General features: G+C 44.6%; 1 protein-coding gene across 1 annotated transcript; it reads left to right on the top strand.

Annotated features, from left to right (window-relative positions):
* The first annotated feature begins 29,245 nt into the window (after nt 1–29,245).
* On the top strand, nt 29,246–125,494 carry RASGRF1 (Ras protein specific guanine nucleotide releasing factor 1). Its single transcript, XM_040414372.1, has 27 exons — nt 29,246–29,494; nt 55,301–55,407; nt 61,602–61,749; nt 67,256–67,345; nt 67,430–67,683; nt 68,390–68,469; nt 68,567–68,760; nt 70,608–70,717; nt 70,821–70,939; nt 72,743–72,903; nt 78,126–78,183; nt 78,375–78,511; nt 79,660–79,742; nt 80,193–80,441; nt 88,170–88,546; nt 89,453–89,575; nt 100,417–100,587; nt 101,386–101,492; nt 102,436–102,548; nt 105,292–105,352; nt 110,675–110,778; nt 111,740–111,824; nt 113,351–113,548; nt 114,589–114,668; nt 118,796–118,913; nt 120,289–120,357; nt 124,386–125,494. Exons 1-27 carry the CDS (start codon nt 29,246–29,248, stop codon nt 124,476–124,478), a joined length of 3,738 nt encoding a protein of 1,245 aa, XP_040270306.1. The 3' UTR covers nt 124,479–125,494.
* Nucleotides 125,495–144,179: the final 18,685 nt, after the last annotated feature.

Raw genomic sequence — 144,179 nt, 5'->3', positions numbered from 1 at the left:
TGCAAACTGTAAACGTGCAGCAATGATTTTTTTGGACAGAAGTGGCTTCCTCTGTGGTATCCTCCCATGAAATCCATTCTTGTTTAGTGTTTTACGTATCATAGATTCGCTAACAGGGATGTTAGCATATGCCAGAGACTTTTGTAAGTCTTTAGCTGACACTCTAGGATTCTTCTTCACCTCATTGAGCAGTCTGCGCTGTGCTCTTGCAGTCATCTTTACAGGACGGCCACTCCTAGGGAGAGTAGCAGCAGTGCTGAACTTTCTCCATTTACAGACAATTTGTCTTACCGTGGACTGATGAACAGCAAGGCTTTTGGAGATACTTTTATAACCCTTTCCAGCTTTATGCAAGTCAACAGTTCTTAATTGTAGGTCTTCTGAGAGCTCTTTTGTGCGAGGCATCATTCACATCAGGCAATGCGTCTTGTGAAAAGAAAACCCAGAACTGGTGTGTGTTTTTATAGGGCAGGGCAGCTGTAAACAACACCTCCAATCTCATCTCATTGATTGTTCTCCAGTTGGCTGACACCTCACTCCAATTAGCTCTTGGAGATGTCACTAGTCTGAGGGTTCACATACTTTTTCCACCTGCACTGTGAATGTTTACATGGTGTGTTAAATAAAAACATGGTAACATTTAATTCTTTGTGTGTTATTAGTTTACGCAGACTGTGATTGTCTATTGTTGTGACTTAGATGAAGATCAGATCACATTTTATGACCAATTTGTGCAGAAATCCATATCATTCCAAAGGGTTCACATACTTTTTCTTGCGACTGTATATTGAAGACTGTCCGTGCCGTTCCGCAAATTGCGGACCGCAAAACACACCTTGGTCGTGTGCATGAGGCCTAAACTGCACGTAAACCACATTGTGTGCAAGGCACCCTTTGGTGGCAGACATCGTGCATTTGCACAGCACACAATGTTGTGTCAGAAGTCATTGGCGACTTTTCATTCACCTTGCACTGTGTAAACCCCACACACAGTGTAGAGAAAATCTAATATTCCATAACCAACCCAATATAACCTCAATTTTGCAGCCAGTGAAATGTAACATGTATTGTGCTTCTGTCACTCTCCTCCTGCTAAGACAACACATTTCACACATGATGATTGACTGTGACGTGCCTAGTAGTGCAGAATCATTTAATGTTCAGGGTCAGAGGAATTCTAATCTGATAATACTGGGCTTTCAGTAATCTATTAGCTATAGAATATCCTAACAACAGCAGATTCCATTAAAGACAAGACACTCGCAGCACTGAGGGAGTCATAATCTGGGCTCCACCCCGCACACTGCATCAGGGCATTGCACCGCACCACTGTGTGCCTGATCAGGCCTTGTCATCATAACAAATACGTGAACTGAAAGGCAAAGTAATGCCATAAAGATTAACCCCAGACACGCACCTAGAAAGGGGAGTAATGTTGCATGGATTTGATATTATTCGATTTATGATTAGCTTTAGTTGTTTTATATGTTCAATATATTGATTCTATTGAAATGAATGGAACTCAGACAACACACAGAAATAAAAATGTCAGTGTAGTCAAAAGCCGCACTAATTCTCTGGTCCTGCGAAAAAAAGAAAACAGATGTCAGTGCTTATTATATGTCCCTTTTTCTCATTAAAGGGGGTTTTCCACCTTTTAGATATTGATGGCCTATCCTCAGGATCAGTGGATGTTTAACACCTATCACTGATCTAAGTGATGAGCTGTTTGCAGCCAACCCCAGAAACATATACACAATATTTCAGCGGCTCACCCCTCCTGGACTTGGATCAGTCGGTGCTCGACCAACTGACAAACCCACGGTCAGATAGCGTATTGTATATAACAAAGTATGGTAGGCAGACCCCCACCTGCAAGTATTGGACACCACAATCAATTTAATAATATATTATATATAGTGTTTAGCGATCTTGTGTTTTTAAGTTCGGCTTCCAAAGTTTGGGTTCGGGTTATGGAAGAATCCAGTTATGGATTCCGTTACCACGGACCATAACGGAATTTGGAATCCATAATAGGATTCTTTAATAACCCGAACCCTAACTTTGGACGCCGAACTTAAAACACAAGTTCGCTCAACACTAATTATATATTAAACAGATAATACACAACAGTAAATGTAGCTGTTATATAAATGCAGTAATGACATGTAGTACAATAGCAGGGCCCTTGCTGGTTAACAATAGGTTAAAACAATTATTTAAAATATATCTCATAGTCTCTGACCATAGTGCAGAAGTGTGGTTCTTACCACCTTAAACTGATTCCTTTAGCCGGTTCCTGAGTTGCTACGCTGTTAATGTAGACGCGTTTCAGAGTTACAAACTCCTTCATCAGTGCCACTGATGAAGGAGTTTGTAACCCCCGAAACGTGTTTGGTAACTATTAGAAATAACAGAAAATAGTTGCAACGATAGTGCTTGGTAATCTGATTCTACAATTTTCTACAACCTGCCATCTGAGTGTTTGCCGGATTTCCATCGGGACTGGAGTTCCTTTGAGCTGGAGAAGAGCAACACGTGCAGCCAGCATGCAGTGGGAGAACTTTCCCTTCTCTATAACATTGCTTCTCCAGCTATCCTCTATTCAAAACTAGCGCCTGATTTTTGAGTCCATTAAAAGGTTGGATCATCTTAGCCACTGATGGTATATCGCTAGGATGTGCTATCAATGTAAGATAGTTGCAAATCACTAAGAGTAGATAGCAATAGGGATGGTTTTGGTGTCCTTCTAGAAAAAGTACATAAACATAAAAATAACTTATTTTTGGACCCTTTAAAGCTTAAAGGATAACTGTCACATTTAGACCCTAATTTCAATTTTCATATATGTAGTTACTAATAACATGATATTCCAGAATCAGTTACTATTAGACTGACTTACCCCATATTTAATAAGATTCAGCCCTTAGCAACCAGTCTGCATAAAACTGCAATTTCACTATTCAGTTAAGATGGCCGCCACTGCCCTCACCCTGAGGCCAATCCTGCCTGCCCTCACTAGCCTGTAACAATAGCCCCCCAAAAGTGTCAGTAACCAGAGCCCTCCCCCCTAAAGGGTTAATCTCCTGCAGCACAAAGGGGTCCTCTTACCACATGTTGCTTTCATTTATACACTGAGCAGATGGCAGATCTCCCTTCCCTGGTCTGCGCTGATTCAACTCTGCATTCTCCAGCTCTGCTGAGTGAGGGAGCGTCTGCCAAGCGCAGGGACAGGGAGAAGGGCACACAGCCCAGGCACTGTTATCAGTTGCTGGGGAGGACCTGGCTTTAATCATTTACTTACAGTCCCTGGCTGTCAGTAATGTGAGCCTGCACGCTGCGTGCTCCGTCTATCAACATAGACAGACCATGCCTAGCAACCCTATTTTAAGCACAGGTAAAAGTAGGCAGTACAGGGGACAAAAATGTGGAATTAAGGGGTAATTGAATACACAGTGAAAAGTTGAAATAGGGCCACCAAGGTAATATTAATCACCACAATCCAATACTCCAAAAAAATGAATAATACGACAGTTTTCCTTTAACTTTTAATAAAGATATAATTAAAATCGCCCTATATACCAAGGCGGATGAGATTAATTATTCATGGGCACAGATATAGCCCAACTACCACTGAGCATGTGACATCCACTAGGTAGTCAAAATGATGAAGTGTATAGATAGCTTAGATAGGGGCAAAAGCCTAGGGCAATAGTATTGGCAGAAATAGGAGGCCTGGGGCAATGATATAAATGCCAATGAGAGAAAAGAAAAAACTTTCCCTGTACAAGCTCTAATTAGGCCTCAGCCCATGGGGCAATCCCTGATGGTGGAATTCCCCTGTCCTCGTACCTACCCTGTCTACCCCTAGGAGGCCCTACAAGGTAAAAGAAACTCCCCTGGGGTAGAGGATTGATAGAAAAAAATAGTTAAAAAGTGCCCCTTGGTAATAATTAGTTGGAAATAACACCCAACGCGTTTCCCCCCTTCCTGGGTTCCTCAAGGAGTCGATAATAGCTAAGTACAAATAGGTAATGTTGGTAACATACTTTATTCAAGCGATAGTAGCTGATAACATTTAAATATAGATACCATACTTATTTAGAAGATAAGACAAGAAAGGCAGACCTTATGGTAGAAGCTGAATACATCAAGAGGAGCTGAATCCATCACATAGATTACCATCTACAAGAACAAGCAGGAACTGAAGACAGTTGCAGTAGAGGCCTGGCAGAGAATCACCAGGGATGAAACCCAGCGTCTGGTGATGTCTATGCGTTCCAGACTTCAGGCTGTAATTAACTGCAAAGGATTTGCAACCAAGTATTAAAAAGTGAAAGTTTGATTTATGATTATTATTCTGTCCCATTACTTTTGGTCCCTTAAGTGGGAGGCACATATGCAAACTGTTGTAATTCCTACACCGTTCACCTGATTTGGATGTAAATACACTTAAATTTAAGCTGACAGTCTGCAGTTAAAGCACATCTTGTTCGTTTCATTTCAAATCCATTGTGGTGGTGTACTGTATAGAGCCAAAAATGTTAGAATTGTGTCGATGTCCCAATATTTATGGACCTGACTGTAAGTTAAAAAGAGGGTAATTATATTAAAATCGCACTTGGAGTCAATCATTGACGCATGTCCGCCATGATTAGTTGGGCCGCGTCATCCTGCAGTCCTGATCAAAAGTTTAAGACCACTTGAAAAATGGCAAAAAATCTTATTTATCATGGCTGGATCTTAACAAGGTTCCAAGTAGAGCTTCAACATGCAACAAGAAGAAATGGGAGTGAGACAAAACATTTTTTGAGCATTCAACTTAATGAAAACAACGAATAAACTGAAACAGGCTGTTTTTCAGCTGATCAAAAGTTTAGGACCACACCTCCAAAAAAAAACTAAACCCCCCCAAAACAGAAATCCAACTTCCAAACATGAACTCAGTAATGAGTAGCTCCGCTGTTATTGTTTATCACTTCAAAAATTCGTTTCGGCATGCTTGATGCAAGCGTTTCCATGAACTCAGTAATGAGTAGCTCCGCTGTTATTGTTTATCACTTCAAAAATTCGTTTCGGCATGCTTGATGCAAGCGTTTCCATGAGGTGAGTGGGAACATTTCTCCAAGTGGTGAAGACGGCCACACGAAGGCCATCTACTGTCTGGAACTGTTGTCCATTTTTGTACACTTCCCTTGCCATCCATCCCCAAAGGTTCTCAATTGGATTTAGATCAGGGGAACATGCAGGATGGGCCAAAAGAGTGATGTTATTCTCCTGAAAGAAGTCCCTTGTCCTGCGGGCATTGTGTACTGTAGCGTTGTCCTGTTGAAAAACGCAGTCGTTACCACACAGACGAGGGCCCTCAGTCATGAGGAATGCTCTCTGCAACATCTGGACATAGCCAGCGGACATTTGACGCTCCTGCACTTCCAGAAGCTCCATTGTTCCACTGAAGGAAAAAGCACCCCAGACCATTATGGCGCCCCCTCCACTGTGGCGCGTAGAAAACCTCTCAGGTGGGATCTGCTTGTCATGCCAGTAACGTTGGAAACCATCAGGACCATCAAGGTTACATTTTTTCTCATCAGAGAATAAAACTTTCTTCCACCTTTGAATGTCCCATGTTTGGTGCTCTCTTGCAAAGTCCAAATGAGCAGTTCTGTGGCGTTCAAGGAGACGAGGTCTTTGAAGACGTTTTTGTTTTTGAAGCCCTTTAGTCTCAGATGCCGTCTGATGGTTATGGGGCTGCAGTCAGCACTAGTAAGGGCCTTAATTTGGGTTGAGGATCGTCCAGTGTCTTGACGGACAGCCAATTGGATCCTCCGGCTCAGTGCTGATGAAATTTTTTGGGGTCTTCCACTTGACTTTTTGTTCCATAACGCTCAGGATCATTTAAAAATTTAAGAAATTCCAAATGACTGTCTTACTGCGTCCCACCTCAGAAGCGATGGTGCGCTGCGAGAGACCCTGCTTATGCTTTTCAACAACCCGACCACGTTCAAAAAGGGAGTTTTTTTGCCTTTGCCATCACAACATGTGACTACCTGACAGAAAATGACAATGAATCCACATCTTTGCACAGATTTGGCTTTTTAAAGGCATGTGGTCCTAAAATTTGGATCAGCTGAAAAACAGCCTGTTTCAGTTTATTCGTTGTTTCATTAAATTGAATGCTCAAAAAATGTTTTGTGTCACTCTTATTTCTTCTTGTTGCATGTTAAAGCTCTACTTGGAACCTTGTTAAGATCCAGCCATGCTAAATATGATTTTTTGCTATTTTTCAAGTGGTCTTAAACTTTTGATCAGGACTGTAGCGACCGACGCCGCGCGTGCTCACGTGAGCCCCAGCGTCATCGACGTACTGGATGGCGCGAGGCGCAAGACATTGCCCAAATCGGTCGCCAGGGAGATGAGCTATCACGGAGCACTAAATGACGCGCCCGCCCAGCGGATGCGTGGAATGCGTGCACCTCAAGATCGAATAAGGGCACTACGATGGAAAAGAGGTGTACAGATGCCCCATCAATTAGGTGTGTCCAAATATTAAATCAGATACCATACTATTTGTGATATAGCAAGCATTCTCCCTTACACACATTTATAGATTGAATTAAATCAAAAATACAGTGCCAATACAATTCAAATACAGTTAACATGATTAAGCCAAATGTGATAAAAAGTTACTATATCTAACCCTAACAATGCTGTGTATTGTCTATGCCTATAGACAGATCAATTAAAGTGCATAGTGCCTAGTGCAATTCATAATATATCAACATGATAATTCCAAAGTGTAAAATCGAAATTCATGTGATCACAATAGACAATATACTGTATAAAGTGCAACATCTAATAGATATCAATAAATAAAAAAGGAAATCATCCAAAACCAATATAATTAATAAGAGTAAAGTGACAGGTGCACTATATGGGAACAACTTTTCCATATCGAGCCACATATTTAAGGGGCGTGTCACATCTTGCTGGAAAATGACATGACATCAAAGGTGCTACAAATAGAAAAGAGGAAAAACACAAGATAAAAATACAAATAACCCATACCCACACTCAATCTTAGACCAAGATCGAGAGCATAAATAACCATAAAAGAGCGCAGTTATAGAAAGGACCTGAAACTAACTGCTTCATTTAATCCCTGAGGTATCTCAGTTTTAAGCATGACTATCCATTTTGTCTCTCTTTGTAATAGAGAGATCGGTGTACTGCTCTCGAACTGGAATACCATTGGCGCAGGCTCAAAATGTACCAGGCCAATGCCGGGCTCAGCTACTCGTAGCTCTGTGTGGGTATCTCTCGTATGGTAGATTTTCTCCACAGTGCCAGCAGACAAAACCATTTCCTTGTTCAAAAGCTGCCGGATGAAAATAAAGCCACTGGCGTTGAAACATTGAAACACAAACATGTGCACCATGGCTCTATTGCAGAACTTGAGGCGGCATCACCAGATCCAGTGGGATAATAGAACTGGCCACTAGCATTCAAAAAAAGTTTGTCCTCTTTCTCCCGGTCTTCTATGTAGCAGCCAGGCTGTATCTACAAGCAGTACAGTGTCCTTGTCATCATCAATTACTGCCTCTCCCACTCAGATTCCTCCACCTCCTCTATCATCAGTCATCCATAATGGAATGTGTGGCCAGGAGACAACTATACTTGCCCAGCAATCAACTTGTGTGCAAGCTGAACTTCTACCTGGCCAAGTTTCTGGTGGTACAGATGCTGCCATACCACTTAGTGTATTCCACTGCCTTTAGGGAACTGATGGCTTGGGCTCAGCCTTGATGGAAGATACCTAGCGACCATTATTTCTCCAAAAAGCCATCCCTGACAGGTATTCTCACGTAGCGGAGAACGTGGGTCAGTCCTTGGAATTGTCACTGAGCGGCAAGGTGCACACCAGCATAGGAAACAGAAGCAGCAATTATGGCCAGGGACAGTACATGTCTTTTACCGCCCCCTGGGCCGATGTTTAGTGCTGCAGCGGCGACGAAGCACCACAGCAACGAATGCAGGTCCTATTGACATCTCCACGTTTGTTTAGGTTTGGTTCCCACATCAGGTGCCTCCACATCCTCCGTGCCCTTCTGAACGGACACCCTCCCTTCCCCCCACTGGCACATGCCCCACCCTAGCCATGATCTTGGTGTACCATTTCATAAATTTCATGCAAAGAATCCACCGTTTCTTTTTTTCTGAACTGTAACCATGTAACGTCCTCCAGATGTATTTTATATTGAAGGCTTAACTATCAAATATAGGGAAAATCTTCTACTTTATCATGGCCTACAGAAGAAAGGGTGTGACATTCGGGTATATGGAGGTGATATAAGAAGTACTTCCGTAAATCCAGTGCTTCAAACATCTGCCCCAGCACTGACACATTTATAAAGTGCTTCCAGAGCAGTATTATAGTCAGGTCCAATTCTTTCATCCTGAACAAGGATGTGAAGAAAGTTCTAAGAGGTTAGAGGAATACATTTTGGCTGGGAGCGGTTATGAAATTAAATTCAATCCTAAAGAATAATCACTACCTTATGAGACGGAGTGAAACCCCCTCCAACCAGACACTTACCCCATCCTGTGTGATAAGGGTTATGTTTAAATCTTGGGTGAACGCCTTTAATTTTACTGTTCTAGTCTTCATCTGTCCTCCTACAATTCAACACAGTCCAGTACAACATCAAAAACTTTGTTCATCCTGAATAAAAAGCCAGAGAATGTAATAAAAACTAACATACATAAAGAGCAGTAGTTGAAAGAGAGCAGAGAATACGACTCTGCGTAAGGCCTCATGCATACAACTGTATCCATTTTGTGGTCCGCACATAGCGGATCTGCAAAATACGGGTGTGGTCCATGTGTCGTCCAAATTTTATTTGCGGACCTATTGTGTCCCATTCCACAAAAAGACAGAACATGTCCTATGCATGTCACAAAATGCAGACCCCTGACACATCAAAGTCAATGGGTCCGCAAAAATTGCAGATTCAGCACGGACCTCGTCCGTGTTTTGCGTATCTGCAAAATGCATATGATAGTTTGCATGGGTCCTAACAATGTTGATTTACATGGTGCTATAATGGGGCATTCTGGCTGTATTAAGTGGCAAGTATCATGCTGGGGTGCTACATACTAATTACTAGAATAAAGAGGTTGTGGTGCTCAGAGCAGCATAGCAGCTCTTTCTAAATATTTTGCTGCAATTCATCCTCATTCATTTGAATGGGATTGAGTTGCAATTCTATGAACAGCCTGGAAACTTTACAGTGCTACTGTGCATAGAGAACACCAAGGACCTAGCCTCCTTTGTACTCATGGTCAGAGAGGGTCCCAGCTGTCGGACTCTCACTGATCAGTAAGTAATGGCATATCCTAGTGATATACAGTGATGCCCATAATTATTCATACCCCTTTCAAATTTTGACTTAAAGTTACTGTTATTCAACCAGCAAGTAATTTTTTGACGGGAAATGACATAGGTGTCTCCCATAAGATAATAAGACGATGTACAAGAGGCATTATTGTGGGGAAAAAAAACATTTCTCAGCTTTTATTTACATTTGAGCAGCAAAAAATACATGTTCCGCACTGTGGAAAATCTCAGAGGATGTGGTCGGAAGCCAAAAGTGACACCTGTGCTGGCCAGGAGGATAGTTAGAGAGATGAAAAAGAATCCAAGGATAAGCTTTTTGCATGACTCCACTCCACAGGTATTTTTGCCCATTCATCTTTAGCAATGAGCTCCAAATCTTTCATGTTGGAGGGTCTTCTTGCCATCACCCTGATCTTTAGCTCCCTCCACAGATTCTCAATTGGATTCAAGTCTGGACTCTGGCTGGGCCACTCCAAAACGTTAATGTTTTTGTCTGCTAACCATTTCTTCACCACTTTTGCTGTGTGTTTTGGGTCATTGTCATGCTGAAATGTCCACTGGTGCCCAAGGCCAAGTTTCTCTGCAGACTGCCTGATGTTGTCCTTGAGAATCCTCATGTATTGCTCTTTTTTCATGGTGCCATTTACTGTGATTAGGTTCCCTGGTCCATTGGCTGAAAAACACCCCCAAAGCATTAAGTTTCCACCACCATGTTTGACAGTGGGAATGGTGTTCTTTGGGTTGAAGGATTCTCCTTTTTTACGCCAAATGAAGGAAACATCATTGTGACCAAACAATTTAATTTTTGTTTTATCTGACCATAACACAGAAGACCAGAAGTCTTCTTCTTTGTCCAGATGAGCTTTTGCAAAGGCCAAGCGAGCTTTTGTGTGCCTTCTCTTGAGAAGTGGCGTCCTCCTTGGTCTGCATCCGTGGAACCCAGCAGTGTGCAGTGTCCGTTGGATTGTCTGCCTTGAGACATTGCCACCAGCAGAGCCCAGATTCACCAGGTTGGCCTTGGTGGTGATCCTTGGATTCTTTTTCACCCCTCTAACTCTCCTCCTGGCCAGCACAGGTGTCACTTTTGGCTTCCGACCACGTCCTCTGAGATTTTCCACAGTGCAGAACATCTTGTATTTTTTGCTCAAATGTAAATAAAAGCTGAGAAATGTTTTTCTTCCCACAATAATGCCACTTGTACATCGTCTTATTATCTTTTGGGAGACACCTATGTCATTTCCCATCAAAAAATTGCTGGTTGAATAAAAGTAACTTTAAGTTGAAATTTGACAGGGGTATGAATAATTATGGGCAGCACTGTATATCATCACCCTATGGGTACGACCACATGGAGTGGTCGTGATCCAGATGGGTCGCGGCCACACTGCATATGCACTCTGAATTATTAATGGCCGAGCGGCATTGAAGGTGCATTCTTCTTTAGTTAAATATCAGGCATCTGCATCCTAATTGGACGTGCAGTTCTTGACCGCAGCTGGCCGCTACCCGACTGGATCACGACTGTGCCGTGTGGTCGCAGCCTATGAGCATTGAAATGGCTGCGGTTTAATGAGTCATCAAGTTTTATCTTCTTGCGTTTTCCTCTTTAGAGCACGGTCGCCCTATGCTCTTCTCCTTACATAATCAGTCTGTTTCCCCAAATTGTCGCTACTCTCGACAAATGCTCTTTGGTATTGGCAGATAAAGGTCAAAATGCTATTGGAACGCACGCTCCAACGCAATATCGAATTCAGTCACACTCAACTGCGGAAGGCAAAATGCCTCATGTTGGGGGGGTCATGATTTTGCGAATGAGGGTTTGTGTTTGCAGTGATATAGTGATTTCAAATCGGGTCCATCTTTTTGAAACACCCTGTAGTCTTTAAAGGGGTTGTCCGGCCTTTTTAATATTGATGACCTCTCCTCAGGATAAGGCTACTTTCACACTAGCGTTCGGGGCTCCGCTTGTGAGTTCCGTTTGAAGGCTCTCACAAGCGGCCCCGAACGGATCCGTCCAGTCCTAATGCATTCTGAGTGGAGGCGGATCCGCTCAGAATGCATCAGTCTGGCAGCGTTTGTCCTCCGCTCAGCAGACGGACACCTGAACGCTGCTTGCAGCGTTCGGGTGTCCGCCTGGCCGTGCGGAGGCGAACGGATCCGTCCAGACTTACAATGTAAGTCAATGGGGACGGATCCGTTTGAAGTTGACACAGTATGGCTCAATTTTCAAACGGATCCGTCCCCCATTGACTTTCAATGTAAAGTCTGAACGGATCCGTTTGCATTATCATGAACAAAAAAAAAATAAAAATTTTTTTTTTTTTTTTTGTTCATGGTAATGCAAACGGATCCGTTCTGAACGGATCCAAGCGTTTGCATTATAGGTGCGGATCCGTCCGTGCAGATACCAGACGGATCCGCACCAAACGCAGGTGTGAAAGTAGCCTTAGTCATCAATATTAGATCGGATCAGGTTTTGGACCCCCGCCGATCAACTGTACAGGGAGACGGTGCACACGTGCTGTCTCCCCGTACAGATGATCGTCGGGGGTGCTGGATGTCGGACCCCTGCCGAACTGATATTGATGACCTATCCTGAGGATAGGTCATCAAATTAAAAAGCCCGTTCAACCCTTTTAATATGTTATACCGTTTTTTCTAACTAGTGATTCTGGACCAGTGATGGTCAGTTCGCAGTGTTCGCCAGCGAACACATGCGGGCTGCCATCTTTAGTTAGGTAGACTCACCCGTCCGGCGATGCACAGGTAAGCCCTTACCTGTGCCTGTGCCGGGAGCCTGTCTGAAATCAAATGCAGTCACCGGGAGCAGGCAGTTCCGAGAACAGCCGCCGGGGGCCTTCATTATTATTATTTATTATTAAAGCACCATTCATTTCATAGCGCTGTACTGTACATATGATAAGGGGTATACATACATAATACAGACAATTGCACTAATCATAAACAAGTTACAAACTGGTACAGAAGGAGAGAGGGCCCTGCCCGTGAGGGCTTACAATCTACATGGTATGGGAGAAGGACACAGTAGGTGCAGGTGAAGTTGATCATGGCGGTATGGAGGCAGCAGGGTCACTGGTTGTAGGCTTGTCTGAAGAGGTGGGTTTTCAGGTTTCTTTTGAAGGATTCCACTGTAGGTGAGAGTCTGATATGTTGGGGTAGCGAGTTCCAGAGTGTGGGGGATACACGGAGAAATCTTGGAGTCGATTGTGGGAAGAGGCGATAAGAGGAAAGGAGAGAAGGAGGTCTTGTGAGGATCGCAGAGTGCATGTGTGGATGTATCGGGAAAGTAGCTCAGAGATGTAGGGAGGGGACAGGTTATGGACGGCCTTGTATGTATTTGTTAGTACTTTGAACTGAATTCGCTGGGCAATGGGGAGCCAGTGAAGGGATTGGCAGAGGGGAGAGGCAGAGGAGTAATAGGGTGAGAGGTGGATTAGTTGGGCAGCAAAGTTGAGGATAGATTGGAGGGGTGCGAGAGTGCTAGATGGGAGGCCACCGAGGAGAGTGTTGCAGTAGTCTAGGCGGGAGATAATGAGGGCATGTACGAGCATTTTTGCAGATTCAAAGTTAAGGAAAGCGCGGATGCAGGAGATGTTTTTGAGTTGGAGGCGGCAGGTGGTGGAAAGGGCTTGGATGTGTGGTCGGAAGGAAAGGACAGAATCCAAGGTCACTCCAAGGCAGTGGACTTGGTTGACTGGGGAGAGTGTGCAGACATTGATCGTGATAGATAGGTCTGTTGGGGGGGGGACGGGTGAGCAAGATGGGGGAAAGATGATGAATTCTGTTTTATCCATGTTAAGTTTTAGAAAGCGAAAGGCGAAGAAGGATGATATAGCAGATAGACATTGTGGGATTCTTGATAGTAAGGTGGTGATGTCTGGACCAGAGAGGTAGATTTGTGTGTCGTCAGCATAGGAGTGATACTGAAAGCCATGGGACTCTATGAGCTGTCCCAGGCCAAAAGTGTAGATAGAGAAGAGCAGGGGTCCTAGGACAGAGCCTTGCGGGACACCAACAGAGAGGGAATGAGACGAGGAGGTGGTGCGGGAGTGGGAGACGCTAAACGTCCGGTCTGTGAGGTATGATGTGATCCAGGAGAGGGCCAGGTCATTGATGCCAAGAGATGAGAGAGTTTGCAGCAGAAGGGAGTGGTCAACAGTGTCGAAGGCAGAGGACACTTTTACATTGATGAGTGATAGAAAGTATACACAGAAAGGCACTGGTGTGTATGGCCACATACAGGGGCGTGGCCACAGGGGAAGTGACTGCTTTGGGGCCCAAACTCAGAAGGGGCCCACCCAGGAGGAGGACTAAAATATTTTATTGTCAGGACCCACTCAACAGTATTATACAGTGACTTTATATACAGTGGTGGCCAAAAGTTTTGAGAATTACATAAATATTGGAAATTGGAAAAGTTGCAGACTAAGTTTTTATAATAGCAATTTGCATATACTCCAGAATGTTATGAAGAGTGATCAGATGAATTGCATAATCCTTCTTTGCCATGAAAATTAACTTAATCCCAAAAAAAACTTTCCACTGCATTTCATTGCTGTCATTAAAGGACCTGCTGAGATCATTTCAGTAATCGTCTTGTTAACTCAGGTGAGAATGTTGACGAGCACAAGGCTGGAGATCATTATGTCAGGCTGATTGGGTTAAAATGGCAGACTTGACATGTTAAAAGGAGGGTGATGCTTGAAATCATTGTTCTTCCATTGTTAACCATGGTGACCTGCAAAGAAACGCGTGCAGCCATCATTGTGTTGCATAAAAATGGCTTCACAGGCAAGGATATTGTGGCTACTAAGATTGCACCTCAATCAACAATTTATAGCATCATCAAGAACTTCAAGGAAAGAGGTTCAATTCTTGTTAAGAAGGCTTCAGGGCGTCCAAGAAAGTCCAGCAAGCGCCAGGATCGTCTCCTAAAGATGATTCAGCTGCGGGATCGGAGTGCCACCAGTGCAGAGCTTGCTCAGGAATGGCAGCAGGCAGGTGTGAGCGCATCTGCACGCACAGTGAGGCGAAGACTTTTGGAAGATGGCCTGGTGTCAAGAAGGGCAGCAAAGAAGCCATTTCTCTCCAAAAAAAACATCAGGGACAGATTGATCTTCTGCAGAAAGTATGGTGAATGGACTGCTGAGGACTGGGGCAAAGTCATATTCTCCGATGAAGCCTCTTTCCGATTGTTTGGGGCATCTGGAAAAAGGCTTGTTCGGAGAAGAAAAGGTGAGCGCTACCATCAGTCCTGTGTCATGCCAACAGTAAAGCATCCTGAGACCATTCATGTGTGGGGTTGCTTCTCATCCAAGGGAGTGGGCTCACTCACAATTTTGCCCAAAAACACAGCCATGAATAAAGAATGGTACCAAAACACCCTCCAACAGCAACTTCTTCCAACAATCCAACAACAGTTTGGTGAAGAACAATGCATTTTCCAGCACGATGGAGCACCGTGCCATAAGGCAAAAGTGATAACTAAGTGGCTCGGGGACCAAAACGTTGATATTTTGGGTCCATGGCCTGGAAACTCCCCATATCTTAATCCCATTGAGAACTTGGGGTCAATCCTCAAGAGGCGGATGGACAAACAAAAACTCACTAATTCTGACAAACTCCAAGAAGTGATTATGAAAGAATGGGTTGCTATCAGTCAGGAATTGGCCCAGAAGTTGATTGAGAGCATGGCCAGTCGAATTGCAGAGGTCCTGAAAAAGAAGGGCCAACACTGCAAATACTGACTCTTTGCATAAATGTCATGTAATTGTCGATAAAAGCCTTTGAAACGTATGAAGTGCGTGTAATTATATTTCACTACATCACAGAAACAACTGAAACAAAGATCTAAAAGCAGTTTAGCAGCAAACTTTGTGAAAACTAATATTTGTGTCATTCTCAAAACTTTTGGCCACGACTGTACATTGTAGGAGCAGCTGCTGGGCCTGGTCTGAGAGAGCGATCTTGCACGGGAGCAGGGGGGATGCTTTCTGCATCCATACTCCACAAAAGATAGAACATGTCCTATACTTGTCTGCAAAATGCAGACCCATTCAAGTCAATGGGTCCGCAAAAAGATGCTGCTTGGGGACCGCAAAATGCTTATGGACGTGTGAAACAGCCCTTACTGTGAGCATAATGTACTGTCACGACTGTCAGCTCTACAAGTCCATGTCCACACGTGGCACTCAGGCAGGCACCTTTGCAGTGTACTACATGTTAGTATGCACATTTATCTAGAAGTACACAGACACAATCTCTTTGTGTCTCCGCAGCCTCCTTCCTCCCACTTGCCCCCACCTTCCTCTCTGTGCTGAGGATGCTGGGAGACGTTGGCTAGAAGTGTGGAGGCGACAAGACTCTATAAATAGCTGTGTCTCTCAGTCTGATCATTGCACCAATCTCCAGACTCCAGCCTTCATCAGCCTGGATTGGAGGGCAGCAGCACGCGCACCCAAAGCATCTACTGACCAGAACTACACACCTGGATCATGGGGGCGTTACCTGTTCATCTGATTAAGGCTTATTGCACACAAACGTGTGCGCTCCGTGGCCGTATTGCGGACCGCATTTGCAGATCTGCAATACACGGGCACCGTTCCGTGTGCATTCCGCATCGCAGATGTGGACCCATTCAGTTCGATGGGTCCGCAAATCTGGAGATGCGGAATGGTGCGCAAAAAAAATATAACCTGTCCTATTCTTGTCCGAGTTTTGCGGACAAGAAAAGGCAACTATATCAATGGCTGTCCGTGCCATTCCGCAAATTGCGGAACGCACACGGACGCCATCCGTATTTAGCGGATCCGAAATTTGTGGACCGCAAAACACACAACGGTTGTGTGCATGTAACCTAAGGCCTCATGCACACGAATGTTTTTCTTTTTCAGTTTACATTCTGTTTTTTTTGAGTTCCGTATACAGTTCGAATACGGAACCATTCTTTACAATGGATTCGCCAAAAAACGGAAGGTATTCCGTATGCCGTCCGTTTCCGTATTTCCGTTTTTCTGTTTCGTTCAAAAATAGAACATGTCCTATTTCGGACAATATTAGTACTGTTCTATCAGGGGCCAGCTGTTCCGTTCCGCAAAAAACGGAATGCACACGGACGTCATCCATATTTTTTGCGGATCCGTTTTTTGCGGAGTGCAAAATACTGAAAAAGCCATACAGTCGTGTGCATGAGGCTTAAGTCATCAATATGTGATTGGTGGGGGTCGAACTCCCCTGCGAATCAGTTGTTTGAAGAGGCCGATGAGTGCCGCGGCCAATTCCTAGGCCATGTGACGTCACGTTTATCAGTCACCTGACCTAGAAGCAGCACAGTCCAATGGACGTGGCTGGGCTTGGTATGGTGTGAGGGAGCGGTGGTGCTCACCAGAGAGCTGTGGCCTCCTCAAACAGCTGATCGGGGTGCAGGGAGTCAGACCCCCACCGATCACATATTGATGGCTTATCCTAAGGATAGACCATCAATATAAAAATCGGAAAGGGGAAAACCCCTTTAAGATTAAATTTCTCCTTTGGAAGTAATTTCACTAAAATATTAGGGGGCTGCATTGGGGGCAGTACCCCTACACACCCAATACACACTAGCAGCAGAATGGGTCGTATCAAACTACCCTATGTCTTCATAGGATATTACCTTTCCAAGGGCTCGTTCACACAAACGTATTTTGCGTTCTGTATACAGGCCGTTTTCTGCATTCAGTATACGGTCCGTATACGGAACCATTCATTTCAATGGGTCCGCAAAAGATGCGGACAGCACTCTGTGTGCTGTCCGGATCCGTTGCTCCGTTCGGTGGCCCCGCAAAAATTATGAGTCCTGTCCTATTCTTGTCCTTTTTGCGGACAAGAATAGGCATTTCTATAATGGGCCTCCTGTTCCGTTCCGCAAATTGCGGAAGGCACACGGGCGCCACCCGTGTTTTGCGGATCTTCATTTTGCGGACTGCAAAAAACGTCACGGTCGTGTAAACGAGCCCCAAGACAGGCCTCTTGCACACGACTGTATGGCTTTTTCAGTATTTTGCAGTCTGCAAAAAAACGGATGCGCAAAAAATATGGATGACGTCTGTGTACCTTCCGTTTTTTGCGGAACGGAACAGCTGGCGCCTAAAAAGCAGTACTATCCTTGTCCGTAAATGGGTCATGCACACGAACGTGCTGTTTTCTGTGGTCCGCAAATTGCGGATTTGCAAAAAACTGATGCCGCCCGTGTGCCTTCCGCAATTTGTGGAACGGAACAGGAGGCCCATTATAGAAATGCCTATTCTTGTCCACAAAACGGACAAGAATAGGACATGCCTCATAATTTTTGCGAGGTCACCGAACGGAGCAACGAATGAGGACAGCACACAAAGTTTTGTCTGCATCATTTGCGGACCCATTGAAATGAATGGTTCCATATACGGACCGTATACGGAACGCAAAAAACGTTTGTGTGCATGAGGAGTACCTTCCTTTTTTTTGCGGATCCATTGAAATGAATTGTTCCATATACGGAACGCAAAAAACAGAACTGAAACGAAAAAAAAAAAGCTCTTGTGCAAGAGGCCTAAGGGTACATTCACATGACCGTGTGTAATCCTTTCCGTTTTGCGGTCCGCAAATAACGGAACCGTGTGTCCACATTCTGCAAACAAATGACTTCCGTTTGTGTTCTGTATGTCTTCCATTTTTTACGGTCCGCAAAAAATGGAAGGAAAAAAAAAGAGAGAGAGAGAAAAAAAAGAATTAGGGCTCGTTCACACAAACGTGTGCTGCCCATTGCCGTATTGCGGACCACATTTTCGGATCCGCAATACATGGGCACCGTTCCGTGGCCATTCTGCATCACGGATGCGGACCCATTCATTTTAATAGGTCCGCAAATCCGGAAATGCGGAACGGAAGAACGGAAAGGAACACTACGGAAGCACTACGGAGTGCTTTCTGGGGTTCCGTTCCGTGCTTCCGCACCGCAAAAAGAAAGAACTTGCTATATCTTTTTGCGGAACGGAAGGATCGTGGACTCATTCAAGTGAATGGGTCTGCGATCCCCATGCGCCTGCACCACGGACGGTGCCCGTGCATTGCGGACCACAATTTGCAGTCCACAGCACGGGCACAGGCTTCACAGCCCTAAGGCCTTCAAAAATACGGATGACATACGGAAACCATTCCGTATGTCATCCGCAATTTGCAGATCCATTGACTTGAATGGGGCTGCAGACCGATCTGTGCGGACAATAGTAGTTCAAGCTTCATATTCTTGCGGACTAGAAATTCGGAAACATAGAAATGAATGGATCCGCATCTATTCCACAAAATGCGGAATGGATGCGGATGAAATTATACGCTCGTGCCGTTTTTTTGCGCAAATCGCGGATCTGCAAAACACGGATGGTGCCCGTAAAACGGACTAAAATAGGACAGGACTCATAATTTTTGCAGGGCCACAGAACACAGAAACGGATGCGGACACCACACAGAGTGCTGTCCGCATCTTTTGCGGACCCATTGAAATTAATGGTTCCGTATACGGACCGTATGCGGAACGCAGAAAAGGGCCCGTATACGGAACGCAAAATACGTTCGTGTGAACGAGCCATAAGGGCTCATTCACACGACCGTATGGCTTTTTCAGTGTTTTGCGGGCTGTTTTTAACGGATCCGTTTTTTGTTTCAGTAGTGTTTTCGGTTCCATTCCATTTTCCGTTTTTGGCATATACAGTATACAATAATTACATAGAAAAAATTGGGCTGGGCATAAAATTTTCAATAGATGGTTCCACTAAAACGGAACGGATATGTAAGACATACGGAGTACATTCTGTATGTGTTCCGTTTTTTTTGCGGACCCATTGACTTGAATAGATCCACGGAACGTGATTTGCAGGCAATAATAGGACATGTTCTATCTTTGAACGGAACGGAAATACGGAAACGGAATGCATGCGGAGTACATTACTTTTTTTTGCGGAACCATTGAAATGAATGGTTCCGTATACGGACCGTATGTTGAACTCAAAAAACGGCCCGTATACAGAACGCAAAAAATTTTTGTGTGAAGCCCGTGCCCGGGTTGTGGACCGCAAAGTGGCCTAGCCTTATGGGGATCGTGGACCCATTCATTCGAATGGGTCCATGATCCCTCCGTTCCGCAAAAAGATAGAGCATGTTCTATCTTTTTGCAGTGCAGAAGCATAGAACGGAACCCCAGGAAGCACTCCGTAGTGCTTCCGTAGTGTTCCGTTCCGTGCTTCCGTTCCGCATCTCCAGATTTGCGGACCCATTGAAGTGAATGGGTCTGCATCCGTTATGCGGAATGCACACAGAACGGTGCCCGTGTATTGCGGATCTGCAAATGCGGCCCACAATACGGCCACGGAGCGCACACGTTTGTGTGCAATAAGCCTTAATCAGATGAACAGGTAACGCCCCCATGATCCAGGTGGATAGTTCTGGTCAGTAGATGCTTTGGGTGCGCGTGCTGCTGCCCTCCAATCCAGGCTGATGAAGGCTGGAGTCTGGTAAATCTATGCGGTCTGAAATACGCTAACGGGCAGCACACGTTCGTGTGAACGAGCCCTAATGCTGAGGGTATAACCCAGGGATCAGCACCTTCCAAGCTCCAGCTGTAGTAAGACCTTGACTCCCAGTGTGCACACTTGCCTGGCGGTTCTCAGAACTCCCACAGGAGTGAATGGAGCATGCTGGGAGTCGTAGTTTCGTTTGCTAATAAGTTAATTTGGAATTCAGATTGTGAGCCCAGTGGGAAGAGGAACCAATGTGACAACCTCTGTACAGCGCTGAGTATAGGCAGGAGCTAAACTAATCAAATAAATACAAAAGCATAAAAATAAAAATGATGCATCCTCATGCAATCACTATTGGACTTTGAAGTAATAGAAACTTGTTGTCTGGAGTTATAAATTTCAGATGGCTGAATCTGGTTTGGCTCGTCTGAAGAAAAGGATCCTTCCCCCTTCCTTACAGGGAATCTGTCATTTCCGGCAAGCCCTATTAAAGGGGTTTTCCAGGCACCTGATGACGTATCACACCTGCCACTTAGGCCTCTTTCACACGACCGTTTTTTCCTCCCGTTTACGGGGCATTTTTTGCGTTCCGTATACAGTCCATATACGGAACCATTCATTTTAATGGTTCCACAAAAAAAACGGAATGTACTCCTTATGCATTTAGTATCGGTATTTCCGTTCCATTGGAAGATAGAACATGTCCTATTATCACGGTCTGTGACTCCATTCAAGTAAATTGGTCCGCAAAAAAAAGGAACACAAATGCATCCGTATGTCTTCCGTATCAATTCTGTTTTTTGCGCAACCATCTACTGAAAATGTTATGCCCAGATGAATTTTTTCTATGTAATTACTGTATACTCTATATGCCATATGGAAAAACGGAACGGAAAAATGGAACAGAAACAGAAACACAACGGAAGAACGGATCCATGAAAAACGGACCGCAAAACACTGATAAAGCCATACGGTCACGTGAAAGAGGCCTTACTCCGGATCAGTAATTAGTATGTCAATATAATCCCCATTCCCAAGCATTGCACCTCCAAAAACCTGCCATGGAATGCACTGAGAGGACTCCAGTGCATGCACACAGAATGAAGAGGACTCCAGCGCATGCACATAGAATGGAGAGGACTCCAGTGCATGCACACAGAATGAAGAGGACTCCAGCGCATGCACATAGAATGGAGGACTCAAATGCATGCACATAGAATGGAGAGGACTCCAGTGCATTCACATAGAATGGAGGACTCAAATGCATGCACATAGAATGGAAAGGACTATAGTGCATGCACATAGAATGGAGAGGACTCCAGCGCATGCACATATAATGGAGAGTACTCCATTGCATGCACACAGAATGGAGAGGACTCCAGCGCATGCACATAGAATGGAGGACTCAAATGCATGCACATAGAATGGAGAGTACTCAAGCGCATGCACATAGAATGGAAAGGACTCTAGTGCATGCACATAGAATGGAGAGGACTCCAGTGCATGCACACAGAATGAAGAGGACTCCAGCGCATGCACATAGAATGGAGAGGACTCCAGTGCATGCACATAGAATGCAGGACTCAAATGCATGCACATAGAATGGAGAGGACTCCAGTGCATGCACATAGAATGGAGGACTCAAATGCATGCACAAAGAATGGAGAGGACTCCAGTGCATGCACATAGAATGGAGGACTCAAATGCATGCACATAGAATGGAGAGGACTCCAGCGCATGCACATAGAATGGAGGACTCAAATGCATGCACATAGAATGGAGAGGACTCCAGCGCATGCACATAGAATGGAGAGGACTCCAGTGCAAGCACATGGAATGGAGAGGACTCCAGTGCATGCTCATAGAATGGACAGGACTCCAGTGCATGCTCATAGAATGGACAGGACTCCAGTGCATGCACATAGAATGGAGAGGACTCAAGCGCATGCACATAGAATGGAGAGGACTCCAGCTCATGCACATAGAATGGAGTCCAGCGCAAGCACATGGAATGGAGAGGACTCCAGTGTATCCACATAAAATGGAGAGGACTCCAGTTTATGCACAAAGAATGGAGAGGACTCCAGTTTATGCACATAGAATGGAGAGGACTCCAGTGCATGCACATAGAATTGAGAGGACTCCAGCGCATGCACATAGAATGGAGAGGACTCCAGAGCATGCACATAGAATGGAGAGGACTCCAGAGCATGCACATAGAATGTAGAGCACACCAGGAGACGTCCCCTCTATGCCATCCACTGCCAGTTTGTGGGCACATAGAGGGGAAATAGGGGTGAGTATCACCATACAAATTACTGATCTGGAATCAGCAGCAGGCATTCTATACATGTATTGTTGTACTTTAAGGTTTTTTGGGGGGATTTTCTTACTGATGGCATATCTTACAGGTTGGATCATCATTATGTGATCAGTGGGGGTCAAACTCCCAGCATCCCCGCCGATCAGCTGTTTGAGGCAGCCACAGCACTCAGATGAGCGCCTTGGCCTACTCGCTGCTTACCAAGCACAGCGTCGTCTATTGGATAATGGCTGTGCTTGGTATTGCAGCTCAGTGAGATGCACCTAGGCCACGTGACCGACGAATGTAATGTCACAGCCCTACGCTCACCGGCCTCCACAAACAGTTGATTTGCGGGGCGCCAGACTCCCACTGATCACATATTGATGGCCTATCTTGAGGATAGACCTTCAATATGAAAATGCCTTTAATAGGGTCTGTGACAGATTTCCTTTAAAGGGGGTGTCTCACTTCAGCAAACGGCATTTATCGTGTAGAGAAAGTTAATACAAGGCACTTACTAATGTATTGTGATTATCCATATTGTCTCCTTTTATGGCTGGATTAATTTTTCCATCACATTATACACTGCTTGTTTCCATGGTTCCGACCATCCTGCAATCCATCAGCGGTGTTCGTGCTTGCCAGTATAGAAAAAAGCACCAGCCTATGTGCGCTCCACGGTCCTGGCCACCAGAAAGGCCGGCACATTTTTCCTATAATGTGAAAGCATGACCACCGCTGATGGATTGCAAGATGGTCGGAACCATGGAAACGAGCAGTGTATAATGTGATGGAAAAATGAATCCAGCCAGCAAAGGAAGCAATATGGACAAACACAAAACATTAGTAAGTGGCTTGTATTAACTTTATCTACATGATAAATGTCATTTGGTGAAGTGACAAAACCCCTTTAAAGATGGATGTCACAATGGTCTTTTGTGGATTGTCGCCCAGCTAATGCTAGGTGGACAAGGTCTCAGTTTTACTCTTGTACATTTATTCATGGACTTCATCTTACTTACAGTTGCAATAAAAAGTGTGAACCCTTTGGAATGATATGGATTTCTGCACAAATTGGTCATAAAATATGATCTGATCTTCAGTCACAACAATAGACAATCACAGTCTGCTTAAACTAATAACACACAAAGAATTAAATGTTACCATGTTTTCATTTAATGCACCATGTAAACATTCACAGTGCAGGTGGAAAAAGTATGTGAACCCCCAGACTATTGACATCTCCAAGAGCTAATTGGAGTAAGGTGTCAGCCAACTGGAGTCCAATCAATGAGATGAGATTGGAGGTGTTTGTTACAGCTGCCCTGCCCTATAAAAAACACACACCAGTTCTGGGTTTGCTTTTCACAAGAAGCATTGCCTGATTTGAATGATGCCTCGCACAAAAGAGCTCTCAGAAGACCTACGATTAAGAACCGTTGACTTGCATAAAGCTGGAAAGGGTTATAAAAGTATCTCCAAAAGCCTTGCTGTTCATCAGTCCACGGTAAGACAAATTGTCTATAAATGGAGAAAGTTCAGCACTGCTGCTACTCTCCCTAGGAGTGGCCGTCCTGTAAAGATGACTGCAAGAGCACAGTGCAGACTGCTCAATGAGGTGAAGAAGAATCCTAGAGTGTCAGCTAAAGACTTACAAAAGTCTCTGGCATATGCTAACATCCCTGTTAGCGAATCTACGATATGTGAAACACTAAACAAGAAGGGATTTCATGGGAGGATACCACAGAGGAAGCCACTTCTGTCCAAAAAAAACATTGCTGCACGTTTACAGTTTGCACAAGAGCACCTGGATGTTCCACAGCAGTACTGGCAAAATATTCTGTGGACAGATGAAACCAAAGTTGAGTTGTTTGGAAGAAACACACAACACTAAGTGTGGAGAAAAAGAGGCACAGCACACCAACATCAAAACCTCATCCCAACTGTGAAGTATGGTGGTGGGGGCATCATGGTTTGGGGCTGCTTTGCTGCGTCAGGGCCTGGACGAATTGCTATCATCGAAGGAAAAATGAATTCCCAAATTTATCAAGACATTTTGCAGGAGAACTTAAGGCCATCTGTCCACCAGCTGAAGCTCAACAGAAGATGGGTCTTGCAACAGGACAACGAACCAAAGCATAGAAGTAAATCAACAACAGAATGGCTTAAACAGAAGAAAATACACCTTCTGGAGTGGCCCAGTCAGAGTCCTGACCTCAACCCGATTGAGATGCTGTGGCATGACCTCAAGAAAGCGATTCACACCAGACATCCCAAGAATATTGCTGAACTGAAACAGTTCTGTAAAGAGGAATGGTCAAGAATTACTCCTAAACGTTGTGCACGTCTGATCTGCAGCTACAGGAAACGTTTGGTTGAAGTTATTGCTGCCAAAGGAGGTTCAACCAGTTATTAAATCCAAGGGTTCACATACTTTTTCCACCTGCACTGTGAATGTTTACATGGTGTGTTCAATAAAAACATGGTAACATTTAATTCTTTGTGTGTTATTAGTTTAAGCAGACTGTGATTGTCTATTGTTGTGACTTAGATGAAGATCAGATCACATTTTATGACCAATTTGTGCAGAAATCCATATAATTCCTAAGGGTTCACATACTTTTTCTTGCAACTGTAACTGAATGTTGAAGTCATTCATTTATTCATTTTATAATTAATTATTTTCTCTAGTTCCCTAGACTTGTCTTTATTTCTTGTCTGGTTTGGGGTGGTGTCTGTGATCCCATAGTCCTAGCCCAAATATATGGAGGGAACTGTAAGGAGTGATGGAGGAGGAATGTCTGGGGCGCTTGCTTTTGGCTGGCCCCTTAGTCAACATCATACAATATGACATTATGAAGGAATTTGGGGAAGCATCTCTCGGTTTCCACGTGGCAATATCCTGGGCAATTATAGCCGCAAAGAGGGCAACAACTCCACAACCACAGTTCAGAAAAAGATGTTCTACAAGCTCATTTCATTATGACATCTGGTTGTCCAGATATAGTCTATGAGGATGTCCAAGTGATTTATGAAGATGTATTCAATACCCTCCAGGCTTAAAGGGGTTAACTCATCTAGACAAACCATTTTTTTCAAAGAAGGTGGCCCAGCAGTCACCTGGGGTTTGATGCCCCTGGGGTGGTTGTTGTAGGCTATGCCATGTTAGATGCTGGCCACCCAGGTTCGACCATGTACCAGATATCCAGTTTAGGTCCACCAGAGCAAGAGCCGGTCTACTATTGAGACAAGTGCTTTAGTTTGGCAGAGATCATCTTAGATAACTGCAGGAACACAATGACTGGCGGCTCTCCCCATGAACATGCACATTTGGCTTGGCTAGACATGCATGGTAGTCCCTTACACAGGATGGAGAAGAAGCAGCGGACACGTCTGACCCCACTTCATGGGCTTCTGATGTGCCCATAAGCGCCACCCTGCAAAGTCCATAGAACCAGGAAAAAGCATATCATTAGAGGAGCAGCGTGACCTTCTGGCTCTTTCCCCTTCAATGGCTCTCTAGCCTTGCTACATGGGGTTCCTGCTTTCCATGGGTCACGTATGAGCTTGGAGCATATCCCCTTTACTAAACGGTTAAAAGATATCATAGACGCGAGTCTCAGATGTAAGATCTGCACTGGTATTTTTGGGAGGATGTAGAGGAGGCACTTGTGCCCGCTAGTTCAGCATCATCTATTTTGAGACTTATGATCTCCTAAATCCTCTGTGCTTCCATACAAGATCTGTTAGGCTAAGGACACGGTGCACAAGACAGCACCAAAGTCTCGTAGTGCGTTACTTTCTAGTGAGTTGCGTTGTGTGACGTTATAATTTTCCCCACCATGTCGTCCTTCCAGCTTTCATCCACTGGCTGCTCAGTGATGCCCCATAAGGTGACCGCCGGTGTCACCAGATGTCTTCTAGCCCAGGTTTCTCCTTCCATCTTGGTTGGTTTTCGGGCACCTGTACCTAGTGCACACTTGTGGGTAGAGTGCAGGAGGGGCTGTCACCTCTAGCCGGACGTCTGGTGTACAGTCGGTTGCAGTCTTTACCACCACGCCATTGCGAGGGCCCCGCCAGGCGGATCAGTCAGGGCCACAACTGCCGATAAGTGGCTTTTAGTGTGCGCTGATAGAAGCTCAGGATCTGCCGATGCTGTACCTAAGTCTGTCATATGTGAAACTGATGAGCTGCTGTATCTAAGCCTTTTATATGTGATACTGCCTGCTGAGCTGCTGTACCTAAGCCTTTTATATGTGATACTGCCTGCTGAGCTGCTGTATCTAAGCCCATTATTAGTGATACTGCCTGCTGTACCTAAGCCTTTTATAAGTGATACTGCCTGCTAAGCTGCTGTACCTAAGCCTTTTATATGTGATACTGCCTGCTGAGCTGCTGTATCTAAGCCTTTTATATGTGATACTGCCTGCTGAGCTGCTGTACCTAAGCCTTTTATATGTGATACTGCCTGCTGAGCTGCTGTATCTAAGCCTTTTATATGTGATACTGCCTGCTGAGCTGCTGTATCTAAGCCTTTTATATGTGATACTGCCTGCTGAACCTAAGCCTTTTATATGTGATACTGCCTGCTGAGCTGCTGTATCTAAGCCTTTTATATGTGATACTGCCTGCTGAGCTGCTGTATCTAAGCCTTTTATATGTGATACTGCCTGCTAAGCTGTACCTAAGGCTTTTATATGTGATACTGCCTGCTGAGCTTCTGTATCTAAGCCCATTATATGTGATACTGCCTGCTGAGCTCCCTGTGTGATACTGCTTGCTGAGCTGCTGTATCTAAGCCTTTTATATGTGATACTGCCTGCTGAGCTGCTGTATCTAAGCCTTTTATATGTGATACTGCCTGCTGAGCTGCTGTACCTAAGCCTTTTATATGTGATACTGCCTGCTGAGCTCCCTGTGTGATACTGCTTGCTGAGCTGCTGTACCTAAGCCTTTTATATGATACTGCCTGCGGTATCTAAGCCTTTTATGTGATACTGCCTGCTGAGCTGCTGTACCTAAGCCTTTTATATGTGATACTGCCTGCTGAGCTGCTGTATCTAAGCCTTTTATATGTGATGCTGCCTGCTGAGCTGCTGTATCTAAGCCCATTATATGTGATACTTCCTGTTGAGCTGCTGTATCTAAGCCTTTTATGTGATACTGCCTGCTTTGCTGCTGTATCTAAGCCTTTTATATGTGATACTGCCTGCTGAGCTGCTGTATCTAAGCCCATTATATGTGATACTGCCTGTTTGCTGCTGTATCTAAGCCCATTATATATGATACCGCCTGCTTTGCTGCTGTATCTAAGCCCATTATATGTGATACTGCCTGCTGAGCTGCTGTACCTAAGCCCATTATATGTGATACTGCCTGCTGACCTGCTGTATCTAAGCCCATTATATGTGATACTGCCTGCTTTGCTGCTGTATCTAAGCCTTTTATATGTGATACTGCCTGATGAGCTGCTGTATCTAAGCCCATTATATGTGATACTGCCTGCTGACCTGCTGTATCTAAGCCCATTATATGTGATACTGCCTGCTTTGCTGCTGTATCTAAGCCTTTTATATGTGATACTGCCTGCTGAGCTGCTGTATCTAAGCCCATTATATGTGATACTGCCTGCTTTGCTGCTGTATCTAAGCCCATTATATGTGATACTGCCTGCTAAGCTGCTGTACCTAAGCCTTTTATATGTGATACTGCCTGCTAAGCTGCTGTACCTAAGCCTTTTATATGTGATACTGCCTGCTGAGCTGCTGTATCTAAGCCCATTATATGTGATACTGCCTGCTGAGCTCCCTGTGTGATACTGCTTGCTGAGCTGCTGTATCTAAGCCTTTTATATGTGATACTGCCTGCTGAGCTGCTGTATCTAAGCCTTTTATATGTGATACTGCCTGCTGAGCTCCCTGTGTGATACTGCTTGCTGAGCTTCTGTATCTAAGCCCATTATATGTGATACTTCCTGTTGAGCTGCTGTATCTAAGCCTTGTATGTGATACTGCCTGCTTTGCTGCTGTATCTAAGCATTTTATATGTGATACTGCCTGCTGAGCTGCTGTATCTAAGCCCATTATATGTGATACTGCATGCTGAGCTGCTGTATCTAAGCCCATTATATGTGATACTGCCTGCTGAGCTGCTATATCTAAGCCCATTATATGTGATACTTCCTGCTGAGCTGCTGTATCTAAGCCCATTATATGTGATACTGCCTGCTAAGCTGCTGTATCTAAGCCCATTATATGTGATACTGCCTGCTTTGCTGCTGTATCTAAGCCTTTTATATGTGATACTGCCTGCTGAGCTGCTGTATCTAAGCCCATTATATGTGATACTGCCTGCTTTGCTGCTGTATCTAAGCCCATTATATGTGATACTGCATGCTGAGCTGCTGTATCTAAGCCCATTATATGTGATACTGTCTGCGGAGCAGAATGCAGATACAGCATTATGTCCGGGCCCCCCCGGACATAACTTTTCTCGGGGCCCCAGAAATGTGAAGTGGTGGCCAGTCCTAGCCCACCAGGTGGTCGCACCCCTGACACTGGCTTAGTGCCCCTCCAGGTCTGTCGTCACCCCGCTCCCCAGCACAAGCCATGGCGACCTAGTACCTGGAGGGCTCTGCTGCTGACAGCTCCTACTTCTCGTCACCTGTCCCCCCGCCCCCTTCCTCCCTGTGTTTTGGAGGGGCTCTCCCGTTCACAGCATACCCCCGCCTGCCGAGGCTCGGGTAGGGCTCTGTCCGCGGTGCTGAAGCGGGCTGCATCACGTGACTCCGGAGACTCGGGACCCGCTGGAGATCACCGGGACAGTGAGGGGCGGGGGGAGGAGCCAGTGTGTCAGGCAGTGGGGGGGACGGACCGGGAGGAGGAGGAGTGCGGCTATCGTACAACGGGGGCTATACGGGGAGTACCGGAGAGAAGGGGCAGCGTGTGAGGAGAAGGGGGGGCACCCGGGGGGGGTAACGTGGGCGGGGGCCACAAGATGCAGCGGCTCCGGTTGAACGAGGCTCATGCCGTGTACCTGGGGCAGCTAGCGAGGAAGGACGGGACGCGGAGGGGGACCCTCAGCAAGCGCAGCTCGGATAACAGCCGCTGGCAGAGCCGGAGCTTCTCGCTGCTGCACAACCTGCTCTTCTGCTTCGAGAGCGAATCCAGCGGCCGCCCGTGTGCCCTGTACCTGCTGGAGGGCTGCAGCTGCGAGCGGGGGGCCAAGGGGGGCCCGGACCGACAGGTACCTGTGGAGGGGCTGCACAGTCTGCATGCCGGGGCTGGCCCAGGAGGACAGGTGCATGCAGGTGGGGGCGGCTGGGCTGCAGAGCAGGGGGGTTGTGTACAGGTGTGCATGGGGGGTATGTGGGAGCACTGTGCTAATAAGGCCTTATTCACACAGTATGGGATTATTACAGGGAGCAGGGGGGGTTATATACAGGGGTGCATGGGGGGTATGAGGGAGCACTGTGCTAATAAATCCTTATTCACACAGTATGGAATTATTACAGGGAGCAGGGGGGTTATATACAGGTGTGCATGGGGGGTATGTGGGAGCACTGTGCTAATAAGGCCTTATTCACACAGTCAGTGATTATTACAGGGGGTTATATACAGGTGTGCATGGGGGTATGGGGGAGCACTGTGCTAATAAGGCCTTATTCACACAGTATGGGATTATTACAGGGAGCAGGGGGAGTTATATACAGGGGTGCATGGGGGGTATGAGGGAGCACTGTGCTAATAAGGCCTTATTTACACAGTCAGTGATTATTACAGGGAGCAGGGGGGTTATATACAGGTGTGCATGGGGGGTATGGGGGAGCACTGTGCTAATAAGGCCTTATTCACACAGTCAGTGATTATTACAGGGGGGTTATATACAAGTGTACATGGGGGGATATGGGGGAGCACTGTGCTAATAATGCCTTATTCACACAGTCAGTGATTATTACAGGGGGCGGGGGGTTATATACAGGTGTACATGGGGGGATATGGGGGAGCACTGTGCTAATAAGGCCTTATTCACACAGTCAGTGATTATTACAGGGGGGTTATATACAAGTGTACATGGGGGGATATGGGGGAGCACTGTGCTAATAATGCCTTATTCACACAGTCAGTGATTATTACAGGGGGCGGGGGGTTATATACAGGTGTGCATGGGGGGTATGGGGGAGCACTGTGCTAATAAGGCCTTATTCACACAGTATGGGATTATTGCAGGGGGTTATATACAGGTGTGCATGGGGGATATGGGGGAGCATTGTGCCAATAAGGCCTTATTCACACAGTCAGTGTTTGGTCAGTGATTGTGAGCCAAAACAAGGTGCGGGTCAGATACACAGAACAGGTGCAGATCTTCCTATTATACCTTATCTCTGTGTAGCCTCCTCTACTGGTTTTGACTTGATTGATTGATGGAAATCACTGATCAAACACTGACGACTGTGTGAAAGCAGCCTGAGAGCCATGTAGGGGTCACTGATGGCAGGTACAGGTGGGTACATACAAGGGACAGTAGAGTGAGGGGTACAGAATTGCAGGGGGACAGGCAGGTTTTGGAAAACTGTTTATGTTGGTATTTAAAGTTGAACAAGGGGTTCTTAAAATGACTTTAATCAGGCCAGGCAGGTCCACAGTGACTTATGCACAGGTTAGTGCAGGGTGAAAAGACTAGGTAGGTAGAGGGGTGCAGGTTGTGTAAGGCTAGTGCTACACGACGACATGTGACGCGTGACATTGATGTCGCACGACCATTTTTATAATGATAGTCTATGGTGTCGCACTGCGACATGCGGCGACCGACACGACAGTATCAAAACATCCACCCAAGATGGATTTTTCTGCGAATGTCGCGCCGCAGTCGCAGCATGTCGCAGTGCGACACCCTAGACTATCATTATAAAAATCGTCGTGCGACATCAACGTCGCTCGTCACATGTAGCAGTGTAGTTGTGCCCTATGTGTCACGTGACACATGTCGTCGTGTAGCCCTAGCCTAAATAAGTCTCTCTTAAAGGGAATGTGTCATCAGGAAATGACCTATTGTTTAAATCACGTTTTTATGTTTAACATATCTTTTTTAAGAATTTTTTTATTTAGAATTTTCCATGTCAACATCTGTATTTAAACGAAAACCATAAAATCCTGCAGTTTTCGCAATGGCCACTAAGCCTAATAGGCGCCACCTCTTGGTCTGTACAGATCACTTTACTGCAGTTATCTGCTTATAATTACAGGCAGGATTAGAACGACAGACATCACCTATATATAAAGATAACACTGGAATCACCATTCACAATAGGTGATATCACAGCTTATCTACCCCCTCCTGACCTCTGCACAGGTCACAGAGCATGCCAAGAAAACTCTCCCATAGAAGTCAATGATGTCTCCCGCTGTCCATGTAGCTGCTGTAAAGCAGATCTCTAAATGCTGGTAACAACAGCTCAGACAAGATGGCCGCCCCCATAATCATGTTTAGGAAATAAAATAAATACACCTGTAATCAGAAAATAAAAAACAATTAGAAAAAAGGATTTGTGCTGCTATCTGGTTTAAACAATGACACATCCCCTTTAAGTCCATGGGGGCTGAGAGGAAGGGGTACACAATTGGTAGTGAGTTACATCGGGGTGCGGGAGCAGACAATACATGGAGATCCAGGGGGTTTGGACACAAGGTGATTATCAAGCCTTGCTGACCTGGGCCTGCATATAGACAACATGGTTAGACGGGTGCTATGGTCCCAGCGTTACACTTGGATGGAAGCTGGTGGTTCTTGGTGGATTCCAGAATTAGTGGTGTCGGATAGGGAGACCCATCAGTGGTGCCAGCTAAATGAGTTTGTGGATGGGCACAGAAGATGGGAATGGGGGAGCGGGACAGGAGGAACACTCTTAGGTGGTGGCATGCAGTTGCGGATGTATATGGAGGTGGGAAGGTCACTTGGACGGTATTCCCAGCCGATAGTTTGACATATGGAGAGGAGATGGGGACATACATAATAAGTAGTGGAAGACGAGAGGAGGATGGATGCCAGGAAGAACATCAGAGATTGGTGCATAGAATTTTGCTGACAGCTGTAGATAACATGAGACCATGCCACCCCAATAAGTCAGAGAGAAGTGGACTTACTGCAGACGCTTGGATATTTCCATTATGTATACATTATTTGTCATGTACATAGATGCATGCCCGGTATTTCCCATGCGTTCATATAGGAGGATCCTATATCCCTTAAAGGGGTTGTGCAAGAATGGGGGGTTTCTGGCAAACCTCCCCACTTGGGGCGGACCGGTAAAGAGAAGCTTGCTTACCTGCGTCCCAGCACTGGCTCCCCACTCCTTCTCCTCCAGGCCTGCGATGCTCTGCGGGGCTCCCTCGCTGAAAACATCCAGCTTGATATTGCTATTGCCACAATGGTGACCGGCTCCCCTGACGTCACGTCACATGGTGCAAGGGAATCCGGTCATCACCACGGCCATTGATTGGCTGCAGCGATGTCAAACCGGCTGTTTACAGCGAGGAAGCCCAGTAGAGCATCGCAGGAGGGGAGAGTCAGCACCAGGATTTAGGTAAGTAAGCTTCCCTTTACCGCTCTGGCCAAGTGCAAAAAAACCCTCAATTTCTTGCAGAATCCCTTTAAGAAACCGTAACTTGCAGAGGCGTAACTAGGAATAGCAGCCATAACCCTTTGCTGGCTGGGGTTGGGGCCCTATGAGGTGCAAGAACATTGTATCTTTTTGTGGGAAATATAACTATGGTGGCTTTTTGGTAATATGTAGGTTTTCTATTATATGGTGCTATTATACATCTAATTAGTACAACTTTTGCTGCTGTTTTAATTTTTTTTTACACTAGATGATGAGGGCCCCATCTTATTTTGCCATGGGGCCCTATGAGTTGTAGTTGCAACCCTGATACCTTGGTTAGTATGACCATACTTCTTATTTCAACAACTGTACAAAGTGGTTGACTAAGAATTCAATATAAGTCTTGCAGCTGAGTGAACACAAAAGATGATGGCACCCAGAGGTGGACCCCAGCTGAAGCAGTCCAGGCGGACACCTACCTGTGCAGGGGCGTCACCAGCATCAGCCGGGGGCCCGGTGCAGGGTAAAGCTGGCCTTGCTTCCCACACGTTACTGACATTACCTGGAGAGTGACAGCACATCACTTTAGATTGTTATATATCTGATGGGGGAGTAACTAACCTGTAAATACAGGATGGATAGGTAGGTAGATAGATAGATAGAGGGGGCTGCACATATTTGAGCTACCCTCCTTTATTTTCTTAAGAAGTAGAAGTATGTCCGATGTAAGAAATGTTCTTCTGGCAGGTGGACAAGCCAGGTATGTTCTACATGAAGTACTGGTAAACATGGTAGGAACATTCTGCTGAAGGCAAAATCGCGTGGGCAGCTCATTACTTAATCTTTGAGTGTGAACAGATGTGACTGAAATGTGAAAATGAATACAGTGTAGAAGGGGATTGCGGGATATTGATATAGTCAGTATGTTATGGGAAGTGTGCGTGTGAAAATAGGTCATATATCGTAGTGGCTCATTTCTTATTAGACGAACTGCCAAGTCTGCAGCAAATATTCTAAACTTTGTGTTTAGATAGGAAGATAGGTATCCGGCATACAGGTAATGTACTTAGATAGGAAGATAGGTATCCGGCATACAGGTAATGTACTTAGATAGGAGGATAGGTATCCGGCATACAGGTAATGTACTTAGATAGGAGGATAGGTATCCGGCATACAGGTAATGTACTTAGATAGGAGGATAGGTATCCGGCATACAGGTAATGTACTTAGATAGGAGGATAGGTATCCGGCATACAGGTAATGTACTTAGATAGGAAGATAGGTATCCGGCATACAGGTAATGTACTTAGATAGGAAGATAGGTATCCCGCATACAGGTAATGTACTTAGATAGGGAGATAGGTATCCGGCATACAGGTAATGTACTTAGATAGGAAGATAGGTATCCCGCATACAGGTAATGTACTTAGATAGGGAGATAGGTATCCGGCATACAGGTAATGTACTTAGATAGGGAGATGGGTATCCGGCATACAGGTAATGTACTTAGATAGGAAGATGGGTATCCGGCATACAGGTAATGTACTTAGATAGGAAGATAGGTATCCGGCATACAGGTAATGTACTTAGATAGGAAGATAGGTATCTGGCATACAGGTAATGTACTTAGATAGGAAGATAGGTATCCGGCATACAGGTAATGTACTTAGATAGGAGGATAGGTATCCGGCATACAGGTAATGTACTTAGATAGGAGGATAGGTATCCGGCATACAGGTAATGTACTTAGATAGGAGGATAGGTATCCGGCATACAGGTAATGTACTTAGATAGGAGGATAGGTATCCGGCATACAGGTAATGTACTTAGATAGGAGGATAGGTATCCGGCATACAGGTAATGTACTTAGATAGGAGGATAGGTATCCGGCATACAGGTAATGTACTTAGATAGGAAGATAGGTATCCGGCATACAGGTAATGTACTTAGATAGGGAGATAGGTATCCCGCATACAGGTAATGTACTTAGATAGGAAGATAGGTATCCCGCATACAGGTAATGTACTTAGATAGGGAGATAGGTATCCGGCATACAGGTAATGTACTTAGATAGGAGGATAGGTATCCGGCATACAGGTAATGTACTTAGATAGGAGGATAGGTATCCGGCATACAGGTAATGTACTTAGATAGGAGGATAGGTATCCGGCATACAGGTAATGTACTTAGATAGGAGGATAGGTATCCGGCATACAGGTAATGTACTTAGATAGGAAGATAGGTATCCGGCATACAGGTAATGTACTTAGATAGGAAGATAGGTATCCGGCATACAGGTAATGTACTTAGATAGGAAGATAGGTATCCCGCATACAGGTAATGTACTTAGATAGGGAGATAGGTATCCCGCATACAGGTAATGTACTTAGATAGGGAGATAGGTATCCCGCATACAGGTAATGTACTTAGATAGGAAGATAGGTATCCCGCATACAGGTAATGTACTTAGATAGGTATCCCGCATACAGGTAATGTACTTAGATAGGTATCCGGCATACAGGTAATGTACTTAGATAGGAAGATAGGTATCCGGCATACAGGTAATGTACTTAGATAGGGAGATGGGTATCCGGCATACAGGTAATGTACTTAGATAGGAAGATAGGTATCCGACATACAGGTAATGTACTTAGATAGGTATCCGGCATACAGGTAATGTACTTAGATAGGAAGATAGGTATCCCGCATACAGGTAATGTACTTAGCTAAGAAGATGGGTATCCCGCATACAGGTAATGTACTTAGCTAAGAAGATAGGTATCCCGCATACAGGTAATGTACTTAGGAAGATAGGTATCCCGCACACAGGTAATGTACTTGGATAGGAAGATAGGTATCCCGCACACAGGTAATGTACTTGGATAGGAAGATAGGAATCCCGCATACAGGTAATGTACTTAGATAGTAAGATAGGTATCCCACATACTACTAATGTGCTTAGAGCACAGCCATGGATTTTGTGGGATGGACTGACAATTACTGTAAAATAGCCCGTGGACTAATGGTAACATAGACGTCACTGAGGGCAATTTCCTAAAACGTAACTTTTAATCTACATACAATAAAAAATAAAAAATTTATCAAGAAGCCAAAAAGCTAAATATGATACCTATAGTACAAAAAGTGTATGGTGTCAGAAAGTGATAGAGCTATATAAGGCTGGTTTCACACGGGCGTTGCGGAAAAAGATGCGGGTGCGTTGCGGAAACATGCACGATTTTTCCGTGCGAGTGCAAAACATTGTAATGTGTTTAGCACCCGCGTGAGAAAAATCGGCATGTTTGGTAACCAAACCCGAACTTCTTCACAGAAGTTCGGGTTTTGGTTCGGTGTTGTGTAGATTGTATTATTTTTCCTTATAACATGGTTATAAGTGAAAATAATAGCATTCTTAATACAGAATGCATAGTACAATAGGGCTGGAGGGGTTAAAAAAATATAATAATAATTTAACTCCCCTTAATCCACTTGTTCGCGCAGCCCGACTTCTCTTCTGTCTTCTTCTTTGAGGAATAGGACCTTTGATGATCTCACTGCGCTCATCACATGATCCATCACCATGGTAAAAGATCATGTGATGACCGGAGTGACGTCACCACAGGTCCTGTTCCTGCACAGAGCAAAGAAAGAAGTCAGAAGAGAAGCCGGGCTGCGCAAACAAGTGGATTAAGGTGAGTTAAATTATTTGAAATTTTTTTTTAACCCCTCCAGCCCTATTGTACTATGCATTCTGTATTAAGAATGCTATTATTTTCCCTTGTAACCATGTTATAAGGGAAAATAATAATGATCGGGTCTCCATCCCGATCGTCTCCTAGCAACCGTGCGTGCAAATCGCACTCCATCCGCACTTGCTTGCGGATGCTTGCGATTTTCACGCAGCCCCATTCACTTCTATGGAGCCTGCGTTGCGTGGAAAACGCACAATATAGAACATGCTGCGATTTTCACGCAACGCATAAGTGATGCGTGAAAATCACCGCTCATCTGCACAGCCCCATTGAAGTGAATGGGTCTGGATTCAGTGTGGGTGCAATGCGTTCACCTCACACATTGCACCCGCACGGAAATCTCGCCCGTGTGAAAGGGGCCTAAGGATTAGTAATAGGGCTGTATAAGGACAGGTTAGCCTAGGTACGTGGACATCTACCTTCAAGGTGTATCTCTGGGCTGAGCATTGTGGATAAGGGCAAAATTAGGGACAGCTATAGTACAGTCCTGATCAAAAGTTTAAGACCACTTGAAAAATGGCAAAAAATCATATTTAGCATGGGTGGATCTTAACAAGGTTCCAAGTAGACCTTCAACATGCAACAAGAAGAAATAAGAGTGAGACAAAACATTTTTTGAGCATTCAATTTAATGAAAACAACGAATAAACTGAAACAGGCTGTTTTTCAGCTGATCAAAAGTTTAGGACCCCACCTCCAAAAAACCCTAAACACCCCCAAAACAGAAATCCAACTTCCAAACATGAACTCAGTAATGAGTAGCTCCGCCGTTATTGTTTATCACTTCATTCGGCATGCTTGATGCAAGCGTTTCCATGAGGTGAGGGGGAACATTTCTCCAAGTGGTGAAGACGGCCGCACGAAGGCCATCTACTGTCTGGAACTGTTGGTCATTTTTGTAAACTTCCCTTGCCATCCATCCCCAAAGGTTCTCAATTGGATTTAGATCAGGGGAACACGCAGGATGGGCCAAAAGAGTGATGTTATTCTCCTGGAAGAAGTCCCTTGTCCTGCGGGCATTGTGTACTGTAGCCTTGTCCTGTTGAAAAACCCAGTCGTTACCACACAGACGAGGCCCTCAGTCATGAGGAATGCTCTCTGCAACATCTGGACATAGCCAGCGGCCGTTTGACGCCCCTGCACTTCCTGAAGCTCCATTGTTCCACTGAAGGAAAAAGCACCCCAGACCATTATGGCGCCCCCTCCACTGTGGCGCGTAGAAAACATCTCAGGTGGGATCTGCTTGTCATGCCAGTAACGTTGGAAACCATCAGGACCATCAAGGTTAAATTTTTTCTCATCAGAGAATAAAACTTTCTTCCACCTTTGAATGTCCCATGTTTGGTGCTCTCTTGCAAAGTCCAAACGATCAGTTCTGTGGCGTTCAAGGAGACGAGTTCTTTGAAGACGTTTTTGTTTTTGAAGCCCTTCAGTCTCAGATGCCGTCTGATGGTTATGGGGCTGCAGTCAGCACCAGTAAGGGCCTTAATTTGGGTCGAGGATCGTCCAGTGTCTTGACGGACAGCCAATTGGATCCTCCGGCTCAGTGCTGATGACATTTTTTTGGGTCTTCCACTTGACTTTTTTGTTCCATAACCCTCAGGATCATTTAAGAAATTCCAAATGACTGTCTCACTGCGTCCCACCTCAGCAGCGATGGCGCGCTGTGAGAGACCCTGCTTATGCAGTTCAAAACCCGACCACGTTCAAAAAGGGAGAGTTTTTTTGCCTTTGCCATCACAGCGTGTGACTACCTGACAAAAAATGACAATGAATCCACATCTTTGCACAGTTTTGGCCTTTTAAAGGCATGTGGTCCTAAAATTTGGATCAGTTGAAAAACAGCCTGCTTCAGTTTATGAATGCTCAAAAAATGTTTTGTCTCACTCTCATTTCTTCTTGTTGCATGTTGAAGCTCTACTTGGAACCTTGTTAAGATCCAACAATGTAAAATATGATTTTTTTGCCATTTTTCAAGTGGTCTTAAACTTTTGATCAGTACTGTATATCTGGATGAATTGTCCCACCCGTATCGTACCCCTGACTTTTGCTAACCGTCCATTGTCTTGCAGTTTTTTGTACTATAGGTATCATATTCAGCTTTTTGGCTGCTTGATAAATTTTTTATTTTTTTATTGTATGTAGATTAAAAGTTACGTTTTAGGAAATTGCCCTCAGTGATGTCTAAGCTAAATTAGCAATTTTTCCTTGGGGTATCTTAGTATTCAGAGAATTTAGCATAGTAACATAGGGGCACATTTATTAAGTCCGGCGTTATAGACGACAGTCTTAATAAAGGCCCTTTGCTGGCGGTGGACCCCCCTGAGTTATAAAGCGCCAGTTCTAAATGTAAGACAGCGTCCGAGCTGTCAAACATTTAGACCATTTTCTATGCCTAAACCAGGCGTAGAACATGATGAATGAGACGGACCTGGCTGCTCGTACCCGCCCACGCCACACCCACAATTTTAGGCCAGGAGTCAGCAGGGCGAAGTCGCAGATAGCAGCGCAACTAACAATTGTGCCGCCATCTGCATCTGAAATATGCCTAATTTAGGCGTATGTCAGTATAAGTAAAGTTTATTTTCCTCAGTGAATACAGTGGAGAAAAAAAATATTTAATAGATTAGCATTCTCCTCATCGCGCTCTACAACTTCCCCCCTCATCACTCTGTAAAGTGTTTCAGGTTAAAACTTTTTACCATTTATATAATTGAAGAACATTTTAGAGATAGTTTTACTCTCTTTGTCAATGAATCTCTCTGTCTCCAGTTTGGCTGCTTTTATTTGTGTTTTACATGTTTTACATGTTTTACTATGTTGTACATAGTTTTCCTCGCTACCCTCCTGTTTTAGTGATTTTAAATGCTTTTTTTTTGTCATTTATTGCTTTCTTTACAATTCTATTTATCCACATTGGTTTTTTCTTGTTCCTTAAAGGGTTTCTGTCATCAGAAAAATCATTATGTAACTGGCTGACATTAGCGATGTGCTAATGTCAGCAGAACATAACTGTATGACGTATATCTCCCTGCCTGACGCTTTTCACACTAAATAATGACTTTTATAATATGCAAATGAGCCTCTAGGTGCTAGTGGGGCGTCGCTGCAGCACCTAGAGGCTCCGTCCTCCCACCATTTGGCAATCCCGTGTAAAAGTGATTGACATCCTCGGTCTCCTCTGTGCTCAGCAAATCCTTTGCCTGCGCCGTCAATTTTAGTATTAGGCGCAGTGAGTGAAGGACGCTCGCCTGCTGCTGTCTTTTACTCACTGCTCCTGCGCCTAATACTATCATCCAGCCATGTCTCAAGTTATTCTCACTATGCCCGAGTCCTCTTCAGACGTTATTAATTCCAGTTCACCAGTTTTATTAGGCCTCTTTCACACTTGCGTTGTCCGGATCCGGCGTGTACTCCACTTGCCGGAATAACACGCCGGATCCGGAAAAACGCAAGTGTACTGAAAGCATTTGAAGACGGAACCGTCTTCCAAATGCGTTCAGTGTTACTATGGCACCCAGGACGCTATTAAAGTCCTGGCAGCCATGGTAAAGTGTAGTGGGGAGCGGGGGAGCAGTATACTTACCGTCCGTGCGGCTCCCCGGGCGCTCCAGAGTGACGTCAGAGCGCCCCATGCGCATGGATGACGTGATCCATGCGATCACATGATCCATGCGCTTGGGGCGCCCTGACGTCACTCTGGAGCGCCCGGGGAGCCGCACGGACGGTAAGTATACTGCTCCCCCGCTCCCCACTACACTTTACCATGGCTGCCAGGACTTTAGCGTCCCGGCAGCCATGGTAACCACTCTGAAAAAGCTAAATGTCGGCTCCGGCAATGCGCCGAAACGACGTTTAGCTTAAGGCCGGATCCGGATCAATGCCTTTCAATGGGCATTAATTCCGGATCCGGCCTTGCGGCAAGTGTTCCGGATTTTTGGCCGGAGCAAAAAGCGCAGCATGCTGCGGTATTTTCTCCGGCCAAAAAACGTTCCGGTCCTGAACTGAAGACATCCTGATGCATCCTGAACGGATTTCTCTCCATTCAGAATGCATTAGGATAATCCTGATCAGGATTCTTCCGGCATAGAGCCCCGATGACGGAACTCTATGCCGGAAGACAAGAACGCAAGTGTGAAAGAGCCCTTAGTCAGATTTCTAGCATTAGTAAACATACGACAAAGAGGTTTTTGGATATTTTTTACCCTACACTTTTCCTTCTGAACTGTTCTAATCCCTCCCTTTCCCATTCCTCCCCCAGTTCCATTACCTTGCCCCCGGTGTCTATCTGCACTATCTTCCCATTCTATAACTTAATTACCCTCCCCACCAGTCCCTAGTTTAAACACTCTTCCAACCTTCTAGCCATCTTCTCCCCCAAAACAGCTGCCCCTTCCCCTTTGAGGTGCAGCCCATCCCTAGGATAGAGCCTGTATCCGACAGAGAAGTCGGCCCAGTTCTCCAGGAACCCAAACCCCTCCTTACTACACCAGTTCTTGAGCCACTTGTTAATCTCCTGCTGCCTTTCAGGTGTGGCAGTGGTCCTTGCCCTGAGAATGCGAGAAAAAAAAATAAGGACCCTCCACCTACCTATAACTTTATCATTGGTTCCAATGTGGACTATGACGGGCAGCCCCTCCCAGTAATCTATCAACCTAATCCGCGATATTGCGAACTCAAACACCAGGAAGAAAACACACCATTCAACGGTCCCGGTCTTTGTGACAGATCACCCTATCTGGATCCCTGAGGACTATTTTTTTTATCTTCTGCAGTATGATAAATTTTGACAGTTATCCTATCACAGCGATGGCGAACCTTTTACAGACCAAGTGCCCAAACTGCAACCCAAAACCCACATATTTATCGCAAAGTGCCAACACGGCAGTTTAACCTGAATACCAATACATTATATCTTCCATGTACTTTATCATTTAGCTATAATAGTCTGCCTATATTCAGTGCTCTGCCTGTGTCGGCCATAGTGCGCCCTGCGCTGATGAATGGCGGGGAAAGTCTAAGGCATATTGGTACACCATATTTTTCTAGGGTGCAGGTGCCCACACCCTTTTAACTTTCACTTTCAGTTTTTTGAGTATTTTATGGTGGATTTAACAGTAAACAAAAACTCAGACATCGCAAGTGACACAAGACTTGCATTGAAGTCTGTACTGGCAAAGTTGCTTGCAACCAAAAAAATCAGGATTTTTTTTGTGTTGTAGATGCGCTCAATCATGTGTCAGAACAAGAACAAATTCACAGTTATTACTTGCAATGTCTCAATGATAATGGCAATCTTCATGCCACATGGGCAAAGTCTCCTTGTAGCCCTGGCCAACTGTGATTGTTACAGAAACCAGTTATTTCCATTTGCTTTTGACTACCGTATATTGTTACCTTTATCAGTCATCTCAGGCTTGGGCAAAGCTGTCATTAGTGTTCTTTAGTGTGGATTCACACAGTTTTTAGTGGCATTTTTCTGCACTGTTGTTTTTTTGCACCTGCATTTTTTGTTCAAAAAACAGGTTGGCTGAAAATCTGTGGGATTTTGCTTTTTTTTATTTTTTTATTAGCTTGGTGGAGTTTTTTGTGTGCCTGGTGTTAAAAAACAAAACAAAAACACAGCATGTTGAATTAACCCGTACATGTACGGCGGGCTGATCGGACGGGTGCAGGAGCTGCGCCCGCCCGATCAGTGGCAGGGGTCCAGCAGTCACTGATAGCCGGACCCCTGCTATATGCGCCGGCGCATTAACCCTCACACTGCTGCGGTCAGCGCTGACCGAGGCACGTGCAGGATCCGCTGCTGTGACAGGGACCCAATGGCAGGGAAGGCAGCCCGATGCCTTCTGTGACAGCCTGTGAGATCCAGCCCCCTGGATCTCACAGGAAAGCTGGCTGAAGTGTATTACAGTCTGTAATACACTTACAGCCAATGCATCACAATACAGAAGTATTGTGATGCATTGTAAAGGGGATCAGACCCCCAAAAATTGAAGTCCAAGAGTGAGACAAAAAATAAAGTTAAAAAATAAAGTTTTACAAAAAATTAAAAGTTTCAAGTAAAAAAAAAAAAAGCGTCCTTTTCCCAAAAGTAGACATATTAGGTATCACCGCGTCCGTATCGACCGGCTCTATAACAATATCACATGAGATAACCCCTCAGGTGAACACCGTCAAAAATAAAAAGTGTGCTAAAAAAAAAAAAATTGTCACCTTAAATCACTAAAAGTGCAACACCAATCGATCAAAGAGGCGTATGCCCCCCAAAATAGTACCAATCTAACCATCAACTCATCCCGTAAAAAATGAGCCCCTACCTAAGACAATCGCCACAAAAATAAAAAAAACTGTGGCTCTCAGACTATGGGGACACTAAAACATGATTATTTTTTTTTTTTTTAAATGCTGTTATTGTGTAAAACTTAAATAAATAAATATAAAGTATACAGATGAAACTCAAAAAATTTGAATATCGTGCAAAAGTCCATTTATTTCAGTAATGCAAATTAAAAGGAATTGCATTAATGCAGCTTAAAATTAGGCCTCATGCAAACGACCGTTGTTGTGTTCCGTGTCCGTTGTTCCGTTTTCCGTGATTTTCTGCGGACCCATTGACTTTCAATGGGTCCGTTGAAAACTCGGATAATGCACCGTTTGTCATCCGCGTCCGTGATCCGTGTTTCCAGTCCGTCAAAAAAATAGGACCTGTCCTATTTTTTTTCTTGGACAACGGTTCGCGGACCCATTCAAGTCAATGGGTCCGTGAAAAAACACGGAGGCACACAAGATTGTCATCCGCGTCCGTTTTTTTCCTATCATTTGCAAGGCAAACTTGACTTAGATTTTTTTCCACTTTCCTTCATGTCTGGTGATCCTCCAAAAATCAAGGAAGACACACTGAAACAAAAACGGATCACGGAACAACGGAACCCCGTTTTGCGGACCGTGAAAAAATACTGTCGTGTGCATGAGGCCTCAGAATTTGGTGAAAAGGTTCAATATTCTAGGCTCAAAGTGTCACACTCTAGTCAGCTAATTAATCCGTACCCCCTGAGCAAAGGACACCTGAGATTGTGCCTTTGGGGTTTCATAAGCTGTAAGCCATAATCATACAAATTATAACAAATAAAGTCTTGAAATATCTCGCTTTGCATGTAATGAGTCTCTCATATGTTAGTTTCACCTTTTTGCATTACTGAAATAAATGAACTTTGCACAATATTCTAATTGTTCGAGTTTCACCTGTATATTAGGTATTGCCATGTCTGTAAGAACCTGCTGTATAAAAATATCACATGACCTAAACCCCTTAAGGTGAACACCGTAAAAAAATAAAATAAAGTGTGGCAAATAAGCAATTTTTTTGTCACCTTACATCACAAAAAGTGTAATACCAACCGATCAAAAAGTCATACGAACCCCAAAATCATACCAATCAAACCGTCATCTCATGCTGAAAAAAATGAGCCGCTGCATAAGACAGTCATCCAAAAAACTATGGCTTTCAGAAACAACATCTCTTAGCAACCATCCGTGAAAAATGCATCGCATCCGCACTTGCTTGCAGATGTGATGTGATTTTCACGCAGCCCCATTCACTTCTATGGGGCCAGCGTTCCGTGAAAAATGCAGAATATAGAAAATGCTGCGATTTTCACGCAACGCACAAGTGATGCGTGAAAACCAACTCTCATGTACACAGCCCCATTGAAATGAATGGGTCCGGATTCCGTCCGGCCGCAATGCGTTCGCATCACGCATTGCATCCGCGCGGAATACTCGCTTGTGTAAAAGGGGCTTAAGCCTTCTAAGGTCCCAAAAAAAAGAAAATGTCATTTACAAAATGATCCAAACATGAAGTAGACATATGGGAAATGTAAAGTAATAACTATTTTAGGAGGTATCACTATCTGTTTTAAAAGCAGAGAAATTAAAATTTAGAAAATTGTGTTTGTTTTTAAAAAAATTGGGGTAAATTTAGTATTTTTTTATAAATAAAAATGAAATATTTTGACTCAAATGTGAAGTCCAATATGTGATGAGAAAACAGTCTCCAGAACGGCCTGGATAAAAAAAAGAGTTTTAAAGTTATCACCACTTAAAGTGACACATGTCAGATTTGCAAAAATGGCCTGGTCCTTAAGGTGAAAAATGGCAGGGTCCTAAAGGGGTTAATGGCGGGTTTTCTTTTGTTTGTTTTTTCAAATAATTTTTTTTTCATCCCCTTCTATAGCGCACACTCAGCCATCTTTAAAGTTCCAACTTGCGCTGTAAATGTATGGAACTATTCGTGATGAGGTTAATACTTTGTTCTGACAACTTCCAGAGTCTTTAAATCTACATATGAATAGTAGGGCATAGCTAAAGGCTGAGGCAAAAGTTGAAACGTCACCCCGTCACCCCCCCCCCCCCCCCCCCCCCCCCCGAATTCTTGACCTAGCTCCTTCCCTCCAGCCAGAGTTGTAACTTGACCAGCATGCACTTTCTATAATGTGTCTTCTTCTTATGCACCAAAAGGGTCTTTGGGCCCCCTCAGGCTTCTGGGCCGGTAGCGACTGCTACCTCTGCACACCCTATAGCTACGCCCCTGTGAGTAGTATTAAGAGCTATTTACTCATAAACTTTCTCCTTAGAGGGGTTTTCCGGTTTGCATCAACATTCTCCGGAATGATAACCTACAGTATCTGGAAGAGTCAAAAACCCGTTTGAAGGGGTGTGCCAAGAATTAAAGTTATCCTCTATCCATAGGATAGAGCATAACTTCCTGATCGCTGGGGTCTGACCACTGGGACCCCCACCGATCCTAAGGCCTCATGCACACGACCGTATTTTTTTGCGGTCCGCAAAACGGGGTTCCGTTTTCCCGTGATCCGTGACCGTTTTTTCGTCCGTGGGTCTTCCTTGATTTTTGGAGGATCCACGGACATGAAAAAAAAGTCGTTTTGGTGTCCGCCTGGCCGTGCGGAGCCAAACGGATCCGTCCTGAATTACAATGCAAGTCAATGGGGACGGATCCGTTTGACGTTGACACAATATGGTGCCATTTCAAACGGATCCGTCCCCATTGACTTTCAATGTAAAGTCAGGAGTTAATATACCATAGGATGGGAGTTTTCTCCAATCCGATGGTATATTTTAACTTGAAGCGTCCCCATCACCATGGGAACGCCTCTATGTTAGAATATACTGTCGGATATGAGTTAGATCGTGAAACCTCATTTCCGACAGTATATTCTAACACAGAGGCGTTCCCATGGTGATGGGGACGCTTCTAGTTAGAATATACTACAAACTGTGTAGATGACTGCCCCCTGCTGCCTAGCAGCATCCGATCTCTTACAGGGGGCCGTGATCAGCACAATTAACCCCTCAAGTGCCGCACCTGAAGGGGTATTGTACTATCATATCCCCCTGTAAGAGATCAGGGCTGCCAGGCAGCAGGGGGCAGACCCCCCCCCTCCCCAGTTTGAATATCATTGGTGGCCCTTCCTCCCTCTATTGTAATAAATCGTTGGTGGCACAGTGTGCGCCCCCCCGCCCACCCCTTCCTCCCTCTATTGTAATAAATCGTTGGTGGCACAGTGTGCGCCCCCCCCCCCTTCCTCCCTCTATTGTAATAAATCGTTGGTGGCCAGTGTGCGCCCCCCCCCTTCCTCCCTCTATTGTAATAAATCGTTGGTGGCCAGTGTGCGCCCCCCATCGGCCCCCCCTCCCTCCATAGCATTAACAACATTGGTGGCCAGTGTGCGGCCTCCTACCCCCCCCCCCCCCCCCCCCCGATCATTGGTGGCAGCGGGTTACTAGCAATAGTACAATAGTTAAAGATTCATACTTACCTGGGAGCTGCGATGTTCGTGTCCGGCCGGGAGCTCCTCCTACTGGTAAGTGACGGTTCGTTTAGCAATGCGCCGCACAGACCTGAGGCTGTCACTTACCAGTAGGTGGAGCTCCCGGCCGGACACGAACATCGCAGCAGCAGGTAAGTATGAATCTTCTACTATTGTACTATTGCTAAGTAACCATGGCAACCAGGACTGTAGTAGCGTCCCGGTTGCCATGGTTACCGATTGGAGCCCCAGCGATTAAACTGGGACTCCGATCGGAACTCCGCTGCCACCAATGATGGGGGGGGGGGGGGGGAAGGGGGAGATGGGAGGCCGCACACTGGCCACCAATGTTGTTAATGCTATAGAGGGAGGGGGGGCCGATGGGGGGCGCACACTGTGCCACCAACGAATTATTACAATAGAGGGAGGGAGGGGGGGGGGGGCGCACACTGTGCCACCAACGAATTATTAAAATAGAGGGAGGGGGGGGGGCGCACACTGTGCCACCAACTAATTATTACAATAGAGGGGGGGGGGGGGGAGGCCGCACTGGCCATCAATTATATTCAAACTGGGGAGGGGGGGAGGGTCTGCCCCCTGCTGCCTGGCAGCCCTGATCTCTTACAGGGGGATATGATAGTACAATTAACCCTTTCAGGTGCCGCACCTGAAGGGGTTAATTGTGCTGATCACGGCCCCCTGTAAGAGATCGGGTGCTGCCAGGCAGCAGGGGGCAGTCTTGTACACAGTTTGTAGTGTATTCTAACTAGAAGCGTCCCCATCACCATGGGAACGCTTCTGTGTTACAATATACTGTCGGTTCTGAGTTTTCACGAAAACTCAGCTTTGAAAAAGCTTTTATGCCGACGGATCTTCGGATCCGTCTGTATAAAAACTAACCTACGGCCACGGCTCACGGACACGGATGCCAATCTTGTGTGCATCCGTGTTCTTTCACGGACCCATTGACTTGAATGGGTCCGTGAACCGTTGGCCGTGAAAAAAATAGGACAGGTCATATTTTTTTCACGGCCAGGAAACACGGCTCACGGATGCGGCTGCCAAACGGTGCATTTTCCGTTTTTTCCACGGACCCATTGAAAGTCAATAGGTCCGCGAAAAAAAACGGAAAACGGCACAACGGCCACGGGTGCACACAACGGTCGTGTGCATGAGGCCTAAGAATGTACATACATGGATTTCTGCAAAGTCCATTCATATGAATGAGACAGTCACAGTAATTTGTTGTAAGGCTAAGAGTTGTGACTGCAGCTGTTAAGTATTATACAGGCTGTAAATTAGGACCAGTACAAAAGATAAGTGAATCGAAGTATTTACCCAATATAATAGTTATTATATATACCGTAAGCTGCAAAATAGTATGTAAGGGAGAGGATATTCATATTAGATTCTGACAGATTAATACTCCTACTCTTAGTTTTTGGAGGGCTGTTATTTTGATGTTAGCTTTTCTTTCTAATAAAATAGATTACAAAGGTGATACCCACTGGATCTCATATTGTCACAGAACACAGGGAGCGTGGCCCCAGTGTTGCAAGCATCCAGACAACAAGCAACAAGTAGAAGTGATTTATATGCATGCGGTGTTTGGAAATCATTGATTTGATAGCTTTGTCAGGCAGAGGTCTTATTTTTGCTGATCTCTACTTTTTCATTATTGACAGATGGAAATTTCACTGCATTTTAAAGGCACATTAGTCTGATGTCTCAGCCCCTTAATTAATATCTTTCTTCATCTTTTGTTAGTCCATGTGGACCTTGTTTGAAGTGGGTCAGCATAAAACTGCATATACACATTTTAGTAATTTGAAGATTAATCTTACATGCCATCTGCTATTCAGATCAAGGTAATGTGTATGGACTTCGCCCAGGATTCACATCTAAGATTTGTATCTGCTCAGATATCATTTGGGTAGGAAGGAAAATAACAAACATTTCTTGGTTTAATCATTAATTCCTTAAAGTGTAACTGTTTTTCTTTTTTTTTGTAATGTGCAGGGGCAATGATACAAACCATTTTTGTAATCTACTTTAATTACTGAAATCTTACATTTCTATTAGAAAAATAGCTGTAAAGTGGCCCATTTTGAGCCTTAGCAACGCTCCTCTGTCTTCTGTTTACATAACAGTGGAGACCTGCTCAACACTGACTGTTATGTAAACAGAAGACAGAGGAGCGTTGCTAAGGCTACTTTCACACTTGCAGCAGGACGGATCCGACATGTTGTTCACCATGTCGAATCCGTCCTTCCACTATTTCGCCGTGCCACCGGACCGCCACTCCGTCCTCATTGACTATAATGGGGACGGGGGCGGAGCATCGGCGCAGCACGGCGGTGAACGGCGAAAGCCGCCAGGACTAAAAAGTCGGACATGCAGGACTTTTTAGTCCGGCGGCTTTCAAAAAGGCTCAAAATGGGCCACTTTACAGCTATTTTTCTAATAGAAATGTAAGATTTCAGTAATTAAAGTATATTACAAAAATGTTTAGTATCACTACCCCTACGCATTACAAAATAATAAAAAAAAGGACAGTTACACTTTAACGCTCTAAAATGAATGCTGTTGTTTCCTGCAGAAAATGTGCAAGGTGAGTGTTTTCCAGCCACCTGTTTTCTTAAGGAGACACATAAAAACCACTCAGATTTGGCACCCACATTGATGACCAGATCTGCAGGACATGGGTCAGGCCCTGATAAGTTGAGAGAGGCACATTGTAATTTCTATCGCTGCCTAATACAACTTGTATCCAGTAACCACATTAAAATGTTCCCAGCAGCAGGATAAGGCCTCATGCACACGACAGTATTTTTTCACGGTCCGCAAAATGGGGTTCCGTTGTTCCGTGATCCGTTTCCGTGTGTCTTCCTTGATTTTTGGAGGATCACCAGACATGAAAAGTGCAAAAAAAATCTAAGTCAAGTTTGCCTTGAAAATGATAGGAAAAAAACTGACACGGACGCGGATGACAATCTTGTGTGCCTCCGTGTTTTTTCACGGACCCATTGACTTGAATGGGTCTGCGAACCGTTGTCCGTGAAAAAAATAGGACAGGTCATATTTTTTTGACGGGCTGGAAACACGGATCACGGACGCGGATGACAAACGGTACATTTTCTGAGTTTTCAACGGACCCATTGAAAGTCAATGGGTCCGCAGAAAACGGACACGGAACACAACAACGGTCGTGTGCATGAGGCCTAAGGCCTCTTTCACACGGGCGTTGCAGGAAAATGTGCGGGTGCGTTGCGGGAACACCCGCGATTTTTCCGCGCGAGTGCAAAACATTGTAATACGTTTTGCACTCGCGTGAGAAAAATCAAGCATGTTTGGTACCCAAACCCGAACTTCTTCACAGAAGTTCGGGCTTGGGATCGGTGTTCTGTAGATTGTATTATTTTCCCTTATAACATGGTTATAAGGGAAAATAATAGCATTCTGAATACAGAATGCATAGTAAAACATCGCTGGCCTAAGGCTCCATTCACACGTCCGCAAAATGGGTCCGCATCCTTTCCGCAATTTTGCGGAATGGGTGCGGACCCATTCATTCTCTATGGGGACGGAATGGATGCGGACAGCACACAGTGTGCTGTCTGCAGCCGCAATTGCGGAGCACGGCCTCGATTTTGGGTCCGCAGCTCCGCAAAAAGATAGAGCATGTCCTATTCTTGTCCGCAGCTTGCGGACAAGAATAGGCATTTCAATGGGGGTGCCGGGCTGGTGTGTTGCGGACCCGCACTTTGCGGGTCCGCAACACACCACGGACGTGTGAATGCAGCCTAAGGGTCCATTCACACGTCCGTTGTTTCTTTCCTGATCTGTTCCGTTTTTTGCGGAACAGATCTGGACCCATTCATTTTCAATGGGTCCTGAAAAAAAACGGACAGCTCAATGTCTGATTTTTTTTTTCAGGACCCATTGAAAATGAATGGGTCCAGATCTGGTCCAGATCTGTTCCGCAAAAAACGGAACAGATCAGGAAAGAAACAACGGACGTGTGAATGGACCCTAAAAAGAGTGAGCTGATGTTTTTGGAGGCAGTGACCTTTCCATGTGTGGTTTAGGCCCCTTTCACACGAGCGAGTTTTCCGCGCGGGTGCAATGCGTGATGTTAACGCATAGCACCCGCACTGAATCCTGACCCATTCATTTTAATGGGTCTGTGTACATGAGCGCTTTTTTTTTTTCACGCATCAGTTCTGCATTGCGTGAAAAATGCAGCATTTTCTATCTTCTGCGTTTTTCACGCAGCCCTGGCCCCATAGAAGTGAGTGCGGGTGCGATGCGTTTTTCACTGATGGTTGCTAAGAGATGTTGTTTGTAAACCTTCAGTTTTTTATCATGCGCATTAAAAACGCATCAAAACGCATTGCACCCACGCGGAAAAAACTGAACGCAATCGCAGACCAAACTGACTGAACTTGCTTGCAAAATGGTGCGAGTTTCACTGAACGCATCCGGACCTAATCCGTCACGCTCGATTTAAAGAGGCCTTAGGGCTCTTTCACACCTGCGTTCTTGTCTTCCGGCATAGAGTTCCGTCGTCGGGGCTCTATGCCGGAAGAATCCTGATCAGTTTTATCCTAATGCATTCTGAATGGAGAGAAATCCGTTCAGGATGCATCAGGATGTCTTCAGTTCCGGAACGGAACGTTTTTTGGCCGGAGAAAATACCGCAGCATGCTGCGCTTTTTGCTCCGGCCAAAAATCCGGAACACTTGCCGCAAGGCCGGATCCGGAATTAATGCCCATTGAAAGGCATTGATCCGGATCCGGCCTTAAGCTAAACGTCGTTTCGGCGCATTGCCGGAGCCGACATTTAGCTTTTTCAGAGTGGTTACCATGGCTGCCGGGACGCTAAAGTCCTGGCAGCCATGGTAAAGTGTAGCGGGGAGCGGGGGAGCAGTATACTTACCGTCCGTGCGGCTCCCCGGGCGCTCCAGAGTGACGTCAGGGCGCCCCAAGCGCATGGATCATGTGATCGCATGGATCACGTCATCCATGCGCATGGGGCGCTCTGACGTCATTCTGGAGCGCCCGGGGAGCCGCACGGACTGTAAGTATACCGCTCCCCCGCTCCCCGCTCCTACTATGGCAACCAGGACTTTAATAGCGTCCTGGGTGCCATAGTAACACTGAACGCATTTGGAAGACGGTTCCGTCTTCAAATGCTTTCAGTACACTTGCGTTTTTCCGGATCCGGCGGGCACCTCCGGCAACGGAAGTGCACGCCGGATCCCAACAACGCAAGTGTGAAAGAGGCCTTACTTAGTGGGGACTGAGATGCAGATGGCAGGAAATTGTAGGGAAAGGTGATGTCACATGTGGAGTAAAAGAAGAAAAATGGATAGCAGGGGTGGGTATATGCCAGGGTATTGGCCATGGGCCTATTTGCAAGAGGGCCCCTTGCACGTGGGCGTCACGGATTTGGTCCGGATGCGTTGCGGGAAACGCACGCAATTTCATTCAGTTTTGTCTGCGATTGCGTTGTTTCGCGCATGTGCAAATAGTTTTAATGCGTTTTGCACGTGCGTGATAAAAAACTGAATGTGGTACCCAGACCCGAACCCGGACTTCTTCACTGAAGTTCGGGTTTGGGTTAGGTGTTCTGTAGATTTTATTATTTTCCATTATAACATGGTTATAAGGGAAAATAATAGCATTCTTAATACAGAATGCATAGTAAAATGTCCTGCAAGAAGAAGATAGAAGACGATAACGGCTGCGCGATCAAGTGGATAAGGTGAGTAATTTTTTATTATTTTTTAACTTCAAGGGACATTATACTAGCATTCTGTATTAAAGAATGCTATAATTTTCCATTATAACCATGTTATAATGGAAAATAATAAAGTGAATGGACCTCATCCCTATTTAATAACATCATCATCTTAGCAACCATCCGTGAATATCGCATAGCATCTGCACTTGCTTGCGGATGCTTACGATTATCACGCAGCCCCATTTACTTTTATGGGGCCTGCGTTGGTGAAAAACGCAGATTATAGAACATGCTGCGATTTTCACGCAAAACGCAAGTGATTTGTGAAAAACATCGCTCATGTACACAGCCCCATTGAAATGAATGGGTCAGGATTCAGTGCGGGTGCAATGCATTCACGTCACACATTGCACCCGCGCTGAAAACTCGCCCGTGTGAAGGGCTGTAGTCAGACACAACACTTGTAGTGAAAGAGCAGCAAAAGACAAAAATGCATTTGATAGCTGTTCCTCATCAAGTGTATAATGGCCATAGTAGTTAAATATGTTGTCCAAGATTTTGATAATAATGACACATCCTCAAGATTGGTCATCACCATCAGATTGACAGGGGTCCGACTCCTGGCATCCCTGCCAATCAGCTGTTTGAAGAGGCCACAGTACTCTCTACCTTTTTCTAGGCTAGTGATGTCATGTTCATTGGTCACATGGCCTAGGCACAGCGCAGTATCATTCAAGTGAATGGGAGTGAGCTGCAATACCAAGCACTGCCACTGTTCAATGGACGGCGTTGTGCTTAGTAAGCTGCGAGGAGGCCGCAGCGCTCACCGGAGTGCCATGGCCTCCTCAAACAGCTGATCGTGGGGGTGCCGGGTGTCAGACCTCTGCCGAACTGATATTGATGATCTATCTTGAGGAGTGGTCATCAATATAAGAATCTCAGAAAAGCTCTTTAATGGTAATGGGTCCATAACCTTTAAAACCCATTACCTCTATTGCTGTCAGTGATGCAAAGATTTATATTGAAAATGAAAAACTGTGCTGACAAACACGGCAATACCAGTCCAGTGAAAGCAAACCTCCTTCTGTAGAGCATCCTAACTGAGACAGGGCAGAAGTGCCAAGTTGCTGAGCGAGAGCCATCTGCCATCATACAACAACTATGCTGAACTAAGGAGATGGCATAGCTCTACACTTATAACTCCACGTTAAGGCTGCATTCACACGTCCGTGCTGTGTTGCGGACCCGCAAATTGCGGATCCACAACACACCCGCCTGGCACCCCTATAGAAATGCCTATTCTGTGTGCTGTCCGCATCCATTCCGTCCCCGTAGAGAATGAATGGGTCCGCACCCGTTCCGCAAAATTGTGGAACGGATGCGGACCCATTTTGCGGACGTGTGAATGGAGCCTAAAGAGCATATTGAGACAATTTTAGAATGTGCGTCAGATTTGCCCCTTTTAGCATCAGGAATATTCATAAAATACCATGTAGAGAGTATCATCCTTAGGCCTCTTGCACACGAACGTGTGCGCCCCTGTTGCCGTATTGCGGATCCGCAATACACGGGTGCCGTTCCGTAGGCATTCCGCATCACGGATGCGGACCCATTCACTTCAATGGGTCTGCAAATCCGGAGATGCGGAACGGAACCCTACGGAAGCACTACGGAGTGCTTCCGTGGGGTTTCATCCCGTACTTCCGTTCCGCAAAAAGATAGAACATGTCCTATCTTTTTGCGGAACGGCCAGATCGCGGACCCATTAAAGTGAATGGGTCCGCGATCCGCTGCGGCTGCCCCACGGACTGTGCTCGTGCATTGCAGCCCGCATTTTGCAGGCCGCAGCACGACCACGGGGCGCACACCTTCGTGTGCAAGAGGCCCTAACTTGCTTGCTCGCCTTTAAGTTGAATGCAGGCTGCTGCTTATAACTGCCTGTAGACCTATAGAGGGCTACCAAACAGATGACCTCTTGTTTAGTCATGATTCAAGGAACTCCCAGCTATTTCTGACTGGTATATGTAAGGAATTGCTTTATCTATCTTAGTTATCTGCCTATTTTTTTAATCTTCATTATGTCTTAGTTTGGGATGACATTTTGGGAGCCAATTACTAGTTTTCCATAGGCCTCTTTATAATGCGTTTTGCGCGCGCGTGAGAAAAATCAGCATGTTTGGTACCCAGACCCGAACCCGGACTTCTTCACAGAAGTTCGGGTTTGGGATCGGTGTTGTGTAGATTTTATTATTTTCCCTTAAACAATGGTTATAAGGGAAAATAATAGCATTCTTATTATAGAGTAAATTAGGGATGGAAGGGTTAAAAAATAAATAATTAAACTCGCCTCATCCACTTGTTCGCGCAGCCCGGCTCGTCGTCTTTCTTCTTTCAGGACCTGGGAGGAAAAGGACCTTTGGTGACGTCACTGCGCTCATTACATGGTCCATGTGATGAGCGCAGTGATGTCACCAAAAGTCCTTTTACTCCCAGGTCCTTAAAGAAGAAGAAAGAAGAGAAGCCGAGCTGCGCGAACAAGTGGATGAGGTGAGTTTTATTTTATTTTTTTTAACCCCTCCATCCCTAATTTACTTACCATTCTTAATACAGAATGCTATTATTTTCCCTTATAACCATCCCGATCGTCTCCTAGCAACCATGCGTGAAAATCGCACTCCATCCGCACTTGCTTGCGGATGCTTGCGATTTTCACGCAGCCCCATTCACTTCTATGGGGCCTGCGTTGCGTGAAAAACGCACAATATAGAACATGCTGCGATTTTCACGCAACGCACAAGTGATGCGTGAAAATCAACGCTCATGTGCACAGCCCCATTGGAGTGAATGGGTCCGGATTCAGTGCGGGTGCAATGCGTTCACCTAATGCATTGCACCCGCACGGAATTCTCGCCCATGTGAACGGGGCCATAGAGGTAAGGACTCCAGTTGTACTGTATTAGGGAGTTGCTGTTGATGCTGTTTCCTATTACACTCCTAATCGTATAGCATTATTCGATGTGTTTGTTTTGTATCTGTCTCTATTAGATAGGCATTCCCTGCGCATGGCCTCTGGATGTTTGCAGCGTACTTTGAGTATTTTGCTGACTGTGTCTTTTTTGACAGTATTGTTTCATCATCAACTTTAATCACGAGAATCAGAAGCCCTTGGAGCTGCGCACGGAGGATTCCAATGACTGTGAAGAATGGGTCAGCGCTATCACTCGAGCAAGGTAAAGTGCCCAGCAAGACTACCACAGTACTACATGCGCCGCGTACACGCTGCGTACAGGCCTGTACTGCCAGATTGTAAGTGCATAGACGACTGGCAAGTGCTTTGGTACAGTACATGCCGTTACCATAGCAGTCTCGTACATGGGTAGCATCTCCTTGATTTAGGATGTGGGCCTTTGTGATCTTTTGTCATACACATGGACAGTATGGTTAGCACTGGTGCCTTGCAGCGCTGGGGTCCTAGGTTCGAATCCGACCAAAGTCACCATTTGCATGAAGTTTCCATGTTTGCGTGGGTTTCCTCCCACACCTTAGATTGGGAACCCCATTGGGGGCAGCGAGTAATGATAATATCTGTAAAGCGCCACGGAATGTGTCAGGGCTATATAAGTGAGTAAAATAAATACGCACAATGAATAGAGTGCTGCATATGAATTAAAGTATAATAATAATAATATTAAATAAAAAAAACAATGACTCCACAGTTAAAAGTAAAAAATACCCTACCTATTCATATTATACATTAAAATATGCATTTAAACCATGACAAACCCATTCAGACAGTGATTAAAAGGGGGATACAGAACCATAGCTAGGCGTCTATATGGAGAAAACTGTCCGTTTTCAGCCCTAGCCTTTTAAATACGCCTGACAAGGCACAGTGGCTTATGGGTGCACCGCCCAGTATCCACCAGAGAGGACACATGCCCCACCAGTTCCTACCCCGACGCTGCCCGGGATCGCCTAAGGCCATGTCAGCTCATGACAGGTTTGTTGCAGAATTTCAGTTCAAATCCACACTGCCACAGATTTACATTTAAAGGGGTTATCCAACCCCTGAAATGCCCCCAATAAGGTAAGTATAACCAGTGTGAGGGTCCGGGGCATATGGAGGGGCATTTCAGGGGTCGGATAACCCCTTTAACATCTCCAGAGTTTGCATGGGATTTCAGGCCCTCTCTACAACATGGCCTCACCCCAAAAAAAGGGAATGAAATGCGTAAAAATCTTGGAGCTTGGTACTCTAAATATGCAGACATGCAGTATATACATACCCTTTTTACCTGTTGAATGCCCTTCCTCATGCCAGGTCTGCTGTTTCTGTCCTCCCCATTTGGTCTTTGTTTGCAAAACTGCAGCACTGAAATCAAGATGACAAGAAGTAAAAACCAAAAACTGGCGGGGTGGACAGAAACTGCAGCGCTGGAACGGCGGGCACTTCACTAGGTACGTAACACTTTTTTTTGTCATTTTATACCATGCCCTGTCTGTGCTCCAACTTTTGTTATTCTCAGACATCCCTTTTAAATTTCTAGGAATTGATAGCAGTTTTTGCAACTGCCACAGTTTTTTCTTCCTGAAGTCATAAAACGCCATTCACTACAATGTGGTAAAACGATGCCACTGCTAAAATACTGTTATGTGGTCATGCACAAACCATATGTTTCTTTGGTGTGCTATCTGCTTTTAAAATGCACATAAGAGCACACTGACCCATACACTGCGTGCAGAATTATTAGGCAAATGAGTATTTTGACCACATCATCATCTTTATGCATGTTGTCTTACTCCAAGCTGTATAGGCTCGAAAGCCTACTACCAATTAAGCATATTAGGTGATGTGCATCTCTGTAATGAGAAGGGGTGTGATCTAATGACATCAACACCCTATATTAGGTGTGCATAATTATTAGGCAACTTCCTTTCCTTTGGCAAAATGGGTCAAAAGAAGGACTTGACAGGCTCAGAAAAGTCAAAAATAGTGAGATATCTTGCAGAGGGATGCAGCACTCTTAAAATTGCAAAGCTTCTGAAGCGTGATCATCGAACAATCAAGCGTTTCATTCAAAATAGTCAACAGGGTCGCAAGAAGCGTGTGGAAAAACCAAGGCGCAAAATAACTGCCCATGAACTGAGAAAAGTCAAGCGTGCAGCTGCCAAGATGCCACTTGCCACCAGTTTGGCCATATTTCAGAGCTGCAACATCACTGGAGTGCCCAAAAGCACAAGGTGTGCAATACTCAGAGACATGGCCAAGGTAAGAAAGGCTGAAAGACGACCACCACTGAACAAGACACACAAGCTGAAACGTCAAGACTGGGCCAAGAAATATCTCAAGACTGATTTTTCTAAGGTTTTATGGACTGATGAAATGAGAGTGAGTCTTGATGGGCCAGATGGATGGGCCCGTGGCTGGATTGGTAAAGGGCAGAGAGCTCCAGTCCGACTCAGACGCCAGCAAGGTGGAGGTGGAGTACTGGTTTGGGCTGGTATCATCAAAGATGAGCTTGTGGGGCCTTTTCGGGTTGAGGATGGAGTCAAGCTCAACTCCCAGTCCTACTGCCAGTTTCTGGAAGACACCTTCTTCAAGCAGTGGTACAGGAAGAAGTCTGCATCCTTCAAGAAAAACATGATTTTCATGCAGGACAATGCTTCATCACACGCGTCCAAGTACTCCATAGCGTGGCTGGCAAGAAAGGGTATAAAAGAAGAAAATCTAATGACATGGCCTCCTTGTTCACCTGATCTGAACCCCATTGAGAACCTGTGGTCCATCATCAAATGTGAGATTTACAAGGAGGGAAAACAGTACACCTCTCTGAACAGTGTCTGGGAGGCTGTGGTTGCTGCTGCACGCAATGTTGATGGTGAACAGATCAAAACACTGACAGAATCCATGGATGGCAGGCTTTTGAGTGTCCTTGCAAAGAAAGGTGGCTATATTGGTCACTGATTTGTTTTTGTTTTGTTTTTGAATGTCAGAAATGTATATTTGTGAATGTTGAGATGTTATATTGGTTTCACTGGTAAAAATAAATATATGAAATGGGTATATATTTGTTTTTTGTTAAGTTGCCTAATAATTATGCACAGTAATAGTCACCTGCACACACAGATATCCCCCTAAAATAGCTAAAACAAAAAACAAACTAAAAACTACTTCCAAAAATATTCAGCTTTGATATTAACGAGTTTTTGGGGTTCATTGAGAACATGGTTGTTGTTCAATAATAAAATTAATCCTCAAAAATACAACTTGCCTAATAATTCTGCACTCCCTGTATAAGTCAATGGGACGATCTACACATCTATTTTTTCAACTGATCTCAGAAAAGCTGTGATACTGCGGATTTGAAAGCAACAGCATGTCAATTTATACAGCAGATTTTCCTTGCGGATTTCACCCTTCTCAGTGGAGAGGGTAAAATCTGCTGGCTTTTCAACAGCAATGTAATACATGTGGTTTTGTTTTTTTTTTGTTTGTTTTTTGCAGTGGAAACGCAGCAAAAACCGCAGCAGATTTTTAGGCTGTATTTTTCTGCCATGTGTGACCTCGGCCTTAAGCTTCTGAGCCATTGTGTAAAAAAATATATATATTTTTGGGTTTACCACATAACTGCCAATGATTTCATACAACACTGTTTTATATATGAACCTTTCAGAACACAACCTATTTTAACTTTGGTTTTTTTTTCCAGCAGTTTGTTTTGGTACCATTTTGGGGTACATACAACTTTTTTTTTTTTTTTATCACTTCTTATTTATTTTGGTGGTAATGAGGTGACCAAAACATGGCACATTAGCCTCTTTTTTTTATTTCTTTTACCCCATTCACTGCACACTATATACTTTTGCAGTCTATGGGATCTTGAAAGTCATCCTATTAAGACCTGCTGCAGGCAGAGCTTAAAGGGAACCTGTCGCCTCCCAAAACCATCCCAAGCCGCCAGCAGTACCTGCGTGTAGCCAGCAGTGCGTTTCTGATGATGCCTTTCTTCCTGAAGGCAGATGCAGCAAAATTACTGAAAACTTAGTTTTTTTCCCCAGCTGAAGCACTTCTCACACATGCTTTAAGTCAAGCGGGCAGCGGCCTCCTTGCTTCAAGTCACGGTAACCATGCCCCCTTCCCTGCCCCTTCGCTGTGACTGACAGCGCTTATGCAGAGAGTTCAGCAAAGCCAACCGAACTGCCAGCTGTCAGTCACAGCGAAGGGACAGGGAAGGGGGCATGGTTACTGTGACTTGAAGCAAGGAGGCCGCTGCCCGCTTGACTTAAAGCATGTGTGAGAAGTGCTTCGGCTGGGGAAAAAAACAACGTTTTCAGTAATTTTGCTGCATCTGCCTTCAGGAAGAAAGGCATCATCAGAAACACACTGCTGGCTACACGCAGGTACTGCTGGCGGCTTGGGATGGTTTTGGGAGGTTCCCTTTAACAGGCCATCTGCTATGGCAGGCTTGGAAGCCTTAAGATCCCAGGCTACCATAGCAACCCCTCAAATGCTGCAGATACTATTGACTGTGGCATCTAAGGGGTTTAGTGCCCCCCTTACAATAGTGCAGCCCCCTTACAATGGTGCTGCCCCTATAATGCCCCCATTACAATAGTTTTGCTCACTTAGTGCCCCCCTTATAATAGTGCAGCCATTTTAGTTTTAATAAAATAAAATAGGAATAGTAACCTAGCACCCTTCCCTGGATGAATGAAGCACATCATATTCTGGCTTATGCTCTCTTCTGCTGAGCTCAGCGGGCACAATGACAACCGCTGAAATACGGGAAGGTTGGACGGTATGCACTTCTGCTGTGGACAGGGCCAGAACAGTTCCTCTCCCTGCATTCAAGAACTTCTGAATCCATCTCATATGCGCCAGGAAGAGACATAGTTCTGCCCCCATCCACAGCAGAGGTCTATAGCCCGAGCTGGAAACCTGTTAAAGGACATGACATCGGCAGAAGCGAGATTTTTGAGAGGCCAATCTACACAACTTCAGAACAGTAAGTACAGTGGTGCCTGAAAGTTCGTATTATAGTTTGCAGCATATTTCTGCATAAATCTGTGCTAAAACTACTTCAGATTTTCACTCAAGTCCTAAAAGTTGATAAAGATAACGAAATCAAACAAACGTGTCAAAGATATTAGACTTGGTCATTTATTTATTGAGGAAAATGATCCAATATCTGTCTGAGAGTGGCAAAAGTATGTGAACCTTTGCTTTCAGTATCTGTTGTTGACCGTTTATTGGTGATTAGTCCTGCACATCGGCTTGGAGGAATTTTATCCCACTCCTCCCTACAAAACAGCTTCAACTCTGTTATGTTGTTGGTTTCCTCCCATGAACTGCTCGTTTCAGGTCCTTCTGCATCATTTCTGTTGGATTAAGATCATCACATTGACTTGCACATTCCAAAACTTTAACTTTATTCTTCTTTAACCTTTCTTTGGTAGAACAGCTTGTGTGCTTAGGGAAGTCTACGGGTTTGTTTAAGGCATGCACCAGAAGTTTTCCTAGCACTAACATTGCAGACACTGTGTGGAAAGCGCCCTACACAAGTGCAGCACCATACCTTTGGATGTGACTGTGTTTGCTACTGTAGCTCACTCCTACTTATGGGTACTAAGGGTACGATCACACGGTCAGGTTTCTGCATGCAGTTTTCGAAGCCACAATCAGGTGTGGATCACGGAAGGAGAGAAAATATAAAGGACAGATACCCTATTTTAATTTAATTTTTTTTAACCCCAGGTTTTGGCTTTGAAAACTGCATCAAGAAACTGGACCGTGTGGCCATACCCTAAGGATAGGATGTTTAAGTTCTGGAGAACCATTTTAAAGTAATGAGATATATGTATTCGGTGTGATACGTAATTGTGTCTCCACATCGCTCATGTATAGTACCATTGTAATTTGATTTGGCTTGAGTTTTCAGGTGCCTCAAGCATAAAGATCAATTTGCAATTGCACCCGTATTGCCATTACTTTCCCAGGTAGCATTGCCCATACAAGGCTATTATTTATGATGTTGCATTCCTGCAGGTTAAAAGCGAGATTCATTCCCTAGGAAAACTGAAATTGGATCACAATTTAGGCATACTAATAAGTGGTGACGGGTTGTCAGTAATTCATTCTATGGGTTTTGAAGTGATTGGGTAGTGGAAAGGAAGGTGAATTCCAATCCTTGGCTTCACTGCACTCGCTTGTAAAATGTTCTGAAATATTAATAGTAGGAAATCACCATTTATGCACTTGCATTTTTATTCTGATCTTTAAACATGGACGTATGTAAAGGGCAATCATACTGTATATTGTGCCAGTCTGGATTGAATCTGTTCTTAGTTACCACCTTATTTGAAATATGGGCTGTAGTATTATTTCATCCATTGACTGTGTCTATCTTATCTGAACCTTCTTCAGCTACAAGACTCTGGTGACTGAGCATGAAGCTTTGATGCAGAAGTACTTACATTTACTGCAGATTGTGGAAACTGAGAAGAAGGTTGCGAAACAATTGAGACAACAGATAGAAGACGGAGAGGTGGAGGTCGAACGCCTCAAATCCGAGGTGGGGACGTTCTTCTAAACCGCTTTCCTTCTTGCAATTCCCACAAAGAAGTTCCAGTACTTAATTCTTTTATCTTCCCTCTTCTAGTGGTAATCGAGATTGATTAGTATTTAGAGGTGTTCTACCAGAATGTGAGTGATTGTCCATCCAACAGGTATTCTTTAGTGACAGAGGGTGGTAGGGGGCACCCTGTTAGACCCCATTCTTGGACACAAAGAGAGCTTATTCCAGCCCCTGGCACTCTAGTATAGCATGCTTTGAACCATGCAAGGATTCCACATGAATCTGCGAGCCTCCTTATAACATTGGACGTACAGCATGGGTTGGCAGCAGTCTCTGGGTGGTGCATTGCGGATCCGTGCAACAAAAATTCATATTATGGCTACATGCATAGGCCCTTATACCTCTCAAAGAGGAAACTGGACCATAAACTGCCCATAGTGCCTGAAAGATTTAGGCTTCTTTCACACGGGTGTCACGTTTTGGCTCAGGATGCGTCCCAGGTGCATTGCGGCAAACCCGCGCGAGTAGGTACGCAATTTCAGTCAGTTTTGACTGTGATTGCGTTCCGTTCAGTTTTTATCACGCGGGTGCAATGCGTTTTGCACGCGCGTGATAAAAAACTGAATGTGGTACCCGAACCCGGACTTCACAGAAGTTCAGGTTTGGGTTCAAGGTTGTGTAGATGTAAATATTTTCCCTTATAACATGGTTATAAGGAAAAATAGTAGCATTCTTAATACAGAATGCATAGTAAAATAGGGCTGGAGGGGTTAAAAAAATAAATTATTTAACTCGCCTTAATCCACTTGTTCGCGCAGCCGGCATCTCTTCTTTTTTCTTTCTTCAGGACCTGAATAAAAGGACCTTTGATGACATCACTGCGCTCATCACATGGTCCATCACATGATCCATCACCATGGTGATGGATCATGTGACATACCATGTGATGAGCGTAGTGACGTCACCACAGGTCCTTTTCCTCAAAGAAGAAGAAAGAAGAGAAGCCGGGCTGCGCGTACAAGTGGATTAAGGTGAGTCAAATAATTTTTTTTTTTTTTTTAACCCGCCAGCCCTATTTTACTAAGCATTCTGTATTAAGAATGCAATTATTTTCCCTTATAACCATGTTATAAGGGAAAATAATAATGATCGGGTCACCATCCCGATCGTCTCCTAGCAACCGTGCGTGAAAATCGCACCGCATCCGCACTTGCTTGCGATTTTCACGCAGCCCCCTTCACTTCTAGGGGCCTGCGTTGCGTGAAAAACGCACAAAATAGAGCATGCTGCGATTTTCACGCAGCGCACAAGTGAGGCGTCAAAATCACCGCTCACGTGCACAGTTCCATAGAAATGAATGGGTCCGGATATAGTGCGGGTGCAATGCGTTAACCTCACGCATTGCACCCACGCGGAAATCTCGCCTGTGTGAAAGAGGCCTTACAGGACAACCTTGAGAATCTGATATTCCTTTTGCTGCTGACCGGTGTCCACATGTTATAGCTGTAAAACAGAATATATTCTGCCGTTGATTTCTGAAGGGCAATCACAGGAGTAAAAGGGTGCAAGCAAGTGTGTGTGTGTGTGTGTGTGTATATATATATATATATATATATATTATAAGGGCTCATTCACATGACATGGGTAAAAATAAAAGCTAAAACTTTTTTGGGTGACAATTTTGCATCCATAATTCGGCCGTTTTTAATCAGATATCTTGTTGTTGAGTTTTATCCAAAAACAAACAAAATGCACATCATGTTTACATTGTCTAAAACAGTTCAGACATATTATAGTATTGACACGATAATCATAATTGACCCATAAGTATTAGGCCTCTTGCACACAAACGTTTTTCTTTTCCGTTTACTTTCCATTTTTTGCGTTCCGTATACGGAACCATTCATTTCAATAGGTCCGCAAAAAAAACGGAATGTACTCCGTATGCCTTCCGTTTCCGTATTTCCGTGTTCCGTTCAAAGATAAAACATGTCCTATTATTGTCCGCATAACAGACAAGGATAGGACTGAAGGTAGGACTATCAGGGGCCAGCTGTTCCGTTCCACAAAAAACGGAATGCACACTGACGTCATCCGTATTTTTTGCGGATGGCAAAATACTGAAAAAGCCATATGGTCGTGTGCAAGAGGCCTTAATAAAGTGCAAGCCCACAACTAACTCCCCCCACCCCTCAGAAGACAATCACAGTAACAGTTGGCTGCCAAATCCTGACCGTTTTAACCCTTTCACGCATGTACGACGCTGGGCGGGTGTTTAAAGATGACGCCTGCTCCTGCCCGCTGCGGGCGCAATAGCCGCGGGTGGCCGCCTGCTTCTTCTAGCAGACACCCGCGGCTAATGTCCGCAAGCGGCAGTAATGCCAATCGCAGACATTTAACCCCTCAAATGCCATGGTCAATCCTGCCCACGGCATCTGAGCGCGCTGAAACTAAAAAGTGTGCACTTTCGGTTGCGCTCCGGCTCCCCGTGTGGCGATCGGAGGAGCCGGAGTTTGTATGTAGCAGCCACTGTCTTTATGAATGACTGGAGGCTGCTGCATAGTATTTTCTATGGAGCCCTTGCCTGTAATAGGGCTCCATAGAAAACTAGTAAAATCATCATAGATTCCAATGCATGTGCATTAGAGTCTATGATAATAAGAATCAGATGATTGATTGTTATAGTTCCCTATGGGAACTATAAAAAAGTGTAAAAAAACTAATTCAAATCGCCCCCCTTTTCCCAAAATAAAAATAAGAGAACAAAAAAAAACACACATCATGGGCGTCGCAATGTGCAAAAACGCCCATAGTATTAAAATTATATTCCCAATACGGCAAACAGCAAAACTGAAAAAAAAAGTCCAAATGGCTGATTCGCCAAAAAGGCATACACACCCCAGAATGGTATCAATGAAAAGTTCAGATCGACCCGCAAAAAATGAGTCCCGATACAGCTCTGTAAACCTAGTTACAAAAAAGTTGTAGGGGTCAAAGTATGGCGACAAAAGAATAAAACAGATTTTTTTTCCCACTTTTTAATTTTTTTTAGCACGATCAAAACGCAAGAAAAACTATAGATATAAGGTATCGCCGAATTCGTACTGACCTGTAGAATAAAAGTAACCAGTCAGTTTTATCGCACATCAAACGTCGTAAATAAAAAACCCGTAAAACTGTGGTGGAATTTTATTTTTATTTTTTTTGCAATTTCACCCCATTTGGAATTTTTTCCCCGCTTCCCACTACATGATATGCAATATTAAATTGTGGCATTGGAAAGTACAACTTGTCCCGCAAAAAACAAGCCCTCATATGGCTATGTGAACAGACAAATGAAAAAGTTATGGCTCTGGGATGGCAGGGAGCGCAAAACGAAAACACCAAAAAAACAAAAAAAAAACTCCGGGCTTAACCTTAAGGGGTTAATGTCCGTTTGTCATCCGTTTTGCATCAATTTTTAACAGCCGTGAATTACATTGGCTTTTTTAAAACCCCAACCCAGTGCCCTCTTTATATAGTAAAAGGGTATTCCTGTTACGTGAAGTTATCTATCCACAGGATAGGAGAAAACTGAGATCGGTAGGGGTCCCAGCGGTAGGACCCCTATGGATCATAAGAATGGAGCGGCGGGTCGGGGATGCGAGCAGCCGCTCCATTCATTTCTGTGGGAGTTGGCAGAGGTAGCCAAGCTCTTGCCTATATTCACGGGCCGTTAAAAAGAACCGCGGTGTGAATTGAACCGTAGACTGTCATGATTCTGAAAATTGCGATGTAACGGCGGTTTATCACTGTCCTGTAAATACCCTAAAAAAACGCATGGCTAATAACAATCAGTTTGCACACTGTACTGACATCAGGGGTAAGGGTGCGTGCATCCTACCCTTACAGACCCCAGACATATGCAGCGTGCCAGTAGCTGCGTGCACGATCCATGTGCAGCGAAGACTCTATTGTGTGTAGTGTTAATGCGTTGAGCGCGGCGCACTTTTCATGTAGTGCTCCCTTTTGTGTGGAGATAAATAGGAGGAGGACATGGTGTCATTGGGATGTGATGCCTGTGACACAGCTGCTGACACTTTGATGTGTTAATGAGAATTATTTGATATTAAAAGCCGAAAAGATGAATATTTATGAATGTAAATTTTTTGCCTTTCATAAGCAATTGCTGATGATTAACCTCTTGGAGACTGGCGCAGTACGCTAAAATTATCAGGCAACAAATCCTGCATCGGATCCAAAAACTGTTCTATTCATGTGAGGGGGCTCCAGGAACTCCACATATCTCAGCTTCCTAAGGCCTCGTGCACATGACGCATATTGTCCGTGTTGCGTCTGCATTTTTTTCCGGACCCATTGACATCAGTGTGTCTGTGGGCCACAGTTTGCAGCCAAGTATAAGACGTGTTCTATCTTTACGCGGAAAGCACACGGATGATCTGTGTACTTTCTGCATCCATAAGATATCTATGCAAAATGCAGACCACAGAGCCATTGAAGCCGATGGGTCCGCAAATATTTGCAGATGGCACATGGACCGCAACTGTATTTTGAGCATCTGCGATTTGCAGACTGCCAAACGGATACTGTAGTTTGCATGAAGCCCAATTTTAATGCAGGGGGTGATTTTTCTTCAATCCAATGATTAATGTATGCTGCTGTGAAAAACTGAAATTCATGCAAATCCATTATTTACCAGTTAAAAAACAGTTTTTATTGTTTTTGAATAACAGAGAAATTGTGCAATGCAGCGTCCAAAAAAAGTGTGTGTTAAAAGTATTATTTCATAGGGAATGCAAGTATTTAACAAAATAGACCTGTCAGGAGAGGTAACCGGTCCTCTTTAAATGATATTTGTAATTTTGTTACCCTGTTAACCTTTGTAACTAGTGGAAAGACCATAATGAATTAGGGCACTTTCACACTAGCGTTTTTCTTTTCCGGCACAGAGTTCCGTCCTAAGGGCTGAATACCGGAAAAGAACTGATCAGTTTTATCCCAATGCATTCTGAATGGAGAGCAATCCGTTCAGGATGCATCAGGATGTCTTCAGTTCAGTCTTTTTGACTTTTCAGGATGGAGAGAATACCGCAGCATGCTGCGGTTTTATTTCCGGCCAACAAAAACTGAACACTTGCCTGAATGCCGGATCCGGCATTATTTTCTATAGGAATGTATTAGTGCCAGATCCGTTTTGCCTGATGACACCGGAAAAACGGATCCGGTATTGCAATGCATTTTTCAGACTGATCAGGCATTTTTCAGACTGATCAGGATCCTGATCAGTCAGAAAAATGCCTGATCAGTCAGAAAATGCCTGATCAGTCAGAAAAAATGACATGCGTTTGCATACATGATCAGGCAGGCAGTTCAGGCAACAGAATTGCCTGCCGGAATCAAACAACGCAAGTGTGAAAGTACCCTTATCAGTTGATCGGTAACAGTTCTTTGTGGAGTATTTGAGTGTTTTTACTATGTATTCCTATCAAAATGTTTCTTCTAGATTGCTTCATTACTGAAGGACAATGAGCGGATTCAGTCCACTCCAAGCTCTGCATCAACTGAGGACACTGACATCAAGAAAATAAAGAAGGTAAACAATGCCATGTTCCCGTACAGATCGTGGACTGTTCCAGTAGTGGAGCACTTTATACTGTTGATTATATGCTGTCTGTAGGTGCAGAGCTTCTTACGTGGTTGGCTGTGTCGGCGGAAGTGGAAGAGCATTATCCAGGATTACTCAAGATCTCCGCATGCAGACAGCATGCGCAAGAGAAACCAGGTGGTGTTCAGCATGCTGGAGGCAGAGGCCGAGTATGTACAGCAACTGCATATCCTGGTCAACAACTTCCTCCGTCCTCTACGGATGGCGGCCAGTTCAAAGAAGCCTCCAATCACCCATGATGATGTCAGCAGCATCTTTCTCAACAGGTAGACCTCTCTTGTTGCTAGTCTGTACAGCATTGTATCCTATACCATGATATGTTTGCACTGGTTTTATCTGTAACGTGTAACTTCTGCTTTTTACATTAAGGGTATGTTTACACGTCCACAAAATCCGACGTGTATTTTCCACAGCAAAAATGTGAAGCTAATTCTAGGATTTCAGCTGTGGAGTAGTAGCCCCATTCTTAAAGGAGTTGTCTCATATGGGACACTGGTGGCATATCGCTAGGATATGCCACCAATGTCAGATAGGTGCAGGTCCCATTTCTGGGACCCATAACTCTCCCCAGAAAGGGGCTACCGAAGTGAGCAAAGAGCAGTTGCGTGTGTATGGTCGTCCTTCATTCGTTTCTATGGGACTTCCGAAAATAGCTGGGTGCTGGCGCAGCTCACTCGGCTATTTTTCATAGAAATGAACGGTGAGCACGCTGGGCAAGCGCAGTGAGCTCTCCTTCACTTTCGGGGGTCCGCTCTGTAGATAGGTGTGGGACCCACACCTATCAGACAACGGTGGTATATCCTAGTGTTATGCCACCAGTGTCTCAGATAAGACAGTCCCTTTAACAGGGTTTGGAAAAGTTCCATGGTCATTTGAACAAAGGGAGACAGATGCGGTTTTCCTGTAGATTTTGGCACAGACTCTGACATGTGAACATGCCCTAATGATAGTTCTTTGTTTTTACTTTTGCAGTGAAACCATCATGTTTTTGCACCAGATCTTTTATCAGGGTCTGAAGGCAAGAATCTCCAGCTGGCCCACACTGGTGTTGGGTGAGATTTGGTTTTGGGTTCTGGTACCATCATCCGGTGAATATTCAGTCTTATTCATTCCTGTTTTTCCTCATCTTCTGTTTGTCTCTTTCTTCAGCGGATCTCTTTGACATTCTTTTGCCAATGCTAAACATTTACCAGGAATTTGTGCGGAACCATCAGTACAGTCTGCAGATCCTGGCTCACTGCAAGCAGAACCGAGACTTTGACAAACTACTGAAACAATATGAGGCCAAGCCGGACTGTGAGGAGCGGACTCTGGAAACCTTTCTCACCTACCCAATGTTTCAGGTCTCTATCCGTAAAAAAAAAAAAGAACTGCTATCCAATTTTCTTTTGAATTAGGTAACAGGTTTCCTGGCAACAAAGATGCCTAGGCGCTCGGTGCCCTTCATCATTTACACGGGCACAGCAACCCCTACAAGCTGCTCTCCTACAAACTGCAATACCAGCATGTGGTATAAAACCTACTCTACAGTCACTTTGCTCCAGGTCTGAATGTCACTGATTGCCAGAGGGTGACAAAATGAATCTTGGGGCTCATTCCAGACGAGCGATGATCTGCCTTGGTGACCTGCTGGTACAGTCCACTAAATATAGAGGCGTTTTAAAGAAAAAGTGTGGAAGACTGTTTCAAAGCACTTTTGGGGTCATTTATCAAACTGGTGTAAAGTAGAACTGGCTTATTTGGCCATAGCAACCAATCAGATTCCACCTTTCGTTTTTGACAGCTCCTTTGGAAAATGAAAGGTGAAATCTGATTGGTTGCTATGGGCAACTCGGCCGGTTCTACTTTACACCAGTGTGATAAATGACCCCGTTTGTATTCAGAGGGCAGCGGTCAGGTTATGTGATTGTGTAGCAGTCTGGTGCATTACATTCTCTGACACACAAAGGGGTAGCTTTATCAAAACTGGTGTAAAGGAAAACCGCCTTAGTTGCCTATAGCAACCAATTAGATCCCACCTTTCATTTTTCAGAGCTCCTTGGAAAATGAAAAATGGAATCTGGGGCAACTAAGCCAGTTTTCCTTTATACCAGTTTTGATAACTCTCCCCCCATAGTGAACATTTACATTGCAGTTATAAAATATAATTTTGTGTATTTTAGCTTGAAAGGGAACTACAATGTTGCACACGATTAGCTTAGTCTCCTACCTTGATATTATGCAGTAGCTTTACAGTGATTTTACAGATGACAGAATGTAATTAATTTCAGCAGATCTGTACCTATGACACTGGCTGACCTGTTACATGTGCACCTGGCAGCTGAAGACATCTGTGTTGGTCCCGTGTTCCTATGTGCCGGCATCACTGATATATGCAAATGAGCCTCTTGGAGCAACAGGGGCGTAGCCGTTACACCTAGAGGCTCTGCTGTCTCTGGAACTGCTGCACCCTCTGCGCTTTATCAGGGCCAGGCAATGAAAACGTCATCACACCTGGTCTTGTCAATCAAAGTGCCTCTAGGTGTAACAGCAACGCCCCCATTGCTCCTAGAGACTCATTTGCATATATTAAACATCATTTTTCTCAGCAATGCTGGCACGTACGAACATGGGACCAACACAGATAGATGCCTTCAGCTGCCAAGTGCACATGTAACAGGTCAGCCAGTGTCATAGGTACAAATCTGATCACAAATGCCCTTCAAATTTGGGACCCCAAGATTAATGTTCTGATAGCAGCTGTTTTATTTGCTGCTTATGTTTCTTCGTGCAGCTTGTATATGATTTATTAGTTGTAAATTGAGAGATGATAGATGACTGTTGCACAACTGACATCTAGTGGCCAAATGACAAAATTACATCTAATGGTGTTCAAAGTGCTGTTTCCTCTGGCTTTCTACATGATTAGATATGTAATGCTGTCCCTTTGCATACTTATATTCCTTTTAAACATTAGGGAATGACAGTATATCTTTATCATATCTATATCTAAATAAAAAAAAACGGACATGAATGTGTCACCAACATCACTGAACATAAGACCAAGTATATTTTGCTGATTGCTTGAACCATCAGACTCAGTGGCTAATTTTTTTTTTTCATTAGAGTTCCCCTTTTATCTGAGAAAACAATAGAATAAGTACATAATATAAAAAATATATTAATTGGCTGCTTATTTTCTTCACTGCAGATCCCACGTTACATCCTCACATTACATGAATTACTGGCCCATACACCACATGAGCACGTAGAGCGCAACAGTCTGGAGTACGCCAAATCCAAACTGGAAGAGCTGTCAAGGTGTGGGCGCCACTTTATTCTATAGTGTGATGGAGATCAGATGATAAAGTAGATGAGTAAAATAAACTGCACAGTACAGATATGCATGCTTCTCTTCCCCCAGGATAATGCATGACGAAGTCAGTGAAACAGAAAATATCCGGAAGAATTTGGCCATTGAGAGGATGATTGTTGAGGGCTGTGAAATATTGCTGGATACCAGTCAGACATTTGTACGTCAAGGTACGATATGTGGGTTCCTGAATCGCCAAGAAAAGGTATCACCTGCCTCACAATGCAGTCAGTGGAACGTTCACCAAGAGGCTCGATAGCAAGAACTCCTCATGTCAATATACCTAAAACATAACTTTTAGTGGACAAAAAAGTTAAAAACATGAAATAGACACATGGGGGACATTTAAGACTGGCATACGCCGACAGGCCTCTCCTTAACTTCAGCGCATCCAGTGCCAGTTCTAAATGTAAAATATTTAGACCTTTTTCTACGCCTTCCCCGCCCACGCCACGGCCACAGTTTTAAACCTGGCGTGAGCGGGGAGAAGTCACAGATAGCACCTAATTTAGCTGTATTTCAGCATAGTAAATGACCCCTTGGTTTTAACTTTTTTGACCATCAAAAGTTATGTTGTCTATATTCACCTGAGGGGTTCTGAGTAACTGACCATGGACCTTGGGTCACTGCTATGCTGAATATTGGGGTTTTGTTTTATTACTATGTCAAGGCTGAATAACTTTCTCTACTATGCATCCACGTGAGAAAATATTTTCTCAAAGTTGGATTAAGCTAAACAAAGGGTATAACTTGTATTGTTCGAAACGCACTTGTTTTTGTCCAATGTGAAAATCTGAATGTGGCGGTTCTTCAATAAAGACAACTTTTAATTGCATCTGAAATATGAGTGCTGTCCCCTTATTGTGAGAATTGCGACAATACTTATGCAGCTGCAGAACGGATAAATGAGGGATGTGGGCCAACCAAGAGGATATCCATTCTGTGGCCCCGCCAAAAAATAGAGCATCTCCTATTCTTGTCCACAGCCACGGACAAGAATAGACATTTCTACTACATAGTGACGGCCATTTGCGGATCCATTATGCGGACGTGTGAATGGATCCTTATTTTGTCGACCCTTGGAGCAAACCTGATATTGCTGAGGGCCAGGCAGAGCAAGTCTTAGGTTCAGATAGAGTCCATAGATTCATTGGGTGTCCATTGATATAAAGCATACCTAAACTTTCAGATACATTTTCAGAATAAGCTGCCGTACATGTATATGTGAGATATAGCATTATATATGACCTGTGTTTAGCTTTTCTTATTAACCTGTTTCATCTCTATTTCCCTTAGCATACACATAGGGACCACATATTCTGCTTCCTATCTGTCTCTCACTCGCTTATACACAAGTGCGACGACACTGTCTTATCCTCTTGGTTGGCCCACATCCCTCATTTATCCATTCTGCAGCTGCATAAGTATCGTCGCAATTCTCACAATAAGGGGACAGCACTCATATTTCAGATGCAATTAAAAGTTGTCTTTATTGAAGAACCGCCACATTCAGATTTTCACATTGAACAAAAGCAAGTGCGTTTCGAACAATACAAGTTATACCCTTTGTCAAGCTTGTATGCAGCTCAGTATATGATGGTGCAGCCACCATGCCCCTCAAAAACTACACATCCCCATACCTTTAGAAATGGTGCTGCCCCATACCAGGAAGCAGCTTCCTTGTGTGATGGTGCCACCTGCTGGTTGCACTTAATATGTCTTCTCTAAAACAGATGGGCAGAATAGTGCAGGGCAGCTAGAGATGCAAAGAGGACTTCTGTGGGACACCACTGGTCTAAGCACAACAAATCATTAAAAAATATATTTCTGGTCAGTTGCCTTCCAGTTATAATTAAACCATATTGTATTTCATAGATTTTTGGGCATAAAATAAAATAATTATTTTTTCTAGTAAAGATTGTGATAAAGTGGCGCTGTGAACTGGGAAATGATCGGTCCTCTTAAAATTGTAGGTTGCCTGATTCAAGTGCCGATGTCAGAGAAAAGTAGGATGACACGAGGGCGGCTTGGGTCCCTGTCTCTGAAGAAGGAAGGAGAGCGTCAGTGTTTCTTATTCTCCAAACATCTTCTAATCTGTACACGGAGCTCTGGAGGGAAGCTGCACCTCACAAAGGTGAGCACAACAACATAACTATTCCTATAATGATCTGCTATTCTGATGATGGAGACAACAGTCTTCCCAGAGCTGCATTCACAATTCTGCCCTGTTTTTGAGCTAACCACTTCTAGTGACCTTTTGCTGGTTTTCTGAAATTATCTTTTTTTTTTTTTCAAAAGCAGCCATTAGTAATCTGAATATAGTTATATGACACGGTGTAACTTTAGATTGTGCAAGTTAAGTATATAAAGTAGCATAAACAAATGACAGTGTTACTAAGTTTTAAATCAGGTTTTATTTGGATGTAAACTGGTATTTGACGATGGAACTATGCTTTATTTTACCAGTGATTTCTTATTGTCCCAGTAATTGCTTGGTGTCCACTGATTGCTTGGTGTCTCATTGACTGCTTGGTGTCTCATTGACTGCTTGGTGTCTCATGCACTACTTGGTGTCTCATGCACTACTTGGTGTCTCATGCACTGCTTGGTGTCTCATGCACTGCTTGGTGTCTCATTGACTGCTTGGTGTCTCATTGACTGCTTGGTGTCTCATTGACTGCTTGGTGTCTCACTGATTGCTCGGTGCCCCAGTGATTGCTGGGTGTCTCATTGATTGCATGGTGTCTAAATTATGTATCATTGATTGCATGGTGTCTCTTTGACTGCTGGGTATCTCTTTGACTGCTGGGTGTCTCTTTGACTGCTGGGTGTCTCTTTGACTGCTGGGTGTCTCTTTGACTGCTGGGTGTTTCTTTGACTGCTGGGTGTCTCTTTGACTGCTGGGTGTCTCATTGATTGCATGGTGTCTCTTTGACTGCTTGGTGTCTCACTGATTGCTCGGTGCCCCAGTGATTGCTGGGTGTCTTATTGATTGCATGGTGTCTAAATTATGTCTCATTGATTGCATGGTGTCTCACTGATTGCTGGGTGTCTCATTGATTGCATGGTGTCTCACTGATTGCATGGTGTCTCATTGATTGCATGGTGTCTCATTGATTGCATGGTGTCTCATTGATTGCATGGTGTCTCATCGATTGCTGGGTGTCTCACTGATTGCTGGGTGTCTCACTGATTGCTGGGTGTCTCACTGATTGCTGGGTGTCTCACTGATTGCTGGGTGTCTCACTGATTGCATGGTGTCTCACTGATTGCATGGTGTCTCACTGATTGCTCGGTGCCCCAGTGATTGCTGGGTGTCTTATTGATTGCATGGTGTCTAAATTATGTCTCATTGATTGCATGGTGTTTCACTGATTGCTGGGTGTCTCATTGATTGCATGGTGTCTCACTGATTGCATGGTGTCTCATTGATTGCATGGTGTCTCATTGATTGCATGGTGTCTCACTGATTGCATGGTGTCTCACTGATTGCATGGTGTCTCACTGATTGCATGGTGTCTCACTGATTGCTGGGTGTCTCACTGATTGCTCGGTGCCCCAGTGATTGCTGGGTGTCTTATTGATTGCATGGTGTCTAAATTATGTCTCATTGATTGCATGGTGTTTCACTGATTGCTGGGTGTCTCATTGATTGCACGGTGTCTCACTGATTGCATGGTGTCTCACTGATTGCATGGTGTCTCATTGATTGCATGGTGTCTCACTGATTGCTGGGTGTCTCACTGATTGCTGGGTGTCTCACTGATTGCTGGGTGTCTCACTGATTGCTGGGTGTCTTACTGATTGCTGGGTGTCTCACTGATTGCTGGGTGTCTCATTGATTGCATGGTGCTCCAGTGATTGCTGGGTGTCTCATTGATTGCATGGTGCTCCAGTGATTGCTGGGTGTCTCATTGATTGCATGGTGCTCCAGTGATTGCTGGGTGTCTCATTGATTGCATGGTGCTCCAGTGATTGCTGGGTGTCTCATTGATTGCATGGTGCTCCAGTGATTGTTTGGTGTCTTTGAAATAAACTAAAAATGACCCGCACTGTTCTTATAGATGACAACCTCTCAGGGCACTATGCTTCATATCGTGTTGTGCCCATACAATCATGAACAGAGTGCATTTAATATGTTCAAGCAGAAGTGGCAGAGGTGATGATGGACATATTCTGACCGCATGAAGCAGTGTAGATATTAACCCCTTAAGGACCAGCGCCGTTGGACGTGACTTAACGACCGGCGCCGTACATGTTCGGGTTCCGGCAGTCACTGATAGCCAGAACCCTGCTGTATGCGCCGGCATCGGTGAAAAACAGATGACGGCAGATTAACCCTCGCACTGCCGCGGTCAGCAATGACCGCGGCACGTGTGGGATCCTGCCTGGTGCGGGGTGGCCATCGGGTCCCTGCGCTGCTGTGACGGTGACTTGATGGCAGGGAAGGCAGCCCAATGCCTTCATTAGGCATCGTGGCTGCCTTCCGTGACAGCATGTGAGATCCAGCCCCCTGGATCTCACAGGCAGGAAGCTGTAAGTGTATTATAGTGTGTAATACACTTACAACCAATACATCACAATACAGAAGTATTGTAATGCATTGTAAAGGGGATCAGACCCCCAAAAGTTGAAGTCCCAGAGTGGGACAAAAAATAAAGTGAAAAAATAAGTTAAAAGAATAGTTTTACAAAAAAAAATTAGTTTCAAGTAAAAAAAAAAAAAAAAAAGCGTCCTTTTCCTAACATAAAGTAAAAGTATTTTATAAAAAAATAGGGAAAAAAAGAAAAGTAGACATATTGGGTATCAACACGTCCGTATCGACCGGCTCTATAAAAATATCACATGACCTAACCCCTAAGGTGAACACCGTCAAAAAATTAAAATAAAAACTCTGCTAAAACAACATTTTTTGTCACCTTACATCACTAAAAGTGCAACACCAAGCGATCAAAAAAGCGTATGCCCCCCAAAATAGTACCAATCTAACTGTCACCTCATCCCGCAAAAAATGAGCCCCTACTTAAGACAATTGCCCAAAAAATTATAATAATTTGGCTCTCAGACTATGGAGACACTAGAACATGATTTTTTTGTTAAAAAAATGCTGTTATTGTGTAAAACTTAAATAAATAAATAAAAAGTATACATATTAGGTATCGCTGCGTCCGTAAGAACCTGCTGTATAAAAATATCACATGACCTAACCCCTCAGTTGAACACCTTTAAAAAAAATAAAAATAAAGTGGTAGAATAAAGCTATTTTTTGTCACCTTACATAACAAAAAGTGTAATAGTAAGCGATCAAAAAGTCATATGCACCCTAAAATAGTACCAATCAAACCGTCATCTCATACCGAAAAAAATGAACCCCTACATAAGACAGTCGCCTAAAAAATAAAAAAAACTGTGGCTTTCAGAAAATAGAGATACTAAAAATCTTTTTTTTCAAAAATGCTTTATTATGTAAAACTGAAACAAACAACATAAAAAAAGTTGTCATATTTGGTATTGTGGCATCCGTAACAACCTGCTCTATAAAAATACCACATGATGTAACCTGTCAGATGAACATTGTAATAACAAAAACTGTGCAAAAACAGCTATATTTTGTTACCTTGCCTCAGAAAAAGTGTAAAATAGAGCACCCAAAAATCATATGTACACTAAAATTGTACTAACAAAACTGCCACCTTATCCCGTAGTTTCCAAAATTGGGTCTTTTTTTGGAGTTTCTACTCTAGGGGTGCATCAGGGGGTCTTCAAATGTGACATGGCAGCTTAAAATTATCCCAGTGAAATCTGCCCTCCAAAAACCATATGGCGTTCCTTTCCTTCTGCGCCCTGCCGTGTGCCCATACAGCAGTATACAATAACAAATGGGGTGTTTCTGTCAGGGAAATTAATATTGAGTTTTGTTTGGCTGTTAACCCTTGCTTTGTTCCTGGAAAAAAAATTATTAAAATGGAAAATCTGCAAAAAAATTGAAATTCTGAAATTTCATTTACATTTTGCTTTAATTCTTGCGGAACACCTAGAGGGTTAATAAAGTTTGTAAAATTTGTTTTGAATACTTTGAGGGGTGTAGTTTATAAAATGGGGCCATTTATGTGTAGTTTCTATTATATGTAAGGCTACTTTCACACTGTCGTTTTGGCTTTCCGTTTGTGAGATTCATTCAGGGCTCTCACAAGCGGTCCAAAACGGATCTGTTTTGCCCTAATGCATTCTGAATGGAAAAGGATTCGTTCAGAATGCATCAGTTTGCCTCCGTTCCATCTCCATTCCGCTTTGGAGGCGGACACCAAAATGCTGCTTGCAGCGTTTTGGTGTCCGTCTGACGAAACTGAGCCAAACTGATCCGTTCTGACACGTTCTAATCCATTTTCTATGACACAATCTGGCACAATAGAAAACGGATCCGTCCTCCATTGATTTTCAATGGTGTTGAAGACAGATCCATCTTGTCTATGTTAAAGATAATACAAACTGAATCGTTCTGAATGGATACAGACTGTTGTGTTATCTGAACGGATTCGTCTGTGCAGATCCATGACGGATCCGCACCAAACGCAAGTGTGAAAGTAGCCTAAGCTTCACAAAGTGACTTCAGACCTGAACTGGTCCTTAAAAAGTGGGTTTTGGAAATTTTCTGAAAAATTTTAAGATTTGCTACTAAACTTCTAAGCCTTCTAACATCCCAAAAAAAGAAAATGTAATTTACTAAATGATCCAAACATGAAGTAGACCTATGGGAAATGTAAAGTAATAACTATTTTGAGAGTTATCACTATCTGTTTAAAAGCAGAGAAATTGAAATTTTTTCACATTTTTGGTAAATTTGGTATTTTTTTATATAAATAAAAATGAAATATTTTGACTCAAATTTACCACGGTCATGAAGTACAATATGTGACGAGAAAACAGTCTCAGAATGGCTTGTACAAGTAAAAGCGTTTTAAAGTTTTCACCACATAAAGTGAGACATGTCAGATTTGCAAAAAATGGCCTGGTCCTTAAGGTGAAAAATGGCAGGGTCCTGAAGGGGTTAAACATGTCACTGGAGTGACAGTGCTGGGACACATCTCTAGTATATACAGTCACACTCTAATCACTTCACAGATGCTATCACTACTATAGTTTTACATTGATTAAAAGATTTAACGTTGTTATTTCAGCGTCTAGCCAACTGGCCAAACTCTGTGGCACAATGTCCGTGGTTCCCAGGAGGTGTGCTGGAGCTCTAGTACAGTATATCTCTGTTATGTCTGGTTGTCCAGTACTGAACACATCTGCTGAACCTTTCCTAATCCCAGAACTGTGTCTGATTACTGTCCCTCTCTGCTTTTCTTGCAGAACGGGGTGATCTCATTGATGGATTGCACATTACTAGAAGATCAAGATGATGATGACAGTTAGTACATCAAATGCAAACACAAAATAACATTTTTTATTTTATTTGCTAATTCACCCCCATGACACCCAGTTTATTTAGCATTAAACCAAAAAGATGGCGTCCTTTATATCATCTTTTTACTGTGCTCTATGGCATTGCATGAAGGCTCCATGCATACTTACCATGTTGTCCACTGTCTCCTGTTGCAGACAGACCTCCCACACAAGATGGGGATCACTTGGACTTTAAGATCTCAGTGGAACCCAAAGATTCTGCACCATTTGTTGTCATTCTGCTGGCATCTTCCAGGCAGGAGAAAGCAGCATGGACCAGTGACATCAGCCAGGTCACCACTGTGTCATCACTGTGTCATCTCCTTGCCACCATAACTGACATGATGTCTTTAACATCTTCATGGTATCATCACCACTGCCATATTTATATTCTTCCCATTACTACTGATCATTTTATCCAGTCTTGTGACCCCTGGTTCTGTGTTCATGTTTCTTCACCTTCCAAGCAGTCTCTGAATGGCTCAGTACGAGGTATTCTCCTCTGGTAGCTCCTTTTATTTAATCTTTTATCTGTGGTTTTGTACATTACATGATACACATACATCTTCCCAGTCATATGTGCCCTTTACACCAAAATGATCATTTACCGCCAGCAGATCCTGTCGTCTAAGCAGCCTCTGCTGCCAGCAAACAATCATTCTGTATGGGGAACGAGCAATGGCATTAGCGATCGCTCCTTCCCATACTGTGGAGGAGATTGCTGCATGTACTGACGAGTAGATGATTGTCGGGAAGGAACGCTTCCTTTCCAACAATTATTTGCTACGTTGGGCCAAGTAAATGCAGCATTAGTCTTATATCTTCCATGATTTTAAACCATATACTCAGCAGGTATTTTGCTGAGTGTTTCCTGTGCTTTCTAGATGCTTCTATCTAATATACACTACAACACAGTTTTTATTGAAATCCAATGGGGTGTCTGTCAAATGCACATGTGTTGGCTCCTTCAAAGGGACAGACTATTTTTGTAGCTTATAAAGAAGGGTCCTCAACCGACAATACGCCTATCAATTCTCATCCCTCATAAATAGTTGCTGACAGGGCACTGGGACCACCCAGCTCCGCCCCATGCCCTTCCCAAAATGCCTGCAAAACTCCTACCACCGCCCACCTAGGCACAAACCCTACCCTTTTGTGGACAGTCCGCACCTATCCTGGTGCTGTTGGCAACTATGGTAGTAGTGTGCTTGAAAATGGGTTTTCTAAGCGCCAAAACAACTTTAAAGAAGGTTTAATAGTACAGATATAAAATATGCCATAGCGTTGTAAACCAGTTATCGACCGTCTGGTTTGGGTTTTCTGCATTTGTCTTTGTGACTACACCAGTCTCTCATTCTTTGTTCTCCATTATTCCCTTCCATGTTGTTCCATCTGTATCAGTCACTCTCTACCTAAAGCTGACCATGAGTCTGCTCTCTAGTGTGTGGATAACATTCGCTGTAATGGACTGATGATGAATGCCTTTGAGGAGAATTCCAAGGTCACTGTTCCCCAGATGATCAAGTAAGTGGAAAAAGAAGAAGGCTATAATCCTTTAATCATTTGTTACTCTTATGTTAAAGAAATGGCGGGTCTGAGTGCTAAAGCTGATATCGCTGGGGGAAGAGGCAAGCAGCCACACAATTCCTCTGCAGCTCCCACTGCTGGTGAAATGTAGTATTACATAGATCCCATTAAAATAAATGGATGACTTTGTAATACATGGTTAGGCTGAGTCCTCCAGAGTGGGAGCCTCTTTTTGCAGTGGTTCTTTGCTCTGATTCTATACTGAAATCCTAAGCATGAGACTCCTGTCCTATTACAATCATAAGACCAGATAGAGAAGATGGAAATGGGTTGTCACTTCTCTAGAGGGTAGAAGTACAATTGATTAGGATATTTTATCACAGAGACATAGGACTTGATGTTTTTAATAAGTTTACAGTGAACCTTTCTGGAAATGTGTTCCCATAGGTCAGACAGCAGCCTGTACTGTGATGACATCGACATTCGATTCAGTAAAACAATGAACTCATGCAAGGTTCTTCAGATACGCTATGCCAGTGTTGAGCGCTTACTGGAGCGTCTCACGGACCTGCGCTTCTTAAGCATTGATTTCCTCAACACTTTCCTGCACTCTTACCGGGTCTTCACTACTGCTGATATTGTCCTGGACAAGCTTATAGCTATCTATAGGAAACCGGTCAGCGCCATTCCTGCCAGGTGGGTACCTGAAACTAAGACCAAAACCCATGCAACATATTCAAAGAAGGCGTCCACTGACACACAGGAAATTATATATAGCTTTTGTGTCTTATGTTTCGTTATACCTTTGTGCGTAGATGTGAGGTGAGAAGAAGGAATCCTTTATTAAAGAATTTCACCTATAATTATCTCTTTACATATCTTAAATAGTAATGGTTTCATACGTAGTAATAGTAAATAGTGCAAGCGAGCACAATAAACGTTGTAATATATCTTATCAGAGTGAAGTGTCTCTAGTTTTCATGTTATCAGCTGCCCCTTCCCCTTGTTAATTGCTCTTTTGTTTGTAATATGCTTTGAACCTGTCTGGAGAGGACTAGCTCTGCTGAAGTATAATTACACATGTCCATACAAGTTTATGGAAAGGGGAGGAAGGCTGTGAGCAGCAGCATGAGTGAGACGGGACTCAAGGAGAGACACTGCACCACTACATAGGAGGTTTATTTCTCATCACAAGTGCTAAATTCACAACTATACAGGCCAGTACCTCTCTAATGTCCTCCATGAGCTTGGGGCTGCTTATGAGTAATAGAATATTAAGAAGCAGATTCTCCTCTACTTTCTTTGTGTAGTGGATAGTAGCCAACTGCCATCCACCATCTCTATGAGAACTGCAAACTAGATATTCACCATGCACAGAGGAAAAATGCTAAAATGGCAGATACAAATCATATAGTGGCCAGAAATAGTGTTATTGCTCATGTACACACACTGGATTGATTAATGCAGAGTTTGTTGAAAGGTTAATGATGCTTTAAATAATTCTTCCTGAGTTTGTACTTAAACTGGATCAACGTTGTACATTACATTTAATCTTTTCACTCTTTTATCCATTACCAAATCCCATGACAGCATGTTTCCATAACTTTACTTTTCAGACACCAAAATACAGTAATACTTTTCATTAATAAGACTGTGCTTCCTTTAAAAGGAGGGTCTTATTTCAGGTGGAATTCCCCTTTAATATTAAAGGGGTTGTCTTACTTCAGCAAATAACATTTATTAGGGCTCATTCACACGACAGTATGAATGAGTCCGCATCCGTTCCGAAATTTTGCGGAACGAGTGCGGACCCATTCATTTCAATGGGGCCTCAAAAGATGCAGACAGCACACCGCGTGCTGTCCGCATCCGTTGTTCCGTTCCGCGCCCCCGCAAAGAAAAAAAAGAGCATGTCCTATTCTCGTCCACAATTGCGGACAAGGATAGTCATTTTGTATGAGAGTGACAGCCATGTGCGGTCCTCAAATTGCCGAACGCACACGGGCTGGTATCCGTGTTCTGCAAAACACATACGGTCGTGTGAATGTAGCCGTATGTAGAGGAAGTTAATACAAGGCACTTACTAATGTATTATTATTATTATCCATATTGCCTCCTTTGCTGGCTGGATAAATTTTTCCTTCACATTATACACTTCTGCACTACCCTGCAATCCATCAGTGGTGGTCGTGCTTGCACACCATAGGAAAAAGCACCAGCTTATATACGGTGCCATGGTCCCAGCCACCAGAGAGGCTGGTCTTTTTTTGATTCAATATACAAACCTGATATCACAATCAAGATTGTCAAACTGCTTATATTCATAGCTCCCAGGGCATGCAAATAGACTATCATGTGGTTGCTCAGAACTCGGTAAAAGAGTATCATTTGTGTACAATTCTAAAGAGAGACAGAGCTTGGGTATGGTAATGGCATACATGACACAGAGAGATGGCAGAGCAGTGAACTTTCTGCATATAGTGGATATTGGGTCTGGGAGGCACTCAAAATATCTAGGGTTGTATATTAACCACAATGTGAGTGATGCTGTAAGTAATTTATTATATTAACAATCCAGACTACTTTGTGAGAAAAGGCTAAAAATACGGTACATATAGCTGTGTTGCTCCACACAGCTAAGATGAAGACAGAAGGAGATGCCGGCTCCGCGATCAAGTGGATTAAGGTGAGTTAAAAAAAAATTCTTATTTTTTTTTAACCCCTCCAGCGCTATTTTACTATGCATTCTGTATTCGGAATGCTATTATTTTCCCTTATAACCATGTTATAAGGGAAAATAATACAATCTACAGAACACTGTGAAGAAGTTCGGGTTTGGGTACCAAACATGCGCGATTTTTCTCACGTGAGTGCAAAACGCAGTACAATGTTTTGCACTCGCGCAGAAAAATTGCACGTGTTCCCGCAACGCCCGTGTGAAAGGGGCCTTAAGCTTTGACGATCTTCCTTTTCATTTATTCATTTATCAGTGACAGTATGTGCCTCCATATGTTAGAGAGAACACGTCACAGTACATCTATTGTTTTCCAGTAAATTAGGGTAAAATATTTGATGCTCAGAAAAGCCTGCAGAATAATAATAATAATGTTTAAAACTAGCGCTATCCTGTGTGCGGGGAACACAATTAAGGATTTCTGCTGTATTAGCGATGTCTCTCTCCAGAGACAGAACACTTGCATAGATTGTAAGCTCTTGCGAGCAGGGCCCTGACTCCTAGTGTTTTAGTTGCATATTAGCCAGTTACTTTTGTTTTGTACATGAACCCTATGAATTTGTAAAGCGCTGCGGAATATGGTGGCGCTATATAAATACATTTTATTATTATTAGACTGATTGGAGCAAAGATTAGTGCTTTAACGATCTTCCTTTTTATTTCTCAGTGACAGTATGCGCCTCCATATGATAGAGAGAGAACGTCACAGTGCCTCTGATGTGTTCCGGTAAGTTATAGTGATGTTTATTACTCAGAAGAGCCTGCAGTATAATAATATTAAGAACTGCAGCGCTATCCTGTGTGCGGTACACGCGATTAAGGGTGTCTGCTATGTTAGCGATGACCCGCTCTAGAGACAATACGCTTGTTAGGTTGATTGGAGCATAGATAATTGTGAATAATAATGTTTTGGTTACATTACCAGTCCACTATCTCTCGCTGCGAACATCCGCACTGGTAATGTAACCAAAACATTATTATTCACAATTATCTATGCTCCAATCAACCTAACAAGCGTATTGTCTCTAGAGCGGGTCATCGCTAACATAGCAGACACCCTTAATCGCGTGTACCGCACACAGGATAGCTCTGCAGTTCTAAATATTTTTATACTGCATATTTTTTACTCTTCTGAGTAATAAACATCACTATAGCTAAGGGTACTTTCACACTAGCGGCAGGACGGATCCGACAGGCTGTTCACCCTGTCGGATCCGTCCTGCCGCTATTTCGCCGTGCCACCGGACCACCGCTCCATCCCCATTGACTATAATGGGGGCGGAGCTCCGGCGAAGCACGGCAGTTCGCGGTGAGAGGCCGCCGGAATAAAAAGTCGGACATGCAGGACTTTTAGTCCGGTGGCCTTTCACCATGCACTGCCGTGCTGCGCCGGAGCTCCGCCCCCGTCCCCATTATAGTCAAAGGGAACGGTCCGGCGGCACGGCGAAATAGCGGCAGGACAGATCCGACAGGGTGAACAGCCTGTCGGATCCGTCCTGCCGCTAGTGTAAAAGTAGCCTTACCAGAACACATCAGAGGCACTGTGACGTTCTCTCTCTATCATATGGAGGCGCATACTGTCACTGAGAAATAAAAAGGAAGATCGTTAAAGCACTAATCTTTGCTCCAATCAGTCTAATAATAATAATAAAATGTATTTATATAGCGCCGCCATATTCCGCAGCGCTTTACAAATTCATAGGGTTCATGTACAAAACAAAAGTAACTGGCTAATATGCAACTAAAACACTAGGAGTCAGGGCCCTGCTCGCAAGAGCTTACAATCTATGCAAGTGTTCTGTCTCTGGAGCGAGACCCCGGTAATACAGCAGAAATCCTTAATTGTGTTCCCCGCACACAGGATAGCGCTAGTTTTAAACATTATTATTATTATTATTCTGCAGGCTTTTCTGAGCATCAAATATTTTACCCTAATTTACTGGAAAACATTAGATGTACTGTGACGTGTTCTCTCTAACATATGGAGGCACATACTGTCACTGATAAATGAAAAGGAAGATCGTCAAAGCTCTCTGACATATACAGTTTCTTGCGATGCTGTGATTGCTCATCACTGGGGTACCCATTCATGAAATGGGGTGTATGAACTTGGACTATTTAGAACTTTGATGTAACTGCTCCCCCTACTGGACATTTATGGGTTTTACTGTGAATAATGTGTTTTCAAGTTTACATTATATATTTTTAAATTTTCTTTATATGTATTAACTTTTTTTATACATATAAATGTTATATGAACGGTTTTAAATTTTTCTTATTTTTCCTGATTTTCTTATCTATCTTAGATAATCAATCATTAAATTTTCTTCTAATTTTTTTTATCCTTTTCTCACAAAGTAGTCTGGATTGTTAATATAATAAATTACTTACAACATCACTGACATTGTGGTTAATATACAACCCTAGATATTTTGAGTGCCTCCCAGACCCAATATCCACTATAACCTATCTTCTCTTGGGACACTAGGGTGAGTCGCACCTAGCCATAGGTCTCCGGTTTGGTGCAGCCACTGATCCGTTCTCTACTCAACTTTCTGCATATACTTGCATGAAATATTTGGATAGATAAAGAGAGTTCTCCTAGTTCTCTATAATGGTCGCTATGCCATGTGCCCAATTGTTTGAACTAGTGGTTGTTCGGTGTTCAGCACTTACAAATTTTGTTGTCAGATTAGAAAAAGAAAGCTGTCTCTGTATTGCCACTTACTGGAGGTAGTTATAGTCCATTTCCAAACCTTTAACAGGCCTTGCAGTGTGGCTAAGAATATTGAGTAAACCAAGAACCTTCTCCAAAAGGGAAACTAAACCCAGCTGCATACAGTTTTCGGGGTTCTGGCCCCTCATCAGTACAGAGCAGGGTGCTTGGTTGGCTAAGATAGGGGACATTTATGTAGGTCTTGGCGGTTACTCTTTCTTGTGCAGAGCGCCACAACATAGGGGAGGTTTCTTTGTAGGCCATTCAGTGCTCCCTAGATAAAACGATATACAGAAAGCTGTCTGTGCACCAATAGAAATTATAGATCATCCCACAACACACAGCTCCATTGGTTAAAAAACTGTGGCTTTTAGAATAAGGTGACAAGGTAATTGTGGAAAAAATAACCTATGGCTCTCGGACTATAGCAAAACACAAGAAAATTATTTTTATTTCTTCATTTATTTATTGTGCGGCAGTAAAGCATAAAAATAGATATAATTTATGTATTGACCCACAGAATAAGGCTACATTCACACGACTGTATATGTTTTTCGGAAAACGCAGATACCGGCTGTGTGAATGTAGCCGGCCCTATGACAGAAATCCCAATTTTCGCCGGCGATTGTGGACAATAATAGGACATGCTTTATCTTTTTGGCGGGGCCACGGATCGGAACTACGGATGCGGGCAGCACACAGTGTGCTGTCCGCCTCTTTTTTGCAGCCCCGTTGAAAAAAAACTACCCCAAAATTTATAATGCCAAAAACAATGACACATTTGCTGTTTTTTCCATTCCCTCCCCAGAGTTAATAAAAGTAAATCAATAAGTTAGGCCTCTTGCACACGAACGTATTTTATTTCCGTTTCCGTTCCATTTTTTCGGTTTCCGTTTGCGGTCCATATGCGGAACCATTCATTTCAATGGTTCCGCAAAAAAAACTGAAGGTACTCCGAGTGCATTCTGTTTCCGTATTTCCGTATATCCGTTCCGCTAAAAGATAGAACATGTCCTATTATTGTCCGCATAACGGACAAGGATAGTACTGTTCCAATAGGGATCAGCTGTTCCGTTCCGCAAAATACAGAATGCACACGGACGTCATCCGTATTTTTTGCGGATCCGTTTTTTGCGGACCATGTGCAAGAGGCCTTATGCAGTATGGACCCCAAAATGGTTTCATTGAAAAATGCAACTTATCCCGCAAAAACCAAGGGGGGCATTTATCAATCTGAAATACTCCTAAATTAGGTGTATTTTAGGCACAGAGTGCGGTGCAATGGTTAGTTGTACCGCAATCTGCGACTTCTTTCCGCTCACGCCGGGTCTAAAGATGAGGGCATAGCGGGGAAGGGGACGAGCCGACAGGGCCGTCTCATTTACAATTTTCTACGCCTGTTTTAGAAGTAGAAAATGGTCTAAATGTAAGACAGCTAGGTAGATGTCTTACATTTAGAACTGGTGGAGGATCCACCAAAGTTATGTAGAGGCCGACACCTTTTCATAGCTCTGGCGGATCCACCGCCAGGTATAGGGCTTATTGAGACCTGCACTGGTCTTAATAAATGTTCCCCCAAGTACTCCTAAGGCCCCTTGCAGACGAGCGTGTCCAGATTAGGTCCGGAAGCGTTCAGTGATAACTGAACGAGTTCGCAGGCAAAGTCATTCAGTTTTGCCTGCGATCGCGTTCAGTAGTCCAGTTTTTTGCTATTTAATGCGTTTTGCACGCGCGTGATAAAAACTGAATCTATACAAACAACATGTCTTAGCAACCATGCATGAAAAACACATCGCACCCACACTTCCTTGCGGATGCAATGCGTTTTTCACGCAGCTTCATTCACTTCTATGGGGCCAGCGTTGCGTGAAAATCGAGAATATAGAATATGCTGCAATTTTCACGCAACGCACAAGTGATGCGTGAAAACCAACGCACATGTACACAGCCCCATTGAAATAAATGGGTCCGTATTCCGTGCGGGCGCAATGCATTTGCATCACGCATTGCACCCGCCCGGAAACATCGCTCGTGTGAAAGGGGCCTAAAGCTACTTTGGCCATGTCGATGGAAAAATAAAAACATTATACAGCAGTTCTTGGAATGTGACGCTGGAAAAAAGAAAAAAAAAATTTGCTTTATTCTAAAGACCAAAAATAAGACTGTGAAGGAGTTAAAGGGGTTGTCCATGATTAGAAAAAGCATGACTGCTGTCTTCCTGAAAAATAACCTTGGCACACTTGTCCCTGGTTTGTGTCTGGTATAGCAGTTCAGCTACAGTGAAGTGAATGTGACTGACCTCCAATACCACATATAACAAGACAGTTGTGTTGCTGTTTTTGGAAGAAAGTAGCTATGTTTTTATAAATCCTGGACAACCCTTTTAAAGGGGTTGTCCCACGAAAAATATTCTACAGTTTTCAAATCCGTACCTGGATCTGAATACTTTTGTAATTGCATGTAATTAAAAATTTAGCATAGCCACTGAGTTATTCAATAAAATATATCTGTATAGTGCCACTTGCTGTTAGTTTTTCTTATTTCTTTGACCTGCTCACTGATATGGCCGCACATGCTCAGTTTCATCCTTCAACTGCCTCCTGAGCTGTGATAGGGAGAGCACGGACACGCCCCCTTAGCTGCAGCAGAATAGACACGCCCTCTTGAGCTGTCAGCTTGATATAAATCTAGTAGAGCAATGAATGGGGAGATCTCTGGATCCATGTGAGGTACAGGGCTGGTTCTGGCTTTGTTAGAAAGAGGTTGTCATGTACTATATGATGTCTGATTTTCATTTTTTACATTAATCATGGGGTAACCCCTTTAACTGCTTTTATCAATCTCTGACTTAACCATATTCTTTTTATTTCTAGATATACCATTGTAAATTTGCTTCCTTTTTTTGCACGTTCCATTGGGTTTAGGCCATTACTATTTATTTCTTCATCTTCTGTTTGCATTTTCACATTTTTAGATCATTAGAGCTACTGTTTGCAAGTAATCAGAATAATAAACTTCTGTATGGTGAGCCTCCAAAATCTCCTAGAGCTACTCGCAAGTTCTCATCCCCACCACCCCTCTCCATCACCAAGTCATCATCCCCAAGTCGTAGACGCAAATTGTCGCTTAATATTCCTATAATTACTGGTGGAAAAGCATTGGACCTGGCCGCCTTGAGCTGCTCTTCCAATGGATATTCAAGTGCCTGTCCTGCTCCTCCTCCATACAGCAAGACGAGCCTGGACATCAACAAACTCTATGTATCTGGAAGTTTTCCAAGCAAGGTGGGAGAAGGAGAAGAGCCACCCGCAGAGAGAGATGAAGAGCCAGTTGCACCACGCCAAAATAAAGGTTGTTGAATTTATTGCATATTTGGAAGAAAATCTGTTCTGCTAAAGAGAAATAACCACACATTGGCATTTTTATCTAGAAAACCCTCCAAAGCTTAAAGCTTGGTAAGAGCTGTGATGTCATGGGAGCAGTCCCAATCTTCTTTAGAGTCAGTCCTGGCATTACAAGCCAGCTCCAGTGGTATCTGACACATGTGCCACGTGCCGCTGAAGCTTGCTTGTAATGCCAGGACTGCATGATTCCAGAGGAGATCCGACCCTACGACTGTTCACAGGCAGCATTCTCTACTTTTTAACTTTATCTTTCCCGTTATGCTTGAGGGATCATTTCAGAGTCCCCTTTTTAGAAAGCTCTAACCTTCCTATATAAGACCAAGACAGTGGTTTATGGACTGTATATTTGATGACAGGTTCCTTCTAACTAATATTTTGGCTTCCTTCAACCACCACTAGACAGAGTTTAATACATAAATGTATACAGTTGGCTGCTAAACTTCCTCTAGTGGTGACTGCAGGTAGCCAAACTTTTATCATCTAGTTATACATCTACACAATATCTGCTGGTACAGTAACTGTGAGGGGTCAGGGTTGGATAAATTCCAAGAGACAAACAGATAAAGCACCCTACACATTTTCTGCTGGCGCCCAATTTTTTTGTGCTGTTTTTTCATTGATGTCTAAAATATTTGCCAAACTAGTTGGCACTCTGGTTGGTACACCACACTCATAAGCACTGACGCGCTCCATGTAAAAGGGTATTAGAAAAACAATACAATATTTTTCGTGCCATTTGTCCTATTAACCGTTTGAACCTTAATCTTATATGTGTTTTCAATGTATGTTTAACCTTTAATATTGACTTTTATGTGTAAGATTAAATTATTATTTATGTTACCTTCTCATTCAGACTCTGAGGCTTGTCGAGCTGAATCAGACACTGAACAGACACAGAGTGATGAGGCAGAGACTGACACGTCTCCAACCCGCTCACCAACCACACCAATTTCTCAACGTGGCCGGAACTCTGCAGGTGAATAAATCTGATTGCAATATTTCTGTCATTAATCTCATAGTTTATGTATAAACTTTAATTGCCTGATAATTGATTTAGTACTCAAAACCCAATGGATGGCCAAGCACCAGAATTTCCAGGTTTTCACACTGGCAGATACCTCGGTGGTTTTGGGATGTCCAGATTTAGATTGAAGTTCTTGTTTGGGGCCACTATGACTATTATATTAGGAAATGTCAGTAATAAGCCTGGAGACCTGGGGAGAAATGCTCACACTGTCTTATTTCCATCACTAGAATACACACATTAGGATCCATGTACCTTATAATGTGTATGAAGCCCTCCTGGGGGTCCCCCAACAGCAGATGTTGGCAATCAAGCAGTGTCAATTTAGAGTCAGTTTACCCGCCCAATGTAGTAGTTTTCTTTTGTAAAGATCCAGGACAAGCTATGCCTCCATGTAAAATCTGCATTGTTTGCTGTGTACAGTAAGGACCATTGTAGGTCCAAAATGTGTTAGCAGTGCGGTACCTGTTGTATAAAGTTTAATGATTTTATGGATGTTAAATAAAGACTGGAATTTTTTATTTTATGGACACTGGAAATCTTCTCTACTCCACCGTATATACACTCATTGACAAAAAACAATAGCGCACTAAGAAGGAGTTGATGGAATCAACCATGAGGCCTCCATACTCTAACCCAACAGTCGCTTGTATTAGTCACTAAAGATGATATGGCTCCAGTCCAGGTTTTTCATTCACAAAACCAAATGAAGGCTACTGTGGTTGGGTGTCAATGACAGCGGGCACCCTGACACCAAGTTTCCTTCTACTAAGTGCATGGAAATGGTCTGGGCAGAGACAGGGGTGTGTAATCTAGGTGCCACCTGTGTCTGGATGGTGGACAATAAAAATGTGGGAGCTGTTCATGCTTGTTAGCAGATGAAATGATGGTGGTCTGTCTGTGCTGTCTAGGGTCTGTTTACTGTGTATGTATGCCCTTGTGTAACCACTGCTCCCAACACCTCCTGACAGCTGGGTCATATAGGCCTAGATGATGAGCAATTTGTCCAGAGGGCAACCTCCTTCAGTCCAGCGATGTGCCCTCTCTCAAAGTCTGTCAACTGGGCAAAATGTGGGTGCATTATTTCTCGCCCATTTTCCTTGGGGGACACAGAAGACCTTGGTATAGCTCAGCTCCCTAGGAGGCGTGACACTAAGTGAAAACTGTTAAGCCCCTCCTCCAGCAGCTATACCCTCAGCCTGGAGAGAGAGACGGACAGTTTTTTGCTTAGTGTCCAAGGAGGCAAGACACTCCCTGCTCTGCAGGGCTGTTTTCTCCTTGCTGTTTAATTTTTGATTTTTACTTTTTTCTTTTTCTTCCAAACCATCAGGGACAACAGAGACGCACTAGACCTCTCTGTTTCTCCCGGGGTCGAGCTGCGCCAGTCCCGGTCACCCGCACTGCTGCCTCCCCCACAGAAGACAAGGTGGACCAGGGCAGCCTCGCTCCCTTGCATCCCGCTAGCGCAAGGGTCGCCAGCACGCCAAGTACCTCTTCCAGAGTCCTGCCACTACGGTGACGGTAGCTGAATGGGCGACCCTGCTGGAACGGATCGAGGGTGAAGACGGCTGATGGTGAGAGAGTGCCTTCTCCAGCCCTACGTAAACCCCCCCCCCCCACCCGGGTCTCCTGCGTGCCTGACCCCCATACTGTGCCTCTTGACCCTTCCCCTGCTGGACCTAGGCTGGCCCCTGGGGTGCCGCAGGGCGGCAATCTGCTCCCTGCTCTCCCTCCCTCCTGGCCTCCATAGGACATTGCAGCTGGCTGCCTCCCTCCGCTGGCTGCAGAATAGGTTCAGCCACATTGCCTCCCGTCTCCTTGGAGTCCTTCCTATCTTCGGGCACCCGGTCTCAGGTTCCCCCTTACCCTTACCGGTGCGCCGCAAAATTTTGGCCCAGGCTTCGAGGCCTGCTGGGCCGCACCTCCGGTGCTCCTTCCCGGGCCCCTGACTCTTCTGGCCCGCGGGGTGGGCACCCGCGGCCGGCATAGGACGAGAGCTATGCTCCAACAGGCCCCGGCCGACCGTCGGTGCATTCCGGGCGCCGCAAATTTTGGCCCAGGCTTCGCGGCCTGCTGGGCCGCACTTCCGGCGCTCCTTTCCGGGTCCCTCACTCTTCCGGCCCGCGGGGTGGGCACCCGCGGCCGGCATTGTACTTGAGAGCTATGCTCCAACAGGCCCCTGGCCGACCGGTGCATCCTGTTGGAGGGGGCGGGAACTTCTCCAGGCGCAAATTCTTCCCGCCTGGAGGTTCCCCGCCCCCAGGTGATCGCAGCGCCGCTCCATCCGAGCCCCTGACTCTTCCAGCCCGCGGGGTGGGCACCCGCGGCCGGTATGTACATGCGCCACTCTGGCTCAGGTCCCGGCCGGTATCTCGAATACTGTGCGGCCCGGTCAGCCGGGCGCCGCAAAAATTAAGGCCCCGGCTTCACGGGCTACTAGGCCGCAAAATTCCGGCCTCTGTTGGAGGGGGCGGGAACTTCTCCAGGCGCGAATTCTTCCCGCCTGGAGGTTCCCCGCCCCCAGGGGATCGCAGCCCCCAGGAGGGATTCCTGTAACCCTTTGGGTTCCGGCCGGCTCCCAATGGGCCTGTATGGCTGGCCCCTTTTTCTGCCTCTCAGAGAGGCTTTGCCCCTGTATGGTGGCCCCCCTTTCTGCCTCAGAGAGGCTGTGATATAATTTTTTTTTTTTTTATAAATGGATAAGTGTTAAGGCTGGCCGCAGGCTAGCCTGGATTTGTGGGAGGGACCAGTACCTGTTTTAAGCGGTCCTCCTCTCCCAGGCAGCACGTCGGCATTCGGACGTCGCTACTTCCGGGTGTGACGTCATCACCAAGCGTCCCGCACAAGTTGGAGCTCCTAGACGCCGGGTGGTGCCTTTCCTTTTCAAGAGAAGGGCTTCATCATTGGTCCTTTCCAGTCCTCTCCTTTTTGCACATGGAGGGTGAGCCCGGTGGGGGTGGTACAGGGAAAATACTCAAATAAATTCCGTTTGATTTCGACAGGATCAAGTCAGGCGTCCGTTCCTTGCTCACGTCTCAGGTTTGCACCAAGAGAGAATTGCAGTCTCTGTTAGGTATGTTAAACTTTGCCATGAGGATCATTCCTCAGGGTAGATCATTTATTTCAAGATTGTTGGTCTTACTCCAACAGACCAGTGATTTGGACATAGAAACATAGAAACATAGAATGTGTCGGCAGATAAGAACCATTTGGCCCATCTAGTCTGCCCAATATACTGAATACTATGGATAGCCCCCGGCCCTATCTTATATAAAGGATGGCCTTATGCCTATCCCATGCATGCTTAAACCCCTTCACTGTATTTGCAGCTACCACTTCTGCAGGAAGGCTATTCCATGCATCCACTACTCTCTCAGTAAAGTAATACTTCCTTATATTACTTTTAAACCTTTGCCCCTCTAATTTAAAACTGTGTCCTCTTGTGGTAGTTTTTCTTCTTTTAAATATGCTCTCTTCCTTTACCGAGTTGATTCCCTTTATGTATTTAAAAGTTTCTATCATATCCCCTCTGTCTCTTCTTTCTTCCAAGCTATACATATTAAGGTCCTTTAACCTTTCCTGGTAAGTTTTATCCTGCAATCCATGTACTAGTTTAGTAGCTCTTCTCTGAACTCTCTCTAGAGTATCTATATCCTTCTGGAGATATGGCCTCCAGTACTGCGCACAATACTCCAAGTGAGGTCTCACCAGTGTTCTGTACAGCGGCATAAGCACTTCACTCTTTCTACTGCTTATACCTCTCCCTATACATCCAAGCATTCTGCTGGCATTTCGTGCTGCTCTATTACATTGTCTTCCCACCTTTAAGTCTTCTGAAATATTTACTCCTAAATCCCTTTCCTCCGATACTGAGGTCAGGACTGTGTCAAATATTCTATATTCTGCCCTTGGGTTTTTACGCCCCAGGTGCATTATCTTGCACTTATCCACATTAAATTTCAGTTTCCAGAGTTCTGACCATTCTTCTAGTTTTCCTAAATCCTTTTCCATTTGGCGTTTCCCTCCAGGAACATCAACCCTGTTACATATCTTTGTGTCATCAGCAAAAAGACAAACCTTACCAGCGAGGCCTTTTGCAATATCACTTATGAAGATATTAAACAAAATCGGTCCCAGTACAGATCCCTGTGGAACCCCACTGGTAACATTACCTTGTTTTGAATGTTCTCCATTGACTACAACCCTCTGTTGTCTGTCACTCAGCCACTGCCTAATCCACTCAACAATATGGGAGTCCATGCTCAATGACTGCAGTTTATTGATAAGTCTTCTATGTGGGACAGTGTCAAAAGCCTTACTAAAATCTAGATATGCGATGTCTACTGCACCTCCACCGTCTATTATTTTATTCACCCAGTCAAAAAAATCTATAAGATTTGTTTGACATGATCTCCCTGAAGTAAACCCATGTTGTTTTTCATCTTGCAATCCATGGGATTTAGATGTTCCACAATCCTATCCTTTAATAGGGTTTCCATTAATTTGCCTACTATTGATGTCAGACTCACTGGTCTATAGTTGCTCGATTCCTCCCTACTACCTTTCTTGTGAATGGGCACGACATTTGCCAATTTGCCATGGACGCATCAGTGCATCTCCATGCCAATGCCTGAGCGGATCTGTTCATGTGGGACAGATTTCTCAGCGGGTGGAATGGCATTTCCATGTTCATTCCAAGGGCCACTTCGGATTCTCCACACGTATTTTCAGACGCAGCTGCCTCGATAGGTGTCGCGGCCATATTTGGCTCACATTGGTTCGCCGGCTTATGGCCCACGCATGTACTTCAGATGCCAGGGTTTTTTCAGACGTTGGCGTTGTTCGAGATCTATCCTATAGTAGCAGCTGCTATAGTTTGGGGGCATAGGTGGTCGGGTCACACAGTGGTTTTCCACACTGACAACATGGCGACTGCAGAGATCATTAACAAGGGTAGGTCAAAATCGTTACTCATCATGTCTTTCATGCGTAGGTTGACCTGGGTAGCCCTGGAACAGGGGTTTCATTTCCATGCCCAGTTTTTGGACGGGGTCAGCAATGTTGCAGCTGATGCTTTATCTCGTTTTGATTTTTCACGCTTTTTCTTACAGAACCCAGAAGCAGACTCGGTGGGCACCCCGGTACCGGACTGGCGGCTGCTGGTCTTGGACTAGACTCTCTGATGGTGGTCGCCAGTTCACTCATTACAAAGTCTTTGTCGACCAGTACATTGAAGTCATACCGCCGAGCGTGGGTAGTTTTCTTAGACTTCCAGTTGGTATATCCTAGGGGTGACACTGGTCAGGTCAAGTATATGGTGGCTTTCGTGTCTTATTGTCACTCGGTATTGGCTTTATCCTACACCATTAGGCTATATTTGGCAGGGGTGCAGCATTTTTTGGCACTTCAAGAGCCAGATAGACCCTCTATATTTTCAGCTCACCCGATTAAGGCCATCCTCAGAGGATCCAGAAAAGCCAAGTCACGGTCAAGTCGGTCCGTCAACCAATTACGGGGGACACGTTTTGTAGCCTGTCGGAAGTCCTCACGTTGTCACCATTCGGAGTCCTTCCCAGCCTGGTGATCAAGGCAGCGATGTACTTGGCGTTTTACGGGTTTTTAAGACCAGGTGAAGTGACACAGGCCAGACAAGGGGCGGTGGCTCTCCGCAAGGGAGACTTAGTTAGGATGGGCAGTGACTTTCATTTGCAGTTGCCTCACAACAAAACTAGGCAGGTAGGTCCCGGCCATGTAGTTAAATTCTTCCAGACCACAAACGCATGGTGTCCAGTGACAGTCTTGGACAACCTCTTGCTGGCCCTTAGTCTTCACAGCCCCACTGACCCGTTACTTCCATTCCCTGTTGGTCCACTGACGGCCAGCCAGTTCACCTAACATATTCGCATCCTGTTGTCCAGTGTAGGATTGAATCCGGCTCAATTCTCGGGGCATTCTTTCCGCATCGGTGCGGCATCCGCAGCGTCCAAGCATGGAGTTCCTGCGCATATCATTAAACACTTGGGGCGCTGGCGCTCGGGGTGCTTTGTACGGTATATCCCGGAGCCACTGGCAGAGTTGGTCCAAGCATTCAGTACATTGGCAGAGTAGCACGGCAGGCCATCCTTCCCTCACTGGTGGGTTTTGCCCCCTTTTTCAGGCATACCGACCTAGTGAGGCCAAGGCACACCTTAGGCCAATTAGGTAGGGGGGTGGTGGTTGGGCATCTTCCACTCGCCAGGTCCTGACCACAAGTGTTAAGGCTGGCCGCAGGCTAGCCTGGATTTGTGGGAGGGACCAGTACCTGTTTTAAGCGGTCCTCCTCTCCCAGGCAGCACGTCGGCATTCGGACGTCCCCTGCCCACCCATTCCCATTCTTCATTCAGTCATTCAACCATCACATCCAGGGTATGCCCCCTTTTTCAGGCATATCGACCTAGTGAGGCCAAGGCACACCTCAGGCCAATTAGGTAGGGGGGTGGTGGTTGGGCATCTTCCACTCGCCAGGTCCTGACCACAAATAACAGATTTTTTGTGGGCTGCGCAGGACGCTGCAGCCTCATCAATCAGTAGTGCTGCCTGTATGCATGCCCCCCTTCCATAGGCGGCATGTCGCGCTCCCCGACTGCGGCGCTGACCAGGTGCATGTTCCCCCTTCTAGGCGGTTTCTTGCCCTCTCCCGGGATACGGCGCTGACCAAGTGCATGCGTCCCTTTCTATATTCGTCACCCTCTCCAGTTATGGTGCCTGCCATGTGCATGACCCGCCTTCCTAGGCGGAATATTGCACTCAATGGATTCGCTGCCGGCCATAGGCATGACTCCCTTCCGTAGGCGGATTTCTACACTCTCACTGGATTCGCTGCCGGCCATGTGCATGACCCCCTTCCATAGGCGGTATGCTGCACTCTCATTGGATTCGCTGCCGGCCTTGGGCATGCCTCCTTCCCTCAGGCGGCATACATACACTCTCTCACTGACTGGGGTTGTTCTCTCGCCGGTAAGTTGCTGGCCATGTGCATGACCCCCTTCCATGGCGGGGTGCTTGCACTCTCACTGGATCCGCTGCCGGCCATATGCATGACCCCCCTTCCATGGGCGGTGTACCGCACTCTCACTGGATTCGCTGCCGCCATGGGCATGCCTCCTTTCTTCAGGTTACATACATACACTCTTACTGACTGTGTTTGTTCTCTCGCCAGTACATTGCTGGCCTTGTGCATGACCTCCATCCATGGCGGGGTGCTCGCACTCTCCCTGGATGCGATGCTGGCCATGTGCATGACCCCCCTTTCTGGGCGGTATATTGCACTCTCACCGGATACGTTGCTGGCCATGAGCATGGCCCTCTAACATGGGTGGAATGCTTGCACTCCCATTGGATACGGTGCTGGCCTTGTGCATGACCACCCCTCATTCCATGGGCGGAATTTTGCACGCTCACGAGATTCAAGGCTGTCCTTGTATATGCTGTGCTGGACTGGTACATGTCCCCCTTCATTGGCGGAGTAGTTGCACTCTCATGAAATTCGGTGTTAGGTGGATTATTGCACAATCACTTAATGCTAGGATAACCCTGTGCATGTCCCCCTTTCACTAGGTGGACCTCCTGCGTTCCTGCTAGATACTGTGCGGCCATGTGCATAGCCCGCTTTCTGAGCGAAATATGGCATGTCCTACTTATCTGAAGTAGGTACTGGCCTTGGGCATCACCCCCTTTTGGGACGGGCCTTTGCACTCTTGCCGACTGCGGTGTTTGCCAGGTACATTTCCCCCCTTTCTGGGCGGACTGCTTGCGTTCCATCGCATGCCGTACTAGTCTTGTGCATAACTCCCTTTCAGGTTGCACTTTGCACTTCCGTAGATACTGTGGGACTCTGTGGCTGGCCCTCTTCGCTGAGTGACTATGTTTGCAGTGAGCGGACATTCTTGTTCGCTCTGTGCGTTGTTGGGCCGTGTATGCCTTCTCCTCCCGTAGGTGGGTTGGCCTTCTCACTACTTACGGGGCTGCTCGTACGTATGCCTCCCTTCCTCCTGCGACATACTTTTTTCTCTTGGGATACGGTGCTTGTCTCAAGCCTTGCACTCTTATCTGAAGAGATCATTCTGTCCACCTGACCCGGACGGGCTCTACTTGCTCTCTACTGCGCCGAGCTGGGTGGTACTCATTCTCTGGTTTAGATGGTATGGATTGTATATTGTGGTCCCGTTGTGACGGTATCCACCATGTTCGTTGGCCCTTCCACCTGGGGAGTGTTCGTGGTTCCTAGTTGCGTACCCATTCGTCCTCCCGCGGCATTGCTTCCCTGCGCAAGCGGTCACATGGTTGAGTAGTGCTGTCTGCAGCGCCCCTCGAATTCTATGTTGGCTCTGGTGGGACTACGGCTCCCTCGCCTACTACCATTTCCTCCTCTTCGGATGCAGTGTGGTATGAGTCCTTCCTATTGGCGCCCTCTGCGCTTCAGTCTGATTTGCTACCAGGTTCGGGCCGCTCTTCTCGGGAGGTCACCCAACTTCTCTTGGGTGCTCTATTATCAAGGTCCGGGGGACCTCCACTTTGGGTTCTTCAGGGTATTCGCCTTCAGCGAGGCGGTAAGCAGGGCGTCTCACAGAGTAGCGGGGATTCTGCCTTTGGGCTTCCCTGTTGCCCACTCCTCCTTTCGGTTGGAGGGTGTTATGCCGGCCTCTGTCTCGACTGCTTTTCCTCCCCGGCTCTGTTTTGGCTCCCGCTCGGGGTCTATCACTCCGATGTGGCTTCTGCCCCGGCCAGGCTTCAGAGGTTGTTCCTTCACTGCCCTCCCCTCGGGGGAGGGCATGGTTGTTCACTTGGATGGTTCCGGTGTTCCTTGTGGTCTCGTACCGTCTCCCTCGTTCTCACTGGCAGTACTAGCTGTGTGTCTATTTACCGGGTCTACCGCGTTCTGTCCTCCCGCTGGGTGCAGATTGCGTTTTCCATTCTGGGCAATGGTCCTGCTGTGGACTTACCTTCTCGGTAACTTGGGAGGACTACCCTTCGGTCAAGATTGTCCTTAGATCTCCCACACCGGGACTGTAGAACACCTTCCTGTGGTGGCTACGTCGACATGGACTTTAGCCTGTCTTGTCCTGGCACCTGTCGGATGCTGGGCGGACCCTTTCGGTTCCTTCCGTCTATCCTGCTCCCCCACTCCGGGTGCATACGGGACGACGTTGCTCGGGGGCCGACAGACCAGTTTTGCCGACCCTTCTGCCCGGTTACTGGTCTGCGCCTGATCACATTGGGTTTTCTCCCGCTTGCCCAGGCGATTCCAGCGGGCACGCTAGTGTTCGCTCCCGGCCGTGCTTCGTCCAGGATCTGTTGTCGGACTTTCGGTTCTTACCTGGGGTTCTGTGGGAAGCTGGGCATTCCCCCCACTCTGCCTTTATCTTCCCATGGTTCTGTCTTTCTCCAGTTTGGCCTGGACCTGGGACTGGGACTCTGTTACTTGAAGTGTCAAGTGTCGGCGCTGTCCTTCCTCTTCCAGTGTTCCCTGGCTCTCCTGGGCCTGTCAAGACCTTCTTCCACGGAGTGGCTCCTTGGTTACTCTGTACCGTTTCACGGTACCGCCCTGGGAACTACATACTGAGCTCTCGCCACTCCAATCTTTCCCTTGGAGCCGTTACGGAAGTTCTCCCTACTCCTTCTGTCCTGTACGGTTGTGTTTCTGTGGCCATCGTGTCTCTGACGGGTGTCTGATTGGCGGCCCTTCTTGTTCCGAGCCTTCTGTCCTTCCCCAGGACAGGGCTGTTCTCCATCCCGTCCCTTCATTCCTTCTGAAGGTGGTATCTGCCTTCATCTCAACGAGGCTATCATTCTCCCCTTCCCACCCCCGGGAACGGACACTTCACCGATTGGACGTTGTTTGGGCCTTGCAGTTTTACTTGGAGATCTCCGACTCTTGTCGATGCTCGGTCACTTGTGTTTCCAGGAGGTATGCGCAAAGGTTTGACGGCCCCCAGAGTGGCTTTCCTCCGCCTCATCAGAATGGCTATTACTAAGGTTACCGCACCAAGGGCAGGGTTCTGCCTTTGGTGTCACCGTTCATTTCACCAGTGTGGTTGGTCCTCCTGGGCCGGAGGCATTGGGCTTCGGCCATGCAATTGTGCAAGGCGGCCACCGGTCTTCCTTGCACGCCTTACCAAGTTCTACGGGGTGCATACTCGGGCTTCGGCGGATGCTGCCTTAGGCCGCCTGGGTTTGCAGGCGGCGGTTCCTTGATGCCTTCGGGTGCTTCACTTGGAGCTGTGGTCCCTCCCCTCTTGGACTGCTCTCGGACGTCCCAAGTTCTTCTGTGTCTCCCAAGAAAAATGGGCGAGAAAACAAGATTTTTGTATAACTTACCAGTAAAATCTCTTTCTCGCTCTTCCTTGGGGGACACAGCACCCACCCATTGATTGTTTTATTCTACATGGTTTCCGGATTTGGTTTACCCGATTGGGTAGTTGGCTTGTTGGTTCCACTTGTTGGACATTGCCTTTTCTCACTACTTGGACACGCAACTGGCAGTCTCTCTCTCCAGGCTGAGGGTATAGCTGCTGGAGGAGGGGCTTAACAGTTTTCACTTAGTGTCACGCCTCCTAGGGAGCTGAGCTATACCCAAGGTCTTCTGTGTCTCCCAAGGAAGAGCAAGAAAGAGATTTTACTGGTAAGTTATACAAAAATCTAGTTCTGGTGTCCTGGTTCTCTTCATCATTATGTAGCATATTGCAGATGGTCATTTTGGATCTTCATGACGTGATGCCATCATTTACACTTACTGTGCCATGTTTCCTGTACAGACTTTACACTCTTCTCATATAATAATGGCATGGTGATGACTTCTTGCCGAGAACATGACAGCAATCGCAGCAATCTATCAGCAGCCTCTGCTTTTGCCATAGCAACGGCTGGAGCTAATGAGGGTACTCCAACCAAGGAAACATACAGACGTATGTCTTTAGCCACAGCAGGTAGGTACAGAGTTATTTTGCTGAACAGAGTGGATGCAGTGAGGGGTGAATAAAAGTTTGACTAGTGCCAGTAGTGATGGATACAAACTAGGACGCTAGGACGTACCTCTGCAGGTAAGTCAATGCATCATGCATGCCCATCTAAGGATACATTCACACAACAGTGAAAAAAAATATCCATTAAAAAGATACACTGTCAGCTTTTTATGGCCATTTTGCATCCGTGTGTGCATCCATCTGGTCTGTCTGTCCACTTTTAACAGCTGTCTTGCATGTGTTTTTTACAGCCATTTTGCTTTCATTTATATTAGCGACCATTAAACACTAATGTGGAATTAATGTGTAAAGCATTTGTAATGGTTTACGATCCTTGCAATAGAATTGTGAATATATATATGTGGTACTCTTTTGATGATAATATCTGTATTACTTGTACCGCTTGTGATTTATTATTGTTGATCTGATTTATTATTAACAATAAAAATTATCTGATTAAAAAAAAAAAAAAAGTGTTATGAGCAATGGTGTTTGGCTGAGGGCAAGTGACAAGCTTTTGCCCCTTCCAAATGTCTTTTTCAACTGGATGCCACTCTTAGTTTATGCCACCCAAGCTTTGGTTCTGAAGTCTGCACAGTGCACGTTCCTGGCATCCTACCTGGGGATTTATAGTGCCTTATGACTGTGGTACCATATTCTAGAATCCAAGGCTGATTCCATTATTTAAATTTTAATTGCTATTACAGTACAATAAATGTCAAGAAAGCCTATATTCATTTATATGTATGTTGTGTGTTGCAGGATTTCCTTCAGATCAGAGGAACGGAGACAAAGAATTTGTAATCAGAAGGGCAGCAACAAACCGGGTACTCAATGTCTTGAGACACTGGGTTTCCAAACATGCCCAGGTACATGCCAAGATCCTCTGTTTTGCACACCTTTTCTTGGCAGCAATTAGTCTCTAGCTAATGGGGCATAATAACTGTTACTGTCTAAGACTTGGTAGTCTCTAGATGCATCACATTTGCCACCTATTAGTAGGCTGATTTTGCACTAGAATTTTGCAACAAAATTCTGGTTCAATTTTAAGACACAGTGAGGCATATTAAGCCATACCCCTTACTTACGAAGCAACGCGCTCTTTCTGCAAGTCACATCACCTTGTTGGATGTGAAAGGGTATGTATGGCCTGACAGTGGGGCTGCCCCCACTCGCAAGTGATATCTCCACTGATTTGAATTGTTCACTTTCCTTTTCATCTCCATTTGGTCCAGACCACAATCATAATTTCTCCTGAAGACTGCAGAGTTTACTGTACAGACATCTTTGGCCAGGGCTGTGCAGCCCCCCTATGTCATATAAGAAGGTACCAGTATTAATAAATAACACATTACATGATGCATTTTACACATTTTGCATTAGGGACCACCAGAAGACTCAAGTTACACCTCTCTGACTTTGCTTCTGCAGTCTATCACCACTCTCTATAGCAAAGAAACCACCTATCTAGATGCCTCCATTGCCATCACCAGTATGGTGCCTGTTGCTGGCCCATGTGCCCACTTTACTGTACCAAGAGTACTCTTCAATGACCCCAAATACTGTACTGCCAGAATAAAAGTGCCCAAATGCTGAAGCTTGGACAAATTTTCTGTGCACGGACAGAATTTTGGCACAAGTCTGGGGCAAGATTTACAATACACCAAATTTTACAGGTCTGTGCACCAAATTTGGAAATTTGTGTAACATTATGACTGGAGTTCATATACTGAGATATTGCATAGAAGTTCAATAGTATTAGTATCTATGGAAAACAATGGATGTTTGATGGGTTATTTCTGTCTTTGATAGGATTTTGAGACAAACCTGCAACTAAAGAGCAAAGTCATTAGCTTCCTGGAGGAGGTGATCCATAACCCAGAGCTGCTTGCTCAGGAGAGGAAGGCTGCGGCCAATATTATTCGGTGAGTCATTGCACAGGATCATGCACGCACAAAATCCTTTATATACAGTTTTCATATTTGTTTCACACACAGATCACTTTATGCTTGAAAAAAAATGAATGCAGGGCGGCCGCACACGCGGTGTGCCCCCTGGCACTTTGCAGGCTCCGTTCTAAGTATAGGTGTGGGTCCCAGAGGTGGGAACCGCATCTATAAGACACTAGGGGCATATTCTAGAGATATGCCACCAATATCCAAGATAGGAATATTCCTTTAAAGGGGTTACATGAGATACAAAATATGGCTTTTTTCTGCTGGTAACAGCAGCATTCTTGTCCTAAGGCTGTGTCTAGTATTAGGCCTCTTTCACACGGGCGTTGCGGAAAAATGTGCGGGTGCATTCCGGGAACACCCGCGATTTTTCCACGCAAGTGCAAAACATTGTAATGCGTTTTGCACTCACGTGAGAAAAATTGCGCATGTTTGGTACCCAAACCTGAACTTCTTCACAGAAGTTCGGGTTTGGGTTAGGTGTTGTGTAGATGTTATTATTTTCCCTTATAACCTGGTTATAAGGGAAAATAATAGCATTCTGAATACAGAATGCTTAGTAGGTGATCAATTGAGGGTTAAAAAAAATAAATAAATTAACTCACCTTCTCCTCTTGTTCGCGTAGTTCCCGGTCTCTTCTTTACTTCTTTAATGAGCTGTGGGCTAAAGCAGTGTTTCCCAACCAGTGTGCCTCCAGCTGTTGCAAAACTACAACTCCCAGCATGCCCGGACAGCCTTTGGCTGTGCGGGCATGCTGGGAGGTGTAGTTTTGCAACAGCTGGAGGCACACTGGTTGGGAAACACTGGGCTAAAGGACCTTTGGTGATGTCAGATCACATGCTCCAATCACATGGTACATCACCGTGGTGATGGACCATGTGATTGGAGCATGTGATCTGACGTCACCACAGGTCCTAGCCGGTAGTTCATCTGTATTCAGAATGCTATTATTTTCCCTTATAACCATGTTATAAGGGAAAATAATACAGTGAATAGACTGTCATCTAGCAACCATGCGTGAAAATCGCACCGCATCCGCACTTGCTTGCGGATGCTTGCGATTTTCACGCAACCCCATTCACTTCTATGGGGCCTGCGTTGTGTGAAAAACGCAGAATATAGAGCATGCAGCGATTTTCACGCAACGCACAAGTGATGCGTGAAAATCACCGCTCATGTGAACCGCCCCATAGAAATGAATGGGTCGGTATTCAGTGCGGGTGCAATGCATTCAACTCACGCATCGCATCCGTGCGGAATACTCGCCCGCGTGAAAGGGGCCTTAAACTTCTCTCACAATTACTGCCTATTCAGGAGATGTTGTAGGCCATACTTGCAGCTTTCTGACATCCTTCCTTCTTGGGGGAAAAGCTATCCTGACGCATCAGGAGACCTGTATTAGAAGTAACCAGATTTGCATATAGAGAGTTAATTCCCGTATAGGTTTATTTGGTGGGTTGTGACAACCACAGTCAAGCTGCAGAAGTGTTCGTATTCTGCAGCAAAAAATGGGACGTGGCATAAGTTGCTGCCAGACATCTCTTTTTGGGAGGCCCCATCCTTTTTCTCTTATGTCAGGGTCACAGCTATCGGGGAAGTGGCTGCTTTGGTGCCCGAACTCAGAAGGGGCCCACCCTGAAGGAGGACTAATAATATATTTTATTATCAGGGCCCCCTCAACAGTATTGGGCCTGGTCCTGGTCTGAGAGAGCAATTTTAATTAGGCACAGGAGTGGAGGTTGCACTGGAGGAGAGGGTTGCGAGGAAGTTGTTTGGGGGGTGGGGCCCAATTTAAAAATTTGCTGTGGAGCCCAATTATTTCTAGTTACGCCACTGTCTAATGTGTATAGTCATCTTAAATATTTTTAATGATAGTTACAGTATCTATTTTAGCAGTCCATGGAGACTGCACAACTCCTTAAGGCCCCCTGCACACAAACGTGTGCACCGATCCGGCCGTTCCGCAAAAAGATAGGACATGTTCTATCTTTTTGCGGAACGGAAGTACGGGACAAAACCCCACGGAAGCACTCCGTAGTGCTTCCGTTCCGCACCATTCCGCATCTCCAGATTTGCGGACCCATTCACTTGATGAGGGAATGCCCACGGAACGGCACCCGTGTATTGCGGATCCGCAAATGCGGTCCGCAATACGGCAACGGGGTGCACACGTTCGTGTGCAGGGGTCCTAATACTGATGCTATTCTTTTTCTATTGGATTTGTAAGGGGGGAAACCTCCATATGTCGCCAATGAAATTGGAATAATAATCTTTTATATAGTGCCAACATATTCCTCAGCACATTACAATCGGAGGATACATGTAGAGACAAAATCAAACATCACAGAGCAACAAACTAATCAACAATTCAAACAATAGGGAATGAGAGCCCTGCTCACAAGAGCTTGCAATCTATGAAAAGCATACAGTGGTACAGTAGGGGTCCTATATACTGTGTATAGAGTGGTGATATGACTGTATGCATGAGCAAACAGCACTAAAAAAAATCTTTGTACGTTCTCCAGTGCATGTAAGTAAAATTGTCATTCTCATTAGGAATACCTGAACTATATTGTGATTTGTTTCTTGTAACAGGTATTTACCTATTAATTACCTTTTAATTAGCCTAACCATCCTAGAGTACAGCATTTACCTGTATACTGATCACTCACACATATGAATATCTGTACTAACAATATGTTCTGTTGTCAGCACATTAACACAGGAGGATCCTGGAGATAGTCAGGTCACACTGGAAGAGATTGAACACATGGTAAGTGCTATCCCGGTATATCTGTGTATGGTGATGGGAATAGTGTCTAGTTTAACACTATTGCTTCTTTTAATAACGGATCTTTAACAGTGATGCCAGATCTGCTTCTTGACCAATAAGACCAGACATACATAGACGAGTTAAATGCTGCGTGTGTCAGTGTGAGGTCCTGTTCTGACCTCCCCTCCTCTGACAGGATCACACTGCATTATACTGATTTACAGTACTGTGTGACCCCAAGAGTCCTGGAATCTATGGCATTACATTGACAACATTATGTCAGTGGAACTCAGTAGATTTCAGGACTCTAAGGCCCCTTTCACACGAGCGAGTATTCTGCTCGGGTACAATGTGTGATGCGAACGCATTGCGCCCGCACGGAATCCGGACCCATTCATTTCAATGGGTTTGTGTACAGGAGCGCTGGTTTTCACGCATCACTTGTGCGTTGTGTGAAAATCGCAGCGTGTTCTATATCCTGCAATTTTCACGCAACACTGGCCCCATAGAAGTGAATGGGGCTGCGTGAAAATTGCATCCACAAGCAAGTGCAATGCGTTTTTCACTGATGGTTGCTAAGAGATGTTGTTTGTAAACATTCAGTTTTTTTATCGCGCACTTGTAAAACGCATCAAATCGCACTGCACCCGCACAATAAAAACTGAAAAATTTAACGCGATCGCAGACAAAACTGAATGAACTTGCTTGCCAAATCGCGCCTTTTTCACTGTACGCATCCGGACCTATTCCGCTCACGCTCGTCTGCAAGGGGCCTAAGGGTCACACAGCATTATAAATCAGTATAATGCGGATGATCCTGTCAGAGGAGTGGCGTTCAGAACGGGACCTCGCACAGACACGCTGCAAGTTCCTTGCGTTGAACTCGCTCGTGTGTGTCTGGTGTTACTTGCAAAGCCTTACAGATGCCATGCTCTATCATTTCTGCCTTCAAAATGTGATATATGATGAGAATTTGCCATAGCATATTAATTTATACTTGTATTAAAGGGGTTATCCAATATCTAAAATTAACCCCCCAAATCCTGAATTATACTTACCTGCTCCCTGCACGGCCGCACTGCATCTGCCTGTTGCGCGGATGAAAATATCTGGGGACGGGGCAGAGCAGCCAATGGCAGGCCAGCTAGGGAGGCTCTTATAAACATTCACAAACATACAGGTCATTACTTCTCTGTCCATGATCCTGGGGATGCTTCTGAGTAAGTACTTTCCTCAGCCCACTCCTGTATCCAACTCTGCTCTATCTACCCCCATTTTTGTATTATTACCCTCCCTCCTCACAGATCCTAGTTTAAAAGCTCCTCCACCTAATCATTCCTTCCCCCAGCAGAGCAGCGCCCTCCCCATTAAGGTGCCGCCTGTCCATGTAGAGCCTGTAGCTGAGAAGTCGGCCCAGTTCTCTATGAACCCAAACCCTTCCTTCCTGCCGTTTCTAATTCAGTTATTTAACCCCCTAAACTCCCGCAGTCTTTCTAGTGATGCCTGTGGCACTGGTAGTATTTCTGAAAACACTACCTTGGAGGTCTTGGACTTGAGCCTCTCGCAAAGTTCTCTAAAATCATTTTTAGGGATCTTCCTACTGACTTTGTCATTGGTACTAATGTGGACCATGACCACTGGGTCTTCTTCAGCCCCACCCAGCAGTCACCCACATATAACACTTGATTTTTTTGCTTTATTATAGTTAGGCCTTATTAAAGGGGTTGTCCAGGATTAGAAAAGCAGAACCACCCCTGTCCGGAGGTTGTGTGCAGTATTGCACGTCTGCCCCACTGACTCCAGTGGTGCCAAGCTGCAATACCAGACATATCCCATGGACAAGAGTTCTAACCCTCAACAACCCTTTTAGGGTCCATTCACACATCCGTGTGTGTTTTGCGGATCCACAGATCCGCAAAACACGGACACCGGCATGTTCTATTTTTTTCAGGAACGGAAATGCGGACCTGAAAGTGCCAGTCCGCATTTCCGGATCGGGGCCGCATAGAAATGAATGGGTCTGCAATTCCGTTCCGCAAAATGCGGAACGGAATTGCGGATGTGTGAATGGAGCCTTAGGCCTCTTTCACACGACCGTTTTTTGTGTTCCATATACGGTCCATATATGTAACCATTCATTTCAATGGTTCCACCAAAAAAACTGAATGTACTCCGTATGCATTCCGTTTCCGTATTTTAGTTTTTCCGTTCCATTGAAAGATAGAACATGTCCTATTATTGCCCGCAAATCACGTTCCGTGGCTCCATTCAAGTCAATAGGTCCGCAAAAAAAACGGAACACATACAGAAATGCATCCGTATGTCTTCCGTATCCGTTCCGTTTTTGCGGAACCATCTATTGAAAATTTGATGCCCAGCCTAATTTTTTCTATGTAATTACTGTATATTGTATATGCCATACGCAAAAACGGAACGGAAACCCAACAGAAACAAAAAACGGAACAACTGATCCGTTTAAAACGGACCGCAAAACACAGAAAAATCCATACGGTCGTGTGACAGAGGCCTTAACATGTTGCAGTTGAGTCACTTTTTGCTAAATCCAGCAAGAAAAAAAAGTATCATTCACTGAATTACTTCCAAAAATAAACAGGTGCAATTTGTGCCACTGGAATATTTGTAGGAAATGATCACTCGAAGCTGCTGTTCTACCACAGCCCGTGAATAGTTCCTATAATGACTGCACCATAACACCACTATGTACTGTGATACTGCAGACCTTTACTTATACGGACAGAAGAGACTTCAGCAGTCAGTAAAAGAGAGCTGATGAATGAGGAAGGATTCACATTGTTACATTATAGATATGTAATAGGTCATACGTGAAGCAGCTGTTTAAGGTTAGAAAAACATATCTAAGGCTACTTTCACACCAGCATTTTTGCTAGATCCGGCAGGGTTCAGCAAAAACGCTTCCGTTACTGATAATACAACCCCCTGCATCTGTTATGAACGGATCCGGTTGTATTATCTTTAACATAGAAAGGGAAGATCTGTCATGAACTCCATTGAAAGTCAATAGGGGACGGATCAGTTTTCTGTTGTGGCAGATTGTGGCAGACAAAAGACCCGCCTCAGCCAGTGATTGCCCGAGTCTGCAGCAGTGACCCACCTCTGCAAGTGATTGCCTGAGTCTGCAGCAGTGACCCTCCTCAGCCGGTGATTGCCTGAGTCTGCAGCAGTGACCCTCCTCAGCCGGTGATTGCCTGAGTCTGCAGCAGTGACCCTCCTCAGCCGGTGATTGCCTGAGTCTGCAGCAGTGACCCTCCTCAGCCGATGATTGCCTGAGTCTGCAGCAATGACCCTCCTCAGCCGGTGATTGCCTGAGTCTGCAGCAGTGACCCTCCTCAGCCGGTGATTGCCTGAGTCTGCAGCAGTGACCCTCCTCAGCCGGTGATTGCCTGAGTCTGCAGCAGTGACCCTCCTCAGCCGGTGATTGCCTGAGTCTGCAGCAGTGACCCTCCTCAGCCGGTGATTGCCTGAGTCTGCAGCAGTGACCCTCCTCAGCCGGTGATTGCCTGAGTCTGCAGCAGTGACCCTCCTCAGCCGATGATTGCCTGAGTCTGCAGCAGTGACCCCCCTCAGCCGGTGATTGACCGAGTCTGCAGCAGTGACCCTCCTCAGCCGGTGATTGACCGAGTCTGCAGCAGTGACCCTCCTCAGCCGGTGATTGCCCTAGTCTGCAGCAGTGACCCTCCTCAGCCGGTGATTGCCCGAGTCTGCAGCAGTGACCCTCCTCAGCCAGAAAAGCGGGGCAGCGGCCTACAGCAGCAGGGATCGGTCCTTGTCCATGCAGCTCTTTTTTTTATTTCCTGTGATAATATGTCTATTGGCGTGTCAAAGCAGCAACAGGTGCAGTGATAGGGGAGTGTCTATGTAACTAGCTGGTGGGAGGAGCTATTAACTAGCTGGGTGATAGGGGAGTGTCTATGTAACTAGCTGGTGGGAGGAGCTATTAACTAGCTGGGTGATAGGGGAGTGTCTATGTAACTAGCTGGTGGGAGGAGCTATTAACTAGCTGGGTGATAGGGGAGTGTCTATGTAACTAGCTGGTGGGAGGAGCTATTAACTAGCTGGGTGATAGGGGAGTGTCTATGTAACTAGCTGGTGGGAGGAGCTATAAACTAGCTGGGTGTTGTTAGGGGCGGTTCTGTAGCTGGGTGGCAGAGAAAGGAGAAGTGCATCATGGGTTTGGTTGGATACAGCAACAGACAGTGCTACGCAAAGGATGGAAAGAAACAAGAGTCTAACTTAAAAAAAAAAAAACATGTGGAAGGCTACTTTCATACTAGCGTTTTAGTTTTCCGGTATTGAGATCCATCATTGTCAATGGGGACAAAATTGAACTAAACAGAACGGAATGCTCCAAAATGCATTCCGTTCCGTTTAGTAGCATTCCCATACCGGAGCGCAAACCGCAACATGTTGTAGTTTGCTTTCCGTCCTGGGATGCGGAGCAAGACTGATTTCTGATGACCCCCAATGCAAGTCAATGGGGACGGATCAGTTTTCTCTGACACGACACAATAGAAAACAGATCCGTCCCCCATTGACTTTCAATGGAGTTAATGACGGATCCGTTTCGGCAATGTTAAAGATAATACAACCAGAACCATTCATAACGGATGCAGATGGTTGTATTATCAGCAACGGAAGCGTAGCCGAAGATGTACATGAGGTAAGCTTATAAAATCATAGTAATCCCAGAAAACTCCTTTAGGACTACAAATAGTAGGTTCACAGGTCCTCATACTCTCAAAGCAGATTTTCAGTATCATGTAAGAAGATTGATAGTTTATTGTTGATTGTGACTTTGAAACATGTCAGCCAGTGGATAAGTCTACAAGAGCCTATATCGGTGATGGCGAACCTATGGCACGGGTGCCAGAGGCGGCACTTAGAGCTCTCTCTGTGGGCACCCTCACCCTGGAAAAAGTCTATGGTGTACCAATATACTCTGGACTTTACCAGCTATTCATCAGCGCTGGGCACACTATGAACAGCACGGACAGCACACTGAATGTAGGCAGGTCATTATACTTAAATGATAAAGTACATGGAAAATATACTATACTGGACTGGAGTATTCCGGTTACATTGCCGTGTTGACACTTTGCGATAAATAAGTGGGTTTTGGGCTGCAGTTTGGGCACCCGGTCTCTAACAGGTTCGCCATCACTGGCCTATATGTTATGGTGTAATCTTTGTGTAAATCTCGGTGTATAGAAAACAACTTCTAATGAGATTGATTACAGATATGAAGTTCTGTCTCTGATGTCTCTAGGTGCTTATACTTTGTAGGTGTTGAGCACTCCTGTGGACCCATTCGATTCCCTCTCTGCTCTGGAGACTGCAGAACAACTAACGTTACTAGATCATCTGATCTTCAAGAAGATTCCATATGAGTAAGTCAAACCAACTTATAAAATACCATCACATAGTATAGCTTACTCCATATACTCAAGCCACCATCAGTCATTGTAATGGCAGCAATCAACCTGTATTTGTGTATCTTACTGTGGAGAGGCAGGTGCTTCTCTGTATTATAACATTTCCATGTAATCTTTGATAATATTCCCCTCATGTTAATGTAAGGCCTGTGAGCGGACATGGACGCTCAGGGCTGGTTGCCCGGTCAACGAAGATGCCTCACGTGCCAAGATTTTAATTGTGCATGTGATAGATGTATTAACTTAGTAGCAGTGGATCGCAACAAAGATGCTAAGTAATAATAAACAGTATTATAAATTATATAATTATAAACAGGCAGAGTATTCTTGTGTTTCAAATAAGTCATCTGGAAAGTATGGAGTGGGATTGGCTGTGTTAGGTGACTGTTTTAGCAATAGGCAGATAACCCGCCATGCTGAAATATAGGGGCAAGTAGGGAAAATAAGAATAAAGGTATAGCGAGCAGTGAACCCTCCTCGATATGCCGGGGCACGGACCGCTGTAACCAGAGATGTACTAACATTAAAGGAAGGAGGTGGAAGGCAAAAAAATTATCTTAATGTTGGCTAAAATACAGAAATGCTGGTAATGATCATTCCTAATAAATATATATGGGTATATAAATAGATTCATTGAAGATGCTAATAAATGGCATGTCGGCATACACCAATGGGAACATGTACAGTAATTCTGGATAAAAGATGATGTGGGGGATGAATTATTGATTCTTATGATATATAAATATATATATATATATATATATATATATATATATATATATATATATATATAGAAAGTCCTAAAACAATATACATTATATAAAGTAATGTAACTCTCAGTAACATAAAATATAGGCTGTCAACATAAAAATTCTGGGAAACCCCTTTAATCATGTTGCTGTTGTGTTTCCTACAGAGAGTTTTTTGGCCAGGGCTGGATGAAAGCCGACAAGAATGAGAGGACGCCCTATATCATGGGCACAAGCAAACACTTCAACCATGTAAGTCAGTGGTGAGCTACAATGTGTCTGTGGATTTAATGGTGGATTGCTGGCCATCTGTTTTATACCATAGACGTCAGATGGATAAATACCAGTTATAGTGTCTGCCCAGTACTGATAATTGGCGGGTCTGTTATAATGTCAGTATATAGTATATAACAAGTAATGTAACCTTCTATGATCTCTTCTCAACTGCCAATAATGTCATAAGGGTTAGAGCTCTATGGTAAGTTGTGGAAAATCCTGTATTGCAATTTTTTGTTGTGCAAAAGCTTTTCCCCATAGGGAGCCAGTGAAATTGTGTGCGAGGTAATGCTTCAACTTTAAAGGGAATGTGTCATCAGACAATGACCTATTGTTTTCATATCATCTTTATGCTAAATATATTTTTTCTAATTTTTGCTGAGTTTTTTTTTTATTGTTCCAAGTCACCATCGATCTGAAAATTACAGGATTATGGTATTTTCACTTTATAAGACACATTCTCCCCCCCCCCCCCCCCCCCCCCTCCAAAAAAAGTTGGGGGGAAATGAATACTAGTGAGAGCTAACACTATGGAAGTGGTCATTAGTATGCAGGAATTGCAGGGAGCGGGGAGTGAAGCGCAGCTAGCGCTGCCAGTACTCACCTCTCCCTGCCTGATCTTTTCCGGTTGCCACGTTGCACTGTCCTGACTGCGTACAGTATTAGGATGTAGTGCGTGCAATATGACCTGACACTGTATGCAGTCAGGTCACAGTGCAGCGCGGGCCCAAAGAAGATCAGGGAACGTAACTACAGAGACCGCTGGACCTGCATAGTAGCGGCGGAGAAGGAGAGGTAAGCGAATGTATTTATTTTATTTATGATGGGCATCTGATCTGTGGTATGACATGGGGGTCTGATATGAGCTCTGATAGGGGGCTGATCTAATATGAGGGTCGGATCTGAGGTGGGGGTCAGATCTGAGGTTTAATGTGGGGATCCGATCTGAGGTTTGATGTGGGGGTCCGATCTGAGGTTTGATGTGGGGGTCCGTTCTGAGGTTTGATGTGGGGGTCCGATCTGAGGTTTGATGTGGGGGTCTGATCTAAAGTTTGATGTGTGGGTCTGATCTGAGGTTTGATGTGGGGGTCTGATCTGAGGTTTGATGTGTGGGTCTGATCTGAAGTCTGATATGAGGGTCTGTTCTGAAGTCTGTTGAAGATTGAGGGTCTAGTTTGGGGGTCTGATGAAAAATATTTTTCATATTTTTTTTACTCCTCTAAAACCTAGGTGTGTCTTATCATCAGGTGCATCTTATATAGCAAAAAATACGGTGTATACATTTTTTTTAAATATAGACCAAAAATAAATGTTTAATATAAAAATGTGATTTAAGCAATAGGTCATTTTCAGATGACACATTCCCTTAGCCTTGTAGAATTTAATGATTACTATATTATGCAATTGTATTAGTATTAACTGTAATTAAGTGCCTAATAACATCATGCATCAGAAACACCAGGTCTTAAAACTACAGTAACCATGTTTATGGGATGTGTTAGATGAGTAATCTGATTGCCACGGAGATCCTTCGGAGTGAAGAGCCAGCCGTGCGAGGATGTACCATTGAGAAGTGGGTGGCAGTGGCTGATATTTGTCGGTGTCTGCACAATTACAATGCTGTTCTGGAGATTACATCATCACTGAATCGCAGCGCTATATTCCGGCTCAAGAAGACCTGGTTTAAAGTGTCTAAACAGGTAATACAGTGAAATTCGTATTATCTGGCAAAACTGGGTCCAGCAAGGTGTCAGAATTTTTAAAATGTTTAGCATTGAGCCTCAGTGGAAGACAATGCAGCATGGACAGGGTATTGAAATACAAAAATTACTCCCCAGCTCCTCTCTGCTTTGTCTTCACATTGTTCTCTTCAGATCCAGTACTCCCAGCTGCTTAACGGGGTTCTCTGGGCATTTGGTCTAATTAGGGCATGGGGCTAACCTGTGGAGGGAAGCTCTTTTTCATAGGACTCACCCTCGTTCACCCGATGCCGCTGTCACTGCTGCAGGCCCTTCCACCCGGTTCCCGGCCAGTTGTGCTCGCTTCTTTTCCTGTTCGGTTGCATATAGTCAGTGCAGGAGAACAGGAAAAGAAGCAGCGGAGACGGCGGCATCAGGGGAGCGAGGGAGGGTGTCCTATGTAAAAGAGCTTCCCTCCACAGGTTAACATCATGCCCTAATTAGACCAAATTCCCAGACAACCCCTTTAAATTTCACTGCACAGTACATCATGGGACAGAATCATCACTGGGGGCTAGTGGATGCCAGCGGGTGTGCCATTAAGCCACTTTTACCAGGATTTATAGTTACAGGGATATAGTGGTAGACTGAATTACCTGGTTTAAAAAAAGAGAACCTAAGGCCTGTGTTACACCAACGGATTATCTGACAGATTTTCTAACCAATCATTGGTCAGATGGCCCATTACACACACAGATCTTTTGTTATGCACACCAACTATTGGTCTGATTGGACAGATAGTAGTCGGATAATCTTTTGGTGTAATACAGGCCTAACTAGTTTGAGCTCCACTTGGCTTTGCTCTCATTGATGACCTACCAACCTCCCTATAGCCAAGGCTGTATCATCAGGCAATCAGCATGCAAGCTATTTTTCACAATGCCAGATTAGATATGCAAATTGTACTGTAACATATTTACCTTGTAAGATGCATTTGTGCCGATTTTATCATGAATAATCTAATTATATCTATTCTAACCTTTAGTATTTGTTATTGATAGACAAAGACCTTAATTGACCGGCTTCAGAAGTTGGTTTCTTCAGAAGGGCGATTTAAGAATCTGAGAGAGGCCTTGAAGAAGTAAGATTTTTTTTTTCTCTTTCTTTTAGGGCTCATGCACACGGTCATAGCTGTTTTTGCAGTCTGCAAATTGCGGATCCGCAAAACACAGATACCAGCCATGTGCATTTTCCTGATCGGTATGTCCTGCACCCTGTTATAGGACATTTTCTATTTTTTTGCGGGTGCCACGGAACGGACATATGGATGCAGACGGCACACGGTGTACTGTCTGCATCTTTTGCGGCCCCATTGAAGTGAATGGATCAGCAAAAATTCGGACTGAAACTACGGTTGTGTGCATGCGGCCTTAGGTAGTTGTATGCTCACCTGAAAAGTAACTGGCTTAAAAACAGCGGGATTTATTTAATAGCTTCTAAATAGAGCACATGTGCAATAGAAGAGACCCTTCATGGAGTAACTTTTATTATGCAGCTTAATGCTAGTATTTCCTATTTAAAGGGTTATTATTGTTTCAGCAACTATTATTTGTATAATGAATAGTGATACAATTTTCCAATATAATTTTGGTATCAATTCCTCACAGTTTCTAAGATCCCTGCTTGCTGGCATTCAATAGAAACCTTAATTTTTTACAAGACAAGCTGTAGAGTAACTGTACTCACTCCTGCACCTACCTCTAGGCTTCTCACATGAATTTATTATGCACTACACTCCAGAATGCAGTCTTCAAAAAGTTGCACCATAGGGCATTTGCGGGGGGGGGGGGGAATACATTTTTTTTTTTTTTCATTTTTACACCACTCACTGCAGTTTTAAAAAGTAGACAGGGAAGTGGTTGTGGTTAGATACGTTAATTGGTTTCAGTCCAGATTTATCACTGGGACTTTTTAAAAGTGTCACAAAACAAGTCCTAAAGTAAAGAGGTGGTGTAGAAAACTGGAGTAGCAATTCTAGACAAGTGTTAGAGTTAAAGATGCTCCAAATTAAGCAGCATTTTCCATTTGATAACTTTGGTGCAAAGTAGGCCAACGCGGACTCAAGGAAAACTGACTTCAAATATTACTCTCATGATTAATTTCCCCAATTTTGTCCTCCAGACATAAAAAAAGAAGGTTCCTAGTGAATGTCAGCAATCAGAGGTGTTGAAACACATGGGAAACTGAGGCAGAAAGAATATTGCAAAATTGTATAACTTTTCATTACATAAAGAACAACATTTGCTGAAACTGGAACATTCCTTTAAATTAGCTTTAACCCCTTAACGACACATGACGTACTATTACGTCATGGAAGCCCCTGCGTTCCCGCGCGCGATCACTGCAGGGGCCCAGCAGTCCCTGGTAGCCGAGCTGGCGGATTAACCTCTTCTATGCCATGGTCCGCGCTGACCGCGACATAGAAGGGGTTTGTGTCGGGTGAGGGAGCGCATCGAGTCAACACACTGATGTGTCAGAAGGCAGCCCGATGCCGTGCAGAGGCTGCCCAATGCCTTGCACGGCATCGGGACCTGCCTTCTACGGGTGCCGAGGAGATCCAGCCTCAGGCTGGGTCTTCTAGGCAACCTGTTAGTGTATGACTCAGTGTAATACACGAACAGGCAATGCGTTACAATACAGATGTATTGTAATGCATTGCAGAGGGGATCAGACCCACGAAAGTGAACATCAGCAATAAAGTAAAGAAAAAAAAGTTTTTAATAAAATTAAAAGTTACTAAAGTAAAAAAAGAAAAAAACGCCCCTTTCCCCTTTTTTCATAATAAAAAACAAAGAAAAAACCCCCACACATATTAGGTATCGCCGCGTCCGTAATGACCGGCTCTATAAATATATCACATGATCCGATAAACACCATACTTTTTTTTTCTTTAAAATGGTGTAAAAAAAGACATTTTTGTCACCTTACATCACAAAAAGTGCAACACCAAGCGATCAAAAAGGCGTATGTCCCACAAAATGGTATCAATAAAACTGTCACCTCATCCTGCAAAAAATTAGCCCCTACCTAAGACAATCCCCCCCCCCCCCCAAAAATAGAAAAACTATAGCTCTTAGAACATGGAGACACTAAAACATAATTTTTTTGTTTCAAAACTGCTATTATTGTGCTAAAGTAAAATACATTAAAAAAAATATACATATTAGGTATCGCCACGTCCGTAACAACCAGCTCTATAAAAATATCACATGACCTAACCCCTCAGATGAACACCGTAAAAAAATAAAAACTGTGAAAAAAAAAAAGCCATTTTTGTCACCTTCCATCACAAAAATTGCAACAGCAAGCGATCAAAAAGGCGTATGCCCCCCAAAATAGTACCAATCAAACCGTCACCTCATCTCGCAAAAAAATGATACCCTACCTAAGAAAGTCGGTAAAAAAATAAAAAATCGATCACTCTCAGACAACTGGCTGGGGAGGGGTTATGTGAGAAGAAGGATCAGCGGCCTGGGCACTTAGAGCCCGAACGCCACCCCTGGGCACTTGCGGCCCTCATTTACATATGAATAAAACCTGTGTTTTTTCCTTTGGTGAACATCAAAACAAAAGGAGACAGATAACATTTCATTCATCTATAGTTATGCTACAGTACCATGTAAGCAGTGTATAATGGCATACTGTGGTGATAGACTCCCTTTTAAATTATCCCAGTGAAATCTGCCCTACAAAGTCCATATGGCGCTCCTTTCCTTCTGCACCCTGCCGTGTGCCCATACAGCAGTTTACGACCACATGTGGGTTGTTTCTGTAAACTGCAGAATCGGGGTAAAAAATATTGAGTTTTATTTGGCTGTTAACCCTTGATGTGTTACAGGAAAAAATGAATTAGAATGGAAAATCTGCCCAAAAAGTGACATTTAAAAATGTAATCTCTTTTTTTTTCCTTTAATTCTTGTGGAACACCTAAATGGTTAACAAAGTTAGTAAAATCAGTTTTGAATAACTTGAAGGGTGTTGTTTCTACAATGGGGTCATTTATGGGTGCTTTCCACTATGTAAGCACCACAAAGTGACTTTAGAATTGTGGGTGACCTTAAAAAAGTGGGTTTAGGAAATTTTCTAAAATTCTAAGCCTTATAAGATTCTAAAAAATAAAATTACATTTACAAAATGATGCAAACATGAAAGAGGACATATGGGAAATGTAAAGTAGTAACTCTTATGATGTATCACTATCTGCCTTAAAAGCAGATAAATAAAAATTTAGAAAATTGCACATTTTTCAAAATTTTCAGTAAATTTGGGATTTTTTTATAAATAAAGGTGGATTATATCGACTAAAATTTTTCATCATCATGAACTACAATGTGTTGCGAGAAAACAATCTCAGAATGGCTTGGATAAGTAAAAGCATTCTGAAGTTATTACCACATAAAGTGACACATGTCAAGTATCCAAAAATCGGCCTGTTCCTTAAGGTGAAAAATGGCAAGGTCCTTAAAGGGAACCTATCACCTCCAAAAACCATCCCAAGCCACCAGCAGTACCTGAGAGTAGCGAGCAGCGTGTTTCCGACAATCGTTTTCTTCCTGAAGGCAGATGAAGCAAAAGCTCAGAAAACGTTGTTTTATCCCCTGTCCGCGTGATTTTCTAGTCATGCTTGAAGTCAAGGGGGCAGCGGCCCCTTCCCTACCCCTTCGCCTGTGACTGACAGCCGGCTATTCGGCAAAGGCAGCCGAACTCTCGTGCATAAGCGCACTGTCAGTCACAGCGAAGGGGCAGGGAAGGGAGCGCGGTTACCTTGACTTGAAGCAAGAAGGCTGCTGCCTCCCTGACTTCAAGCATGACTAGAAAATCATGCGGGCAGGGGATAAAACAACGTTTTCTGAGCTTTTGCTTCATCTGCCTTCAGGAAGAAAACGATTGTCGGAAACACGCTGCTCGCTACTCTCAGGTACTGCTGGCAGCTTGGGATGTTTTTTGGAGGTGACACCTGTTCACACCTTAAAGGGAACCTGTCTCCCCCAGGAATTGGTATTGTTTATCCCACTTAGCAAGATCCTGATGTTTACACATGGCAAGACCTCTGCTACCTGCTTGCTTCCAGAATATCTAACTGCAAGAGCAGCCAATTGCCAATGGAGATTAGCATCTGTACCAGCTTTTACCTAAGCTTTCTAGAATTGTTAATTCACCACCCTGCTGTCTTGTCACCATTTTACCGGTTTTCTCTTCCGTCACCAGCTGTGACCCTCCATGTGTGCCATACCTGGGGATGTACCTGACTGATTTGGCGTTTATAGAGGAAGGAACACCCAATTACACAGAGGACGGCCTGGTCAATTTTTCAAAGATGAGGATGGTGAGTAATATACAGACAGGACATATAATTCTTTATGAATGAATCAATACGTGAAAGAGGAATGTTTCTTCACTTTATTTCACTAAATCAGGAAGTTCTTATTTGAAACACTACAAAATATTTTATTCCAGAAGAGGTTATACAGTACATGCACAGAATTTTTTTTTCTGTCTGCATTTCTACTAGGGATCGACCGATCGGTTTTACGGATATTATCGGCCGATATTCAGGATTTTAACAGTTATCGGTATCGGCATCTATTTTGCCGATATACCGATAACGTATTGGGAACACAGAACGCGCTGCTCTCAGCGCGTTCTGTGTTCCCTCAGCAGCACAGGGGAGAAGGAAGCCGTGTCTCCCTCCCCCTGTGCTGCTGCTGCCGCTGCCGCCAATGAGAGGAGAGAGGACAAAAGGGGAGGGGCTGTGGCCACCGCTCCACCAATGAAGATAAGTCTTTCATTAATTCATATACAGGAGGCGGGAGCTGGCTGCAGAATCACATAGCCGGCTCCCGACCTCTGAGCGGTAGCTGCGATCTGCGGTAGTAGTTAACCCCTTAGGTGCCGCGGATCGCAGCTACCGCTCATAGAGGTCGGGAGCCGGCTATGTGATTCTGCAGCCAGCTCCCGCCTCCTGTATATGAATGATTGGGAGACTTATCTTCATTGGTGGCGCAGTGCGCCCCCCCAAGCCCCCCAGTATTAATCATTGGTGGCGCAGTGCGCCCCCCACCCCAGTATTAAAAACGTTGGTGGCGCAGTGCGCCCCCCCCCCCCAGTATTAATCATTGGTGGCAGTGGCCACAGGATCCCCTCGCCCCTCCTCCTCCGATCGGAGCCCCAGCAGTGTAATCCTGGGGCTCCGATCGGTTACCATGGCAGCCAGGACGCTATTGAAGCCCTGGCTGCCATGATAAGTTCCATGCTGCTGTGTGCACAAAGCACAGAGCAGCAGGGACAGTGTGAGGTCCTATTCACCCTGATAGAGATCTATCAGGGTGAATAGGACAAGGGTTCTAGTCCCTAAGGGGGCTAAAAGTTAATAAAAAAAACCCCACAAAAATATTAAGTATAAATGAAAAATAAAAATTACACGTTAACAATAAACATATTAATTTTCAGCAGATTTGTGTAGGAATTTTTTTTTTTTTAAATTAAAATTCACAGAATATCGGTATAAATTATCGGCTATCGGCCTGAAAGTTCACAAATTATCGGTATCGGCCCTAAAAAATCAATATCGGTCGATCCCTAATTTCTACTATTGTGCATGGTACTCATATATATGGCTACTGATAGGCATGTTGGCCTTTCATTAGTTTGCTTTATTATTGCATATTCAGGATACAGATTTTTTTTTCATTTGACTCTAGATTTCACATATAATTCGAGAGATAAGGCAGTTTCAGCAGACGTCCTACAAGATAGAACATCAGCCTAAGGTAAGTAAGCCCGTCCCAACAATTTTATGTGCACTTTACTCATCCCATCCACTTCTGTATATCAGTATCCTAGACCCATTATTGGACAGTGATGAATAGAGAGCAATAGTGGGTAGTAGTAGTAGTAGTAGTTCACTCCAGGGCCTCAACCCTCTTTATATGTACTCCCTGTTCTGTGGGGTAAAACCACTATCCTCAAGCTGTGCTTTTAATGTGTACTACAGTTTGTGCTCATAGCCTTGGAAGCAATTTGATATAATTGATTTAGAGTGCCTTGAAAAAGTATTAATACTCTTTAAACTTTTCCATATTTTTTCATGTTACAGCCACAAAGTTACATTTATATTATTTGGATTTAATGTGATAGACCAGTGATGGCTAACCTTGGCACTCCAGCTGTGGTAAAACTACAACTCCCAAGATGCCCCCCTTGCTTGGCTGCTCTTAGAACTCTATAGAAATAAATGGAGCATGCTGGGAGTCGTAGTTTCACCACAGCTGGAGTGCCAAGGTTAGCCATCACTGTGATAGACCAACACAAAGTGGCAAGTATGTGTGAAATGAAAAGAAAATGATACATGGTTTTCAAATTTTTTTATAAATGAAAACCTGAAAAGCGTGGTGTGCATTTGTATTCAGCCCCCTGTACTCCTATACCCATGAATAAAATCCAGTGTGACCAATTGCCTTCAGACGTCACCTAATTAGTAAATAGAGTCCACCTGTGTGTAATTTATTCTCAGTAGAAGGGCTCATTCAGACGGCCGTATGCTGTCCGCAAAAATGCGGTTCCTTTATTTGCGGACAGTTCAGCATGTCCGCAAAAAACTGATTGCATTCCGTTTTTTTGCTGATCCATAGACTTCAATAGGGCCATGTCCTGATTTTCACTGACAAGTATAGGACATTTTTTTTGTTGAGCTGTGCAATGGAAGAAAAGGGCCCCATAGAAATGAATGGGACAGCATCTAATACGCAAAAAAACTGATCCGCATTTTTGCGGACAGCATACGGCCGTCTGAATGAGCCCTAACTACAGCTGTTCTGTGAAGGTCTCAGAGGTTTGTTAATGAACATTAGTGATCAAACAACATCATGAAAGCCAAGGAACACACCAGACAGGTCAAGGATAAAGTTGTGGAGAATAGTAAAGCTGGGTTAGGTTATAAAAATAAAAAAAATCCCAAGCTCTGAACATCTAATGGAGCACTGTTCAATCCATCATCTGAAAATGGAAGGGGGTATAGCACAACTGCAAACCTACCAAGACATAGCCATCCACCTAAATTGACAACCTAGACAAGGAGAGCACTAGTTGGAGAAGCAGCCAAGAGGCCCATGGTCACTCTGGAGAAGCTGCAGAGATCCACAGCTCAGGTGGGGGAATCTGTCCACAGGACAACTAATCTGGCCTTTATGGAAGAGTGGCAAGAAGAAAACAAGCAATAAGTTCAGTTTGCAGTTTGACACAGCAAATGTGGAAGAAGGTGCTCTGATCAGGTGAGACCAAAGTTGAACCTTTTGGCCTAAATGCAAAACGCTATGTGTGCTGGAAAACTAAAACTTCACATGACCCTGAACACACCATCCCCACCGTGAAACATGGTGGTGGCAGCAGCATGCTGTTGGGATGCTTTTCTTCAGCAGGGACAGTGAAGCTGGTCAGTGTTGATGGGAAGATGGATGGAGCTAAATACAGGGCAATCTTGAAGGAAAATCTGGTAGAGGCTGCAAAAGACTTGAGACTGGGGAGGAGGTTCACCTTCCAGCAGGACAACAACCCTAAATGTACAGCCAGAACTACAATGGAATAGTTTAGATCAAAGCATATTCATGTGTTAGAATTGCCCAGTCAAAGTCCAGACCTAAATCCCATTGAGAATCTGTGGCAAGATTTGAAAATTCCTGTTCACAGAAGCCCTCCATCCAAAATGACTGAGCTTGAGCTATTCTGCAAGAATAGGCAAAAATATAAGCCTTTAGATGTGCAAAGCTGGTTGAGGCATGCCCCAAAAGACTTGCAGCTGTATTTGCAGCAAAAGGTGGTCCTACAAAATATTGATTCAGGGGATCTGAATACAAAAAAACACCACACTAGAATGGATGACCTGGCACATTCATGGATTAGGGACAGCCAGTGAAAACTGTGTAAGGCCGCGTTCTTATCTGCGCTGTGAACTCCAGTGGTCTATTCCGACAGAGGACCAGACTGCCGAAGTTCACAGTATTCAGCATAGTGGGATACCACTGTGCACTGCCGGATCCCCATTCACTGTAAAACTACACACATTTTTGTCCGGCTGAAAGCCAGCATATATGCTTGATACAGTGACGGGATCAGAGTGCCAGAGTTTATAACACTGATGTGAACCAAGCCTAATGCTTACCACAGATTACTGGAGGTCCCGGCTACAGGACGCTTGTGATCTGCTTATCATTCATTAATTGCTATAACAGAAAAAGGGATTGTCAAAAGCTGAACGCCTAGCTGAACGCCTATTTAAGCTAGCTGAGCAACTGATATCTGCTGTGATATTACTGTACTGAATAGGATTATTCACTAAAAGGGAATCTGTCACCGCTGTACACCCTTTTTTTTTTATGTGTGCATGGCCCTGTAGCTCTGCTATAGCCATGTGTAAATATAGTAAGCACACAAACTTGTTCCAGCTAACCTCTTTGGTCGATTCATGTGAACCCGGTTCCAAAAGCCTGGGGGTGTGAACCTGCTGCAATTAGCTAGGTGCGAAAGGACGGCTCTGGATGCGTATAGAGATCCTCTAAAACTTCTCCTTTATTAGAAAATTGCTGTGAATACTATTTTCAAATAAAGGAGAAGTTTTAGAGGATCTCTATACGCATCCAGAGCCGTCCTTTCGCACCTAGCTATGTGTAAATATACCTTTATGTCAAAATCCATGTTCTCTACCCCCCAAAAATCATGTTATAATCGATATGCTAATTAAGTTGAAAAGAGCCCAAGGGGCAGTACTTATCCATTATGGAGCCCAGCCTTGTCCATCACCAGTGAGCCCGGCTTCTCCCCATTCTTCTTCTTTCCTCCTCTCAGCAATGATGACGTCATCATGCTGCCGGCTAAAATCTCGTGCAGCGGCTTTATTAACTGAACTGCGCATGCACCAGCAGCCTGCGCAAGATTTTATCTGGCAGCATGATGACTTTGCCGCACAGAGGTGAAACTTGAAGATTCTGGGCCCCAGTGCAAAATCTATGACAGAGCCCTCCCAATATGCCCTTTCTATAATACCGGTGTCGTCTTATGCAGCACAATGGTCATTTGGCCCCCTCAGGCCCCTGGGCCCGGTAGCAACTGCTACCTCTGCACCCCCTATAGCTACACCCCTGTTGCCGCAGCTAGGAGGAGTAAAGAAGAAGAGTGGGGAAAAGCCGGGCTCACTGGTGATGGACGAGGCTAGGCTCTATAACGGATAAGTACAGCCCCTTGGGCTCTTTTCAACTTAATTAGCATATCGATTAAAACATGATTTTTTGGGGTTAGAGATCATGGATTCTGACATAAAGGTATATTTGTAGCAGAACTTTAGGACCATGCTAACAGTAAAAAAGGGTGTACGGTGGTGACAGATTCCTGGGATGCTGCATTACACTGGTGCATCCTGCTGATAAACATCTCAGGTCTATGGCCATAATAACAAGGTTTAGTAGGAATAAGTCCTGACCATACAATTCATATAAAGGGATTGTGGGGTTAGAAATAAGTGGTGGGGTTGTGTGACCCAGGATCTTTGACCACATTCCTGGAATTGGTACGGAAGTAAAGGTTATGATGGCTAAAATGAGTTTTAGAGTAGGAGATTATTGAATGCCGTGTGCTAAAGATTTCTATTAGAGTAGAAAGATATCTGACAAGAAGAAAAGAATATAGTGAATCCCGTAGTGCAGGTTTCATGGCTATAACATATACCGTATGTCTCTAAACCTTATAAATATTTTCTAGGATTCAGTTGATATAAAGTGGTGTTCAATGATGTGATGGTATTTTGCAGGTCACACAGTTCCTCTTGGACACCACAGGAGTGCTGGATGAAGAGGGTCTTTATGAAGCTTCTCTCCGCCTGGAGCCCAAGCTCCCCACTTGAAAATGTTTCTGCTTTTTATCTGCCTGTATCATATTGTACAGACCCCCCACGCCTCTCGCCAGATCCTTTTATGCCGGGGTCACCATGCAGGGGCAGAGATGTCTGTGTCTCCATCCATCCCAAACACCCAGCTGCTCCTAATGGAGGCCCCACAATGCCCTCACTCCCAGTGTTCCCCAAAGACACCCGTAGAAAGCGTGACCAGGGTGGAGTCTGAGATACCTCTCACTAGGAGCACTGGCCCAGTGTCCCATGTGTTGTGCTGGCAATGACTGAAGAGTTGCTGCTGCCTCCTGTTGACTGTAAATTTAGGAATTAAGCAACACGTCAATGTGCAGCATCTCACCACCAAACCAGCGGTCACCACCTCCACCACCGTGCTTGAATGAAGGGGTTCATGGCTATGTGTGTCTTTCAGAGGGAGTTTACAATAGTGAACTATAGAGGTTCATGTATAATACTCCATCACGGAGAAAGGAAAAGTGATACTATCCTACAGCAGGAGAAGAGGGCACATTCATAATAGCAATGTGAGCTCAGCTCTACAGTACAGAACCAGCTCAATGAAATGACCAGTCTCTTATGCCTTAGAATGGCACGGCACCCGTCCAGCAGTTTGCTACGGTTTTGCAAATTCTGGGCTCTACTCCAGCTTTGTCTTGTTGACTTTGAGCAGTAGTATGTGTCCATGGCTGCAACAGAGAGCAAAAATTGCACAAATTATCTAGATAAGAAGTATCCCGGCTGTGGTGGGCTGGTCCTATGGCTGCTATAATGCTGAGTATTCCAGTGCTTTACTATCAGAGCGTCATAGGAAGGTAGGGAGCTACAGCAGAAGGCTTATGGCATTAGCTCAGCAGTGTAGAAGGTCTGAAGGAAGAACCTCAACAGAATGAGTCTGCCGGGGAGGTCCAGCAATGAGCGTTGAGAAAATTATAATTGCAGCTACATTTTGTTTTCTTTATTTTTTGTACTATAAAGTGTTTCCTGATTACCTCTCGCTAATAAATCTTTTATCTCAGGGTTACCACCAATTAAGCTTGTTTATTGAGATTTGAGACTACAAGTCTATAGTCAGAAAATATGACCTAAAACCTGCACATGACCTACGGGACGGTCTGTCCTGCTATGCATACTCTGGCCGCGGCAGAGCAAATGCAAGGCTTAAAGGGGCTGTCCCAACACAAGAACTGTTCCCCCCCCCCTCCCTCTACAGGATATGGGAGGGGGTCTGACTACCGGGACCCCCATCGATAAAAAGAATAAGGTGCTGGAGTGAATGGGGCAGCAGTCATGCATGTGCACTGCCGCTTCATTCAACTTTTTATAGAAGTGCTGTACTTAAAGGGGATCTGTCACCAATGACCTCCCGATCCATCTTTTTGTAAAGACAAATAGTTAGAGTTCACCTGATTAAAACACTGTTTTTCTTTAGTTGATCCGTGGCTCCATTCCCGAGTTAGGATACTTCTAAATATACAAATTAGGCATTCGGTGCAACAAGGGCATCACCATTTGTCTTGTTGAACCCAAGCTCCACTACTTTCTGTGGCCAGCCCCTCCCTAGTTGCTTTGCCACAGCCTGGTGCTGTCAATCAAAGCAGCCGGAGAGGGTGACATTCCTTTTAAGTTCTTTTGATGGGACACCCCCTTTAAATAATTAAAGAGAATGTATCAATGTAGGGATATCCTTGCCATGTAAGGAAAGAGTAAGGAAAATATTATATGCACCAAAACTGACATTGTGTTACTTTAAAGAGCATCTGTCATCAGACTTGTACCTATGAAACTGGCTGACCTGCTTGGCAGCTAAAGGCATCTGTGTTGGTCCCATGTTAATATGTGCCAGCTTTTCTGAGAAAAATGAAGTTTTAATATATGCAAATGAGCCTCTATGAGCAATGGGGGAGTTACCATTACACCTAGGGGCTCTGCTCTCTCTGCAACTGCTGCGCCCTCTGCACTTTGACAGGGGCAGGAAGTGTAAAAGTGATCATGCCTGCTAGGCCCTGTCAATCAAAGTGGAGAGGGGGCAGCAGTTGCAGAGAGAGCTGAGTCTTTAGGTGTAATGGCAACGCCCCCGTTGCTCCTAGAGGCTCATTTGCATATAGCAAAACATCATTTTTCTCACCGATGGGGGCACATATGAACATGGGATCAACACAGAGGCCTTCAGCTGCCAAGTGCACATGTAACAGGTCAGCCAGTGTCATAGGTACAAATCTGCTGACCGATGCCCTTTAAGATGTATAAATAATAATATGGTGTAAACGCTATGCAGTATTGCCCCAGGCTTCTCCATTAATGTATATGCTGTAAAGACTATGCAGTATTGCCCCAGGCTTCTCCATTATGTACAGTATGTTGAGATAAAGCTGGTTAAAGAGCACCGTCTCTTCTGTCAACTTGTTAAAAATACCATTCAGCTTTCATTCATTGTGTCTGTTTTTGAAATACACCAGTAGGAGGGTGAAGTACTACTTTGTGAAGAGTCTGCTGTGGTTAGAAAGAATATACAGAAGCAAAAACACAATGCAACAGCACTCTGCAAACACTGATCATATGGATTATACATTCTACTAATGCAATATTCACTATATAAATATGTTCTGATCAACATCATCTGTGCCATGGCCAGGTGATCTCTTTTCAGATGGGAACCTACTCTATAATGACTCCTCACCTTGTGTCATTAGGTCTCACATGACTTCAAGGAAAGTAGGATCCAGCTATATACTGCACTAATTAAAAACCACCTTAGGAGAGAGCATACTACTGATGTGCCTAACAACCAGGTTTTTGTGGCTATAGTAACTAATCTTGCCTCCCAATAAGCTGATGATGCTATTAATTACCAACTACCTCAGCAGAATGTGAAGCAATGGATCTGTCATGGTAGGATTTTTGTATAATCCCTAAACAAGGGATCTAAACATATTGCTTGCAATGCTCCAAATCATAAATTTTAGAGTAGGGGGTAAAAGAATGAGAAGACATGACTCATGGTGGTATTTGAGTCTTCCTCTTCAAACAGCAGAAGACTCCTTTTATTGAGCAAAGACCTGAGTCTTCCCCTCACAACCTAAAAATACAAATGAGCCAATAGGACTGTGACGTGTTGTAGAAACATAGAATGTGTCGGCAGATAAGAACCATTTGGCCCATCTAGTCTGCTCAATATACTGAATCCTATTAATAGTCCCTGGCCCTATCTTATATGAAGGATAGCCTTATGCCTATCCCATGCATGCTTAAACGCCTTCACTGTATTTGCAGCTACCACTTCTGCAGGAAGGCTATTCCATGCATCCACTACTCTCTCAGTAAAGTAATACTTCCTGATATTACTTTTAAACCTTTGCCCCTCTAATTTAAAACTATGTCCTCTTGTAGCAGTTTTTCTTCTTTTAAATATTCTCTCCTCTTTTACCTTGTTGATTCCCTTTATGTATTTAGCAGTTTCTATCATATCCCCTCTGTCTCGTCTTTCTTCCAAGCTATACATGTTAAGGTCCTTTAATCTTTCCTGGTAAGTTTTATCCTGCAATCTATGTACCAGTTTAGTAGCTCTTCTCTGAACTCTCTCCAAAGTATCAATATCCTTCTGGAGATATGGTCTCCAGTACTGAGCACAATACTCCAAATGAGGTCTCACTAGTGCTCTGTAGAGCGGCATGAGCACCTCCCTCTTTCTACTGGTAATGCCTCTCCCTATACACCCAAGCATTCTGCTAGCATTTCCTGCTGCTCTATGACATTGTCTGCCTACCTTTAAGTCTTCTGAAGTAACGATGATGTATATATCCCCATAGTATGCATCTGGACACAGGATACTCTAGTGTGGGAAAACCAAAGCAAAGGAATTTTTGACTAGATACATGATGTCCCCTCTGTAGCCATTTAGCTTTTATACCAAATATTGCAACCTGGGTATTATGTTTAATTAATCCTACAATATCAGATCCATCTTTTAGGCATTTCAGTAAGCTATGACTACAGCGCCAAGAAAAAGTAAGTGAACCCTTTGGAATTACTTGGATTTCTGCATTGCTAATAAAATGTGGTCCACTGTGTGTGTGCTCCAATGCAGGGATCTCGGGTTTAATCACCCTAGTGACCACCAATACGCCTCTTTACAGCGGTCACGAAGGGGCCTTAGGCTGGGCCGCCTTTTTACGGTTTTTGATGGATCCAGCAGGGTTCAGCAAAAACGCTTCTGTTACTGATAATACATCCATCTGTATCTGTTATAAACGGATCCGGTTGTATTATCTTTAACATACCCAAGACGGATCCATCATGAACTCCATTGAAAGTCAATGAAGGACGGATCTGTTTTCTATTGTGTCAGAGAAAATAGATCCGTCCCCATTAACTTGCGTTGTGGGTCATAACGGATCCGTCTTGCTCCGCTTTCCAGGACAGACAGCAAACCGCAGCATGTATTTTGGAGCATTCCATTCTGTTCAGTTACTTTTTGTCCCCATTAACAATTAATTTTTTTCCAGTATTGAGACCCTATGACGAATCTCAATACCGGAAAATATTAACGCTAGTGTGAAAGTAGCATAAACGCTGCACGGGTCTCGGCTCTCACATAAGAGCCACACTCCTGCTCTAATGGCCGTTTAACCCCTTACATGTCAGGGGCAATGCCACATGAAGCATGTAGGTGGTTACTCCTTCTGTCTGATTTGCGGTGTGCCGATGTGTGTGAACTCAGTACCCTTTCACCTTAGGCCTCCTGCACACGACCGTATGGCTTTTTCAGTGTTTTGCGGTCCGTTTTTCACATATCCATTGTTCTGTTTTTTGTTTCCGTTGTGTTTCTATTTCTGTTCCGTTTTTACGTTCCGTTTTTCTGTATGGCATATACAGTATACAGTAATTACATAGATAAAATTGGGCTGGGCAAAACATTTTCAATAGATGGTTCCGCAAAAAACGGAACGGAAACGGAAGACATATGGATGCATTTACCCATTGACTTGAATGGAGCCACGGAACGTGATTTGCGGGCAATAATAGGACATGTTCTATCTTTAAATGGAATGGAAAAACGGAAACGGCATACGGAGTACATTCCGTTTTTTTTGCGGAACCATTGAAATGAATGGTTCTGTATACGGAACGCAAAAAACGGCCAGTAAACGGGGGAAATAACTGTGCAGGAGGCCTTAAAGGGGTTGTCCGGGGTCAGAGCTGAACCCGGACATACCTCCATTTTCACCCAGGCAGCCCCCCTGACTTGAGCATCGAAGCAGTTCATGCTCCTATGCTCTCCTTTTCCCTGCGCTAAGTTGCGCAGGGCAAAGGCATTTTTTGGAGATCCGGTGACATACCGGGGCTCTCCATGGGGCTGCCAGGAAGCCCGGTGACGTCACCGGCACTGATGGACGGGATTTAGCGCTGCCCTAGCCAGTAAAGCCCGCCCATCAGAACCGGTGACGTCATCCGAACACACTGCCGGGCGGAAGTTTCCCCCCGGCAGTGTGTTATTGAAAACAAAAGAGACCTTTCCCTGTGCGATTTAGCGCAGGGTAAGGAAGCGCATCGAAGCATGAGATGCTCTGATGCTAGCCTCAGGGGGGCTGCCTGGGTGAAAATAAGGGTATGTCTGGGTTCAGCTCTGAACCCGGACAACCCCTTTAAATCCCAGGCCGATTCTTGCAAATCTGATGTGTCACTTTATGTTGTAATAAGGGCTCTTTCACACTTGCGTTCTTTTCTTCCGGCATAGAGTTCCGTCGTCGGGGCTCTATGCCGGAAGAATCCTGATCAGGATTATCCTAATGCATTCTGAATGGAGAGAAATCCGTTCAGGATGCATCAGGATGTCTTCAGTTCCGGAACGGAACGTTTTTTGGCTGGAGAAAATACCGCAGCATGCTGCGCTTTTTGCTCCGGCCAAAAATCCGGAACACTTGCCGCAAGGCCGGATCCGGAATGAATGCCCATTGAAAGGCATTGATCCGAATCCGGCCTTAAGCTAAACGTCGTTTCGGCGCATTGCCGGATCCGACGTTTAGCTTTTTCTGAATGGTTACCATGGCTGCCGGGACGCTAAAGTCCTGGCAGCCATGGTAAAGTGTAGTGGGGAGCGGGGGAGCAGCATACTTACCGTCCGTGCGGCTCCCCGGGCGCTCCAGAGTGACGTCAGGGCGCCCAAGGCGCATGGATGACGTGATCACATGGATCATGTCATCCATGCGCATGGGGCGCTCTGACGTCATTATGGAGCGCCCTGCTCCCCCGCTCCCCGCTCCTACTATGGCAGCCAGGACTTTAATAGCGTCCTGGGTGCCATAGTAAGACTGAACGCATTTTGAAGACGGATGCGTCTTCAAATGCTTTCAGTTCACTTGCGTTTTCCGGATCCGGCGTGTAATTCCGGCAAGTGGAGTGCACGACGGATCCGGACAACGCAAGTGTGAAAGAGCCCTAACTTTGGAATGCTTTTACTTATCCAAGCCATTCTGAGATTTTTTTCTCGTGACACATTGTACTTCATGACAGTGTTAAATTTGAGTCAATATATTTCACCTTTATTTATAAAATAATCAAAATGTTACCAAAAATTTAGAAAAATTCACAATTTTCTAAATATGAATTTCTCTACTTTTAACAGATAGTAATACCTCATAAAATGGTTATCAATCAACATTCCCCATATGTCTGCTTTATGTTGGCATAATTTTGTAAATTACTTTTTTTTTTTTTTAGGATGTTAGAAGTTAGAACAAAACCATTTTGTTAACCATCGATTCAGTTATAAAGTGATTTTGAGGGGCTTACGTAAAGGAAACCACCCATAAATTACCGCATTTTAGAAACTACACCCCTCAAATTATTCAAAACTGATGTTACAAACTTTGGTAACCCTTGAAGTGTTCCACAAGAATTAAAGGAAAAAGGAGGGGAAATTTAAAAATGTCACTTTTTTGGTAGATTTTTTATGTTTATCAAATTTTTCTTGCAACACAGCAAGGGTTAACGGCAAAATAAATCTCAATATACACTGCTCAAAAAAATAAAGGGAACACAAAAATAACACATCCTAGATCTGAGTTAATTAAATATTCTTCTGAAATACTTTTGTTCTTTACATAGTTGAATGTGCTGACAACAAAATCACACAAAAATAAAAAAATGGAAATCAAATTTTTCAACCCATGGAGGTCTGGATTTGGAGTCACACTCAAAATTAAAGTGGAAAAACACACTACAGGCTGATCCAACTTTGATGTAATGTCCTTAAAACAAGTCAAAATGAGGCTCAGTAGTGTGTGTGGCCTCCACGTGCCTGTGTGACCTCCCTACAACGCCTTTGCATGCTCCTGATGAGGTGGCGGACGGTCTCCTGAGGGATCTCCTCCCAGACCTGGACTAAAGCATCTGCCAACTCCTGGACAGTCTGTGGTGCAACGTGACGTTGGTGGATAGAGCGAGACATGATGTCCCAGATGTGCTCAATTGGATTCAGGTCTGGGGAATGGGCGGGCCAGTCCATAGCATCAATGCCTTCGTCTTGCAGGAACTGCTGACACACTCCAGCCACATGAGGTCTAGCATTGTCTTGCATTAGGAGGAACCCAGGGCCAACCGCACCAGCATATGGTCTCACAAGTGGTCTGAGGATCTCATCTCGCTACCTCTGGCGAGCACATGGAGGGCTGTGCGGCCCTCCAAAGAAATGCCACCCCACACCATTGCTTACCCAATGCCAAACCGGTCATGCTGGAGGATGTTGCAGGCAGCAGAATGTTCTGTCACATGTGCTCAGTGTGAACCTGCTTTCATCTGTGAAGAGCACAATCTTGGTGTTCTCTGGCAAATGCCAAACGTCCTGCACGGTGTTGGGCTGTAAACACAACCCCCACCTGTGGACGTCGGGCCCTCATATCACCCTCGTGGAGTCTGTTTCTGACCGTTTGAGCAGACACATGCACATTTGTAGAGGTCATTTTGCAGGGCTCTGGCAGTGCTCCTCCTGTTCCTCCTTTCACAAAGGCGGAGGTAGCGGTCCTGCTGCTGGGTTGTTGCCATCCTACGGCCTCCTCCCACGTCTCCTGATGTACTGGCCTGTCTCCTGGTAGCGCCTCCATGCTCTGGACACTACGCTGGCAGACACAGCAAACCTTCTTGCCACAGCTCACATTGATGTGCCATCCTGGATAAGCTGCACTACCTGAGCCACTTGTGTGGGTTGTAGACTCCATCTCATGCTACCACTAGAGTGAAAGCACCGCCAGCATTCAAAAGTGACCAAAACATCAGCCAGGAAGCATAGGAACTGAGATGTGGTCTGTGTTCCCCACCTGCAGAACCACTCCTTTATTGGGGGTGTCTTGCTAATTGCCTATAATTTCCACCTGTTGTCTATCCCATTTGCACAACAGTATGTGAAATTGATTGTCACTCAGTGTTGCTTCCTAAGTGGACAGTTTGATTTCACAGAAGTGTGATTGACTTGGAGTTACAATGTGTTGTTTAAGTGTTCCCTTTATTTTTTTGAGCAGTGTATATTACTTTGATTCTGCAGTTTACAGAAATACCCCATATGTGGCGGTAAACTGCTCTATGGGCACGTGGCAGTGGTCAGAAGGAAAGGAGCGCCATATAGATTTTGGAGGTAGATTTCGCTAGAATGGTTTTTGTATTTGAAGAGACCCTGACTTACCCCTACAGTGGAAACCCTCAAAAAGTGACCCCATTTTGGAAACTACACCCCTTAAAGAATATATTAAAGGGGCTACTGAGCACTTTGACCCCCTAAGCATTTTACGGAATTTGGAAACACTTGGCTGTAAAAATGAAAAGTTTTGTTTCTTCCAATAATATGTTGCTTTAGCCCCAAATTTTTCATTTTCACAAGGGGTAACAGGAGAAAAAGCACCCCATAATTTGTTACCCATTTTCTCCTGAATATGGCAACACCCCATATGTGGTGGTAAACTGCTGTGGGGGCTCATGGCAGGATTTAGAACGGAAGGAGCGCCATATATGGCTTTTGCAGCGCAGATTTTAATGGACAGGTTTATGGGTGCCATTGTTTTTTTAATTTTTAAGTGATTGTCTTATGTGGGGGCTCATTTTCTGTGGGATGAGGTGACAGTTTGATTGGTACTATTTTGGGGTACATAAGACATGGCATATTATTTTTTTATTTTATTTTTCTACAGCATTCACCTGAGGGGTCATATAATGTGATATTTTTATAGAGCAGGTTGTTACGGATGTGGCGATACCTAATATGTCTATCATTTTTATTTTTGTTAAGTTTTACACAGTGAAATAATTTTTGAACAGAATAAAATCTTTTTTTTGGGCGATTGTCTTAGGTAGGGGCTCATTTTTTGCGGGATGAGATTACGGTTTAATTGGTACCATTTTGGGGTACATAAGACTTTTTGATCATTTGGTACTACACTTTTTGTGAGGCAAGGTGACCAGAAAATGCTTTTTTGACACTGTTTTCTTTTTTTTATGGCATTCACCTGACGGGGTGGATCATGTGATATTTTTATAGAGCCGATCGATACGGACGCGGTGATACCTAATATGTCTACTTTTCTTTTTTTCCCTATTTTTTTAAAATTTATTTATTTTTTTACTTTACTTTGGGAAAAAGATGCTTTTTTATTTTTTTTCCTTTACTTGAAACGTAATTATTTTTGGGTAAAACGTTATTTTTTTAACTTCTTCTTTCACTTTATTTTTTGTCCCGTTATGGGGATCTGATTCCCTTTACAATGCATTACAATACTTCTGTATTGTAATGCATTGGATGTAAGTGTATTACTCACTGTAATACACTTACAGCTTCCTGCCTGTGAGATCCAGGGGACTGCATCTTAAAGGCTCACACGGAAGGCAGCCACGATGCCTAAGGAAGGCATCGGGCTGCCTTCCCTGCCATCGGGTCCCTGTCACAGCAGCGCGGGGACCCGATGGACATCCCACACCCAGCAGGATACCGCACGTGCCGCGGTCAGCGCTGACCACGGCAGTGCAAGGGTTAATGCGCCGGCATCTGTTTTCACCGATGCCGGTGCATACAGCAGAGGTCCGGCTATCTGTGCCCACCCGATCAGAACGCCGTAGCTGTACGGCGCTGGGATTTCTGTCCCAGTTTCCAGCTCTATCCTACCGGTTAATAACCACCAAAATAACGGAATAAATAGCAATAAAAAAGCATCATGTACCCCAAAATGATACCGCAAAAATCAAGCCCTCTTACAGCTCGGTAGACAGAAAAATAAAAAGCTATGGGTTTTGGGATGCAAAAACATTTTCTTTTCTTTTTTTAAAAGCGTTTTTATTGCGCAAAGGTAGTAAAACGTATTTTATTTAGTTATCAATACAGAAATCCTAGTAATTCCGCAGGGTACATCATTTCATTGGCTTACGATCTATGGCCAGCGGTTACTAATGTGTTTGTCAGCAGATTTGTCCCTATGACACTGGCTGACCTGTTACATGTGCACTTGGCAGCTGAAGGCATCTGTGTTGGTCCCATGTACATATGTGCTCGCATTGCTGAGAAAAATTGTTTTAATATATGCAAATGATCTAGGAGCAACGGGGGCGTTGTCATTACACCTAGAGGCTCTGCAGCTGCTGCATCCTCTTTGATTGACAGGGCCAGGCAGTGTAAAAGTGATCAGGCCTGGCCCTGTCAAAGTGCAGAAGTCGCAGCAGTTGCAGACCAACATGGGACCAGCACAGATGCCTTCAGCTGCCAAGCGCACATATAACAGGTCAGCCAGTGTCATAGGTACAAATCTGCTGACAGATGCCCTTTAAATGTATCCTTTTTACGCAAGATCCTTAGAAAAATACCTTTAGAGGAGACACATGCTACTGTAGAAAGAAATAGGGATAAGCGAATCGAATTCGGATGAAACATTCAAAGTCGATTTGCATAAAACTTTGTTTCAATACTGTACGGAGCGAGCTCTCCGTACAGTATTAGAATGTATTGGCTCCGATGAGCCGAAGTTATTACTTTGCGAAGTCTCACGTAATAACTTCATTAATTGATTTCTACTGTAAAAAAAACATTTCCAGAACTCTAGTTCTGTTCAAAGTGGCACCTTGGAACCGAACCCGGGAAATGTTTTTTTACAGTATAAATCAATTTATGAAGTTATTATGCGAAGTCTCGCGAGACTACACGAAGTAATAACTTCGGCTCATCGGAGCCAATACATTCTAATACTGTACGGAGAGCTCGCTCCGTACAGTATTGAAACAAAGTTTTATGTGAATCGACTTTGGATGTTTCATCCGAAGTCGATTCGCTCATCCCTAGAAAGAATGTATGCCAAAAGAGCATGTTTTACCTATCTTGAGTTCCTGTCCTTTTTTTTTTTTTTAACTGGATGAGAAAACACAGATGTCTCCAATACTCCATCCAGGAAAAAAGGATCTTTTAAAAAAAATTATTTAAAAAATGCATGTAAACTAATCCATACAATGGTTGCAGAGGTTTTTTTTTCTCTCAGGCTATGAGCTGAGCGCTGCGATTGGCCAGCGCTCCAGCCTGGGAGAAGGAGACGCCGGCAGGCTCCACCCAGTTGAGCCGAACATATGAAGATACCGGAGCCTATACCGGAAGAACGGAGCGGCGCCCAAGGATAATAGTAAGTGCAGGGAGATCCCTGGGCGCCGCTCTCCATGTCTGTATGCTTAGTTTAGATTTTTTATTCTAGTGAAAGGTCCTCTTTAAAGACTGGGCTTACACGACGACTTTGCACAAATGTACGTTACACAACCAAAGATCACGGTGTATCGTGGATGCATTGAAATTAAAGTGACAGGTTGTTTTGCGACCCAGCAGTTGCAAGAACTCTAAACCTGGCTGATTTCTTGAGATTCGCAATGTGACAAATCACTTTTCTTATGTTCCAGTGTACAGTAGTGCAGCATTGTGATGCCGCGGTCTTTTACCTTGTGATGTGTGTCATGGCCACAGCTATCAGGTAGCTCCAGCCTAAGGCCTATTGCACACGACCGTAGGTGTCCCGTGACCGTGCTGCGGACCGCATATGCGGATCCGCAATACATGGGCGCCGTTCTGTGGGCATTCTGCGTCACGGATGCGGACCAATTCACTTCAATGGGTCCGGAGAAGCATGGAATGGAACCCTACGGAAGCACTACAGAGTGCTTCCATGGGGTTTCATCTTGTACTTCCATTCCGCAAAAAGATAGAACATGTCCTATCTTTTAAGGGCGGATCGTGGACCCATTAAAGTGAATGGGTCCGCTGCAGCTGCCCCACGGTCGGTGTTCGTGCATTGTGGCCCGCAGCACGGCCACGGGGCAGACACAGACCTGTGCAGGAGGCCTAAGATTTCTGTTATTCACAAACATGTGCTATCCACATTCTCCACAGCCACCACGGACCAAACATGGATTCTTTATAGATAACACACGGATGGATTCTTCACGGATGTCAGATGGACATGGAAATGTGAACGAGGCCTAAGTAACACGTTTGCTGTCTTATGCTAAAGAGCAACTGAATTACAATGGGAATGTCTGGATTCCACCCAGTGACCCTTGGGGCTCTACACCGACTTTTTCTTGTGTGATCGTTGCAATTGAAATAAATAAATAAACATTGGGGGAAATTTATCAATAATTACGTAATTTGTGCCAAAACAAATACTAACATTACAAATCCAAAGTGGTGATTTGTTTCACCTCATATCACAAGGCGCATGCCACTTTTAAAATGTGACTTTTTTAAGTATAAACTTAATTATTCGCCTATTTCTCTTGATTTGCAACATCTTACCGCCAATAGCACTAAAATCTGTCCAGACGGCATTGGCGACTTTTGAAGTATATTTGCGACATTTTCTCTGTTAATTGTGACTTTTGTCTCAGACTCTGGACCTATTGAAATGAATGGTTCCGTATACGGAACGCAAAAAATGGAACGTAAACGGGGGGGAAAAAAATGGTCGTGTGAAAGAGGCCTTAGGCTGAGTTCACACTTCATTTATTTGGTCAGTTATTTCCATCAGTAGTGAAGCCTACTCAGAGATCACGTATAAAGCCTCTTTCACACGACCGTATGGCTTTTTCAGTGTTTTGCGGTCCATTTTTCACGGTTCACGTTTTTTGTTTCCGTTGTGTTTCCGATTCTCCATTCAGTTTTTCCATATGGCATATACAGTAATTACATAGAAAAAATTGGGCTGGGCATAACATTTTCAATAGATGGTTCCGCAAAAACGGAATGCATACGGAAGACATACGGATGCATTTCCATATGTGTTCCGTTTTTTTTGCGGACCCATTGACTTGAATGGAGCCACGGAACGTGATTTGTGGGCAATAATAGGACATGTTCTATCTTTTAACGGAACTGAAATACGGAATGCATACGGAGTACATTACTTTTATTTTGCAGAACCATTGAAATAAATGGTTCCGTATACGGAACGCAAAAAACGGCCCGTAAACAGAAAATAAAAATGGCCGTGTGAAAGAGGCCTAAGGGAAAGATCTGCACCTGCTTTTGACCCGCACCTGGTTTTGGCTCACAGTAAGGCCACATGTGCACGGCCATTGCCTGGCTGTGCCCGTATAGTGGCCCACAAATAGCGGGTCCCCAATACACGGACACCAGCCATGTGCAACTCCCATCACAGATGCGGACCCATTCACTTGAATAGGTCCGCAATCCGCAAGGTCAGTGCGGAACGGAGGCACGGAACCCCATGGAAGCTTATGTGGTGTTTCTCTCGGTGCCTCCACATGTACTATTTTTTTGCGGTGCAGACCGTCGGATGCAGATAGCGGCCTCCATGTACAGAATGGCCAGCCCTATGATAGAATTGCCTATCCTTGTCAGCAAAAACGGACAATAGGACATGTTCTTTCTTTTTTGCAGGGCTGCGGAACGGAAGTACGGACGTGGACAGCACACGGTGCGCTGCCCGCATATTTTGCGGCCCCATTGAAATTAATGGGTCCGCATCCGTTCCGCAAAATTGTGTAACTGATGCAGACACTAATATAAGGTTGTCTGAATGAGCCCTTACCAAGACCCTTTCGACACTTTTTCCTATATCTTAGGGTACTTTCACACTAACGTTTTTCTTTTCCAGCATAGAGTTCCGTCACAGGGGCTCTATACCGGAAAAGAACTGATCGGTTTCATCCCCATGCATTCTGAATGGAGAGTAATCCATTCAGGACGCATCAGGAAGTCTTCATTTCAGTCTTTTTGACTGTTCAGGACGGAGATAATACCGCAGCATGCTACGGTTTTATCTCCGGCCCCCAAAAAATGAACACTTGCCTGAATGCCGGATTCTGCATTTTTTTCCCATAGGAATGTATTAGTGCCGGATCTGGAATTAAAAATACTGCAATGCCGGATCCATCCTTCCGGTTTGCGCATGCGCAGACTTTTTAAAAATGTGAGAAAAAAAATACACTGCTCAAAAAAATAAAGGGAACACTTAAACAACACAATGTAACTCCAAGTCAATCACACTTCTGTGAAATCAAACTGTCCACTTAGGAAGCAACACTGAGTGACAATCAATTTCACATGCTGTTGTGCAAATGGGATAGACAACAGGTGGAAATTATAGGCAATTAGCAAGACACCCCCAATTAAGAAGTTTTTCTGCAGGTGGTGCCCACAGACCACTTCTCAGTTCCTATGCTTCCTGGCTGATGTTTTGGTCACTTTTGAATGCTGGTGGTGCTTTCACTCTAGTGGTAGCATGAGACAGAGTCTACAACCCACACAAGTGGCTCAGGTAGTGCAGCTTATCCAGGATGGCACATCAATGCGAGCTGTGGCAAGAAGGTTTGCTGTGTCTGTCAGCGTAGTGTCTAGAGCATGGAGGCGCTACCAGGAGACAGGCCAGTACATCAGGAGACGTGGAGGAGGGCAACAACCCAACAGCAGGACCGCTACCTCCGCCTTTGTGCAAGGAGGAACAGGAGGAGCACTGCCAGAGCCCTGCAAAATGACCTCCAGCAGGCCACAAATGTGCATGTGTCTGCTCAAACGGTCAGAAACAGACTCCATGAGGGCCCGACGTCCACAGGTGGGGGTTGTGCTTACAGCCCAACACCGTGCAGGATGTTTGGCATTTGCCAGAGAACACCAAGATTGGCAAATTCGCCACTGGCGCCCTGTGCTCTTCACAGATGAAAGCAGATTCACACTGAGCACATGTGACAGACGTGACAGAGTCTGGAGACGCCGTGGAGAACGTTCTGCTGCCTGCAACATCCTCCAGCATGACCGGTTTGGCATTGGGTCAGTAATGGTGTGGGGTGGAATTTCTTTGGAGGGCCGCACAGCCCTCCATGTGCTGGCCAGAGGTAGCCTGACTGCTATTAGGTACCGAGATGAGATCCTTAGACCCCTTGTGAGACCATATGCTGGTGCGGTTGGCCCTGGGTCCCTCCTAATGCAAGACAATGCTAGACCTCATGTGGCTGAAGTGTGTCAGCAGTTCCTGCAAGACGAAGGCATTGATGCTATGGACTGGCCCGCCCGTTCCCCAGACCTGAATCCAATTGAGCACATCTGGGACATCATGTCTCGCTCTATCCACCAACGTCACGTTGCACCACAGACTGTCCAGGAGTTGGCAGATGCTTTAGTCCAGGTCTGGGAGGAGATCCCTCAGGAGACCGTCCGCCACCTCATCAGGAGCATGCACAGGCGTTGTAGGGAGGTCATACAGGCACGTGGAGGCCACACACACTACTGAGCCTCATTTTGACTTGTTTTAAGGACATTACATCAGCTCTCCCGCCACTGTGCCATCAGCTTTACTCCCCCCATTGTGCCATCAGCTTTACTCCCCCCATTGTGCCATCAGCTTTACTCCCCTATTGTGCCATCAGCTTTACTCCCCCATTGTGCCATCAGCTTTAAAAAAACTTGCATCGAGGATTTTTTTGTGTCGAATTACTCGATTTAATCTAGTAATCGTTTCAGCCCTAGTAGGTATATTTTTATTTTATTAACACTACAGGGGCACAACTACTGTGCAGGGGGCACTAACAGGGCATTCTTACTGTAAGGGCCACTAAGAGGGCATACTGGGGCATGGGCTTGTAGATAGGTGTAGGTGTAAATTAAATGTAGATAGGTAACACCACCTCCTGGAAAAATATGTCAGTACAGCGATATAAAGCAACTTCCCAAATGTATTTACATGTATAAAAAAATAATATATATATACAGTCAGGTCCATAAATATTGGGACATCGACACAATTTTAGCATTTTTGGCTCTATACACCACCACAATGGATTTGAAATGAAACAAACAAGATGTGCTTTAACTGCAGACTGTCAGCTTTAATTTTAGGGTATTTACATCCAAATCAGGTGAACGGTGTAGGAATTACAGCAGTTTGCATATGTGCCTCCCACTTGTTAAGGGACCAAAAGTAATGGGACAGAATAATAATTATAAATCAAACTTTCACTTTTTAATACTTGGTTGCAAATCCTTTGCAGTCAATTACAGCCTGAAGTCTAGAACGCATAGACATCACCAGACGCTGGGTTTCATTTCTGGTGATGCTCTGCCAGGCCTCTACTGCAACTGTCTTCAGTTCCTGCTTGTTCTTGGGGCATTTTCACTTCAGTTTTGTCTTCAGAAAGTGAAATGCATGCTCAATCGGATTCAGCTCAGGTGATTGACTTGGCCATTGCATAACATTCCACTTCTTTCCCTTACAAAAACTATTTGGTTGCTTTTGCAGTAGGCTTTGGGTCATTGTCCATCTGCACTGTGAAGCGCCGTCCAATGAGTTCTGAAGCATTTGGCTGAATATGAGCAGATAATATTGCCCGAAACACTTCAGAATTCATCCTGCTGCTTTTGTCAGCAGTCACATCATCAATAAATACAAGAGAACCAGTTCCATTGGCAGCCATACATGCCCACGCCATGACACTACCACCACCATGCTTCACTGATGAGGTGGTTTGCTTAGGATCATGAGCAGTTCCTTTCCTTCTCCATACTCTTCTCTTCCCATCACTCTGCTACAAGTTGATCTTGGTCTCATCTGTCCATAGGATGTTGTTCCAGAACTGTGAAGGCTTTTTTAGATGTCGTTTGGCAAACTCTAATCTGGCCTTCCTGTTTTTGAGGCTCACCAATGGTTTACATCTTGTAGTGAACCCTCTGTATTCACTCTGGTGAAGTCTTCTCTTGATTGTTGACTTTGACACACATACACCTACCTCCTGGAGAGTGTTCTTGATCTGGCCAACTGTTGTGAAGGGTGTTTTCTTCACCAGGGAAAGAATTCTTCGGTCATCCACGACAGTTGTTTTCCGTGGTCTTCCGGGTCTTTTGGTGTTGCTGAGCTCACCGGTGCGTTCCTTCTTTTTAAGAATATTCCAAACAGTTGTTTTGGCCCCGTCTAATGTTTTTGCTATCTCTCTGATGGGTTTGTTTAGTTTTTTCAGCCTAATGATGGCTTGCTTCACTGATAGTGACAGCTCTTTGGATCTCATCTTGAGAGTTGACAGCAACAGATTCTAAATGCAAATAGCACACTTGAAATGAACTCTGGACCTTTTATTTGCCCATTGTAATTGGGATAATGAGGGAATAACACACACCTGGCTATGGAACAGCTGAGAAGCCAATTGTCCCATTACTTTTTTTTTTTTTAATAGTGTTTATTTAACATTTTGCATAAAAAATACAACACTCCCGAGGGGAGAACAAGGAAGAGAACAAACTTCCATGATACAACACTCACATCAGCAAGTCCGTTATTCACGTATATCTTGACCATAAAAGACATATAAATGGCTATAATACAAAGTGTCACTGTTGTCTCTAAGAGGCTTCTAGAACTTGCTCCACCCATACACTCACACATACATACAGTGGGTGATACATTTGCCACCGTTAATGACTCAAGTCGTGCCTTCAGCTTGGACCCAAAGGCCCCAAATATCATCAAATCGGTCAGACAATCCCCTCGCCTCATATGTCAATTTATACATTTGCAGGTCGTTATTTATAAGGAGTACCCATTGGGCCACTGTAGGACACTTGGGCGGTTTCCAGTTCAAAAGTATATTTTTCCTCCCATAAAACATCAACAGTCTTAACAGTATTCTATTGTATTTAGAAGGGGTGGCTTCAGAAACCAACCCTAGTAGGCATATATCAGGATTACAAATCCCTGGGAGCCCTAACCTAGCATTGATAAAATTACAAATTCCCTTCCAGTATGTCTTTATCACCGGGCATAACCACACCATATGGAAGAAAGAGCCCCTCGCCTCTCCACATCTATCACAACCCGGATTCGGTAATTGTCGCATCTGATAGAGACGCAGTGGGGTCAAGTACACTCTGTGCATCCACTTCACTTGGATGAGCTGATCTCTCGCACTTATAACCGACGACCTCCATCTCAGACGCCATTCCTCCAAATGAGAATCCTCCAATTCTGGAATATCCTCAGCCCATTTAGCAAAGGAACGCTTAATAGGAGATTCTTGCATTTTAACAATTTCAACATAAAAGGAGGAGATAGGTTTGCAAGGGATTTTCCTCCTCGCTATTGACTCTAATGGGCCGCATTCTAAATTTAGGGATAGGGCTCTAAATTGTTTCTCGCAGGCATGTCTCAGTTGGAGGAAGCGATAAAAACTCGTCTGGGGTAACTGGAACTCAGCTCGCAGGCTCTCAAAGGAGCGGAAGGTTCCTTCCTGAAACAGTTGTGTTAGATATTTAAGACCCTTCCTAGGCCAGAACTCAAAGTCAGGAAGATGCAAGAGCTCTGGGAGAAGCCTGTTGCGCCATAGTGGGATATAAGGGGACCAAGTGCCACCCTCCAGGCTTTCCGTATGTGTCTCCACAAACCTCACCCAGGCCTCGCTAACTGTTGCCATAGAGTCCGTGTACATCCCCAGTCCTACGGGTTTCCCCCCCCTGTATACCAGATTAGTTAGCGCTTCATATGAACCAGCCAGCGCCGCCTCTAGTACCACCGCAGGGTTATTGGCATCCGCCCTAATCCACCAAGATGCATACATTAGGCGCGTGGCTATATAATAAATATACATATCTGGTAGCTGCAAGCCCCCCTGAGTGTAGGAGGCCTTCAGCGTCTTTCTCGCTAGTCTGGGGGACCGATGGAGCCACAAGAAACGGGAAAAGGATCTATCTAAAATATCAAAATGTGACTTAGGGATCCTCACTGGGGCTGCTCTATAAATATACAGAAGTTTGGGTAGTAGCACCATCTTGATAATATTAATTCTCCCCACCAAGGTCAGCGGAAGATTCTCCCAGGCTTCCAGCTTGCGCGTGATGTATTCCATGGTGGGCCTCAAGTTCAATTGACAGAACTGTCTAGGGTCCCTATTGATATATATCCCTAAGTAGAGAAATTTATCTACCACTCTCAGGGGAGATATCGGGGAAATATCCACTTCTTCATCCATGTCTATTACACATAAACTAGACTTGGCCCAATTAACCCGTAAACCCGAGTATTTCCCATATCCATCCACTACATCTAGCAGGGTTTCTAAGGAGGGGCCAGGGTCCGCCAAGTAGACTAACAGGTCATCTGCGTATAATGATACCTTCTCCTGAATCCCCGCTACCGTCCACCCCTCTATCAAAGAGCTGTTATTGATTAATTGTGTCAAGGGTTCCATTAT

The sequence above is a fragment of the Bufo bufo genome, chromosome 1 (genome assembly GCF_905171765.1).
Source record: "Bufo bufo chromosome 1, aBufBuf1.1, whole genome shotgun sequence".
In the NCBI taxonomy this organism is placed as follows: domain Eukaryota; kingdom Metazoa; phylum Chordata; class Amphibia; order Anura; family Bufonidae; genus Bufo; species Bufo bufo.
This window is presented reverse-complemented; position numbering and strand designations above follow the sequence as displayed.

Coding starts and splice junctions, on each gene's coding strand:
- RASGRF1 (XM_040414372.1), top strand. CDS start 29,246: ATGCAGCGGCTCCGGTTGAACGAGGCTCATGCCGTGTACCTGGGGCAG. Junction 118,914..120,288: donor ATTTTTCAAAGATGAGGATG/GTGAGTAATATA, acceptor ATTTGACTCTAG/ATTTCACATATAATTCGAGA. Junction 120,358..124,385: donor AGATAGAACATCAGCCTAAG/GTAAGTAAGCCC, acceptor GGTATTTTGCAG/GTCACACAGTTCCTCTTGGA.